This window comes from Chelonoidis abingdonii, chromosome 1 (assembly GCF_003597395.2).
Source record: "Chelonoidis abingdonii isolate Lonesome George chromosome 1, CheloAbing_2.0, whole genome shotgun sequence".
NCBI classification, from domain to species: Eukaryota; Metazoa; Chordata; order Testudines; family Testudinidae; genus Chelonoidis; species Chelonoidis abingdonii.
The window spans coordinates 229,266,627-229,367,809 of NC_133769.1; the positions used below are offsets into that span (position 1 = coordinate 229,266,627).

At 40.6% G+C, this 101,183-nt stretch overlaps 2 protein-coding genes across 5 annotated transcripts in view; both read left to right on the forward strand.

The window, feature by feature from the left end:
- The window catches only part of ADGRG2 (adhesion G protein-coupled receptor G2), a 97,309-nt gene extending 70,364 nt beyond the window's left edge, over nucleotides 1-26,945 (forward strand). For both annotated transcript variants that reach the window (XM_075060083.1, XM_075060088.1), the window contains 11 exons: nucleotides 1,376-1,519; nucleotides 1,776-1,898; nucleotides 3,619-3,664; nucleotides 3,785-3,888; nucleotides 4,134-4,258; nucleotides 10,239-10,507; nucleotides 11,407-11,506; nucleotides 12,138-12,421; nucleotides 14,513-14,614; nucleotides 15,348-15,500; nucleotides 24,354-26,945. In XM_075060083.1, the coding sequence (XP_074916184.1) occupies nucleotides 1,376-1,519; nucleotides 1,776-1,898; nucleotides 3,619-3,664; nucleotides 3,785-3,888; nucleotides 4,134-4,258; nucleotides 10,239-10,507; nucleotides 11,407-11,506; nucleotides 12,138-12,421; nucleotides 14,513-14,614; nucleotides 15,348-15,500; nucleotides 24,354-24,538 (1,635 nt within the window). In that variant the 3' untranslated portion in view covers nucleotides 24,539-26,945. The remainder of the gene's footprint in view (nucleotides 1-1,375; nucleotides 1,520-1,775; nucleotides 1,899-3,618; nucleotides 3,665-3,784; nucleotides 3,889-4,133; nucleotides 4,259-10,238; nucleotides 10,508-11,406; nucleotides 11,507-12,137; nucleotides 12,422-14,512; nucleotides 14,615-15,347; nucleotides 15,501-24,353) is intronic.
- A 7,020-nt stretch (nucleotides 26,946-33,965) lies between these two features.
- Nucleotides 33,966-100,975, forward strand: PHKA2 (phosphorylase kinase regulatory subunit alpha 2). 3 transcript variants are annotated; one of them, XM_032763404.2, is made up of 33 exons: nucleotides 33,966-34,121; nucleotides 36,585-36,863; nucleotides 41,896-42,054; nucleotides 44,304-44,351; nucleotides 45,077-45,245; nucleotides 47,150-47,232; nucleotides 48,352-48,432; nucleotides 50,531-50,629; nucleotides 51,246-51,392; nucleotides 51,620-51,673; nucleotides 52,279-52,401; nucleotides 54,523-54,618; nucleotides 56,180-56,287; nucleotides 57,400-57,478; nucleotides 59,187-59,321; nucleotides 63,339-63,448; nucleotides 64,495-64,639; nucleotides 65,292-65,370; nucleotides 66,367-66,536; nucleotides 67,234-67,407; nucleotides 68,649-68,737; nucleotides 69,920-70,053; nucleotides 71,948-72,104; nucleotides 74,123-74,202; nucleotides 74,824-74,902; nucleotides 75,032-75,161; nucleotides 76,575-76,676; nucleotides 78,551-78,669; nucleotides 80,610-80,663; nucleotides 86,150-86,323; nucleotides 88,437-88,490; nucleotides 94,204-94,404; nucleotides 94,998-100,975. In XM_032763404.2, exons 2-33 carry the CDS (start codon nucleotides 36,786-36,788, stop codon nucleotides 95,169-95,171), a joined length of 3,684 nt encoding a protein of 1,227 aa, XP_032619295.1. In that variant the 5' UTR covers nucleotides 33,966-34,121; nucleotides 36,585-36,785; the 3' UTR covers nucleotides 95,172-100,975. The 3 variants fall into 3 exon arrangements, with proteins under 3 accessions (XP_032619295.1, XP_032619294.1, XP_032619296.1); XM_032763403.2 differs by having other exon boundaries at nucleotides 36,609-36,863; XM_032763405.2 differs by lacking the exon at nucleotides 80,610-80,663 and having other exon boundaries at nucleotides 36,609-36,863.
- Nucleotides 100,976-101,183: the final 208 nt, after the last annotated feature.

Below are 101,183 nucleotides of genomic sequence, written 5' to 3' on the forward strand. Positions count from 1 at the left end.
TGGGGGAGTTTCATACAAGCACCCAGATTTTGGACGCTAAGGTCCAGATTTGGGAGTTAGGCTTATGATAAGGCCAAATCAAAATTCTGATCTGCAGACCTTTAACTACAGGGCTTGATCTCATCTCCTAGTTATGGTGTCAGATGTCTGGCAACAAATGATATTAAAGTTGGGATAATTGTCTCAAATTTTGTTTAAGATTCAGTATTAAACTTCAGTTACAAACAGTGGCTATGTAGAGCTCTTTTGGATTCATACAGAAAGGGTTTGGGGATTTCTTTTAAAAAATAAAAACAATTTTGTAGTAAACCTTTAATAACATTGTCATCACTGCCACCTCCTTCCTGATGTCTGGAATTTAAGTAGTTAAATACTTCTGTAAAGTTCTGTGCTACAAAATACCAACTTTGGATAAGCTTAAATATATGTGGAACTATATATCTGTTTCCCAACTCTCTCCTCCTTACCATGTCAGTGTTTCTTATAAAAGCAAACATTGTTTCCCCCTCTTCTCTCAACCCTGGAATGACTCCTTAAGAGCTAGATTGTTGCTAGCCCCAGAACAGCTGTGCAATGCCCCACCTCCTGCATAGCTCCTATATTAGATCTACCCAGAGTATGGCTTTGGGTCCTTTGCAAAGCACTGTTACCCACAATGTGGATGCTCTGTGCTCATGAGCAAATGGATAGAGCCATAGCTGGATGCAAGAGCTGAAGTATGCTACACTCTTTTCAGAGCTGTGGTAAATTATTTCTCCTCTGGAGCTAAAGAAGAGCAGGGGATGCAGCTAATAGGGAGGCAAGGTGTGCAACATGAATTTTCACATGGGGCTGGAGAGTGAGCCTGCCCCACATGCACCTGGCAGCAGCAGCTCCTGGGCTGCAGGGCTTGGCCCAGCTCCTTGCTCTGGGCATTGCAACATGACCCATTGGGTGGGGTAGTGCTGCAACCCCACGTACCAGGTTACAATGTCATTCACTCAAATTCGGCTTGGCCACCCTTCCATCACAACAGGTGGGTGGCTGGGCCAAACCTAAATGGCCCTGCAACCACATGCACTAGGGCTCAATGCCAAGAGTGGGGAACTGGACCAAGCCCGGTGGGACAGGAAGCACCACTGCTGGGAGTGCATGGGCAGACTTGCTCTCCAGCCTATGACCAATGGTCCATCAGCCGCCACCCCCAAGTTGCAAAACCTGGCTCTGTCACTAAGGGGAAATAGTTTGATTCTGAGTCATGGTTCCTTCCCAATGGTGCTCCGGGGGTGGCACAGCTATGTAAAGGCCGCTCCTATATTCAGGATTGAGCCTAAGGCACAATCTAATCTTCTGTTAGCAACAAAAATTATTGTACCTTTTTATGTTTAATTTTCAGATTTCTCTAGGCACCCAAGCACCTATAAATAGTGTTGGAGCAATTGCACTGCCTTCCTCATTGCTGACAAACTTATCTTCTGAAGATATGCCTCTGGCTTCTAGAATTATATTCAACTTTTTTGAAAAGACAACTCCATTTCAGGTAACTTTTTGGGATCCTGTACATGAGGGATCCTTCATAATATTCTTTAACTCCATGTTAGAACTGATCGAAAAATGGGGTGGTGTGAGGGGCAAATGAGCATAAATTTTCACAAAAAATCGTGTTTCTCATCAGAAGATTTTAATATTTCAGACATTTTTGCCCAGCTCTAATCATTGTGATAACTGAAATTGTGTGTGTGTGCTCTATTGTATTTAATTTTTTTCTACTCTTAGTTATTTTTTTGTTGTTTCAGGATTCTTCACTTGAGAATCTCTCTCTAATCAGCAATGTCATATCATCAAGTGTAGCTAACCTCACACTTAGCGACTTGAAGGCAAATGTTACTGTCACTCTACAGAACACCAGGCCTATTCAGGTATGACTTAGGTTTTAGCAGTTTACAGAATTCCATTTTATTGACTCACTTAGAATTGTTTTAGCACTTATGCTATGCTGAATATGCAGGCTGCTTCATTTGCTCTGTGGTTCTTTTGTGGTTTTCTCATCTAAGTTCATTGATTTCAAAATTTCCAACAGATCTCATGTGAACCAATAATGTTTATTAATTAACATTATTCAAACCATTGAGTTGCAGTTATTAGGGATTTCTCATTATTCTATCAAATTCCTACCCAGCCAGCATTATTTTATGTTGTTCCCCCTCAGATGAATGAGCATCTCATGAGTGGGGTTTAGGCAGTTATGGCTAATAGCGAAACACTGGGAACATGGCTTTCACAGAGACAATGCAGCCAGGAAACAGCTTTTAGCATATAGTCTTGGCTTGGCCTGTGTGGTTGTCTTTAGATCCACACAGATGTAGGTAATCTATACATTTGGGGGGCAGATATCCCCTGCTTCTTCATGGATGGATTAAAATCTCCCCGTCTCCCAAGAAACATTCTGGGTTGAAACTGGCAGAGATTCCAGTCCCTTGTGCGGGATTTTCCCACAGCTAGCTCTCTGTAATCAGAACTTGCACTGGTAAAATGTTGGGCCAATGCAACAGTGTAGTATTGTTGTTCATAATAACGTTATATATCACTTACTAGCTGCAGTGTTCGAGGATCCTCAAGAAAAATACAACACCTTTTAAAACTCTAACATTGCAATACTAAAACATGACCAAAAAACCTTTTCAAAAAGAACTAATTCCTTACCAGAGGCAAACTTATAGATATCACATATTCTGCCCTTATCCTAAAATGAGAAGTTCCACTCCCTCCAAACTAAGAGTTTGATTCTGCAGACACTTACGAGTAGCTTGTATTCAGATGAGTAATCCCTTTGAAACCACAAGTAAGATGTGCAGGGTTGTGGTCTGTCACAGGCCAGTACTCTCTCCCCTTGGATTTCTTAATGCAAACTGTCCTCTCACACACTGATAACTAGCTCAACAATATGTGCTTTATTTATAACATGCTCTGCGACGGTTTGTTCCCCACAGCATAAGGCAGTGGTCTCCCAAACCTTTTCCTAGTACCCAGACACAGGGAGAAGAAAGATCTCACCTCTCAAGCTTCTCTGGCCCTTCCTTTCAGCCTTACCCTCCTGTCTCTGCTTGTCTCTTTTTTAACTGTCCTCAGCTGAGGAACTAAATCATCTTAACTGGTTAATTACCTGGTGCTTAACCAATTATCTCAATTTGGCCCTTGCAAAGTGCACAGAGTGATGAGTCAGCCTTAGGTGACTCAACCTCTTGGACCATGTGACAGAGTGTAAGATAATATTTAGGATGTGAGAAACTTGGAAAGATTAAAATAAAATCTTCAATTCAATCTACACTGTCCACACAGACAACAAAACAGCAGATAGTTAGAAAAAGCCCCTATTCCTACCACCAATAATGATCAATCTGCACAAGCTAAGGGCAATAGATCTACTCATATAGCCAAGTTTAGTTTGTTGTGTATATCCACATTTGTGTAGCTGTCCTCATCCATCTACAGTCTGGTACACCTTATGCTAACATAGAAGAAATAGCTTTTCCTTATTATGTTGTATTGCTATAGATACTTCTCTGTCCATTTTACACTCATAACTGCCTTACTCATCAACTTATAATTCAGTAAAATGTGTGTATTTTTTTCAAACAGGATAATTTAACAGTTAAATGTGCATTTTGGGACTTTAATGAAAATGGTAAGTATTTGATATCACCATTTCTAAGTGTCATGCCATCTCAGCTGTGTTAACTTTTGTTAACAGTTTTAAGAGATACTGTAAATATTATCCTTAATGGAATCTTGTTCTCTGTAACAGGTGGCAAAGGAGGCTGGTCATATGAAGGATGCATGGTTAAAGAAAGGAGAGCAAATGAAACTGTTTGTACATGCAACCACCTCACAAGTTTTGGAGTTTTGCTGGTAATTAGTTATAAATAATATCCCAAACTGGTGCATCTGGATCCCTGATTCAGGAAAGCACTCATGCACATGCTTAACTTTAAGCAAATGAGGCTGTTGAACTGGGGGCATAAATAGAACCATTAAAGTCTAAGGATATGTCTACGCTGTGCCAGCTGACTTGGGCTCGCCGGGCTTGGGCTAAGGGGATGTTTAACTGTAGAATAGATGTTCGGGCTTAAAGATAATTTCTGTTTTCTTCTTAGGACCTGTCCAGAAATCCTACTTTACCGCCCATCCAGACACTAGTTCTGACTTTTATCACCTATATAGGCTGTGGCTTTTCTGCAATTTTTCTTTCTGTTACTCTTGTAACCTACGTAGCCTTTGAGTAAGTATCTGCAGAGTTAAACTTACATTATAAACTTGATCATGATTGTCCATAACCGCCGTCCTGAAGGACGATGGATGAGTTCTTTCTTCTTCAAGTGATTGCACATGTCCATTCCAATGTAGGTGTGTGTGTGCCCCAAGAACAGTCGCCAGAAATTTCTTCCTCTGTAGTACCCATCAGGGTGGCACTGGTGCCATCTGGTGCTGTGTGTTCATAGTACTGGTTTAAAGGGCCCAACTGACCCTGTGCCCCTCAGTTCCTTCTTACCACCTGTGATGGTCGCTGGAATTGTTCCCCTTGCTATGGTAAGCTTTTCAGTGGACTCCCTTTCTGATTATTGTACATAGTTTGTTTCCAGTTAGTTAGCAGAGTTTTCTCTGTACCCTTCAAGCCCTGTGTCACCTGCAATAAGACAATGACCCTGAGTTGTTGGGTGAAGCTCACACTGGGTACTGGTGCCAAATTTTCAGGGACTTTAAACCCCATACCAAGAAGGACTGGCAGGCTAGATTGAAGTTTTGCCTAAAGGAGGCAGCACAGACCTTCCTCTGAGCTGAGATGGTCGAACTCGGCACCGAGCACCTTGGCGTCACTAAGAAGCGCTTCTCCTATGGTGTAGGAGTCCCAGCACTGTGTGCTAGCCTTGTTGCTGAGGAAGAGGCACACGGGGCAGCCAGCCAAGAGAGGATGTTCCCTGACTCCTAAGAAGGCCAGGCATGGAAAGCAGAGTGTTAGAGAGCTTATTCCTTCACTTTCACTCTTCATGGTCCTTCTCGCATGAACAGAGAGCAACAATACCCAAGTCCGAAGGTGCAAACAATTCGATGTTTATTGGAGTGAACTTCCAGCAAGCTTAAATTCAAGTTCCTTTTCCTTATTTTTCGAATCCCAACTTACTTCCTGCTTGCCCCTAATTTATTACAGTAATATTTTCAGCTATACCTTAACCACATCATTACTAAAATTTACCTAACCAATCCTAATGTATTGTAACATGATTAGCAACCAATTATATCCCACCACCTAATTAGTTACACCAAGCAAAATAATTATACACAGACAGAAACAATCACAGAACCAGACAGAGACCATGCAAATAAACATATAAAACAAATACAGAAATAAGGATTTCACACCTAATCTATACAAGACCTAAGGGTTCCCAGCTGTGTCTATGTTAGTGAGTTCTTACCAGAGCAGAAAACTTCAAACTAAATTTCTAGGCTCTTTCCTTTCTCTGGAGCTATAGATCTGAATCACCTTCCTAACAGTCCCAGATGTCTTATTTTAATATGACTAGTTTGGAATGTGAGGACGTGACCATACATTTCCCAGTTTATGGCTGCTAAAGAACTAAGCCTCAGACTGTCACAGTAAGAGAAGGCCACTACACAGACAGTGATTTTTGATTCTTTCTTTTATATGTCTATAACTAGCTAAGTGATGATAAGAACACACCTAAATTCTTAAAGTATAGGCCTTTGCAGACAGGCCTGAATATCTATATCCTAACACAGAGCAGAATGCAACCTAAGTCAGGCCACTCCTCTGTCTTGGTGTCAGTCAGCACTGTTGACTGTAGGCCTTATGTGGGTACTGTTGAGTCTGGTACTGGATGAACCATCAGCACATGAGGGACAATGCAGTACTGGCACCACTGATGTGCTGTCTACACCGGAGGCATTTGCTGCGGCCAGAGATCTGTTGGTGCTCTTCGTACCACTGTCACCGGAGTACAGGAACCATTGTTGTTGGTGCTGGTGGCCAGGAGGGAGCACATAGCCCCCAGTGGCCGCTTGGTTCTGGACCCTGTGGTACCATCTAGAAGGAAAACAACACAAGCTTCCTCACCTTGGCACCGGTAAGAACCACACCTCCTTGGTCCCCAGAGGGAAGCTCATCGTTGGAATTGGAGGTTGGGTTTTACTCCTCTCAGCAGAGGAGTCACCCTTGTTACCCCTTCAGTCATCCCTTCCCTGCCGTGGACCACAGCGCAGGAGTGCCATTGAGTGCTTGGCCTAGTGGTCACTTACCTATGCCAATGCAATGGACCTTTTGGAACCCATGGGCATTGCCCTTGATCTTGGGGCCCCATTTGAGATGTTCATACTTGGTGGCCTCTGAGAGAAGACCACATCCATTCCATTGGGCAGCACCTGATCCGGACATTTTGGGCAGGAGTGTCCTGGTGCTTATGGACAACACCGCAGCTGTGTTCAGTCTCAACAGGCAGGGAAGGACTCGTTCTTCCTCCCCCCACACACCCTGTATCAGGAAGCAATTCACTTATAGGAGTTCTGCATAGCCCATGTAATTTGTCTTGAGGCTTCTCACCTTCCGGGAGTGCGGAACGAACTGGCAGATTGCCTCAACAGCCTCCAATCCTCATAAGTGGTCCTTTTTGCTGGACATCATGAGGGATGCTTCCCAGTGGTGAGGGACTCCCCAGATAGACCTATCTGCAACTGGGCTCAAGTTTTGCTCCCTCCAAGGCCACAGCCCAGGTTTGCTCACAGATGCCTTCTTGCTCCCATGGACAATTCACCTGTTCTACGCTTTCCCCTTTATTCTGTTCGTGCACAAGGTTCTGCTAAAAATCAAGCGGGATCAGGTGTGGGTCATTCTTATAGCCTCACCTTGGCCCCATCAGCACTGGTTCACCGCACTGCTAGGCCTTTCAGTGGCTGCTCCAATTCCACTCCCTCTATATCTGGACCTGATCTCCCTGGACCACAGTCGTCTGCTCCACTCGAATCTCAGCTCCCTTCACCTGATGTCCTGGAAGCTCTGTGGGTATGTCCTGGAGAGCTGGCTTGCTCAGAGCAGGTTCACCAGGTCCTATTAGGGAGCACATAGCCCTCCACCAGGGATGCGTACCTCTCAAAATGAAGGCGGTTCTCCATATGGGCTTCCCAGCAGGGAGTCTCTGCAGGACATGCTTGACTATTTGCTATGCTTGAAACGGCAAGGTTTAACAATTTCCTCAATTAATGTCCTTTCATCATTTCATCCCCCAGTGGAAAGCTGGTTTGTTTTTTCATGAGATGTTCATCCATTTCGTCAAGAGCCTGGAAAGACTATACCCCCATGTACAGGAACCTGTCCCTCCATGGGACTTAATTTGGTCTTATCAAAACTTAGGGGTTTCCCCATTTGAGCCACTGGCAACATGTCCCTTGTCATATCTTTCATGGAAGGTGGCTTTCTTAGTTGCCATTACTTCGGCCAGAAAGGTCTTGGAGATCTGCACCCTCATGTTGGAGCCTCCATACATGGTTTTCTTTAAGGATAAGGTATGGCTGTGTCCTCATCCCAGCTTCCTCCTGAAGGTGGTTTCCCAGTTTCATAGTAATCAGGCAGTCTTCCTACCTGTTTTCTCCTCAAAGCCACATGCGAGTAGGAAGGAGCAACATCTTCATACTCTGGATGTTTGACTGCCTTAGTGTTCTACACAGAGAGGACTAAAACGTTCCGTAGATCCACCCAACGCATTGTAGCGATTGCTGAAAGAAAGAAAGAAAGGTCTCCCTATCTCGGCTCACAGACTTTTATTGTGGATTACATCGTGCATTTGTATGTGTTATGAGCAGGTGGGTGTTCCACCACTAGCTATCCTGACTGCCCATTCCACAAGAGCGCAAGGACATTTGCAGAGTGGCAACTTGGATGTCAGTGCATACATTCTCTAGTCATTACACCTTTACTCAACAGCTAGGGATGATGCCCATTTTGGTCAAGCTGTTTTACGGTCAGCATGTCCATGAACTCTGATCCCACCTCCTATGCAACTGCTTGGGATTCATCTACATCCTTACATTGGAATGGACATGTGCAATCACTCAAAGAAGGAAAATTATTTAATAACCTTTCTGTAACTGTTGTTCTTTGATATGTGTTGCACATATCCATTCCATAACTCCCACCGTCCTACCCCTCTTTTCCGGAGTTGGCTGGATAGAAGGAACTGAGAGGGTGCGTGGTCGTTTGGGCCCTTCATACTGGCGCTATGAACGCACGGCACCAGAGGGCGCCAGAGCCACTCTGACAGGTTCCACTACCACTCAGAGAAAAAAATTTTCATCACTGTGCTCCGGGGCATGCATACACCTACCTTGGAATGGACATGTGTAACACATCTCGAAGAACAACAGTTATGCAGAGGTTAGTTACTATTTTTCTAGTAGGTTTCATTTCTACTTCAATAGTAGTACACAGAATGGGTAGACTTTAAGGGGGTTATATCAAGATTTGATTCTCACCAGGGGAGAGTATCTTATAAATAAAATAATTATCATGCAGTTTTGTATAGCTGGAAGCCAAGGAGCTGGGAAGGGGTTACTACAAATTGTCCTAATAAAGTGGAATGTACAAGGAATCTTTTTTAAAAATAAGGTACATATATGCACAATACATTTGCAAAATATTAACATGTTGTTAGATCAGAGGTGGGCAGACGCCTCCTGCCCAGCCCCTGAGCTCCTGGCCTGGGAAGCTGGCCCCCAGCCCCTCTCCCGCTGTTTCCCTTCCCCCACAGCCTCAGCTTGCCATGCCACCAGTGCAATGCTCTGGGTGGTGGGGCTTTTGAAGAGCTGCGTCCTGACCCGGTGCTCTGTGCTGCGTGGTGGCGTGACTGGCTCCAGCTGGGCAGCATGACTGCCTGTCCTGGTGCTCTGGGCAGTGTGACTGTAGTGCTGCCAGCCACTGGTGCTCCAGGCAGCGCAGTAAGAGGACAGGGGAGTTTGGGGTGATGGTCAGGGGGTGGGGGGTGGATAGGAGGCGGGGGGATCAGAGGATGGGGACCAGGGGGGTTGAATTGGGGAGGGTTCCAGGGGAGCATTCAGGAGTGGGGGGTTAGATGGGGCAGTGGGGACAGTCAGGAGCAGGGGTTCTGGGGCAGTCAGGGGATGGGGGTATATTATACCAAGAACAACTCTACACGTTGAGTCGAACCCATCAGTTACCTAACGCCTACAGTGAATCATAATGACGAAATTACTGTAGGAGATGTAGTCTTCCCAAATCGAAGAAAGCACAAAAGAATGTGGACAGCCGTAACGAATGAAAACAGGATATACGTCATGATCCGTATCCTAAACATCAAACCAGCTCAACTATTGCAACGATAAGACTTACCAGACAGGGGTGTTGGATGCGGGCAGGGGTCCTGGGGGGGCCATCAGGGAATGGGGAGCGTTGGATGGGGCAGGAGTCCTGGGTGGGGCGGTCAGGGGGTGAGAAGCAGGGGTGGGGTCGGATAGGGGTCAGGAACTGGGCCGTGCCTGGCTGTTTGGGGAAGCACAGCCTCCCCTAACTGGCCCTCTGTGCAATTTCAGAAACCCAATGTGGTCCTCAGGCCAAAAAGTTTGCCTGCCCCTTGTTAGACTGTGTGGTTCTTGTGCAATAAAATGCAGTTACAGTACACTAGCTTTCCCTGTAAGTAATCAGAACCTATACATTACTAGAGTCTCAGTTATTCAGTCCATTAGGCTAATTATACATCTTGACAGAGAACCCCTGAGCATGATTTATGAGCATCCTTTTATAGATTATTATTTGCCACTGTCAAGGTTTCCAGATACCCCGTAAAAAGACTTTCAGGCCTAGTCTAACCTCTAATAATAGAGAATGCGATGAGTGTTGTTGTGGTGAAGTACTCCAACAATAAGAAGCCTAATATACAAAATAGAAAAATATGGACAAAAGTAATAAAATATTTAAACAAACATTAAACCAAGACAACTAAAATTTAAGCAACAATGTTTGTATTTATAAGAGTTTAGAACCTGGTTGTAACAAGAATAGTGATGTCACAAATATTAACCTTCTCATTCATAAATACTTCTTAACCATATGTAAAATGTGTTATCTTAGTGTCTCTTCTGCATTAAGGACCAATGAACACAGAATCAGTGTGGAATCTACAGTAATGCTCGTAGAATGATGAAAGCTTATATCATCTCACTAATTTTCTTTTTAGGAAAATCCGGAGAGACTACCCTTCCAAAATCCTTATTCAACTGTGTGCTGCATTACTTCTACTCAACCTAGTTTTCCTCCTTGATTCATGGATTGCTCTGTATGACATACGAGGCCTGTGCATCACAGTTGCTGTATTTCTTCATTATTTCCTCTTGGTTTCCTTCACTTGGATGGGCCTTGAAGCGTTCCACATGTATCTTGCCCTTGTCAAAGTGTTTAATACCTATGTACGGAAATACATCCTTAAGTTTTGTATCGTTGGCTGGGGTATGTATATTTTTCTGGGTTTGGAATCTAAAATAAATATAGTTTCTTTACAACAATTTTGGATGGAAGACCATTTAAAAGTAACAACAAAGCCAGTATCAAATACCTGTTGCCTGTCAGAATCCTCAGATGCATTATCAATAACAGGGTTCTATTTACTTCACTATTCTGTGACTTCAGCATGTTGCAGAATTCACCCCTTGTCGCAAAGTTTTTCAGACTGTAAATTCTCTTGGGGCATACACTATATATTGTGGGTGCTATTGCAATTCAAATAAATAATAAATTATTTCTATTGGAACTACAGTTGCAGCTGTCTAAGAGCCAATTACACATTTGACTATTTCCATTTCCAACTCCCAAAGCAGATGGTATCTCTTCCATTGGGGAAATTAATGTTGTTGCTCCAGAGTATCAACTACATATTCTCCCTTTAGACTGCTACTGTTTCTAACAAAAGGTAGCAAAACAGTGCCTACGACTTAAGTGATGAGAAAACCCTAGGCCTTCTCTTCTCTTACCCATTATTGTAAATCAAGAGTAACTGCACTGAAAACAACGGAGTTAAACTAGTGTAAAACACATGTGAGAGGCAAAATCAAGCCCATTTATGTCCTTAAATCTGTAATATCAAAGAGCATATGCAACACACATTGCTAGTTTAACATAGGTTGCAAGTGATATATGTGGATCAAGTCACAGAATATATAGTCTTGTTCAGAAAGATTAAAACTTCAGATGTGTACTAGTTTATTTTGCTTTTTACGAAGTAAGTTATCCTGATATAACAGTCTCCGACAGCCTTCATAACCTGGCCCTAGGTTTCACAGGAAAATATAGTAATTTCATCTCATCACAAAACTTTCATTCAGAATTATAACTATTATCTAATCTTTCAGGTGTACCACTTTTAGTGGTAGGCATTGTATTGGCTATAACACCAAATAACTATGGGCTTGGATCATATGGAAAGTTTCCTAATGGCTCACCAGATGAATTGTAAGTTAAAAGATAAGCATGTTTTTAAAGTGAATGCTAACAGAATGCTTTTATCTAATGGTTATGAGTATGTGTATGTGAGCTTCTTTCCTGAAAGTGACACTTCTGTGAATAAATCTCTGCAGGATATATTGAGTTAAGTCTTCCTGAAACTGTTTGCAAGGCTCTGATCCTGGTCACAAAAGAGGGTATGCTCCAAAACACTGGCATGGAACTAGAGCATGAAAATAAGGTGAAGGCAAGACAAGAGAAAGAAAGGAGATGGGGGGGATGAAGAGTAGAGTGTAGAGGAAAGCAAGACTAAATGTAAAAAAAACAAAAAAACAAAAAACACCATATTGCCTAAAGAAACAGGAAACCTAAACCTAATCCATTGGTGTATTATTTTTATTTTATTTTATATTTTTTTGCTTTAGCCCTTGCGATTCACTCAGATAGGATGATGATAGACACTGTTATAGACACCTAGATAGACAGATGAAAACTTGAATCAGTGTATGTGGCCTTGAGTATTGCAGGATGATGTATTTTCAACAAAATATAGCCATGCTTAATACTATTCTTTACCTTATATGTATTACTAATAATGAATGTCTGATAATATGATCTTTCCTCTGTTTTTGTATTCTAGCTGCTGGATCAACAATAACATTGTCTTCTATATTACTGTTGTGGGATACTTCTGCATGATATTCCTATTGAACGTCAGCATGTTTATAGTAGTGCTGATTCAGCTTTGTCGAATCAAAAAGAAGAAACAACTTGGAACTCAGAGAAAAACCAGTATTCAAGACCTCAGGAGTGTTGCAGGCCTCACATTCTTATTGGGAATTACTTGGGGATTTGCCTTTTTTGCATGGGGGCCAGTAAATCTGATATTTATGTATCTCTTTGCCATCTTTAACACTTTACAAGGTAAGTTTATGCTTCGTTATGGCCTTTTGTATAAAAATGTAATGAATAATTCAGTTCTAAGAAATGCTTTATTATGCATAAGAGTTTACCAAAATTATGTCTGTACTGTTACATAATATGAAAAATAAAACGACCTTGAAGATGATCCTTCTTAATTGTTGTATTACGTTTAAAGAAAATTAAATGCAAAGCAAACACTTTCAGAAGTGACATGCTGTCTTTTTGAGTGCATTGTAATGAAAATTGTCATCTTAAGGTCCATTCATAGAATCACAAAAGCTACAGGACAAAAGACCTATTGAGTCACTTAGGCTCTGACGTAATTTATTTGCTTTTGAAAATTTTTACCCTATGTTGCATTTTCAAATGTGAGTTAGGCATTTAGGACCTATTTTTAAAAGTAAACCTCTACACCAATATAACGTGACCCGATATAACATGAATTCGGATATAACGCGGTAAAGCAATGCTCCGGAGGGGTGGGGCTGTGCACTCTGGTGGATCAAAGCAAGTTCGATTTAATGCGGTTTCACCTATAACGCAGTAAGATTTTTTTTGGCTCCCGAAGACAGAGTTATATCAAGGTAGGGATGTAATTTGGTGGTGTTCCACTCAGCACTGCAAGGTATAAGTGATTTAGATGGTTGAGTCCCATTTTCAAAAGTTACTTAGGCATTTAGAAGGCTGATTCCCATTGGCTTTCATTGTGACTTACGCTTCTCAGTGCTCAAGTCACTTCTGAAGATGGGACTTAGCTGTTTAAGTCACTTAGGCCCAGATCTGAAAATCCCACTGATTTCAATGGAAGTTAGATGTCTAAATATCTTTGAGGATCTGGGCCTTAGGCCTTGCAACAATGAGCTGAGCAACATCTAAATACCATTAAAAATCTGAGCATTAGGGCCCAATTGAAGTGCCCAAAGATGCAGATTTTCAGAACCATCTAGGTGCCTAACTCCTGTTAAACACAATGAGAATTGGTCCAGAAAATGCTAATCTCTGTCTTCTCCAGTCCAAACTTGTAGCTTCTGCTTTATTTTTCATTCCCTGTAATCTAACTTAAAGAATTGCACAACCACATTCTTCTTTGATACACTGTAGCTGGCAGGCAGCATAAATATTTCTGACACATTTTCTTTGAAAAGTGGAAGGTTTGGAAGCAAGTACAGTCCCACTCTATGTGGTAAGCAGTAAGAAGTGGGTGGATCTGTGATAGGGTGACCAGATGTCCCAATTTTATAGGGACAGTCCCGATTTTTGGGTCTTTTTCTTATATAGCTCCTATTACCCCCCACTTCCTGTCCTGGTTTTTCACACTTGCTGTCTGGTCACCCTAATCTGTGATCTGGCACAGTTTGAGGTATGCAATATGTGTGATTTGCATCCTTCCAGGAAAAGATGTGGCTTTGAATTTGTGGTGAAGAGGGCTACAATTACTGTTATTTGACCATGAGCTGTTAGCCCATGTGGGCTTTCACTATGACTTAATTGTGACTGCGAGGGGGGAAGCAAAAGCTGCCTGGTAACCTTAAATTTGTATTAGGTTTAATAAAATTTGCCCCAATGGCCTATCAACACCAACACTGGTCTGTAGGTGTTATTGATTCCATCACAAACAGCAGCAGAAATATATTAACTCCAAATAAAATATGGAGAAGTTCCACAAAGTATGTAGAGAAAGCCAAATTCAGTTGATTTTATCTCATATTTGAAATTGTACTGCTATAATGAGGATGTGTTATCTTGTCTTGATTTCTGTACTGAAGGTTCTAATAAACTTGCAGCTCCACACAGATCTTCATATTTTAAACTGAGTTACTTGATGTATTTGTATTTTTGGTACTCTGTATCCTCCTTATATCTAATACATATCATGCAAGTGTAATAAGAAAAAGCATTTCAGGTAATGGCATCAGTCTATTGTTTAGACTATCAGTGTCTCTACTGAACAAAAAGAGTATGAGAGCATTTGATTGGAATCAGTTGACTTGAGAAGAAACAAAAGAAAAACGATACATCCATTTTAAAAAGTTACAAAACGGCAAAAATTCTGTGGCTTGAAGTAATATTCTGACATTTGGTACTTTGCAGGATTCTTCATTTTTATCTTCTACTGTGTGGCAAAGGAAAATGTCCGCAAACAGTGGAGACGATATCTGTGTTGTGGAAAATTCAGGCTGGCTGAAAATTCTGGTAAATACTGAACACTGTTTTCTACATTTGTAAATTATATAAATTACTGTCAGGTGTAAAGTCCCCATTCTCCTTACCAAATATTGTTACGCAATAAATAGCATAGCAGTATTTCCAGATATATCTACTACTTTGTTTTATTTTCCTGATGCAAAAAGATTGCGTTTTATTTAATTGCAAAATACTGCTGTATAAAGTATTCATTTTGACTGGGACTCTGCATATGTGTAAGGCTGTAGCCTTGTGGAGTCCTTTGTATGACTGGGACCTAAATCAATCTCCAAAGATCTGCTTTTTCAAAGTCAGTGGTAGTCTTAGCGATGACTTCAGTGGGAGCAGGATCAGAAGCAGCTTTGAGAATAATATGTCTTCCTAACAATTTTTGGGGGTATTTCATTGTACCATAATTGTATTTGAAAAGTTATACATACCCTTACACAATCTAAACTCAAAGGTGAAGTACTGCGGTTGCAGTTACTGGTAATCTCTAAATGGGCATACAGTCACTAAAGTATGATTAGTGACTTTTTAAAACTAAGAAATTAAAAAGAAAAAATGTAAATTCTTACACATCTATAATTATGCAATTCCTATGAGAATAGGAATACTGGGAAAAGATCTGGGAAAAGATCTTTGCTAGAATTTAAGTTAAAATGCATTATTAACTGTACTCTTGCATTTATTTGTGCTTGAATGTACTGCACTATTTTCTGTAACACTTATTCTACTATAGATTGGAGTAGAACTGCTACTAATGATTTAAAGAAGCAGACTGTAAACCAAGGAGTATCCAGTTCTTCCAATTCCTTACAATCAAACAGTAACTCTACTAATTCCACCACACTGCTAATGAATAATGATTATTCAGTACACGCAAATGGGAATGGTATGTATGTTGCAAAAGAGTACTTCTCAAACTATATCCTTTTGTTATTTTAAAACAGTTTTAGGCTCTCTTATGGCAATTTAAAGAGGGCAGTGAACAAATTATTATTTATGAATACAGAATCAAAATGTTTTAGTGTGGTCTTATAAATAATAATACTAAAATTATCCAGTTGAGGGTAATATAGTAGTACACTTAAAAAAAATATACTCACTTCTCATACTTAACGTGAACTGGTGATTATATGCAAAATTGCAAATGGTATACATTACTCAAATACCCAGCAGAAGTGCTATTTATACCCTACTTGTCAGCTGAAGACAGAACTAGCAGTGAAAAACTTTTAAGAACATTTTAAAATAGCTATCAACTCTTAAAGAAAACACACTTTACTGATGAAAGAAATGTGATCACATCCAATAAAATAATTTTTAAAAACGTGAAAGCTATCATTTGGGAGTGCTATTAGTGTGTAAGGGCTTGATCTGCAGAACCCCTGCTATCATTACCAGGACACCCTCATGTAAACCCCTTATGAGGCTGGGGAAGCAGAGTAAGAAAGGGAGACTGGGACAACAGAGGCCATAAAATCTTCTCACTTGAGAGGTCACAGCCAGAAAGCTGCATAGCTGTTGGCTACTGGGTAAGTAATGGAGCTCAGTCACAGTATTTTTTCTGTGACTTCCATGGCCAGTCTTCCCTAATGGAAATATATTTATGTGTTGCAGGAAATGGTGCTTGAGGACAAAATGCTTCATGACTTCATAGAATCATAGGATATCAGAGTTGGAAAGGACCTCAGAAGGTCATCTAGCCCAATCCCCTGCTCAAAGCAGGACCAATTCCCAACTAAATCATCCCAGCCAGGCCTTTATCAAGCCTGACCTTAAAAACCTCTAAGGAAGGAGATTCCACCACCTCCCTAGATAACCCATTCCAGTACTTTGCCACCCTCCTAGTGAAATTTTTTTCCTAATATCTATCCTAAACCTTCCCATTGCAAATGCGCATGCTTCCACTTAGGACAAACATAATGCTCCCCATGAAGTTGTTATTCTCTGTAAGCAATGTGGACGTTTCCTGGCTCATGGAAATGCAGGTGTTCAAATGTCACGTCACTCCATTTCAGATGCAAATTGGAATGGCTAGTGAGAAAAATTAGATATGCACATAATTTGAATGCACCCACAAAAAATGAACATCTTGTGGCTGAAAGTAATCTAAGTTTTGCATCTTTATCTAATGGTAGCACAAAAAAGAGAACATGACTTATGCCAGCGGTGGCCAAACCGTGACTTGTGAACTGCATGTGGCTCTTTTACAGCTAAAGTGTGGCTGGCAGAGCCCCCCACATTTCTCCCCATTCTCCGCCTACCAGACTGGGGGAGGCAGGAGCCTGGGGCTTCAGCCCTGCAGCAGGGTGGTGGGGCTAAGGACTTGTGCCCTGAAGGGAAGGGTCTCAGGGCATCAGTCCTGTGCAGGCATGCCGCAGGGCTGAAGCGCTGAGCCCCAGTAGGCGTGCCCTGTGGGGCAGGAGCCTTGCACCCCAGCAGGTGCCTCTCATGGGGCTGAAGCTCCAAGCCCTGGCAGGCGCACCCCGGCTCACGAACTGCTGAAGATTGTCGTATATGGCTCAGATAGTCAGTAAGTTTGGCCACCCTGACTTATGCTTTGGCCATGTTGGTTGTGCACTCTGATGGTGCAGCACCTCCTCTTTCCATGTTGAAAATAAACGAGTAACGAATCAGGCTATCCCACATTGCGGAGCACATAGGTCATCATATGTTATAAGACATAAATACTCCTGGATACCCAAAGGCCAATGTTTCTTTCCCTCAGTCAAGGGCTGAGTCTCATCACTATTGTTATTGCTCAGATTGTTTTATATGCAGTTGATGAACCTCACAGACTGGCAACTTTGTATTGTTGGTACTGGGATATTTAAGATAATGGCTGTAGTTGTCCTTTAAATGTTATTTTTTAAGTACGTCTGAAGCAGGAAGCCTGCTAAACAGCCAGTCATGCCACTAAACGATCGAGATGCTAAAGGAGCACTCAAGGAAGGCAAAGCCATTGTGGAGAAACTAAATGAATTATTTGCATCAGCCTTCACTGAAGAGGATGAGGGAGATTCCCATACCTGAGCAATTCTTTTTAGGTGACAAAACTGAGGAACTGTCCCAGATCAAAATGTCATTAGAGGAGGTTTTGGAACAAGCTGATCAATGAAACATTAATGTGTCACCTGGACCAGATGGTGTTCACCCCAAATTTTGAAGGAACTCAGATATGAAATTGCACAACTAAAAATGGCGGAATGTAACCTAACACTTAAATCAACTTCTGTACCAGATGACTGGAGGATAGCTAATGTGACACCAATTTTTAAAAAAAGCTCCAGAGGCGATCTTGGCAATTACAGGCCAGTAAGCCTAACTTCAGTACCAGGCAAACTGGTGGGAACTATAGTAAAGAACAAAATTGTCAGACTCATAGATGAACACGATTTGTTGGGGAAGAGTCAACATGGTTTTTTGTAAAGGGAAATCATGGCTCACCAATCTACTAGAATTCTTTGAGGGGGTCAACAAGCATGTGGACAAGGGGAATCCAGTGGCTATCGTGTATGTAGACTTTCAGAAAGTCTTTGACAAGGTCCCTCACTAAAGGTACTTAAGCAAAGAAAGCTGTCATGGGATAACTGGGAAGGTCCTCTCATGGATCTGTAACTGGTTAAAAGACAGGAAACAAAGGGTAGGAATAAATGGTCAGTTTTCAGAATAGAGAAAGGTAAATGGTGTCCCCAGGGGTCTGTATTGGGACCAGTACTGTTCAACATATTCATAAATTATCTGGAAAAGCGGGTAAACAGCAAGGTGGCAAAATTTGCACATGATACAAAATTACGTAAAATAGTTAAGTCCAAAGCAAACTGCAAAGAGTTACAAAATAATGTCACAGAACTGGGTGACCAGGCAACAAAATGGCAGATGAAATCAAATGTTGATAAATGCAAAGTAATGCACATTGGAAAACATAATCCCACTATACATATAAAATTATGGGGTCTAAATTAGTTGCTACCACTCAAGAAAGAGAGATCTTGGAGTCATTGTGGATAGTTCTCGGAAAACATCTGCGCAATGTGCAGCGGCAGTCAAAAAAGCGAATAGAATGTTAGGAACCGTTAGGAAAGATATAGATAAGGCAGAAAATATCATAATGCCTCCGTGGCATGCCCACATCTTGAATACTGTGTGCAGATCTGGATGCCCCATCTCAAAAAAGATATATTGGAATTGGAAAAGGTTCAGAAAAGGGCAACAAAAATGATTAAGGGTATGAGGAGAGATTAAAAAGGACTGGGACTTTTCAGGTTGGAAAAGAGATCATTAAGGGGGGATATGATACAAATCTAGAAAATCTTGACTAGTGTGGAGAAAGTGAACAAGGAATTGTTATTCACTCCTTCACATAACACAAGAACTAGGGGTCACCTAATGAGATTAATAGGCAGCAGGTTTAAAACAAACAAATGAAAGTACTGCTTCACACAACACACAGTCAACCTGTGGAACTCTTTGCCAGAGGATGTTGAGAAGGCCAAACTCTAATAGGGTTAAAAAAAGAACTACATAAGTTCATGGCGAATAAGTCCATCAATGACTATTAGCCAGGATGGGCAGGGATTCAACACCATGCTGAGTGTCCCTAGCTTCTGTTAGCCAGAAGCTGGGCGTGGATGACAGGTGGTGATTCACTTAGTGATTGCCTGTTCTGTTAATTCCCTCTGAAGCACCTGGCATTGGCCACTGTTGGAAGACTGGATACTGGGCTAGATGGACCATTGATCTGACCCAATATGGCCCTTCTTGTGTTCTTATTTTATGTTCTTATGTTCTCATATCCTGACACCTTATATTAGAAAAATAAGTAAACATCTCTCATATATAACAATGCTTTTGGATAATAGTGTTAGATAGACATCTGAATTCAAGCTATAGATTTTACTCTACCATTTTCACATAATATTGTCCGTATATGTAGGTGAACAACGTGTTGTGAAGAAATCATGAGACTTCAGGAGATCAATCCTTAATGCCATTTTGCCATATTCTCATTAGCTTTCCAAATTAAATGAGTTTGTGAAATAGTTAATTTTGCCCCATCCCTCTCTAAAACCTTCCTCCACTGTTTGATACTAGCAGGATTAATGCTCTTGGTACCTGACAATTCAGTTCACAGGTAAAAAACAAAACAGTAATTCTCACTGCCATTAACACAATATGGGTGAGGTAACATCTTTCATTGGACCAACTTCTGTTGTTGAGAGAGACAAGCTTTCGAGCCACATATAGCTCTTTTTCGGGTGTACCTTCCCCAGACCTGAAGAGGAGCTCTGTGTGGCTCGAAAGCTTGTCAACAGAAGTTGGTCCAATAAAAGATATTACCATACCCACCCTGCCTCTGTAATATCCTGGGACCGACACAGCTACAACTACATTAAATAGAAAGACTTACAATGCTCGTCTAAGCCTTTGCTGTATTTGTGCATTTGTCAAGGTTCCTTCCCCAGTCTGTACTTTAGGGTACAAATGTGGGAACCTGCATGGACACTTCTAAGCTTAATTACTAGCTTAGATCTGGTACACTGCCACCATCCAGAAGTGTGTCTGGAGCACTTCCTGTCCCCCCAAAACTCTCCCCTCCCTGGGTGGCCTTGAGGGACTTCACCAATTCCCTGGTGAACACAGATCCAAACCCCTTAGATCTTAAAACAAGGAGAAATTAACCATCCCCCCTCTATTCCCCCACCAATCCCTGGTGAGTCCAGATCCAATCCCTGGATCTTAAAACAAGGAAAAATCAATCAGGTTCTTAAAAAGAAAGCTTTTTAATTAAAGAAGAAAGGTAAAAATCATCTCTGTAAATCATGGATGGAAATACTTTACAGGGTAATCAAAGTCGTATAGCCCAGAGGACCCCTCTAGCCTTAGGTTCAAAGTTACAGCAAACAGAAGGTAAAATCCTCTCAGCAAAAAAGGACATTTACAAGCTGAGAAAACAGAAATAAAACTAATCCGCCTTGCTGGCTCTTACTTACAATTTTGAAACATGAGAGACTGAGTCAGAAAGATTTGGAGAGTCTGGATTGACGTCTGGTCCCTCTTGATCCAAGAGTGAACAACACCCAAAACAAAGAGCACAAACAAAGACTTCCCTCCACCAAGATTTGAAAGTATCTTGTCCCCCTATTGGTCCTCTGGTCAGGTGTCAGCCAGGTTTACTGAGCTTCTTAACCCTTTATAGGTAAAAGAGGCATTAACCCTTAACTATTTGTTTATGACAGTGGCAACTAAGCCACAAATCCCAGCACAGCTTTCCAGAGCAGAGGATTTTTGGTCCTCAGTGGTATTTTGGAATTATAGACAAACTCCAATGGTTTTAATAGGTGAGCAATTCCATTGATTTGAGCTCATCTTCCTGTCCTGTCCAATGCTAGCCTCTCAGATGGCAGTGAGTCAGTGGTCTGCTTCTGCAATGAGGTTCTCTTCAGGCTGAGGATCTCAGCATATGTCCTGAGTTGGTACATCATCTTCCTTCTGATGCACCATTGCAGATGGAGGTGATGGACCATCACTTCCTAACCCACTTGGAAGTTTGAAAGGCTTTTATGATAGACACTCCCACACATGCATGGAGGTAAGCCACTTATTTTTACTTAATTTTTAATTGAATGTTTTGAATGCTGTGAGCCTGCCCTTGCAGCCTCCACTCATACCAAAAAAGAGTTTTGTTGAGGAGGTTGGATGAAGCTTTAGAACCTGTATTACAGAGGTTCTCAAACTGGGGGTTGTGACCCCTCAGGGGGTCACAAAGTTATTACATGGGGGAATTGCGAGCTGTCTGTCTCCACCCCAAACCCCACTTTGCCTCCAGCATTTATAATAGTGCTAAATATATTAAAAAGTATTTTTAATTTATAAGGAGGGGGGTTGCAATCAGAGGCTTGCTATGTGAAAAGGTCACCAGTACAAAAGTTTGAGAACCACTGCTGTATCACATATGCCCTGATGGTTTCCTTCCTTCTTCTTTTCTCTTAGGATTTGGGGGAGGAGGGTCATCTGGAGACAGTGGGTCCTCCTGGCAAGTCCTTTGATGAACCAGTTCCTTCCACTCATCTGGCAGTTGTACCTGAGGAGAGATAAATATGCTGATGGAAGGAGAGGAGTATGCTGATGGTGGATAGAGTGACCCAAGATGGTAAGTTTGGAATTTTGGATGTATGCAGGCTGTGGTTTTGCTTAGTTAGTGGATCTCTAATTTATAATTTTACACTGTCATTTCACACTAATGTCTCTTCTTCTGCCTTTCTCTTGCAGATTTGCAGAGTTTGTGAGAATAGGTGGCTCCCAGATGAACATGCAAATCCCATCATTCAGCTTTGTTTTTCAGTCTTTCTGTTACCTCTGCTTGTTTTTGCAGCCTTTATTTTATTACAAGACATAAAGAGGAATACAACTCCCATTTATCTTATCTGTTTATTTGTATAAGTGTTTCAGTGACTGATAGTTTTGTGCATTAAATTGTGTATGTTTGAGTTTTGCGTCCTGTGTGTTTTTCCAGCTTTCTTTAGCAGATCCAACACCAGCCCAGCAGATTTACAGGGAACTGAGAATTACCATTGGATAATTTGCTGTCATCATTTTCTGAAATGATGAGAAAAAAACTAACAAATCTAGTCCTCATCAGAGCCAGATCAAGGCATAGGTATTATAGATCTGGACCAAGGGAGCCCTAGCTCCTGAAGATAGGTGATTTACATCAGAATCTTAGCTTTAAATTAAAATTAATAAAATTAAGTTTCATTTTCTGATTGCAAAGAAAATCTTGAAAATATGACACAAGTGCAAATGATACACTGACATCTGCTTGAGTCTGTAGGAAGCCTGGAACAATAGCTCTGAGACACGTACTCCACATAAAACCTCCCCCCAACAGAAGACCATGTGGTAAGAGAACAGAGCAGCAATTCAAACCCAGCCACTCAAACAGGAAAAATCCTGTCTGCTGGGTTAAGTACAGGGCCCCCACTGCTGGCACTCCTGGGAACTAGAATACAACCCTATTGTGCTGCCCCTGCCTCTTTGGGGCAGAGCAATGGGGGAGTCTTGTGTTCCGTTGTGCCTCTGCCCCTGGATGGTCTTAATCTAGCTCTGGTCTTGGCTGGATCAAACCACAGTCCCTTACATGGAAACACATCTTGTGGCCACTACACCAGTCTCTGATGTCTGAAAACAGAACTGTGAATTTCTTTTTCCTGTGTTAGTCAGAAGGATATTTTCATGCACTGGATTTATGACCTCAGATTAAGATATTCGTAAGTGTTATTTTTTAAAAAAAGTTTTGCCAATACTCTTACTAATAGTAGTGTTTTTATCTTTAATGAATACAGTTCCCTGCATAAATAACTGCACTGAACTTCTGCTTGTGAGCTCATTCCCGAATATTTGCTTAACACAAAACACTCTGTCTCAAAGGAAATGTTTGTTCATTTTTTGTTTCCCTTAACAACATATTTTTCATCACAATCAACCCACATCCTTTTTTTGTTCTGTTTTCATATCTTGTCATCTCCTCTGGCTCACTAACAATGCATGGAGGAAATTTGTTTTAAAATGCATTCGTAATTTTCTTTTGACTTAATTAAATCAATTGTAGTAACTGTGGTGAAATACCTTGGAACTTTGAAAATCATTTGGATACAGCATATAACACAGTCCTTAAAAGGCCTACATAAAATATTAGCAATCATATGTATGCTATGGCTGACTTTTGACAGCTCTTTCAAGTTCGCCTACTTTACAAGAAAGAACTGCAGAAACTCTGCTTTGAAGTGTTTACGCAGTTGGATTTTGTTATCAGAAAAACAAAATAAATGCAAAAGAAAGAGTAAGAATTAAAATACAACTGAAGTATCTAGCATGCAACGTACAGAGATAAGAGATCCAAACCCAAGGATTTAGGACTCTTAGAATTTCAGGAATTCTGGAACCCTTTAAGTTTTCTCGAAGCTCCACTGAGCTGATAAGTCACAGTGAGTGCAAGTATACTTGTTCATAGCTGTGGTGGCACCAGAAACACTCAAACTTTCTATCCATATGTGGGTTTGGATGCACATTGTGCAAGGCTTGTATTTCATATGCTTCAAAGAAGCAAATTCCACAAACAAGACATGTTTAAAAGAGGTAAAAACTCAGTGCTCCAGATGTCTTGCAAAGCAGGTAACCTTTTAAAAAAACATTAAATTAAAAATTAAAGTTTTCATTCAAAATTGTTTTAATTATTGTTTTCTGGGTTCCATCCTAGTAATTAATCTCATTTGATGTATTCTGATTGTTTGAATTTTCTTGTTATACTGTATTTTATGTACTGCTAATTTAGCACATCTATTTTTCATTTTGGTGTAAGTCAGTTGGTTCCCTTTTGTTTTTGTTTGTGCTTTGGAATTAGACACCATCAATATATAAATTATATCACATGTTGTTTGACTAATATGGAGACAAGATATCAGTGGGAGATAATTGTATGAGTAAGGTGAGATGGATTTGGCCCTCTCTGTAATGATCTATACAGTTTAGGTCAAATTCTGTCCTCAGGCCACATGTGAAAATTATTATACAACAAATTAATTACAGAAAAATCCTTACTTAAAACTCATCCCAGGGAGCAAAGAAGAATGAAATATGAATGTTCTCGGTATACTCACTGAAATTTTTAAGAATATGCATATCTTTGGTGCCTTTTCACTATCAATCATTTCTGACTTGTGCCATGCTTTTATTTTCACAGGTAATGTCTCCAGTGAGAAGAATGGTGTTTCTTTCAATGTACAGAATGGCGATGTGTGTCTTCATGACTTTTCAGGAAAGCAGCTCGTATTTCATGAGAAGGATGATGCAGACCACAAAAAAACCCGTGTCTCACTCAGAAGGACTTCAAAGAGGGGAAGTCTCCATTTTATTAAGCAAATGTGATTTTTTTTTTTCAAACCACATTGTTTTACAGTGTAAAACACAGATTTTTACTTTAACTATTTTACATAATGTGAGAAGACCAGAAACTGATCCTTGTTTTATAGACAGTACCGGAGCCTTGAGGCAGTCATATACTGGGTTGATAAGGAGAGTTATAATTATTTAAAAAATCATTGCTACTATTTGAAAAGGTACTTCAGATACTACATCACAATTGGTACAATTTCCAATTTGATCTTCCATTCTTCCTTTTCCCCCCACAAGGTTTAAAGAAAGGTTTGGTTTTAGACTCTTATTTTCTCAGTATAACTACAATTAGTATATCTGAATACAATACATAGTATTGTAAATGTAAATAACTAGCAATTACACTTAAACAAGATTCTAAGTTATCTTTCAAAATGTTAAGTTTCAAATTGTCTACTACAACATTTTTAAGATTATAGTTGCAGATTTTATAGCATTGGAAATAAGCAAAACAGTATCCACCTTTAAGCATTTTTTATGCTATTTTTATATTTATTTCTTGTAATATAAATTTAAAAATATTCCTTTGTATAGAAAAATTGATATTTTGTTTTAACTTTATTGTTAGAACGTAGTTAAAGTTGATTATTTCAATTACCTTCTGAAGCATTCTACATTATATATTTATAGGTAATTTGTTCAGTATGTGAAATAATTTACAGTGGTTACAGTGTGAAGATGTTCACAAGACAGAGAACTGTAAATATGAACTGTCACTATAGAACCACTGACTAGGAGCCAGGAATAGAGTGCATGGGTGTCTTGTCAAGGGATAAAACTCCGCAGGAGGGAGTGATGGATAAAGTAGGCAATAGGCTACTAGCTATATACTTGGAGTGAAATCCTGGCCCCATTTAAGTCAATGGGAGTTTTGCCATTGATTTCAGTGGGAACATGATTTCACTCCCAGTGGTTGTAACAGAAATAAATACGCAGCCAGTTCATAACTGCAATATTTAAAGAAAAATAATTATCATTAAAAAACCAGTACCTGTTATTATTTAGTAGCCAAGCATTTGTTTCATTATTAAATTTTTATAAAAGATCAGTTTCTCTCACATCCTGAGCTATAATGCAGGTTTCTATTTGTTTTTGGTCTCTGCTGACTGTCAAATCCTGAGGTACTTACTCAGTGTTTACTTGTTACCTACTCAACTAAAACTTCTAATGATCTTCAGTGCGCGTTTATGAGGAGAGACTAAAAAGACTGGGACTTTTCAGCTTGGAAAAGAGATGACTAAGCGGGGATATGATAGGTCTATAAAATCATAAATGGTGTGGAGAAAAAGTGTTATTTTCTCCTTCACATAACATGAGAACCGTGGGTCACCCAATGAAATTGATAGGCAGCAGGTTTAAAACAAACAAACAACAGGACACAACACAGAGTCAACCTGTGGAACTCATTGCCGTGGGATGTTGTGAAGATCAGAACTGTAATGGGGTTCAAAAAAGAATTCCTTGAGGACAGGTCCATCAATGGCTATTAGCCGAGATGGTCAGGGACACAACCCCATGCTGTGGGTATCCGTAAACCTCTAACTGCCAGAAGCTGCGACTGGATGATGGGATGGATCACTTGATAAAGTACTCTGTTCTGTTCATTTCCTCTGAAGCATCTGGAACTGGCCATTGTCAGAAGACAGGATGCTGGGCAAGATGGACCATTGGTCTGACCTAGTATGGCCATTATTATATTCTTATGCTTGCCTGAATAAGGACAGCAGGATTAGGGGCTGTATGCATAATATCTCATAATAGATAGAGAATGCCACCTTTCTCCTTATGTTCTTGCACAAAGTCTGGGTGCAGCTGGAGTCCTTGGGTCCAGGAGTGCAAAGACTGCTACCAGCTAGTACCCATACTAGTACCTGCCCCTGTGAAGGAGATTACTAGGGGGCTGGGTTATGTTGGCCCCCTACGGGGGAAGAACAAATGCTGTACTTCCTTCAAGGTTGGTGCACTTGCAGCATTCCCTGGGGAACCCCGGAAACACTGTTCTAGAGTGGTGAGCATTGGTACTGCCTCCTACTTTGGACTCTGTTGCAATGCAACAATTTGAACTCTTAACATTCTACAAATGTCAAATCCTTCTGTATTGATACAATACATAGGTTCTGTTTGTCATCTATTTCTGAGATTGCCCTGAGCGCATTTGTATAGTGACAAACTTAAAACATTTGTTCTATTTACCCACAAGAGTTGTAACTGCATGTGAACCACATGTAAGAATGATCATGGTACCACAATACAAACATTAATAATCTAGGCATGCATTTCAGTGAATGCTTTGGCTATTTGTCTTAGGGGCCTTTGCACTGTTTCTTATAAATACATGAAAACTAAATAATTTTATATTTTCAAATGTAAAAAAAATAAATTTGTAGTAAGTAATAGACATGAGCTATGAAATTTATTTCATTTAGATAATATGCAATTATAAATTATCTATTAACATTTCTTAGAATAATATGATCCAGGCTACCTGTCCTATTGAAGGAAATTCTATCAGGCCCTCTATATTTGTTTAGGATACACCTTTCATGGTTTTAGCAGCCCTACTCTTCATATTCCTTCTTACCCAGCATTATTTAACCTCTGCCCTATTATTAATAAATTTGTTTTATTTTACTATAAACCAACTCAGTGAGGTGTTTTAAGGGAAGGATGTACTTACCCCAGTTAAGTTAATAAGTTGTGTCATGTTTTTGTGTCTTTAGAGGAACAATTGAACCATATTATTTCTATGAATTGTCCAGGACAGGGCTGGACACTTCAGGGCACATGGTTTTGGGAAATACAGAGTGTGTGTTGGACTCACCCTGCAAGTAGTAACCAAGGCTGCTGGGGTCAGAGCTGCTGAACCAGAGGTGTTTAGCACACAGACATTTTGGGTTGACCTGCATGCTGGTAGCATTGTGAGCGGCCCAGGTTGGGAGCTACAATAGCAAAGAATTGTGAGGCACCCAATGGGAAGATGGTGACAATTCCTCACTGGTCTGGATTGAATTCCCAAACCCTAATAAGGCTATCACAGTATTTGTCAGTAATAGGTCATGCAAACCCTGTGGCACAGTATAAATAGTATTTTGGCAACAGCTACCTATCAAGATAGTAGCAGAGACTAAAAGAGTTGTGGATTTTCTTTCTCTTCCCCTCCCTCTTTTCCTGCTTGCTGCAACTCACCAGCTGTCTGTCTTCAGTTGGGATGCTTTCACCTACACAGCTACCTCTCCCCTACTTGGCAGACTGGCAGCAGAAGCAGGCATTTCTAACTCTTCCCNCCCCATCCAACCTCCCTGCTCCCAGTCACTCGATCTCTATCCCCCCCACGACGGATCCCCCCAGCCACCTGCCCACTTCTATAAAACACAGGCATTGGCAATACAACAAGCAGTGTCTTACTGGGCACTGTAACATGTTTTCTAATCACCTTGACTTCAATAGCAAGCAATTGTTTCTTTGGACTTGTGTAGACACAACAAACAGTCCAAGGAAAGTGTTTCCCTCTGCCAATTCAGTAGACTCTCAGCCAAGCAGCGCTGGTGGTCAGCCTTTCATCCCTGTTTAGAAGAAATATTGCTGCATGCAGTAATGTAGCCACGTTGGTCCCAGGATATGAGAGAGACAAGATGAGTCACCTGAGCGTTGAAGAAGAACTCTGTGTAAGCTCAGAAGTTTGTCTCTTTCACCAACAGATATTGGTCCAGTAAAAGCTATTACCTCACCCACTTTGTCTCTCTGTTGTTACATATACAATCTGAGTTGGGAATTCGTGTGACATCCTAACAAGATATCAGGTTTCTAGAAATCATGGTGATGGGCACATTAAAATACAGAGAGAGTCATGCAACAAAGCCAGTCAGAGACAGGATGAAGTATTGAGAAACAGCTGCACATTTTAGGTTCTGCTAGACTTTTAACATTGTACCTGTCAACACATCTAACTATTGAGGCAGGTCGGTGCTGTTATGTTATTGCTTAACACTTAGCAGCCATTGGTCACAAGTGCACTGCTTCAACAGAAACAAAGCCATCACGTCTATACTTGAGCTGTTCTAAAGATTTGAGAATAGGAAAAATCTGTGATCATCAATGTTGAACAAAGAAAACTCCCCATCCATTTTCTCCTCTATGTTTTACAAAACTAACTATTTTAACAGTTTGAATCTTAAATCTTAAGACAACAGCAAAGTATCATCTCAAAAAATGGCACTACCTTACTTGACAGATCTGGCCCCTGTGTGTATTCATAGTCTTGTCTGTTGACTTTAGTGATTAAAAAAAAAGTTTACTATTTTTACTGTACTCCGTTCCATTAGCACTATAGAGTAAAAATGGCTATGGGAGAGTGAGCTGCATTCTGTTCTGGGATTGTGCCTCGTTCACTAAATTGTTAGCTAAATTCCAATTCAGGGCTCTGTTTAGAGGATTTAAGGAACTTCTGCATAGTAATTCTGCTTACCCCATCCTGTATTGTATGCAGCAACACTTCCAAAGTACAAAGACTGAATTCTCTGGTCTCCATTTCCTTACATCTTCTCTACCTTTACAGTCAGTTACAATCAATTTGGGAATCATGTCAAAAATAGAGTATTACAACATGAATGCTTTTCAATAACATTCTTAATTCCACATGCAAATCCCTTGAAGGTGTTCAGGAGTAGATTTTGTGCCTTCAACTATTTTGAAAATTCCCTTATGGGGTTAAACAGCCACTCATAGGTCTGGTTCTTTTCTATTTAGGGGTGGTGGGAGGGAGCCAGTGGAAGGGCAAGGAATTACAGGTTTTGCAACTGTCTGTTGCGCACATGCAGGTCAGGCATCTTTATTTGAAATCAGGACATGGAGCTCTGTGCCATATTGGGAAACTCCACAGATTTTAATAGAGTTATACCAGTGTAAAACAAGAGTAACAGTGGTAAATCTGGCCAAAAGTGCACATTTCAGCTGTCCAATACATCTCTAATGACTGCTTATAAGGAAAACAGTTTCATTTACAACTGGATATGGTAAATCTTCTATCTTCATTAATTAATTAAAAAATAAAAGACTAGAGTTGAATGCACCAGACAGATGGTGATAATCTCAAATCTAGTTTCAGTGCCAATTTGTTTTTCAGGTTAAAAAATAGTTCATTTTCAAGTAAATGTCCTTACTTTTGCTAAGGGCATCTTAGAATATTAAATAAAATCATAAAATCCAATTTACTTTGTACTTTTTATTGTTATTTTTGCATTTCTCAGCTTGGACAATGGGAATAGGCTACTCGTTTTCACTTTTGTTTCTAATGACTTTCTAGTTAATTTCACTTTCTTATGCCTTAACACACTGTTCGATCTTTAAGATCCTTATCTTGCAAGCTGCCTCACACAACATTACATTGGCTTCAACAGAGCTCCATGTATGCATAGGGGTCTGTGTGCAATAGCTTGTGAGTGCACACCCTGAGTCACAAATACTGTAGGGAAGAGTGTACTGGTTCTTAGACTCCCCCTCCTACCAGCCTGTTAATTAGAACTTTTAAAATAACTATTTCATGGAAACATTCCTATTGGTCTTAGACTTTATACATATTGATTGTTGTTAAAGGTGAATGAGGAGTCAAATTTTCCTTGAATCTGAAAGCCTCCCTAGACACGCATCCTGCAAACATTTATGTATGTGCTTAGCCTTACTAGCATAAGTACTTCCTTTGACTTCAGACACACGGACTGCTCATGCTAGTAAAGTTAAGCATGTTTGTAAGGGTTGCAAATGCAGGCTCTTAAACTCTTCCAGGAATCTCTTTAGAGAGAGCCACCGCCCTCCATATCACTAAATTCACTATTGCCACCCCTCCAGTGTTCAAAACTCATGAGTAAGGCAATCCCCAAAATCAGGTAAGTGCATGAAAAAGCCTGAGACTTAAAAAACCAACAACATACCAATAAATGCTTGCGTCTCTTTAGTTACCCCTGTGTTTTGATCCTTCAAGGTTCCCAGTATCCAACATTTCTCAGCTGCCATGAGAACTTTTTTAAAATGAAATGCCAGATTCTTAATAACATGACTCCTGGAGCTGGGGCTTTCAGAAAACAAACACACCAAATAGCTCAAGAGCAGCCGGGTGGGAGATCGGGCTCTGACGCAGGCTCTGCCTGGGCGTGCATGAGACTCCAGGGCTGCTAGAGAAGGACGGGCGGTGGCGCTCCGGCGAGAAGTTGGGAGATTCCCCGCAGCAGCACGGCCGCCCCCGCCTGGGCACAGGGTCCGGCACAACAAGGCAGCACCCAGTGGTTTCCCCAGGAATTGAAATTAGGGGGGGTGTTCGAATTTACTGGGGGGGGTGTCAGGTCCAATGAGATATATAAAAGAGATATGAATAAAGTAAATGCTTTGTTAGGATTATGCAAATTTAACATAAGGAAAATGCAAGTGACACCAAAATACATAACAGATCTAGATTTCTAAAAACAAAAAACAAATTAAAAAAATGTATTTAATTTAAATTAACTTTTGAAAAGTAAGCCATCACGGGATAAGAGGGCAGTCCTCTCATGGATCAGTAACTGGTTAAAAGACGGGAAACAAAGGGTAGGAATAAATTATCAGTTTTCAGAATGGAGAGAGATAAATAGTGGTATCCTTGAGGGGTCAATACTGGGACCAGTACTGTTCAACATATTCATCTGGAAAAATGGGTGAACAGTGAGATGGCAAAATTTGCAGATGATACAAAACTATTCAAGATAGTTAAGTCCCAGGCAGACTGCGAAGAGCTACAAAGGGATCTCACAAAACTGGGTGACTGGGCAACAAAATGCAAATTAAATTCAATGTTGATTAAATGCAAAGTAAGCAATGAGAAGCAATCTCAACTATACATACAAAATGATGGCACCTGAATGAGCTGTTAATACTCATGAAAGAGTCTGGAGTCATTGTGGATAGTTCTCTGAAAACATCCCTCTCAATGTGCAGCGCAGTCACAAAGCAAACAAGTTTGGGAATCATTCAGAGAAGGGTATAGATAATAAGACAGAAATATCACATTGCCTCTATAATAACCTTGTAATCGTGCACACCTGAAAGTGGGTGCAAGATCGGTCACCATCCTAAAAAATATATAGTGGGAATTGGAAAGGTACAGAGATGGGCAACTAAAATGATCAGAGGGGTATGAAACAGGAGAGAGGAAAATAAATGGGAATTTGCAGCTTAGAAAAGAGATGACTAATGGGGATGATGAGAGGTCTATAAAATCTGACTGGTGCGAAGAAAGTGAATAAGGAAAATTTTATTTAATCCTCCGCATAACAGAAGAACTAGCAGTCTCATGAATTAATAGCAGCAGGTTTAAAAAAACAAAAGGAAGTACTTTCTTCACCACACTATAAAGTCAACCCAGGGAACTCTTTGCCAGGGGATGCTGTGAGACCAAAACCTATAACAGATTAATAAAGAACTAGATAAATTCCTGGCGAACAGGTCCATCTGTGGCGATAGCCAGGATGGGGAGGGGCAACACATGCTCTGAGTGTCCTAGTCTGTTTGCCAGAAGCTGGGAAGGGCAACAGGATGGTCACTTGATGATACCTGTTCTGTTCATTTCCTCCAAACACTGGCCTTGCACTGTTGTAAGACAGGGTACGGCTATATGGACCATTGCTGACCCAGTATGACCATTCTTATGTAAAATTAATTATAATAATAAAACGTTTAGTACAGAAACTCCCCAACACATGACCTTCCAAGATAGAAACAATGGAGATAACAACCTTGCCAATATATGCATTTAAAAATCTTGGCCTATGGAAACATATTTATATAAGTTTCCATTCCGATCACAAATCTAGCATTCTGGAACAAAGTGACTAAAATATATCCAACAAACAATGTTCCTTTAACATATCCCTCACTTTTCCCTCCACGCACTCCACTCACCGGTGTTGTCCTTGTCAGTGGAACTCAGAGGTCAGAGGTGCTTTCACATGAGTACATCTTCCAGTTGGGGGACAGAAGGCACCTTGCTTGTCCTCCAGCTGCTCACTGTTCTCTCTAGCCACGTCTGTTCGTTGTGCCACATTCATTCCACCACTCTGTTGCCAATGGCCCTGCGCAGTCACCTTCTGCGCACCTCCACTGTGACCTCTGCGAATTGGTCTTCTTGAGGTTCCACCAGCTCTCAGTGATTCTCTAGTGTGCGAACCTCGCTCGCTGCTAGTGCAGTCTGGGCTGTGTCTTACACAAAACACTGGTCCCCACAGGAACACTGTCCCCACACAGGACTAAGCACTTAGACCTGATTGTCAGTGATTTCAGCTGCAGTGGTCACTTACAGAACAAAGACTCTCTATGGAGCCTAATCAGCTCTAACTTTAAACAGTGGAAGGGAACAGGTCCCTACCCTTTCTCTTGATGCCTTCACATCATCACGGCTAAGTATAGTTTCTACTGCCCTACTCATACAATAAGAACAACATTTCATCCCCCATTCCCCACACATTCAAGTGGTTTGTACCCAACCCCAGCCAAAATCTATCACTTAAACAACACAGATCTGTTTGCTGGATACCTAGGTAGATTAGGGTGTAACTGTAAATAGGCCCTGAAGCTTTCCCCGCAGCCCCAGCTCACACAGCTGTCAGGGAGAGCTCATTAGACTGCTTAGAAATCATCATTTGAAATTATTGAGTTGGCCAACATCACCGAAATGGATGCACTGACATCATAAGAAACACAGCTGTATAAGGAAGCAAGGAAGCTAGTCTATGTTCATACTTTTCAATCTCTTATACTTTTTCAGTCTACGCATATTTTACCATACACTGTATAGCGTTTAAGGTGCATTAATGGTTCAGTTTAATTCAGATTCCACCCTCCAGACAGCACTAAATTGGTAGTAACTAGCTCACAAAACAAAGGCGGGGGAGGGGGGGGCATGGGGGGCTGTGGGGGGACAGGACTGTAGGGAAATTCCTGGCGCCTCCCCAGGATGCTCCTGCAGCGCCACACTCAGTCCGCGCGCTGCCCTCGCTGAGAACTAGGCTGCCGCTGCCTGGGTCCTAACAGCAGCGTAGCGCCGTTATTGATGCCAAAGGGCTTTAAAAATACACCCAAGAGAAAGTCCCCTCCTAACTCAAGCGCATTAGCAGCACCAACGAGTTCAGTGGCGAGGTGGGTTTTTTCTCGTTTCTCGAACAAGCGCTGGTTCCGTTTGGTGCCAGCCGCTCTATTACGCTTGCATGGCCTATGCGCCAGCGAGCTGCCGCGGGAGGGCGGGGCGGGCAGACCCCAGGTTTCCCCTCCCCCGGCTGCAGGGGCGCCGGCTCCTGCAGCCCGGTCCCCGCGGCGGCACCTGTCACTCGGCAGCCTGCCGGGGCTCGGGCGCGTAGCTGGGTGCGAACGGCCCGGGGCCTGCCCGGGCCCGGGTGGCTGGGTTGCCTTCCCCGCCCCCGCAGCCCCCAGCCTGGGCAGCGGGTTGGGTTGCTGCTGGGCGGCACGTTCCTCCTCCCACGGCAGCGGGCCGGAGCGGGGCAGGCACAGGATGGGCCCCCCGGTTGCCCTGCGGCAGGTGAGTGGCTGCAGAGCGCCCAGCTGCGCACATCTCGCCGCGCGGGTGACACCCACGTCGGGCTGCGCTTCGCTGGTCGGGGACATTGACGGGCATTTCCGAGCGAGTCGGGATCCGGCAACGAAAGGCGATTGTTGGCCGGTGTTAGTAACTGTGGTAAAGGAAACCGGCAAAGCAGCCATCGGCCAGTCCCCTGAAACCCAATCGGATATTGAGATTACAGCAAATTAGTCCCCCCCCACCCCGGTCCCCAACCCCCAGGGACAGGTTGTGTGTGAAATTCCAATCAGCTGGCGAAGAGGCGAGTCAGAGCATCGCTGGCTGTGACACACACCCTCTGGAATGCGACAGCTGTGGACAGGGCTGGATTAACTTTTTGTGGGCCCAGCGCCCAACATATTTGTGGGTCCCCATGGGACAAGGCACGGGGGGGCGGGATGGTCAGGCTCCATAGTGAAGGGCAGGCTGGGGGCAATGAGGCACAGTGCGTTGGGAGCAGCCCAGCAGGAGGGCACTGGATATAAAGCTGCAGCTGCCAGACACACACTGTCCTGCCCAGCCCTGTGTTGCCAGCATGCCCCTTCCACTTGAGAGCGGGCCCGCACTGCCCCATTCGCCACCCTTATGCCCAGTGCGCCCTCACCCAGAGACCTCCACCACAGAGCTCTATGCCCAGCCCCCACCACAGTTGCACAGCACCCTGCACACCACACTGCTCGCCCAGCACCCCCCGCTTATAGACCTCCCCACTGCCCACCACCTTCCTCACAGTCCCACCATCACAGCTGCACAGCACCCTATATTCCTGAAGGGATTCTCACCAAAAAATTAAAAATTCGGTGCACAATATTTTAAAATTCTGCAAATTTTGTCAATAAAGAAATGTGGAGTCTCCAACATGGCAGTGGGGAGCACAGGCCACTGGTTGCATGGAGGTGGGAGATTACCCTGTAGCCTCCCCCTACCCCACCCCGGGATAGGGACAGGGACTCGGCAGTGAGGCTGCACCCAGCCCTAACTCAGTGGAAGGACCAGGCCTGCCCCTAGAAACACCCTGGGGCCCTGTCCCCCTGTGCCAGGTGCTCCAGGTGTGGGTGAGCAGGCTCAGCCCAGCAGCAGGATCCAAGTGCAGAGGGACTTAGTGTGGGGGGATCCAGGTGGGGGTAAGAGAATTCTCTGTGGGGCAATCTGGGTGTGGGTGTCTCAGTGGGAGATCTAGATGCACAGAAGCTCATTGGGAGGTTCCAGGTGCAGGGGCAATGGGACTCTGCAGGGGATCCAGGTGAAGGTGTTTGGTGCAGGGGAGGTGATGTTCATTTGGGTGGGGGGTCTAGATGGTTGGAGCTCAGTGGAGAGGGTATATGGGGAGGTGCATGGGAGGTGGGGCTTGTTGGGGGAGGGTTCAATGGGTCTGCTTAACAGGGGAGCCCCAACTTCTGCCAAGGGATGGTGCATGCTGGGCTCCAGCTTCCCTCCTACCCCCGCTTACCCCATCCCCTTCTCTTCCCATCCTATGTCCCTTCCCCACCGCTCTATCTCCTCCTCATCCCACTCCCTTCTTCCCCCCTGGCCCTGCTTCCCCAATCCCCTTGATTTCACTGGCCTCGTTAGCACTACAAAAGTAATTTTCCCTCTTATATTAACCCCTTCTTCTCAACTGTTGAGAATAGGCCACTTCCACCTTAATTGAATTGGCCTCGTTAGCACTGACGCCCCACTTGGGAAGGCAACTCCCATCTTTTCATGTGCGGTAGTATATATAGTGCTTACTGTATTTTTCACTCCATGCATCTGATGAAGTGGGTTCTAGCCCACGAAAGCTTATGCCAAATATTGTTAGTCTCTAAGGTGCCACAAGGACTCCTTGTTGTTTTTACAGTTTATTGTGTCCCTGTATGTTTCTTAGATATTGAACTAAAGAGCTGTATTACCCGCTGGACTGATCTCCTACCCATGGGTAGGGTAACACCACAGAAGCTATAAACAATCGCTTACAGTTATTGCATACAAAGGATGATTGTATCCATATAAACACAGTTCATATGGGGCAGTAACTCACCTATGCATTTTAGGTGTTATAAAATATATTACTTCTGTCATATATATTTCTTATACACTGGAGTAATATTGCTTGCTTATGTATCATAATAAAAGCCTGTAGACTTGTCATAACTAGGATTATATATGACAGAAGTAATATATTGCAGTATGTAATATATGTGTGTTAGGTGTTTAAAATAGTGCACTCTGTTCTTGGCCTGAATTATTTTTTTCTTTCATAGTGGTGTGAACATAGCATCGAGAAAATAAACTAATCATTTGTGGTCTCTGATTATGTGAGGAGCATGTAGATAATGTCCATGGTGCAGTATGCACATTGATTACTGGCCAGGTTAGTCTGGCCAGGATTTGCATGCAGATGAAGGGGGTAAACCTTCTCTATAATCCCTGCTTTGTTGACAGCTGCTCTGTTTATTTTGGAACAAGGGCATCAGTTGCTAGCGAGTGTCACAGGCGAGCTTGCTGCATGAATGAACCAGGAAGAATAAGAGGTGCTTCAGAGAGAGGATCCCAGCCACGCTTTCTCCTCCTGCTGCTCTGAAGTGTGGGAGGGAGACACACACACAGTAAGAGAGAGACACAAAAATCCCAGGTCTTGAGGAGATGAGAAGCAGAAGCAACTCTGGAGTCCGCTTGGATGGCTACGCCCGACTGGTTCAACAGACCATTTTATGTCACCAGGTGAGTGCAGAGTCAGCGCAGAGAAGAGTGGGATCCTTACACTCCTTCACCAACCCTGTTGGGCCTTTATTTTGAGGGAGTTTTTTTCTCTCTTATTAATGTTTTTTTTAAAATCTTACTCATTATTTCAGTCGGCTCTGTGGGATTCTTGATATGAATTCAGTGGACTGGTTAATTGCTTAGCGGACATGACAGTACTGGTTTGGGGCAGATCCAAGAGCAGCCCATGCTTTTGGAGTATGTGCGTGGAGCTCATAATTGTATGGAGTATTGGTTCAGCGTGTTGCAGTAGAGAGCAGAGTATGTTTGTACAATCTGTTATTCTAGGAAATAGAGTGTGGAGAGTTTGCTATGAAGTATTTCTTATAATGTGGTATATGAGGTGGAGTTTATTGTACAAAGTAAGTGGAGTATTAGTTTAGGAAGAGAACAAAGAGAGGGGAACTGAGGCAGTGCTACAGATAAATATCCTGTACTATATTCATTCTATAATGTGGATATTGGACATGCAGCATTTGTAATAATAGAAAAATATCGCCTCTCGAAGTAAACGGTAGCTTCTTTTCATTTTGAGTGGGCATCAAGTAAAATTAGTCACTGTAACTTGACAAGGATACTTAGTAGCTGATTATACAAGACATGAAAAAGCATATCCATTGTATGTGGAAACCCAGTGAGTTCTTAACCACAATGACGTTAAAATAAGATTTATGTTCAATGGCTTGCCTTCACTCAGAATGTGAGTTTGCATCATTGTGTATCTTTAGAAACTGGTAAACGTAGGCAAAATGGTGACTTTCAGATATGTGGCTATGAATTTCATTTATCTGAAAGTAAGACTGTATCCGAAATAGAGCTGGTTCAGTTGCCAGCAAACATAATTTGTTTAGTACATGTCTATAACAATACACTTCATACCAAAATCTTTGGCTTGATTCTCCTCTCAATTACACTGAAAATCTACGATCACTATGTTTACTTTAATGGAGTGACTTCAGATTTATATCGTACTGTAACTCAGATTAGACTCTGACCCCTTGTTGTGTGAGTTGGATACATAAACAGTAAAAGAATGACACTGTCAAGGCTGGTAGGCAAAAAATGTGACCTACTAGATGTGTTTTCGCTCATGGGCATGCATAAACACCTACCATAGTGTTCTCCATTTGCTCAGCTCGTCATTTTCATCCTTAGGAACAGATGTAGGGTACAGAAAAGTTATAGTGTCCTTTGAGATGGTGTGGTTCAATTAAAATAGTTCAGCATATAAAGATGAGAGCAAGGAATTTTTTCCATGAGTCAGTTTCCAAATATACTTATTCCTAAGCACTGAATGAGGCTGCAAGGCTGTGGAGGAGGGTGTTACAGACCCAAACCTGCTCGTGCTGAAGTCAATAGGAGTTTTGCCATTTCGTATATTTGTGAATAACTGTGTTTGGATTGTATTTGTTATAAACAACATAGAAATCTAATAAGAAGGAATGATGTATTTAGTGTATACTGGGGTAGATTATTGGTTTTATTCCAGTTTATACCAGCTGACCTATAATCTTCAAATCGCACATAACATTTTTTATGCAAAATATGAGTGAAGAACTCTTTCTTTTCTATGGAACTGTCAATATTGAGAAGAGTTTGGTCTTTAAAAAGAAAAGCCAATTTCCCTTTAGACACTGATCATCTAATCAGAGGGAAAATTGTTATCAAAGCAGTGCTTGTACCCACGTGAACAGAGAAGTGCTGTAAAATAGGTGCCATTATTTCTTTACAAGCTTGAAAAGTACACTTTTCATAACAGCAGTACATTCATTTAAAAAGAAAGTGTTGTTCACTTACCTAAGGGGATTCAGTGCTTTCTTTGAGAAACATGATGTTCAGGAATTAGTTTCTAGGATAAAAATCCAGTGCTAGGCATTTAGCATGCTAGGCATTTTGAAAAACGAGTGGTATTGTTTTGTTTTGTTTGTTTGTTATTTGCGTTCATATTACACAAAGACAGATCTCTTTTAAAAGCAAAATTAATTTAGAAGATACGTGTTCTGAGCCAGGCATAAATTCCAAATGCAGGCTGTCATCCCACCCAGAAGTCTGCACAGGGGGACCCCATATGTCTGCATGGAGCCACATTGAAGTCAGAGCTCCTTGCAGGACTGGTGCCATAGTGAACATTCTATTTTTTGCTAACATATATGGCCCTCGCAGTGTATAGACGTGATAGGTGCTTTAGAAATGCAGGTGGATATATTAAAGACCATAATTTGAGTTAATATGATGGAGAAGGCGTAGCTATGATTATATATTAGTTAATGATGAGGAAAATCCAGTGGGGAAAATGTTCAATATGTCTCCTCCATGTGCAATATCATTATTCTTCTGATACAGTTATTTTATTTATATAACAATTTTTATTTAAAGATTATTGCACTATATTATTTATACCCTCTATAGCCCAATGTACAGAAGAATAATGACTCAACTATTTTATTTCACTCATTAGATTGGGGTTTTTTGCATTTTTTGTGTTTTATCCAATGTCAATATCCATTTTATGGATACATTTTAAAGGTTTTCTTTTTTAAAAAAGTGTTACATGGGGTACTTAAGGAGAACAGAATATGTAGCTAAAATAGAAACCACTTGTGGCTATCTTATTTTTTTATCAGCTGACATTTAGTGGTCACAAAAATACATCACATTCAACTTCATACAGTCAAACCCAGCTGGAGTTTAGTGAAGGTCTGACTTTAATATCAGTGCTCTGCTAGGTCAAAGCAGAGGTTATATAAGCCAATGTGTTCGCTAAAATATGCTCTGAGTGCAACTCTGATCTCAGTTATCTCAATTTAATTCTGTAGTAGCTCCAGTGTGGTCAATGAAATTACTCCATTTTTATACCAGTGAAAGTGAGATCAGAATCTGATCTTTTTTAGTAGATTTTTGTTTCCAGACAAATAGATGTAGTGAAATGCAAATATATTAACTAGAAAGAGACACAGCACACACAATTAAGTAACAATTTAAGGCCTCAGTCTGGCAATTAGTTCTCTGCAACAGAGCCTTCTGTCCTTGCAGAACCCCATTGACTTCAGTGGTGTACCTTGGCACATGGATTTCCTCATGCAGATCTCATTGGGAGGCCCCCATCCTACAAACTAAATTAAATTTTAAAATCACATGGTGGGACCAATGTTACCCGGTGCCCTGGCATTCTTTTGATATCCATGGGAGTTGAGCATACCCAGTACCTCATAGTTCACACTCAGTATCTTGCAGGGGTGCACTCTTTGTATACTAGCAGGGAGAAGTTGGAAAAAAAAAATCCCAATGTTTAAGAGTAAGCATTTTATGAAGCAAACTTTTAAAAGTATTAGTCAGTTAATGTTTCTTCCTGTGAATTGATGGTACCATAATGCTACAGAAATACCTTTTGTTCATGATGTTTCACAAAAGGTCTGATCCAATGTCCATTAAAGTCCAGAGTGGACTTCACTTTTCGATCAAATCCAGTGTCTAGGTTAAGTCCCTCTGATTCTAATGCGGGAAGGGTGGCCAGTACATCCCTTGGCCTGCACTGCTTCTCGCAGCTCCCATTGTCCTAGAGCGGCAAACTGTGGCCAGTGGGAGCCGCAATTGGACGAACCTTCAGACTAAGCGGGTAAACAAACTGGCCCGGACCGCCAGGGGCTTTCCCTGAACAAGTGGAGGCCCGACTTTAAGAAGCACTGATCTAGATCTTGTATGTTTTCTTAATATGGCACCTTTTAAAACTTTGAAAGCAGGCAGGTCCCTGATGGTTGATGGGTCTCCCAGTGTCTTGTGTGAACATTGACATTTTTGGAGGAACAATCTTAGTGCTGTTTCATTGCACAACTGGCGCCAGGCCCAGAATGTAGCTGCTAGGGGGCTTGCTATGCAATCTCTGCAATGCTAGAATTACAGCTACATAGACTTTCTTTGTACTGCAAGCGAGGGATGAACAAAAAAGATTGTGCAAAATAGCTGGAAATATGAGATTTGCCTTTGAGGCTCACCTTTCTCCCTATTCTAATTAACTTAGACTGCAAGTGGCTTCTGCTGAATCACTTTTTTTTCTGTTCTGCTCATGTTTTTTTTTCCAATTTGGAAATGTCTTTGAGCAGTTAATCCCTGTTTGGGCATTTAAATGACAGTTTTATGAATGGAATATTCCATATAGCATCAGAGAGATTATTCAGCACTCATCCAATCTCTGTTATTTGAACTATAAGCTCTTTGGGATAGAGACCATCTCCACAGTGTAGATGTTTATACAGTCTATGTGAGTATGCTGTGTGGCACTGATCCCTGATTTAGGCCACTGAATACTACTTTACTATAATAATAATTGAAAATGCTGATTATACCAGTAATGTTTACCTGGCTGCCATCCATGTCGTCATTCAAATCGTTCCTAAAAAGCCTACGAGAAGACAGGTGATGTTTCCTCCCCCGCAAAACTACCTCTTCCCAGAAAATAAGGTTATGTAAACATTGAACTGAACCAGCACATGCCAGTAATGAGTCAGTGTATGATTCTGTTATTTGTAACCGTTGTCCTTCTACACACCAGCCTCAACCCCTGTGTCACTAGGGCTTGGTTCTGCACCACAGACATCAATGGTGCAGGGTCAGGCACTAAATACATGATAAGTTCTTTGAGCTGGGGACCTTCTCTTTTTATTTGTTCCAAATATTGCTAGGTCAGTAGGTGAATTGTATGCTTTTGGACGGGATGAGAACCACTCAGCTGTATGTCACAGCCCGTATGCTACTAGCAGTCAAAGGAGATTCTCCTTTACCTCAAGTTTTGGCAGTCTGGTGGGTAGATCAACATTGTATCCCACTGTGAATATCTGAGTGTCCATTGTCTAAGTGCAGGTAAGAGTATGAAGTCTTGTGTGGCCCTGTGTTTCTTACATCATCATTTGATATGGAAAGTGCTGCTGCGGTTAAATAAGATGACTTTTCAGGCGAATAATGTGTGCTGTTCTGGTTTTCTTTTCTTTACGGTTAGAATCCAGTTACTGGACTGCTTTCGGCCAGCACGGAGCAAAAGGATGCTTGGGTCCGGGACAATGTCTACAGCATTCTGGCTGTGTGGGGTCTGGGAATGGCTTATCGGAAGAATGCAGACCGGGATGAGGATAAGGCAAAAGCCTATGAACTTGAGCAGGTATGTCTAAATATCACACGTAGTAAATTTATTGTTTATTCTCTCACAGCTTTTCTTTCATGTGATGCTGATATACAAGGGTTTCCAGACATATAGAGTCTGGACTGGTGCTAGCACTTTCCATCTGTTTCTCTTGGGTACTTATCTAGCCCATGTTACAATAGTATCTGAGCAGCTCACAATATCTAATGTATTTGTCCTCACAACACCCCTGTGAGGTAGGGAAGTGCTGTTATCCCCATTGTACAGGTGGGGAACTAAGGCACAGAGAAACTAAGGGACTTGCCCAAGGTCACATAGCAAGTCTGTGGTGCAGCAGGAAGTTGAACCTTGGTCTCCCAAGTCCCAAGCTAGCACCCTAGCCACTGGACCAGCCTTTCTCTCTAAACAATTTATAATCTAAGGTCCCAGTCCTCCAAACACCTACACGGTTAACTCTGAGCAGTCCCATTACAGTCAGAAGCGCCTAAGTGATTGCAAGATCAGGATCGAAGAAGGCAAAACACGAGGGTGGCCATGGAAGGAGGAGACAATGTATAAGAAAAGCTATGAGAGTGATAATTGGCACATGTGCTGTTAGTTCCATTGTCTTAAAATTGCAGTATTAATGTTTTTTATTATTATTATTCATACGGGGAGGGTTGAGGTAAAGGAATGGCAAGAAGAGTGGCGTAATAGGAACAATGGGATGGTGGGTGGGGGATAGGAAGGGATGGAAATTAGAGGGCTGGCAGACCAGGACTAGTTATGGAAGGACAGTGAGGGAGAGAAACAGCATGAGGTTAGGGGAAGAGCCATAAGGTTGATTCTTCCCACCTGGAGACCCTGCTCAGCTCTCCCACTCCATGTAGTTGGAAGGATGGGTTTGTCCAGTGGGCATTTCTGCAGTGTCCTCTTGCAATTTTGGAGACGCTGGGTGAATTTAATGCTTGACTTTAATCACCAACCCATGGTTGCCTTGGAAACCTATTATGGGAGAAATAGCCCAGACTCAGTAATGTGTATTGTCTCTTTGTATTCTGAGGCCATTGCATAACTTCAAAATATTCTTGTTTCAGGTACAAATATGTACTTAATTACTGAATTTAGGGGAAAATCCTACTGTCACACTTGTCTGGGGTGGCTCATGACTGTGAGTGTTGTATTCTGTAATTAGATTTCACCAAGCTAATGACAAATGTGAACTCACTGTAACAGTCTTACCATGGAGTCACAAACAGTTCCCTGAGACTCTCCATCCTGTCTTGCCACCCAGACAAACTGGACTTTGTGATAAAATGGATACCTACACCAAAAATCACACCACATTTGGGTTGCTTCCCAAGAGACTAGTCACTTACCCCAGATCAATTGGTCCTCCAGATCCTGCACCAAAGAAACGCTGGCAGCCAGTTCTATAATAAACTAACTAAAGTTTTATTAACTAAGAAAAGGAAATGAGAGTTATTGAGAGGTTAAAGCAGGTTAAATATATGCACTAATGAATCACAGTTTGTAATTCCAAATGTTGGCAATGATGTAGTAAACTGCCAGTTTCACAATTTTGTAATAAACTGCCAGTTCCAGGGTACGCAGATTGTCTCTGGGGATCGCTGCTTTGCATCTGCTTCCCTGTAAGAATCTAAACAGTGCAGAGATTCAGGATCTTTCCTTGAGTCCATACTTATAGCTTCTTCTCACAGAAAACAAGCTGACAGGGTCGCTACCCATGTGGGCTTTTCCTTTGATGACGAAGAGAGAGGAATGCATTTTGAGTCTTTGACCTCTGATCATCACACACAATGACCATTTGTTTTGAAATTAGCACTTTTCAGTTAAAGTTCTTCATTTGCATCCGACAAGGCATCTTTCTCCTTTGATGGGTTATTTAGTTGCAGGGGTGTACACAATCGTAGTGTTTGCTATTACATTATAATGGGATACACATAAGTGAAAACTATGCAAGTAGCATCCCACTAGTTTTCATGAAGTTTAAACACCAAATACACTCTTATACATTTAACAGTGAGGTGAGAATACCATATTTTTTCAAGCGACCACATATCAATTTCCCCAAAAAACACATTCAAGGCAAAAAATCTAGAAAAGAAAACACACACAAATATATTTCTTTAAAAGGATTTCAGGATGTTCATGTTCACACTCATGGCAGGCCAGTAGTAGAGACCCTGAACCTTGTTAAATACTGTCTAATACTGTTAAGCAAACTGGTTACTTTAGACTTTAATTATTCTCTTTTATTCTTACAGAATGTTGTGAAACTGATGCGGGGACTTTTGCAATGTATGATGAGACAGGTAATCTAATAACCCAGGAGTATTTACTCAGTTGCAAGGTCAAATCTGGTGCTTTAACATCAATTTGTTCATGAAAGGGAGAGATTAATTGTAAGAATATGGTATCCCAGATTGAAGGAGAGATTGAAATTCCCAAGATAAGTGGTTCTCTGGAGTCCTTTTTATGTGATAAAGAATGAATCCCTTTGGCACCTCCCTTAGCCTAATAGATTTGAAACAATTGGTAATACATGTTTTATTAAAATTTAAGTCACTGATCATTTGTGTATTGCATATGAGTAAATATATTTATACCATGCATATCTGAGGACAAGTGCTTGTTATATTTACAAAGCATTTCATTTCAGAGCAGATATTTCTTTTCTTTTATCTGAGACTTTCAGTTGATTTTTTGTGTGTACAAATGTGGGTGTAATAAAAGTATTTGAACCTGTGCAATTGCTATGAGCAAAACTCTGCTCTGTTATACTTTTATGACTGGTCACACCTATGACAAATTGCATTTATGTCTGTGCAAATAAATTGCACAGCTTGTAACTAAGGTCTCAACTCAGCAAGGCACTTAAGCACATTCTTAAGTGCTTTGCCGAATTGGAGCATATAAGAGTAAGATAACAAAAATCAGGGCACCAAAATATTATTTCCTATTCTTAGAGCATATATGTTCTTGACTAAAAATCCTCTTGCAAAGCTTTTTATTTTAAAATCTTGGGTGTTCTTTTTAGATGGACAAAGTAGAGAAGTTCAAATACACACAGAGTACCAAGGACTGCTTGCATGCCAAATATAATTCAGCCACTTGTGCCACAGTAGTAGGGGATGACCAGTGGGGACATCTACAAGTAGATGCAACTTCCCTTTACCTGCTCTTCCTGGCACAGATGACTGCATCAGGTAAGCAGAAGATGTTTTAGCCATGATCATTGGTGTAGATTTTTTTGATAAGTTAAATGTTGGAAGTACCTTCCATCAGAACAACACAAATAAGTAATTAAAGTTTAATAATGTGGAAATCTGCCTTTCTTCTACAAAACGGAGTATACTAAAAAAATCACCGAAACATGTACTTGGGAGAAGCAGCCCTTTGTTATCAGAACTACCCTCTTTCAAATTCAAGAGGACAGGATGTGACTACCTATGAGTGTATGCTAGCATTACTATTTATTGACCAGAGGGTTTTCTCCACTTCTCTATGTACAGTGGGAGCACTGTCTTTGTTTTATCACAAGATCTTTTAAGTATAAAGAGAAGTCTGGGCTGCCTATTGGGTTTTGTGCATCATACTCTGCATAATGGTTTGAATGGGTTTCCCTGGTTCTACTTTTGCTTGTGAACCTCATGTCACCTTTTTCTTCATGGAGGCACTTACAAATATCAGCACTTTGTTTTAAGTGCGTTACCAGAGAGGATTTCCAGAGGAGTATCTTCCATAAATGAGATGGCAGTTGTATCATATACCTAGCTGTGCAATGAAAGCAGTTATTGCTTAAACATTGTTCCTAGTTAAATATTTACATGCCGTATGGCAAAATGCCAGAAAAAATAAGGCCGTGATTTACAGCAATCAACAGTGAGCCTCAAGTCTAGTTATTGAGAGTAGGATTCCCAACCTGAAATGTCCAAGCCAATCTGAGTCCCGAAGGTACATGCCGGTAGGAAAGCAGATGAGCTATCACTCTGTATGGAGTTGCTTCAAAAATGAAAACTTGCCTCCCATGGCTGACTTCCCTTGAAGTCCACCCCTGCCCCTCCCAACATGCATAATATTTTAGAGGTGAAGAGGGGCTGGTACAGTGAGCTGCAATGGAATACCTATATTCTTTTGATGCCACACATATGGTGCCTTGATAACTGGCAGGAAAATATCTCATACTCCTGGGATGGAATAAAATATGGTAGGTAGAATATGTGAGCAGGGAGTACTACATTAAAACTTCTTTGCACTTACGGGGATGTAATGTCTCTGTAAAAAGAGATCTGGATCAGTTGAGACTCAGGTGTTTATTAAGAAAACAATCACTTGAAGCAGTAAAACAGTAAAAAGCAACAATGAGTCCTGTGGCACCTTGAAGATTAACAGATATATTGTTGCGTAAGCTTTCGTGGGTCAATACGCGTGGCGAAGTGTGTATTCACCTACAAAAGCTCATGCTCCAATACATCTGTTAGTCTTTAAGGTGCCACAGGACTCATTGTTGCTTTTTACAGATCCAGACTAACATGGCTACCCGTCTGATACTTAAACCAGTAAAGCTGCTCATGGAGGTGCAAAGCACATAGCGTATCCCCGGATCATATAAGTCCATTGTGCCTGTGAAGGGTAGACGGTAGTTCCACTGCTGCCCTGCCAAGAGCTTGGATCAGTTGTTGGTAGCCTAATCGTGTTGATTTAGTAACTCTCTGAATGCCATCTGTCCTGACCATGGTTCGCTGCTCACTGGCATCATGTTGTTTGAGTGCTTTACAGATGCCACCCACCACGTGGTCCTGCGGTACCATCTATCCTCAGCGCCCTTGCAACGGTCTTCCCCTGCAAAAGTGGGTGTCAAACCTTCCAGCACTCACCTTGTGTGTGAATGTGGCCCTGAGAGTTTTATGTTTTGTTGAGTCTCTGAAACAAAGAATATGTATTAGTGGCCTTTAAAGTGCTATCTCAATGGCAGCTATTATAGGGATCTTTCCACTGATTACAGTAGGCATTGGTTGCTAGTGAATAAAATGAAAATTTGGAACTAATTTCTGTCAAACATTTCAATTTTTGTGTAGGAATGTAATTTTTTTGTTCTATTTTTAATCAGGATTGCATATTGTATTTACCCTTGATGAAGTTGCCTTTATACAGAATCTTGTTTTTTACATAGAAGCTGCCTATAAAGTCGCTGTAAGTATTTAGTTTATATATAAACGATTTGAGTACTTCCTAGGAACTGACTGAACAGAATTTCTTATTTCTCTGCTGGGAAGTAATATATTCTGACTGAACGATGGGGCTGAAGCAGCAATCTGATTATAAGATTTCATAGCTGATTTATACAGTAATTAAAACATCATTCCCATTGCTTGGAACTTGCTGCTCTGAATAGGCAGGAAAACAAGCCGAAGTGGGAACCTGAAATGATTAAAGTTTAAGGATAGGTTCTTTCAGAAGAACTTCTTCAACCCAAGTTCAGTCATTTAAAAGCTTCATTTACCACACATATATATATATATATATATATATATAGCCTGAACTTGTGTGAGTTAAGAAAGGCTCTGAAGTCTGGATCTCACTCAGTGAACATGAGTGAAATTACCTCATTAGAAAGAATTGCATCTGTCTGAGATGCTATCCAAATTTGCTTTGATAAACCATTTAACCTACCATATTGTTGAAAAGAGAAATATACAGCACAAAAGTACCCAGACTGATCTGGAAGAAAGTACAAGTTAATAGGCCAAACTGTGCTCTCCCATATACTCTTGAATTCCTAATGGGCCTGATTTGCCACTCTGGAGTAGCCCTTTTCTTTGTGAGTAGCACCACCGAAACCAATGGGGGGTCCGTGGCCACAGTTCTCTGAAAGTAGAGATTTCTGTATCATATCGAAATTTGAAGTAAGATTTGGTTTTGTTTCTTGATACTTACTGTCCCAATTTTGTCATTTAAAAAAAAATCATTCTTTGTGAAAAAAATTTAAAAAAAAAATTGCCAAGTTGTTTTTAAGGTGGGAGTAGTTAGATGAAGGGATTGGGAGAAGGTGTATGGGTTGGGAGTTGCCTTCTTTGCTTTGACTTTCCTCCTCTACTAGGAGACTAGTACATGACTAAGGCCCCAGTCCTGCTGAGATTTACTTGCATGAGATTTACTTGAAGCATGTAAGAGGTCCCACTGAATTCAAAGTTAAGCATGAGAAAGCCTTTGCAGGATCAGATCCTAACTCCATCAACAGATAGGGCCTTCCAATGGTGGCGTTGGGTTGTGTATTTTTAACTCAGCTGTTTTTCCTTCTTTTACTTTCAGGACTATGGAATATGGGAACGTGGTGATAAAACCAATCAGGGCATCCCTGAACTGAATGCAAGCTCTGTAGGCATGGCCAAGGTGAGAATATTTTTACTGGTTTGTTCTTCATATGTAGAATTAGAACAGTGACTCTCTAACATGTTTGTTTGTCTCACTGTTTTGGTTCATTTGACCTTGTGGTTGCTAATTGATTACATCAGAATATGTATTTTAGTGACGATCGCATATAAATCTCAATGTCATTTTAGTCCTTTTGTGGCCTTCGTTTTAGTCTCTGAAGCCTGGATATGTTTCCTTCTGGAGAAGGTTATGAATCTTTCAGAGATGTAGCTAGATGTACCAGCATAAAGTGCTTGCTTTCTCTTGGTATTAAGTATGCTGCTTCCATGGTGCTCTTAAGTCCGAAGGAAGTTCTGGAAAGGTAACACAATGCTTGGTTAAGGAGTTAAATAAAAATAGTTTGGAGAGGAAATGAATAACGGAGGTATAAGTCAGGCATTGTGAATGCCTCTGTCTCACAGTGCAAGGACAAAGAGACATTCAGTGAAATTGAAAGGCAACAAACTTAAAACTGACAATCTACTTTTTTACACAGTTCCTAATTAATCTGTGGAACTCACTGCCACCAAATAACTTGAGGCCAAGAGCCTAGTAGGTTTCCAAAATGGATCATAAGGAGCCCTATAAGTCGAATTCAAAAAAAGGATTTATATGGATAGTGAGACATCTGCAGACACGTTAGATAGTAAGAGGGAGAATTCTGTATACTCTCGCTGTAGACCAACCAAATGTTGATGGGAGTAGGATTAAGCTTGCTCCATAATTGTCTTGTGCCTTCCTCTGAAAAATCTATACTGACCACTGTCAGTACTGGAGAGAGCACTATGCTGTATATCTCTGCTGGGAGTAAGATATCTGGCTGATGTTGCACTGCAGGAGGAAAAATGCATGTTTTGCTTTTCGCTGAACAATCTTCTGTGTTTGCATCTGTGGGGGAAGCAAAGCAACCCGCTGCTAAACAAAAGGAAATTTGGTTTTCTTCGTTCAATACATTTACTCTCTTTCACTACAAATACAAGAGGTAAGGAAGGGAAATGTGAAGTGGAGGATAACTATTCCCATGGCAGCAGTGCAGCATGGATCATGGTTTCTTGATGGGCTCTGTACGTGCTTGCTCGCCTTTAAGTCTCCCCTGGGTCCAGCTGTAAATTCCCCTACAGGAAATTCTTGTCAGCAAACACTGACCTACTGATCTATACAGCAGACCAGCAGAGAGATGCTATTCATAGTTTCAGAACTTGGCAATAACAGTCCTGATATTAGCTTTGCAGGATTTTATGTATCCATGTCTCCAGAAAGAACAAGACAGAAAGGGTTATGTTCTCTACTTGTCTGCTGCTTGTGTCAGAAATTAATTTCCACTGCAGTGAATACCTAGGGTGAAAACAGAAAAGGAGACCTGTTCACCTCTGGTGTAATTCCGTTGACATCAGCTCCAGAAGAGAGCTCTGTGAGAAGTCTGCTGGCCTGGCTCCTGAGCTCCAGGCGTCAGCTGTCTCTTTGTCCCATCCGTATTGCAGGTCCAAGATCCCCACCCCAGCAGAGTTACAGATTTCACAGCCCCTTTGGTATCGATCTCTCTGTCCCCATCATCAATTTTGGAGATGCTTCTGCAGCTCCCTCAGAGGAGCCCACCTCATTGGAAATATTCCTCCTCTCCCCTGTTCCTTCTTAAGACTGTAGCAGCTGAACTAAAAGGATATGATAATCCTCCTTTGGACTGAAATAGCCTCGGTTGGTTGACCTTGAGGTATGCTGTATAGCCCATATTTTTGAATGGGCAGTTCAGGAGTGGTGGGGTGTGGGATTCTTTGAGAATTGGGGAGATTGGCAATATTTTCTTGATTCAATAGAGATGGGTTGATTGTTATGCATTGCATTTTTAACTGATGGAAAGTGGGGGGATTCATCTTACATTTGCTTAAATCTAAATCCAGAAATAGGACTCTTTTCTAAAAGAGTGAGGTCAGAAGTTCCCACATTTTCTTATCAAGTATGTAAGAGCCCAATCCACAAGTCATTGAAGTCAATTGGCATCTTTCCGTTGTCTTGAATGGGCATTGGATCAGGCGGGAAGTGCATAAATGCGGGTTGACATGTGTCTGTGTTTCTGAAGGCTGCACTGGAAGCAATTGATGAACTAGACCTTTTTGGAGCCCGTGGAGGGTGCAAGTCTGTGATTCACGTCCTTCCTGATGAAGTTGAACATTGCCAGGTAAAGAGCAGCCTTCAAGGTTTCTTTGCTATAAGGGGGCACAAACAAGTCTGTGACAAGCACTCTGCTTGTAGAAAATGTTGATTGAGCGAAACCAGAACTTTAGCGTACAATTTCACGCAATACACTGTGTATCCTATGTAGAGTAGGTTACGTGCCACCAATGAGGCCACGTCTATACGATGCGCCATATCGGCGCGTTACAATCGATTGCTCGGGGATCGATATATCGCGTCTCATCTAGATGCGATATATCGATCCCTGAGCGTGCTTACATCGATTCCGGAACTCCACCAAAACCAACGGAGTTCCGGAATCGACATGGCGAGCCGCGCACATCGATCCCACGCGGTGAAGACGGGTGAGTAGATTGATTTTAGATAATCGATTTCAGCTACGCTATTCTCGTAGCTGAAATTGCGTATCTAAAATCGATTTTCGCGCATCGTGTAGACCTGGCCTGAGTAACTTCAACCATTCCCGTTTAAATAGTTCTCATTCAGTATGTTCCCAGCTGTTTTGAACACTGATTATGGGCTCTTTTTGCATCTGACATAATCCCTTGAATGAGGCTGATTGTTTTACATATTTTGTTCTGTGTTTGTATTTTGCTCAGTCTATTCTATACTCCATGTTGCCAAGGGCATCCACGTCAAAGGAGATTGATGCTGGACTCTTGTCCATTATTTCTTACCCAGCTTTTGCAGTGGAAGATGTGAACGTTGTTAATGCAACGAAAAGTGAAATCCTCACCAAACTGCAAGTAAGAGTTCTCTTTTTTTTTTTCCCTTGGTCTGTTTGCATGCAGGGAGAGGAGGTAATAAATTGAGTTGTCTTCTCCTGCCAGTTAGCTGAAAGATTGCAGGGCATGGTGGGTGTGAGTAGGAGGAAGAGGTAGCTCTTCCCTCCCCAGAAGTAACATAAAATAAAAAAAGAACTTCTATTATGCAATGTCAACTTTTTCAGGAATGTTATTTTTTTTTCCTACAGGGGCGTTATGGCTGCTCTCGCTTCCTTCGAGATGGATATAAAACACCAAGAGAGGTCCTATTTCTGCAGATTTTCAGTAGTCATTTTAAAGATTTTTTTTTAACCCAAATTTATCAAAACTTCATGCTTGTTTTGTTTATTTTGCTCTACATAAAATGATAGCCTGTATCATAACTAAGATTCTGCATTGTCAGGAAGAGTACACAGTGTTATGCAATCCAAAGATCAACACATCCACACTGATAATGAACCCTGGCCAAAGGAGATAAGATGATAGAAAAACAATTATTAACAACAGGAAAACATAATTTGCCATTCTAATATCGAAACCAAACATATTTTTTTAGCTGGTTATGGTTGCTAAGGGGAGATAATAGCACACTCAAAATCACAACCAGCAGGGAATAAAGACTAATTCCCCATGCACACAGTCATCAAACAGTGGGCAGAGCAAAGGTGATCTTGATAAGATCTAGGTTTCTGGGATTGCATAGGGGTTTGGTTGAGTATGTGTGGGTACATGTATGTCAGAAGAAAAGGTGATAAATGTAGGTGTGTGGCTTTATCCTGTATTTCTTTTGGTTTTAGAGGGTTTAGGTGTGATACATATCTGTTCATATCATGTACAGAGTATTAAATTAATATGATTTGATTTTTAGGATCCAAACAGGTTACACTATGATCCTGCTGAGCTCAAACTGTTTGAGAATATAGAATGTGAGTGGCCAGTATTCTGGACATACTTCCTAATTGATGGAGTGTTTAATGGGGACAAAATTCAGGTAAGGAAGGAGCAAACTGCTTGAGTTAGGCTGGAATGGAAACGCAGTAAGCAGTATGGCTCTGTTATTGTGCTTGTTTGGACTGTCCGTTATTTTTCCTTGTTTCTGAGTAAATCCCCTTGGACTACTTTCCCCACTAGATCCCAGTGTTGGCTGTTTTAGGGAAATTCCTTCCATAGTGCCTGATGAGAGGGACTGTGCATGAGAGGTGCTGTGGGAAGTCAGAGGAAGGAATCCTCTCTCCCCATCATGGGCAGTGAAGCAGCAATGGAGCCATTCTGCAGCTTGCTTATGGTCGAAAAAACCCCTGGAGATATTTTCCAGGGGCAGTGTCAAGTGGATCTACATAGCAGGGATTCACCATCCACATCTGATACCCCTTCCCTGTCAGAGTGAACTCCCAGCAGCCTGACCTTTTTCCCCAGTGCTCTGCTTGGCATCTGCAAACCCGATCTATTGTGTCTACAGGCCTCTGTGCCTTAGGATTGGCCCCCATGAAGAGTTTCTCTTCTGCTGATGGAATGAGTAGTTTAATTATCTTTCATTGTTGATTCAAACACTCCTTCTCCACGAGTGCCAAGTTGCCAGCCTTTTAATGATCATCATTTCAAGGAGGTGCTACAGGAAATTGTTAAATTATATAACAAGTCACCCAGACCAGACTCTATCAATTCATGAGTTTTGAAGAAACTCAAGAATTAAGAGGCTGGGGAACTAACATAAGTATGATTAAAATCACATCATGTACAAGTGGCTGAAAGGGGGCCAAATGTTATACTCTCGTTAAAAAAGGGCACTAGAGGTGATACTGGGAATCACAGACCAGCAAGCCTCATTTCAGTACCTTGTACTAAATGGAGTGAAAGAATAGCTAGAGAAAGAATTATGAAACACGTAGAGGGCTATAGTACAATAGAAAAACACCAGCACAGCTTCTTGAGAGGAAATGCAAAATTAACCTGTGGAATTTATTGCTGCAAGATATCACTGAGGCTAAAAGCTTAATAGGATTCAAAGTAGGACTCGACGCATTTGAATATCAAGAGAATAGCCATTTATCAGGGTTATAAACCCTTATGCTTCAGGATGTAAGCCAATCACTAACTTCTTGTGGTCAAGAAGCAACTTCCCCTGCAGGCAGGTTATTGTGTAATTATCCATTACGGGGTTTCTTGTAGTGTCTTCTGATGTTGTCTGATCTTGGCAGGAAGACACTAGAATAACGGATCACTGGCCTTATCCAGTATGGCAATACCTGTGTTACCAGACCTCTGGTCATTTGAATATCTCCAAAGAAAGCTTTCCCCTGCTTTCAAAGATATTTTTTACTTGTGTTTTTAGTTTCTTTTTTATCCTCCAGGAACTGTAGATTCTGATTGAGATTCCAGTTATGAATCTCACCAAAGGATTCTGAGAAAGTCAAAAGCTGTACAATGTAAACTTCTTTTGTTTTACTTACTTTTTAAAGAAAAAGCCAGTCAATAAACCAGTGAAAAAGCTCCTTTTTTTCTCTCTTCCCCACAATTTAATGGGGACACATCATTAATTTAAAATGGGAAGTTCAACAAAACTAGTGAATAAAATCTCAAATCAAATGCATTTTGGATTCATAAAATCTTGGGAAAACCTGATACAGCTCAGACTGGAAGATGTCTGAAAGGTAAAATAGATTCCCTGAATCTGAATGAAGAATGGAGGAGAATGAATCAAATGAATGCTTTGGGCACACAGAGAGATATGAGTCAGAAACCAGTGTCCAACCATTTTGTCATTCCAGTTATATGTTTAAAACAAGTAACCATGGATATTCTTTGTACATAAGAGGTCACGGCATGCTTTTTAGAATGACAAATTGTATTGGCCTATTGAAAGGGAATAAGGATTTTTTGCTCACCAATCCAGAAACTGAGTCTAGAATTTTAATCCAGGTCTTCCATTTGGCAGCACGTTATAATCTCTTCACTGCTGTACTGTCTTGAGTCAGGCCTAGAATTAATTATAGCGGATTTATTAGTTAGTTCTAAGATTTCAGGATTGTTCTTTTCAGGCTGTATAACATTACTTTCTATCCTCTCTTTTTAAGGTGATATGAGCTTTCTGTACCCCTTTTTTCCCCCTCAGGTTCAAGAGTACAGAGAGGCCCTTGAGGGAATAATTATTAGAGAAAAGAATGGAATTCTTCTGATGCCAGAGTTGTATGCTGTCCCTCCAGACAAGGTATTGTGACAATGCAGCACCTCTGGTAGCTTTCCAAGTACAGATTTCAAAATAAGTATCAGCATGATCATTTCCTGTAGTTAAATGTGGTTTGCAGTATGAGAAATGTCACTTCCTATACTTAACTAATATGATTGTGCAGTGGCTTTGACTTTTTAAATGAAAAAAGATCTCACAGTTCCCATTGGTAAGACTCTGGTAAATTTTTATGTTTCCAGATGGCTAGGTGTCTGATATGAGGGTTATGAAAGAGGCACAAAAAGATGATTGAGTCCATTTTTATCTGAATGCATGTGGACTTATTAAAGCTAGTCAAAAAAATTCCAGATTAGAAATTTGTCAAAAGGAAAAAAACAAGGATAATTGTTTTGCAACGTTGTTTTTAGTTTTTTTTTCTTTTTTTTGCCATTGCAAAAATGTAACAAATCTGTCTACCTTGAAATGAGAACAGATCCCCTCCAAAGAAATAAAGTAACTCTTCCCTGCCTCTTACATTGTGTTTATCATCAGTGTGTTTTTTCAAAACCTGAATGTCCGAGATAAATTCCAGATAAATCAGTTTTTTTTACATTTGCAGTTAGGGATCCACCTGATCCATTTCTTGATCAACAAACTGAGCCAGCCTTAGCCCTTTGCCAGTTTGAGCTACTAACCTATCAAGTTCCTTCCTGCTAGGCCTGCCTCTCCCTCCTATTCCAAAACTTCCCAATCCTCATTGACTAAGGACATTAAATCCAGTGCAGACCAGAATATTTAAAGATGAAGTTTTGACATCTCCAGTCTTCTTTACAAATCTGAAGCTAAATAAGGGTATAGATGTACCTCCTGCCTGCTATGTGCAAGCACAGGACTGAACCTCTCATGGCCTTCAGCTGGAAACAGTGTAAATCTGATAGGGATTTCAAGAAGTAGGTGGGGGGGCTTTGCCTAACCTCTTTTGTGTCAGATCACATCTTACAAAGCCTCTTGTATAATAAAATTTCCCCTTCTCGTTCTCTCTCATCAAGTCACCATTATATTACTGTGCCAATAAATTAATGGCTTTTTTTTAAACAACAGACTTCCCCATTTCTTTCGTTGTGAAGCATCTTTACAAACACAGTAATAGTACGATACTGTGTACTTTGAGGCTGCATGTGCAGCTTTCATTCCAGGAAGCTAAGGTGGGCCTGCATCAGTAGTGTACAAGGGTTATCTGGCAGGGGATCAGAAAGGAGACCCAAAATCGATTCAGAGCCGTCGGGGGAAGGAAGTAATAGGAGTGAGAAGAATAAAACGTGGAAGTGTAAATGATTATATTATATTCATGCCCAAAAGTCCTGGTCAGCATGGGGGCTCTGCTGGGTTAGGCACTGTACAAAGGTCGGCGTGCATTCTGAAAGAGCTTGCAATCTAGGAGGTGAAAGCAGGGTGGGAGGGACCAATACATCATAACTAATGATGGCAAGTTAAAAATCTGAACGGTGCAGATCGTTAACAGCACAAAGTATTTTGAAACATATGGCCTGTGGTATCTCTTATAACCAGGTAGGGCTCATCTCTTGCTTATGTTTGTTGGCAGGTGGATGAGGAGTATGAAAATCCTCACTCAGTGGATCGTCTCCCAGGTGGAAAGTTGCCTCATCTGTGGGGCCAGTCTTTATACATCTTTAGTTCCCTATTAGCAGAGGTAATTTATCTGTAAAACCAGCGAGTTAATTTTTCAGTTCATTTTGAGATGCACTGAACTCTGAGTACTGCCCAGTCCAGCCTGCTCTCATTCAGTGTCGACTGAATGCAGTATATTTTGTGGCAGAATCATATCTGTGAGTTGTTAGAAGTGGTGTTTCTGTCAGTTTCTCTGTCCAACTTAAATTAGTTAGAAAGTGTTTGTTCTCTTTGACCTAGAGCTAACTTCATTTCAGTCCATCTCTTACCTTACATTTTCATAGAGCAAAGCAAAAAGATATCTTTGAAAACCCAAGCATATCTTGTTTTTATATGCTACATGAAATGTCGTCATTGTAACAAAATGTTCAACTTGTGGAGCAAGAGATTTATCTGGGTTTTTCCTGTGGATACAAAGAGTGTGTCAGTTAAACCATTGTGTAGTTTCCATGTATGCATGTCTCTTGTGAACGACACACATTGTATACTCTTGGTTTTCCTTGGCAGAGAACATTGCAAGGCAGTCTGGGCTCAGACTAATGGGCAGGCTCTCAAACTGCTGTGAAAGTGGAAAGGGCCAAGCAGTGGACTGGCCACATCTGTTGCTGGGCTCTGCCACCAGTCTTAGAGATATGAGGAAAGTCAAGAGCTTGAGAGGGATCATAGGAAAGGGGTTGGTCACAGGGAAGGAGCTGGAGACTTGTCTGGAGTGTGTGAGGCAGCGGAGACTCTTCCATAGGTTTACGTAGGCATTTCAAGTGCTTATTGAACTGTACTGAATCTCTAGTCTTCTGAGATTCACCCATATTAGTCCTTGACTGAGTCCAATAAAGACTCAGTAAAGGGTTAACTTTCTGGTGTCAAAAAATGACAGAAGCAACCAAATAATGCGCAGGTGCTCTCGCTCTATCATGTGAAAGGCGGGCTCACAGACTAACTTCAGTCCTGACAATAAACACCTTTCCTGCTGGTTTTTTTTTTAAATTAGAATGAATTTTTTTAATGAAAATAGGGGACAGAGATGTTTTATGTTACATTTGTGGAAGTTTGACAATTAGCATGAGGATACCCTATAACTGAACTGGATGTTAAAGGCATCTTACTTGGGTTCTTTCTTTTTCTGTTGCATCCCAGGGGTTTCTAGCTGCTGGTGAAATTGATCCCTTAAATAGGAGATTTTCAACAGCTTTTAAACCTGATGTTGTGGTACAAGGTGAGTGATTTCATGTTTGATACATTCTGGTGAAAAGATGAGCAAACAGATGGTTCTACCCCATCAAGAAAGAGAAGAAGAATTGAAAATAAATTTAAAAAAAAACAACCACTTCCCTGCTTTCTCTGTCTCAGATATCAACACTGGGGTATCCACATGCCATGCGCTAATTAAGAAGCATGGAGCATGCCCCCAGCGGTGTAGCACTGCATAGTGACCTGCCTCTCCTCCTTCACTTCACTAGTTGGAGCTTTTTTATTTATCGTGCCTGCTTTTTTCATGAGGAGGCGCTTACTGCAATTTATGATTGTTTTTAAAGCTCTTTCATTAGCAGTTTAAGATTGAATTTGCCAGATTCCCAGCCCCTGCATTCACTTCCTGGGGAAAAGGCAGGTCTGGGCATGCTCCAGGATGATGACAGGGCAGATCTGGCAGGCAGCTGAGCAGACAGCATGCCAGTTGCTGTGACATATGTGAAGCTTTCTGCACTTCCCCTAAGGAACCAAGTGTGGTGGGAGCAGAAGGAGAGCCCAAGACCTTCCTAATGGAGGAATCCCCAAACCCAGTCACTTATTGGAGGTCTTGGATGAACTAGCTAGTATAAGGCAGGCAGGCTGCTGCTGCTGCTAAGCCAGTCTTACAGCCACTACTTAAGTATGTCCAAGAGAGGCAGGGACAGAGACTTTATCCCCTGAGCATCTGCAGTACCACTGCCAGGCACCTGCTCCCTTTCCTCAGTGGGAGTAGCAGCCAGAAAGGTGAGATTAGGGGGATTAGCAGATACCTGGCAGCAGTGTGAAGCTAATCAAAGGATAAAGGCTCTTCCACTGCCCATCTGTGCAGCTCTTGAGAAGCAGTCAGGAGCCTGGATTGTCAGGAGCAGCCTTCATCCCTCCTTCCTCCCTGTCACTTGTGACCCTAGCTGCCATCTGTCCAGTTTATCTCTGCAGATACCATGGAGCCTGCGGTTTACAGCTCTAGCTCTCCCCCAGAACTAGCTGTGGGATTGTTGCACAGATCCTGTGTGCACATCCAAACTGGCACATTAGGCGGAGGAGTGTTCTCTTACTGGTGACGGTGTCTCTTTCTGGACTGTTTCTCTTCTTTTAGCCAAACCTTTATAGTGTTCACTTCCAGTACAGATATTCATGGTTGCAAATTTAACATTCACTTTTTGTCAATGTTCATGAATGCAATAGTATTAACTAGCAAGTCTGTACTAGATTGTTAGATCCCGACCCAGCAAACTGACCCACATTGGCAAAACCCCACACAGAGCATTTTGCAAGATCAGGACCTTAGATTGTAAATTCCTTGGGGTAGGGTCTTCCTTTGTATTTGTACAGCGCCTATCACAACAGGGCTCTGATCCTGATCAGGCGCCTGCATGCTGCTGCTATAGAAATAAATAGTGTTCATAGCGTCTGTATCTCACTGACACGGACAAATTGACTTACTACAGTATCTTACAGTGACATCTTGTGAGGAGGAGGGAAGCTGATAAATCTGGGGAAATGAAATGCCAAATGCTGTTCTGCACATTCTTGCACCCCCAGTAGTATAACTGGGGTTGGCAAATCAAAAAAGAATACGGCCTTTAGCATTTTTAGACACCCACATGGTGGGTAAAAAGCAGTGATGGGTGATGTCAGAGTAAAGGCGAATGATTCTAGATAAAATGATTCAGCTGTTCTTTTCTGTTGTACAGTAACTGTCTTGGCGGAATCAAATGAAATTAAGGAACTCTTGAGACACCGTGGAATCAGTGTTCAGAGCATTACAGACATCCATCCCATCCGAGTGCTGCCAGCACGGATCCTGAGTCACCTTTATGCCAAGCTTGGTAGGTGCTGGAATTAGAAGTGTATGGTGGTTGTTGTGAAACCTATTTTCTTTTTCTTTTCCACTTCCATTTCCCCTGCCCCCATTTCTTTCTTTTTATTTATCAGAGGGATAGCCGTGTTAGTCTGTATCCACAAAAACAACAAGGAGTCCGGTCGCACCTTAAAGACTAACAGATTTATTTGGGCATAAGCTTTCGTGGGTAGAAAACCCACTTCTTCAGGAACTGTACTCCTCGTTGTTCCTTTTTGTTTGCTTCCAGAATCATTTTAACTTTTTATATATTGCATGCATGTGGTGGTGAAATATACAGCACCTAAAGTAAAAACTAGTAATGAATATACTAATATGAATTGATGCCTTAGGTCAGGGATCTATTAGAAGAATATGTTCACTTTGTGAGCTGGCGGCCAACATAGTGGTTTCTGCATGCTCTATTCCAGTGGGGTTTCACAGATGGTCAGAAGCTGGTTCTCTGCAGGGGCTAATTCTAGACACAAGCTGGGTTTTGGAAAGAGCCTGAAGTTATGCATCTAAATCCCCTTGAACTTCAATCTTGGGCTCCTTTTACATTCCCTTTCAGATGAGATTGGAGGCTTTGTAAAGCATAATACATACACACAAACAAATATTTCACCTGGTTCAAACCACTCACAGGTTTGCTTGGTATTGACATGGATGTTATTTTTCAATGTTAAGTCCAGTATGACACTGGATCGGGAGTGGCAATTCTCTCCATCACAGGCAAGGAAATTCACAGTGGGCAGCATTCAGTGCCACCTTATCAGTATTCCCAGTGGGAATCCAGCTTACAGGTATTGCATGAGGAAACATCAGGTGTTGTTCAGTGGCGCAGAGAGGCAACCCAAAATTCACATGCTCTTCTTAAGATACTGGGCCTTGAGCAGAGATTTAAATAAATCTCATAAAGTATATATTTTACACCCGTGCTGCTTAGGAGGAAATAAGCAGGAAGGGATAAAATTAATTCTCATCTCTATCTGCAGGCAGTTGAGTAGGTTAACTTGAAGCAATGTTTTTGTTGTTTTAACAATGACTGCTTTGTCAGCAATTGTAGATTATTCTTTCTCTGTGATGTGATCGACCCTCTGCCCAGTGGAAGGGGAATCACATACTATTTTGGCACCATCAGTTCCTTCCTGACTTGTAGAGAGCTCTCCCTCGGGATGGGGACTGCAGGGGAAGGATGGTCAAAGTCTGTAGTGGGTTTAATGAGACATGCATCACTCCAACCCCATGATCTTTGGGAAAGCTGAAATGAAAAATGTAATACATCTGAAGGTCCCCTTTGCTCTCCAGAAACCCCTTTCATGGGAGCCCTTAGACTAGGAGCACATGGCAGTTGAGGATCGCCTCAAGTGGAGCCATGTTGTCTGAGAACTGCATGTTGAAAGCTTTGTGAAGATGGTTCTGGCCTCCTGGTAATCCCTCCTTCAAACCCCCTTCCCTCCCAAGGATTTGAAGATCTGAGTTCAAAACCTGCTGCTTCATTCTGCAGTGGTGATCCCTCCCATCCTGGAGTCAGTTTGGGAAAAGCATGGGGGTTATGTTTGCCTGCTGCAGAGGCCAAAGAGTTTAAAGATACAAAGGGGACTTCAGCTTGGTCCCTTGGCTAGAATGAGGAATAATACCCTGCCTGATGTCACTGCACATGATGGACCAGACAAATGCCTGAGATGAAGGGAAGAGTGGCCATGTGTATCCCTCTGCACTGTGCCAGAATAGAGATTCATTCCAGCTGGAGGGTTGGGTGGATCTATAGGGCTGAGCTGGCTCTCAGTTGCTAGGTAGCAGTTGTGGGTGGTTTGTGTCACTGCTCCCCACCCCAGTGGTCTTTCTGCTGCTAGGGCCCCACACCCAGATGCTTGCATGAGTTGGACTTCTGAAGTGATTGTGGCCCAGAAAATAATAACTTTTATTTCCTTCTCAAGAATATATTTAATCATCTAGCGGGTAGAGTCCATCTGTTGAAACTAGAAAACTTTTTAGGTGACATAGGCTTCTGTAGAATGATCAAAGTGGGTGGAGTCCTCCTCTGTGTGGGTAGTGTAATCTGCTGGATATAGTAGAAACAGTATCTGTTCCTAAGGCAATGTTTAAGGGCTTAATCCTGCAAGGTACTGAGCACTCGCAACTCCCAGGGCTTCAGGGAGAGCCTTGCAGTGTCAAGCTCTCATTGGAGATCTTGGAGTCATTGTGGATAGTTCTCTGAAGACGTCCACGCAACGTGCGGCGGCAGTCAAAAAAGCAAACAGGATGTTAGGAATCACTAGAAAAGGATAGAGAATAAAAGGCGAGGACTTTTCAGTTTGGAAAAGAGAAGACTAAGGGGGGATCTGATAGAGATATATAAAATCATGAGTGATGTGGAGAAAGTGAATAAAGGAAAAGTTATTTACTTGTTCCATAATATAAGAACTAGGGGCCACCAAATGAAATTATAAGGCAGCAGTTAAAACAAATAAAAAGAAGTTCTTCACACAGCGCACAGTCAACCTGTTGTTGCCTGAGGAGGTTGTGAAGGCTAGGACTATAATAGGGTTTAAAAGAGAACTAGATAAATTCATGGTTAAGTCCATTAATGGCTATTAGCCAGGATAGGTAAGGAATGGTGTCCCTAGCCTCTGTTTGTCAGAGGGTGGAGATGGATGGCAGGAGAGAGATCATTTGATCATTACCTGTTAGGTTCACTCCCACTGGGCACCTGGCATTGGCAACTGTCAGTAGACAGGATACTGGGCTGGATGGACCTTTGATCTGACCCAGTATGGCCGTTCTTATGTTCGTATGAGTGGCTGGGATTTGCTTTTTCCTAAAGACAGCAGATATGCTTTGGTTGTATTTGTGTTTGACTCAGCCAAAAAAAAAAAAAAGTGCTGTGTGCAGTACTGGGAAGAGCAGAGGGCACAGCTGTAAGGGGGCAGCATTTCTCTTCTACCTTCAGTTCCGTGGTTGAATTCAGAGGAGAAAAATTAAAATTGTTATACTAAAGACCGGGATTCCCAGCTACTCATTATGTTTGATATGGCATGAGGTTTTCTCCATTTTTTTGCGAACGTACCTCGTTTTGTTTGGAGGGCTGCCTGTGATTCGCTGTAGATGGATTTATTTACCTTGCTGACAAATCAGTGTTTGTTCATGTATATCTTTTGTTGTTTTCCCATAGAAATCTATATGGCATTTTATCCCTGTGAACATTTGGCTAGCCAGCATCGGCATGAAATGCCAGCTAGAGCTTCATAGCTTCAGTGGATCAGCTGAATTCTTGTTTGATCTCTGTCTTTGTTGCACTCTTTTTAAGCTTGTGTTCCTTTTTGTTCAGATTTTGAAAGAAATTGAGGCATCTTCTCCTCCATGTGTACATATGTATAATTTCCTCAGTGGAATGTGACTGATTTGGTGTTGGTTTTTTGTAAATACAGAATCTTTAGTGCAAAGAATTGTTATCCAGAAATAATTTGAAAAAGGAAAACATAATTGAAACCAGGAACATCAGTGTCACATTAGCATGTGCTGTAACTTTCTTCTCATGGATCCATCACTTTTTAAAAAAACTCTAGAACTTCAGATGCTTTACAGTGAAATACTGCAATTGCGGTAATCTGTTGAGAGCCAGATTTCAGAGCTCAGTTCATGTACTCAGTGGGAGCTGCTAGTTGCTGAGTTCTTTTGAAAATCTAGCCCTAAGCTCTTGTAGGAGCTGATCCAAAGCCCACTGAAGTCCATGGGAGACTTTCCACTGATTTTAGAGGGCCTTTGAATCAGGCTCCTACAGGATCAGATCCTATGATAGCGGGCGTGTAGAAAACTTAAGATAGGTGCTAACACCACAGCAGTTGGAGTTATTCTCTAATACTGTTTCTTGTACATAACAGGTGTCCCTTACTGAAGATTTGATGTTCACATTTAACAGAAAATTATGTAATAGGATTTAAATACTTGTAGATACTTGGAGAAGAAAAGGAAATATTAAATTAGATCTTTTTTATTTTTACAGGCCGAAACAAGAACATGAACCTGAGTGGTCGGCCTTACCGACATATTGGTGTGCTTGGAACATCCAAACTGTACATGATACGGAATCAAATATATACTTTTACCCCTCAGGTGAGCACGTCAAGTCGGTAGGAAAGCTTCCTCTTACCTAATGTCTAGTGATTCTCTTTGTGACTCCACTCTAGGTCCAGCAGGACTGATAAAGCAGCTGTACTTTGCTTTGCTCTTTTATAGAAGCTGGATGGCAGACAAATAGTAATGCCAATACAGCCTTTTTTTGTCTCTAAGCAGAGGCCAGCTGCTATAGGCTCATGATCCAGTGAAGAGCACACTAGATCAATACTACAAAATCACTGCTCTCACCAAATTCTGGCTGTTTTTTTAAATAAATAAATAAATAAATAAAAGTGTGTGAGAGATAAATAGTTTATCTGAAGAGCTGATCACTTAATAAATCTTTATACTAATTACTTCAGTTGAAAGTGTAGTTCCAGTTTATCATGTCAAGAATTATAAACCTCCAGGAGCATGGAATCTGATCTGTGCATTATACCATCGCCACGGCCAGCACTGCTACAGAAAGGAAATGTGTTCTCTGTTTTCTCTTAAAAGTCCTTTTGAATATGTGTTTGCAAGAAAAAGCCTGTATTTTAGAATAAATCATCCTTTTGATCCATTTAATAAAATATTACACACTTCTAAGTACAGCCTTATTATAGATGGCTGTAATTCATCCCTGGAAAATTGTGCTTGCCCTAAAGCTCATAATTAGACCCCTGCAAGGATATAAAATTTGGATCTGCATCCATCTGTGATCTGCAAAAATGGTCTACAGATAATCGCATCCGCGGATATAAAGCCGATAACTGTGGATTTGCAGGGCTGTCCTCATAATTTCTTTTTCATGGACAAATGAAATATCATTACCATACAGACTGGTGATAATGAAAGAAAAGGGTAGGAAAGTAGACGTTGTACTTGGGCTAGTAAATTTTCATTATCGTACCATGCAAGGCAAGGTTAACTAGAGCTGTTTCCTTTTCAGCCTAGCAATGTCTAAAGGACTTTAATGCATGACTTAAGGAATGAAAATGAAAAAAAACCCTGAAAGAATACAAGCGCTGATAAAGATTTAACTTACACGTTCTTCCCTCCAGTTTACTGATCATCACCACTTCTACCTGGCTCTAGACAATCGGATGATTGTGGAGATGCTCAGAACAGAGCTGGCTTATCTCACCTCTTGCTGGAGGATGACTGGAAGACCAACCCTTGCTTTTCCCATCACCCACACCATGCTCAGTAAATTTGATTTTGTCTCTGTGACTATCCCAGCCATAGATGATTAGTGTGGAGAAGTAGGAGGGTGAATCTGAGAACAGGCAGATTGCATGTCTATCATTATTTTCTCTGAATTTTAAACATTAAGAATAGGTTTGACTTCCTCTGGCTTGTGCCATATTTGAATGACAACATGATGATTTAAAAGGAATTTTATAAGGGTTTTTTTTTACCCCTCCTCTCTATCCTTGCATCTCCCCACTGTACCCGTCCTGTTTCTGTCTAAGGAACATTTTATATGAATTCTATTTGAAAGTTATCAATGCTTTTGAATAAGTTAGAGTTGTGTGCTGCCTTTATAGCACTCTTGGCCTCTGTCTTGAACCTATGCCTAGTTTGCGTTGAAAAGGACAGCTAGTCTGTCTACTTGCTGGAAATATTTTAAAATGTTCCTAAACACTAAAACTAGTCCCCAGTTCAGCTAAGGACTCAATCACACATAGCTGTGTAAACACAATTGGGATCCTAATCAGTGACTTAATAGCCATTTTAAAATCAAAACTATTTTTGTTACTTATGAGTAAACTGATCATGTTAAAATGGTCAAGTGTTTTAAAAATATTAAATAGACATTTGTTCCCAAACTAAATGAAACTTTTGTGTTTCTTTCTAGTCAATGATGGCTCTGACATTGATCCGGCAGTGCTTGCAACCATAAGAAAATTAGACGATGGGTATTTTGGAGGGGCAAGGTAATGTCGCTATCCAAAAGCAATTATTCCACTGTTTAAGTCCCATTTAAGCCCTCCTGTTTTGAAGATCTGAGTGGTTCATAGGCCTTATGCTAACCCTCTCCATAGGGGTGAATTTCAATCTGAATTGTTACATGGGAATTAGTCACTTGTTGGAGCTACAAATAACAGCAATGTAAAGTTCTTAGCAGAACTAGGCCTACAGATCTAACATCCCATTGTTTTTATTAACAGATTGTTCTTTTGAGATTTCCAAGGCTTGAAATTAAATCTTAATTAAGCATCAGTAGTGGATGTTGGGGATTTGTGGGTTTTCAGAAACATGGTATAAAAAACAATGATCTTCTTTAAAATACTTATCCATTTTTTGAAATTAAAGTTGCATTATATATGTGTATGTATGATTAAGTGTGTAAACCCTTCTCCCCATCTCTCTCCCCCCCCCTTCCCATTAGGTTATAAATAAAAGTAATGCTTATTTGTTTATTATTTCCACAATAGTTTTCTACTAAACTTCCTACTATTAGCATCTCCTGGAGCCTTAAATCAGCTTTACATCCTACCTGGGGCTTTTAATTTTTGTCAAAGGAGGCTGAACCCATGGTCTCAGTGGTGCTGAACCCTTTTCCATTAAACAAGTAGCATTCTGTGAGAATTCATTCCTGCTCCAAAAAGATAAAATTCTATCTCTTACTATATGTATGTACGGCTCCTTGCACAATGGAGCTGTGACCTTGATTTGGGCATCTAGGCACTACTATAATACAAATAAATAATAATAGCTACATCATCATCCACCAGATCTGTGATTATTTACTGGGCACATTTACTATTTTGTTTCTTTGCTGGTACCAGTTATTGCCTAATTACCAAATGTGGATGAGACAGTGGGCCTGGGTGGATTTTGAAGGAGTTTCCAGGGTTGTCCAATGAAGCACAATCCAATATAAAAATGGAAAGATGTTAATTCTTTCTTACATGTTTTCCTGTTCGCAGGGTAAAGCTAGGCAAACTATCAGATTTTCTTACCACCTCGTTCTATACACATCTGAGCTTCCTGGATCCAGACTGTGACGGAAAACTATTTGATGATTCTAATGATGGCTGTGATAGTCCTGAAAGTGGATATGAATTAGAAGTTTATCCAAATGATTTCTGTGACAAAGGTAACAATCTTTAACTTGGAAGTATTGTGTTGTTATAATTAACTCCTTAAGTTTACTATAATACCTAATTTAGAGGGGGAAAAAAGGGTCTTTTATGAAGTGGGTATTCATCCACGAAAGCTCATGCTCCAATACGTCTGTTAGTCTATAAGGTGCCACAGGACTCTTTGCTGCTTTTATTTTCACTGTTTATGTGCATTTGACAGTTGATGATCAGTCGGTGTGTGTGTCAGGCGCTAGTAGGGTGACAATACTCATATATTTCTTTGAGAGGGGAGCTCATGTGCACATTCTTCCCCAGCCCTCATAAGAGGGTATTTACCAGTAATAGCAGCAGCAAAACTGACAGTGAAGTTAGGTGTGTGCATGATCATGTGTGATAGTGTTGCCCTATGACCCAGTCAAAAGACCCTTCTAAACATCAGCTAGAGAATCATCTTTCTTTCTTTCTTTCTGTTTAGGAAAAAAAAAATCCAGGAAATACTATTTCAAAGAGAAACCTACTAGAAACATGATTTTTGTTCAAGTTGTTCAATTAAAAAAAAATCAAGCTGACAGTGTCCTCGCTATATTGTCTCTGGTCTCTGTCCTTTTTTGCCTTTCTGTGGAAAAAAGATATTGTGCCTCTAAAAGGAAGCACATGTCAATATTTCCAATCACTTGTTTTAATAAGCCTTTTCTATCTGTCTTTCTCCAGAAAGCCAAGATGAACTGGACCAGTATATAAATGATATACTGCAAAGCACAGCGCTTAAGTCCTACCTGCCTCCAACTTCAAAGAATGCTAATCAACCTCATGTGTTCAGTGCTGTTCACTCCATGCGAGAGATACTGTCAATAATGGCCAAGGCAAAGGGTTTGAATGTTCCATGTATGTTTTTTCTGATTTTTTTAATTCTTACTGGATGATAAATGTGATAAATGTAAATAACAGAATTTTACAATTGGTGATACAAGTAAATTGCAGTTGCTAGAAAGTAACAAGGTAGTGTGTTACTCTGTGTTCAGAATGATTGCTTCATAATTCCCTCAGTCCTATGTCATTTCATGGTATCTGTTCAATTAACATGCCACGGAACTTAAACATTTCATATTGTCCATTTGGATTAAATCAGTTGCAATTAGACCCATTTATTTTGTACTCGTATTTGCAGGTGCTATTTTTGAGTGGAACCTACAATAACAAAAGACAGATAAAGACAAGGGAAGTGGGATACCACAATGTGATTGGATGTATTGGGTTTTCTACATTTTGTTATTTTAAAATGGACTGAACACTTTTTTTGTTTTTAATAAGAACATTGGGAAATGAAACATCTTTAACACCAGAAAATGCCAATTGATGAACATAAACTCCAGAATTACAAGAACAAATAAAAAAAGGGCTGCATTGTAAACAATAATGGATAGATTGAAGGGCTATTAGATAATTTACCAGCTAAACCCATCTGTAAATAGACATGTAATGTATATGGAAATCCGGTGTCCATTGAAGTTAATGGAAAGACTCCACTGGACCTGGGATCAGACCCTATATAAAAATATATATTAGTAGTGTACAAACCTGTTATCCTTATCCCTGTCCTTCATAAATAGCCTGTCCTGAGGCTGTAATAAAAACAAGATGAAATTAACCAGGTGTTTGCCATTCATCTTCATCTGTCTTCTGTCATTTTAGGTTCCAATCAAGGAAAGCATATCCTTAACTTTATGCACATGAGTTGTGCTACTTGCCTTAGTTAGACTATTCTTGTGCTTAAAGTTTATCACACTCTTAAGTATTGTGCTAGATTGTATCATTAGACTGCAAGATCTTTGGCACATGGATTGTCTTTTACTGGGTGTTGGTAAAGAATCTAGCACATTGGAGCACTGACTCTGCTTGAGCCTTTGGGCACTACCATATGATAAATCACATTGGATCAGTCTCTATTTAAGGAGAGAAGATAAAAACCTGAGTGTGAAGCTTGGTGTGTAAGTTACGTGTACCGTGTCCCAGACAGCATGGCTCTTGCATTCTGATTGCTAGAGGTGTTTCTTACATTTTCACTCAATACTATTCTTTTAACAGATGTTGCATTTCCTTTGCATGTTGATTGTTTTGCTTTTCAGGCGTTTCGATGACTCTGCCAACTAAAGTTTTGAACACTCACCGGAAATCTCTGAATCTTGTTGATTCCCCACATCCTTTTGAAGTGAAGGTGAGCTAGTGGAATGGTTATACAAGTTCTGGAAGATCGTATTTGGAATGAATTTTTAGCCATTAAAGGGGTTTTTGTTTGGAAATTATACTTAATTTTGTGTTATTGAATGAAATGCTTCCTTTACATTAGCGAAACAGTAAAATAACTTGTTATCTTTTAGAGGCAAATCCTGCCCCACCCTCTTCATAGCCATATAGGGATGATAGGCCGCGAGACCAGAACAATAGAGGGACAGCATATTAGGAACTTAGTATGATGTGCACTCCCCATCCACCATTGAGCTGTTCTCCCAAGAAGTTCAATTCACAGCAGTGTGTGGGTAGGGGGATTTGTGACATGGCGGGTGGCTATTGTGGCTTTACCAGCCAAACCTCACCAGGATGGAGATATAACTCCAACAGAAGCTACTGCACTGTCAGCTGCAAAGTGTTTCATATCCTGGAAGAATGGGATTCCACCCCTTGCAGAATTCCTCTCTTCAAAGGTCAATATTCTCTTATGCATGTGGAAAAAGGATATGGTCCTGAGTTACATTAGTCATGCAGCATCCGACAGTTTATTAAACAGAATCACTTTCATCTAACCACAATTTTCCCTCAACTCATTTGCTGCCAGTTCATTGTATACGTTGTTTAGGAAATTTCTAAATGGCAATATCTTCACTTGCAAAGAATCACTTAGAAGTATAGGTGAAGAAACCAACAGAACTTTGTTGGAAAATCTTCTTTTACTTGATTTCAACTAAATTTGTTAGTTTAAAAAATTATTAGATCAGTGCCCTTGCACATCTGATTTATAAAGTTAATAACAAATGACAGGAGAGAGATGAGAATAGTTTGTTTCCTGCTGTTACAAAATGTCTAGTTTCTTTGGCCAAAAATCTTTCTCGCATTATAATATCTCTGCTGACTCAGTGGACCAAAAGTATTTGTGACCATAGAGGGAATATTCCATAGTAACTGCTATATTTTCTGGGATTAATCACCATCTCCACTGTAGCTTGATGCAAACTGCATGATGTATCTAAATTTCAAATAAGGAATTCCATTACTGTGCATTATGATGTCTTCTCCAGTGAGTAGCCAGAGCTAATGAGTTAGTCTTCCATCTGCTTATTCTTTCATACTTTTGTTGGTGTTTTGTTTTGTTTTTTTAATCTCTTCTGTCTTTGATCACCAGGATCCTGAAGCTGTTTTGCATTTGCCCAGAGATGATCATGGCGATTTGGATTGTGAGAAGTTAGTTGAACAGCTGAAGGAGTGCTCAACTCTACATGATCAAGCAGATATATTATACGTCTTGTATATAATAAAGTAGGTTATCAAGGGTTTTTTGAATTGTCTCTTCAGCTTGTCTGGAAGTTCCATCACAGGTTTCCCAAACAAAAGCACAGATACTGTAAACATTTCAGTCTACTTTGATAGTTTGTTTTTTATAAGGATATTTACAGGTACCTTAAGTATACTAATGCATATATGTACAGATTTTAAGTGAGACAGGTAAGAACACAGGGACTTGATGAGGAATTGTTTAGCATAAAATATGCACTGGTACTAGAGGCCTGGAACAAAACTCACTGGAATCAAATACGTAAGTCTTCTACAGTTGCAAAATACAGTACATGATACAATATTATTGTGCACCAATAAGTTCACAAGAAGTTGGGGTAGAATTTTTATACACAGGTAGGTAGGCACGTGGACATTTGGTGCAGAATTGTTTCACTGTGTTATTTTTCAGTATATAAAAGAATATTGTTTGTCTGCATAGAGTACAAATGTCGTTTTAATGAATTTTTCTTTGTTTCTTGCATGTTAAAGTGACCGTTGGCTAAAATCCAACAATCCTCAAAATACTCTTGGGAATGTCTAATTGGAGCTGCTAAACATAGTAAAATTGCCCCGTAACTAAACAGGGTTGATGAGAACAGAACACAAATTTAATCCAACAGCAGTCTTGTAAGAGTGTATTTATTAATACATACTAATTTCTTCTTTTTATGTTGAAGAAACACTATAGGATCTTGGCAGAGAGTTAGCTTAAGGGTGGGGGACACTTCACCCAATGCTGGGTTTACTTTATAGCATACATGGTCTTTTGTATTCTTCTGTGTTTCGCTTCTCAAGCAGGGCCTTTCTGGGCTCTGGGATCTTTCAGAGCATATGTCTAGCAGCCTCATTTTTCTCCCTTGCCCTTTATATTAACCCACCCACATTTCACTGTGTTGAGCCAATGTCAGAGCAACATCATCTTTCCAAAGGTAAGCCCCCTTCGATGCACTGTTTCCCACCAAAATTAGCTGGGGGGGGCACTCTGGTAATATTATGAAGCATGAGCAACAGGGAGCCAAGTTCTTCACCATCATGACACTCTTGGAGGGAGTTAAAAACACAGGAGATGAACAAAAATTTTATCTGAACCTCTTCTTCATGCCCCTTCCAGAAGTTTAGAAATATGAAAGATGTAGTTTCCCAAGAAGGATGTCACTATTATTTCATTGGTATAATCTCCAGCAGTTTTCTCCAGAGTGTTTGGATTCCTATGACCTATTGCTAGAATGCAGAATTCTCAAACGCCAAACACAGTTGCAAAAATACACTCACTGCCTCTTTCAGCATCTTCACCCTGATGAACAGCAGCAGCATTACCACCTTCTTTTGATGTCCAGAAGACGTCAAATCTAATAGGGTATAGTGTGGAAGTTTGATTAACAACTTGAGAAAAGGCAACATGAAAAAATCTATATGAGAAACCCTTGACACATTTAAGAAACTAATGCAATCTTCAGCACTGTTGGTGAAAACTGTTGTTTTTTGGTTTTGTCCTGCAAAGTGCTGAGCACTTTGGTCCTGATCCAACAAAGTATCTAAACAAATCCTTAACTTAATGCATGAGAGCAGTTCTGTTGACTTCAGCGAGACTACTCGCATGCTTAACTTTAAGCAAGAATGTAAGATTTCCAAAGAGATTTATGTGCCCAAATCCTATTGACTTCTAATACATGCCTAATTGCCCTCTGTGCTTGTAAATTCCTTCCCAAGTGATCTGTTGGATAAGGGCCAGACTGCTTGGCACCTTGCAGGATCATAGGGGAGTTTAGTTTCCTGCTTTCACCATCTGTCATGTCTCTGCATGGATGGTCTTTAGAAATCTGGGTTCTTTGCTTCTGGGTATCAAAGTTGTCATTTCTGCTTTTTCTTCCGGCAGAGGCCCAGACTGGGATACAGAGCTGAATGGACAGTATGGCGTCACCGTTCATTGTCTGCTCAATGAGCTCTACAGCAAGGCAGGCCTGAACCAAGAGTGGGGGTTAATTCGTTACATCTCTGGCATACTCAGAAAGAGAGTGGAAGTTCTGGCTGAGGTACAACAAACACAGATGTTGCCAATTTCTTCAGTTTTCCACCTGTGTGCCCCAGAAACAGATATTCTCAGATAGTTTTGTCTATTAACACTCAAAACACAAATTACAATGTGGCCTATGTTTACCCCATTCTGGTTGTACCTTCCATCAAGTGTGTTAAAGCAAAGAGAATGCTGTAGTATATTTTAGAGCAGCAGTGAAGGCTTAGTAACATGAAACCTTACAATAAAACTCTGCCTTTCAACTTTTCTGAGAGAGGTAAAATCTGAGTGAGGTTGCCCAGTTATTTGGAGACTTGAGGGTTGTAGGTTAGTGAAGTGAAACTAGAAAGGTTCTGCAGTACTGGAGATGGTTAGATGAAGATTTTTTAAAAAAAGAAAAAAGTGTCTTTGATTGTAATAATTATTTATTTTTGTTACCGTAGTGCCTTGGAGCCTCAGTCATAGAGTTTAAGGCCAGAAGGGACCACCAGATCATCTAGTCTGACCTCCTATACATCACAGGCCATCAGCACCCGTGCACTAAACCCAAAAATTAAAATTAGACCAAAGTATTACAGCCCACAGGAGACTAGACTGTTATGTGCCAAAGGCAGAGAATAGGAGGGAGCAAGGTGCAGCAGTGCCCAAGACCCCTGTAATGGCAGGGAAATCATAGGTCAGTACAAAAAGATGGTCCCTTTCCCAAAGAGCTTGCAGTCTAAAGTCTAAGTATATTGAAATATACAGGAATGACAAAACATCTGGAACTATGTAAGGAAAATGGCAGAAGTCAGTTGCCTACACATTAGGCTTGTCTGCATGTACAGCACTGTTGTAGCGCTTTAGTGACCAAGTTAATACGCTGATGGGAGAGCATCTTCCAGCTGGCAAAGTGAATCCACCTCCATGAGAGAGGTAGTAGCTATGTCTACACTGGGGGTCAGGTCGGTATAACCATGTCACTCAAGGGTGTAGATTTTTCACACCTCTGAGTGACATAGTTATACTGATGTACGTTTGTAATGTAAACCAGGTCATTGATTTCATCCTCATCATTAAAAATTATTTCCTTTCAGCTGTCATAAATAAGTCTCCAATTGCCGTGCTTATACTTAGTTACAGTAAGTTCCTGAGATTTGCATCTTGCTATCATTCCTAGCCATTTTTTGGCTTGCTTTTTATCCTGTGCAACGGCATTGCAGCGCTTTGACCTCACACACACAAAGGCTATAGTGAGCAATTTGTTGTAACTGCACTGCATCATTTCCCTAAGCGTGGAGCATGTTCTTTTCCTGTCTTCCTAGAGGGGCCACGAAGGGCTAGCTGGGCATGGGGGCATTGAAAAATTTATAAATTAGGATGTTAGGACTCTGACAATGGAGTGCAGAGGAGGATGAGGGTGTGATTAGCTCTCAGGGGGTTGGGAAACACCACTCTGCTCTCAATGGGCTTTGATTCAGGGCCTTGTATCTGTTAAACTAAACACCAGTCCTACCTTTGCACTAAGACCAACATAAAGAAGGTAACTTACAGCAGGACTGCGGGGAGGGAGGGAGGCAGTGCCTATTTGGAAGTGAATTAAAGTGTCTAAACTGACTATAGGACAGTATATTACATACAGAGAATCTTTCTTTGAAGGGATGCAATTATTCAGAGGCGTTCTGGCTGTAATACACACATTCTCTCACACCCACACACACCAGTGACGTTTTCTCATAACTTTATGTATTTTATCTTGTAAATAACGAAGTAATAATAATATAGGAAGGGTTAGAATACTCCATAGGCCAGAGCTAGCACCACTGAAGCTGAAATTGTCATATCTCCATTGGCTTCAGTGGACCTGTGACAATCTACATTCATGTACATTTAACCTACAATGGCTGAGGATCTGCCTCTGAACTGTACATTTAGTAGCAGATGCAAATACACTGAGGAATTACTGAAGAAATGCTTTTTTTCTAGAATTAAAAAAAAATATTGTTGCCATGTAACTTAAGAGTGGGCTCTCTTGCTTTCTGTATTGGACTGTAATAGGCATGCACAGACCTTCTGTCACACCACAAGCAGCTTACAGTGGGCCTGCCACCTGAGCCGCGTGAAAAAACTATTACTGCGTAAGTGTTAACTCTGTCTCAGTCTGGATATCTTGTATTTCAGAGTTCCTACTGCTGATACAGTGTGTCTTTAACGGGGTGCTGGCCAGGAGAGCCTGAGCCAGCCCCTGTTAGCCCAGATCCAATTAAGTATTCATTGGAGCTGGCTGAGTATGCCATGCCTAATTGATAGAAAAGAAGCACCTGTGGGCCTTATTAGCCAGGGGGCTATATGGAGCTGGCAGGAAGGAAGTGAAGTGGGAGAAAGGAAAGGGAGGAGCCAAGGGCTGTGTGTCCCTTTGTGCTGGAGAAACGAGTGGTCCCCCAGGTTGTTAGTTTGGAGCGGTCTGTAAATAAAAGGCGGTAGGAGCTGACACTGTAAATAAAAGGCACTGGTGATTGCACCCAGAAGAGGTGTCTGGCTGATTTGTGGGAAAACAGGACACCCTCGTTACAGTTTCCAAATTATTAGCTGTTATTTTCAGAAGGAATCACGGGTCTGTAAGGTCTATAAAACAAAGTTGTTTTGGTGCATTTTAAGTTAGACACTTCAAATTAAAATCTCTACAGCCAAACAGTTGACACATGTAGAAAATAACAAGCATCATAAACATTCCTAACTGTCTGGTTCACTTTCCTTAGCCCTCTGCCACCAGAAGAGTTGTCAAAGCTTATTTATGAAGCCAGTGGGCAAGACATCAGTATTGCAGTCCTTACCCAGGTATAAAACACGTGGAAGGAGTGGGGGGCGTTTCATGCTGTACCTTCTGTTTCTTGTGTCGTCTGGTGCTGGCCAGAGTTATGATGAAGGCCCCTGAATAGATATCCTTTGTTCATTTGCTCCTGCCAGGAGATAGTGGTATATTTGGCTATGTACGTCAGGTCACAGCCCAGCCTTTTTGCAGAGATGCTCAGACTCCGCATTGGACTCATAATTCAGGTGATGGCTACTGAGCTGCTTCGCAGTTTGAACTGTTCAGGTAAGTCCAATTGAACTGTAATACTGTAGTAAACAAATACATCTCTTCTCCCCGCCCTCAATGATCAACATTTCAGTTATATAGGACAAGACAAATAATTTGCTTATTTTTAACATAGCCCTTTTCTTAAAAGAGCTTTACCAAAATTCTCCCTTCAATAAACCATAAAGAGACAATCCTGCGGGGGCGGACTTTAAAACGTTCTTGGGAGGGGGGCTTTAAAGCATTTTGGGGAGAGCTTTAAAAATCCTAATACAGTAATTCTGTTTTTAAGCAGAGTCCCAATTTTGTGTGTGTAGTTTTAGATTTTATTTCCCCAAGAAAGCTCAGCTTAAACGCAGTCTGTTTTTAATTAAATCCTTTATCCAACACACACAGTTACAAATTTCAAAAATAATCTGCATTACTAGCACCCTTTTGACATAGAGATACCCACACTCTTTTTAAAAAGTGTCCTAGCCATTTAGACGATGTGTACATCGTCCTGCAGTACGGACTATGGGGGGGTGAACTGCAGCGCACAATAGTGTGCTATGCTGTAACTCCCCTGTGTGGAGGTGCAAGCACGAAAGGTCCCTAGTGTGTGTTAACTTAGTCTAGTTTAGTGAGGGCTACGTTAACATGAATTAGATATGTTTTAGTTCAGGCCTGCAGTGTCCACTTGGGGGGTGGAGGAATTACACCGCAGTACACTAGTGTGCGCTGCAGTTCACACACCCCAAAGTCTGAACTGCTGGGCTGTGTAGTCAAGCCCTTCGGCTGCCCTAACTAAGTCACACTGATACCTGGTCTACAACTAAAACTTAGGTTGACCAATCTAAATTGCTCAGGGCTGTAAACAATTTAATGCCCTGTGCAGTGCTAATTAGTTAGGCCAATCTAACCCCACCGTAGACACCACTAGGTCAACAGAAGAATTCTTCCATTGACCTGGCTACCACATCTTAAGGAGGTGGATTTATTACTTTCTGTAGCTGCAATAAGTGTCTACCCTACAGCGCTACAGTGATGTAGCTGTAGTGCTTGTAATGTAGGCACACCTCAGGAAAATTCCTCTGTCCACATAGTTCAGATTCCTGACCAGCAGCCTTGCATGTGGCTTGTGTTTTGGGTGGTGGATCCTATTGTTTCAGCTATTTTCTTTCATAAAGAAGCCTTAACTGTTTCTTACATCTATCCTGATGAAGGGTACCTGTTATATCCACTAGCTTCTTTGAGGTTTTGCCCAAACCCTAGTACAAATAATAATTATGGTTCCTTTTATGAAGAGTACCTCTTTAGGGTTGGTCAACTACTTTTTGCTTTTTTTAAAAAAAATAAGCAAGTATTAATAACAGACCATAACTAGGAATTAACCCTGTTTTCCTAGAAAAACTACAATATGAATGACCTAGTATAGGATTTTTTCTCTAGGTGAAGAAGCCTCAGAAAGTTTAATGAATCTAAGCCCCTTTGATATGAAAAATCTCCTGCACCATATTCTGAGTGGGAAAGAGTTTGGCATTGAAAGAAGCAGTAAGTTGTCTATTTGATTGCTTGAATATGTTATAACTTGTGTATGTATATATTAAAAAAGAGCTATTTAGATGCAGAATTTAAGTTTTATAAGCAGCAGTCTCCTCTTTAGAAATGTTTGCTGCAGAGATCATGATTATTTATGAAACACGGGTTTAATATCAAAAAACAAAATGCCTGTTATTTTCAGTACCCCAAGTATTATTTTGAACTATAGAATTTTTAATTCAGCAATATTGTAAGACCACTTAATCATTTTTGGACGCATCTGTGGAAATATGTGATCTTTCCAGACAGGAGGGATAGGATAAGAATTGTAGTGAGATTGCATCCAGCATTTTTATATGTACAAAGAGTGGTCTGTTTATAACCTATCTTGCCCCTCAACATGTGCATCAGCCAGGTGACATCCCTTATCATGGTAGAGATAGTTTCATGGTTATGTCATCTCTTCATTTTTGACGCAGAGTAATCCTTAAAATGTAACTGTTCTAGGATTACTTGTGGCACCTTAGAGACTAACAAATTTATTTGAGCATAAGCTTTCATGAGCTAAAATGCACTTCATCAGATGTGGGTTTTAGCCCATGAACGCTTATGCTCAAATAAATTTGTTAGTCTCTAAGGTGCCACAAGTACTCTTCATTCTTTTTGCTGATACAGACTAACACAACTACCACTCTGAAACCTGTTCTAGGATTGGGCTTTGGTGTGTGGTCATACAGCCCTTGCCACGTTGTTGTGCGGGGGACGGATGCATATCTTAGTGGGAGCTTTGGGAGACATATTAGATTTAGGCATGGAAGGCCAGATTCCCAGATGGTGTAAATGAATGAACATCTGGAAGTGTGAGCCAGAGTAGCCCCTGCCTTATGCTCTTTTACAGGGTACAATACATGCTCCCCATTCAGTATAGGCCCAGCTGTGAAGGATGTTACAGATGAGAAGGGGAATGGCCCTCTCCCCTCCACCTGTTTAGGGTAGGCTAGGGTTGCTGTCAGGACTAGCCAGGATCACTCTTGAGCACAAGGACTAGACTTGTGTCTGGTCTCTGTGTAGGGGCACAAAAGTGAGAAGCTCCTCGTGCTGTGTACCTACATAAGACTAGATACAATGTGTAGTGTTGGTTGATTTCAAATATGTGCACGCAGTTAGGTGATAATTAAGGCTCATTATTAAACTTAAAACATAGATGTGGGTCTGAAACTGGGAGCTGATGAAAATGCTTGTGAATGGCAAATATTTGTAGATGCTAGATGCTATAGTGCTTCAGTCATTTGTTCTGGGCATGTAATAGACATTGAAAAAGCAGAGCTCTCTCTCCTTCCTACCAAACAACCATTTTTGAAGGCTCGTCCTTTCACAGGACTGCAAATCATGTCAAGTAACTGCACATCAAATTGTTTTAAAATACATGAATACAGAAAACATCATGCACATTAGCCCATGTCAAGTTCTCAGAGATATGCAGACAGACTTTTAAAATGAGAATGTTTTAAGGTGATCAGGGTTGAAGGATTTTGAGAACAAAAACATCTGGCCTGTCTAAACTTCAAAGGGCATATCGAGAGTTCCCAAGAATTCCTGAGTGACATTAGAACTGGCAGCAGATTCCCACAAGCTTTGAAAATTGGGCCAAAATATTTAAATGTCTAAATATGGATTTAGAAGCCTAACTTTAGGCCATTCTGATTTGAAAGTTTGACTTATGCTTTTAATCTTATTGGAGGTAAAGAGATACCATGGAAAGTGCATAGTCCTGAGATACAATGTGTTTTTCCTTTAATTTTGACATACAGTTTTCAGTTGTATTCTTATTATTACTTAAACATAGCTACGTTTAATCTAAAAAACTGCCTTGTTTCTTTTTTTAGTGCGGCCTCTAGATTCCTCTACCTCCAGCCCTGCAATTTCTATTCATGAAGTGGGGCACACTGGAGCAACTAAAACAGAAAGAAGTGGCATTACTAGACTGAAGAGTGAAATGAGACAGGTGGGAGGATCTCCTTTTCTGTGCATTCTTTAAGCAGCACAGGATTTATGAAAATCATTTTTTAAACTCAGGAGACAAAACTGGTTATTTTTTGTTATATCTAGTCCCTATTACATGCATGGTAAATTGCAAACTTTTCCTATCTGTTTTATTATTTGAAGTAGTAGTGGCTGTTTAAAAAAAAAAGGGGGGAAGGGAGGTTGGGAGGAGGTAAGGAAATCAATTTTTTTTCCAAACCATTTTCCTTTTTGGTTTTAATTTAAAATTCTGAAATTAGCATATTTCAACCAGCTCCTGGTTTGAAGCATTAAGGGCACCTAACAGACCAAGTTCCCATCATTCTTACTTAGGTAAAGATTCCATTCGCATCTAAGTAAAGGTTTGGCTCAAACAATATTTATACTTGTATTTTACACCTCTGTTTTTTCTGGCTTACAAATCTTTAATGTCTCAGGTAAACAACTCTGTTTACGTTAGCAAATGGTAGGTTGAAAGGCAAACATTTGTTTAAATTAATTGCATAACTAATTTTTGATTCCAGATGAATAGGAGGTCATCTGCTGATGAAATGGTGAAATAAATCTGTATGTTCATAAGAATGAATGTTTTTCTCCCTCACTGCTGAATTATTTATACTTGTCCTAGAACTAAGGGAACTAAGAGGCTTTTTGTATGCTCTGAATACAAAACGCTTTAACATTCAAGTAATAAATGATTTAATTAATATGGTGCAGTTTTGCTAGTGCTACTGCTGCTAGTTTGTTGTTGTGAGCAGAATGACCTATGTTCCAGTATCTCCAGAGGTCTAGCAATTTATATCAAATTTAGAGTGTGGATATCAGTCACATGGCGAGTTGTGAATATCTGAGTTAATTTCCTTTCAAGTAGAGAACACATTATAATGTCCTGCCTTTTGGAATATTTGACTGGCCATTAGATGGCAGCATTATATTGTTCTATATAGAGATGTAGCAAAGTTGCAACTTTCTGTAGAAATTTAAAGGTGGGAAAATGTTTCCTGAGATTAGTCGCTTTAGAAGGAGAAGTACCATTTCTGCACAGAAAAGGAATTGAGTGGTTTCTTTCCTGCTGAGGAGAGTTGAACTTTTTCCATTCATGTTGATTCCCAGTAGGTTTTGTTGAGCCATCCGGAATATTCAACCTTTTGTATCAGTGGGTGGGGGGGGACCTGCCTCTTAAAGATTTCAGTTGATGGTGAACATTTTGATTGTTTTGACCTTAGACGGTTTCTATATTGGAGCCGATTTTCAAATATGCTTAGCATCTCCAGCTCCAATTATTGATTTCTTTGGGTGCTCCATACTTCTGAAAATCAGTTCCATTCCTTTAACAGCTTATCTGAATCATTATTGTTTTAAAGAAAGCTATTAAGAATACCCTTAGGTGCTAACCAGCATCTAATCATTTCTCTTGGAAAACTGCCTCACTAGTTTTGCTAAGCATTACTGGCCTGACTGGCAACTTGCATGATTTGATAGTATGGGATAACTTTCTTTCTAGCACTAATATAAGGTAAGGGATGCTGAAGAGAAAATGTAAGCTTGCAAATCGACCCTGCATCGTGTGGCGGCAGCTGCATTCTGTTTTTATCTCATTTGGGTTTTTATGTCTTTGTGCTATCTGAGGTAGATTCCGTGGAAAGCTTGTGATAGCATAGTAAGAGATGAATGTAAACCTCTAAAGATCCTTAAATGTAAAGGGTCTAATTGTGATTTCACTTTACTGTAAATCAGGAGTAACTTCTCTGATTTCAATGAAATTGTACCAGTGTGAGAGCCCATTCTGACCCAAAGAATGGTTCTCTCTTAAGTGAATAAGTGAATTTAATTTTTATTGCACATTTGTTCCTTTTCATGCATGTGTCACTTCATCTGTTTGTCTTGTCATGACTGACTTTTTTTTTTATTTTTGTTTTGTAGTTCTTTTATGGGGGCCATTCCATATCCAGCAGCATGCACGCTCCCAGGTTCACGGTAAAATACCATTCAGAAATTTGCAGTCTGCTTCTTTTCTCCCTCTGCAGGCAGTCTAAACATAACTTGCAGCTTTTCTTATGTGAAATGTATGGGTTTTTTTTAAACTCTAGCTTTTTGTTTCATTCACCTTCATGGACAGCCAGTTCTTATTTCTGGTCTTTTATAACAGAAATCCTGTTTTCCACATTCTTCTAAATTTTCAGTTATGATGGATTTAGCTACTTGACTAGGAGCTGTGTGGCTAAATCCTGTGCAGCCCTGAACATTTAATGGTAATGTGGAAATATAAGTTTAACCCAATTTATTCTCAGGGGGTGTTGTAGTTTATATAAATTTTGAATTCATAGAAGGAAAGAGATAGTAGTACTGGTTAGAGCAAAGTGTAGGCCAGTTTCCAGGTATTGTAATATCTCGTCCTTCTATTCCACCGCTGTTGGGATAAAACTGAGGAGTAATTTTGCCTACTAGGGACTTGGATGAGATTCCCTTCAAATTCACTTTTACTTCTTGATCTAAATAAGAGTTTGAAATTAGGCCTGCCTTTTCATCTGAAGGATAAAGCATGTTAATTCATTATGCCAGCTGCTCCTTAACTCCCAAATTCTCCCAGTCTGCATGGACAAATAGCCATACAAGTAAAATGACAAATGTTAGCTATCTTAGGTGGTAGGATAGCAATTAACACAGGGCCTACCTGTACTACACCAAAAGACCAATTGGCTTCACTCTGAAGGCGAGTACATAGATGCTGGAACTAGGGGTGCTGGGTGTGCTGCCACATCTCCTGACTTGAAGTGGTTTCCATCATGTTGTACAGGATTTACAGTTTGGTTCAACATCTCTCAGCACCCCCACTATACAAATTGTTCCAGCACCCCTGGTCGAGTACAGCTAAAAGCTTCAGTATTAGTAGCTGAAAGGTTTCACTTTTATGGGCTCCTAATTCATGTCCTCAAGGATAACTTTGCAAGATCTTTAGTTTGTTTTAATACTCAAAAAACAGAATGTTTCTTCATTTCCAAATAACTCTCAAAAGTGACCAACTGTCCTTAATAACTTGCTGCACTTTGAACCAAGTGTTGTACACGCTGAGTGCAATACATCCCTTTTCAATGGGTTTGCACCAGATGTAGGCACCATTTACAACCTAGGAGGTTAAATGGTACATAGGATTTGGGCTGGCCACTGTGGACAGGGATAAATTTCACCCACTCTGAATATTGAAAAGATTACTGGTCCAAATCCTGGTCCAGTACATGAAGATGAATTTAAACCCATGGCTTTTACTAGTGTGAATTTCTTCTCCAGCCATCCATCTTTCTTCAAGGCCTTTAATGGAGAGATCTTCAGCAACTTCTGCTCCAACTAGGCTCTCACTCTTAAGAGATAAGGGAGCTCTTGTCCCCTTCCCACCATGCCTTGCTCTAGTAACCTGCAGTTCCCAGATGCCCTCTCTGCTTCAGGCCCTCAAATTCCCATCATGCCGCAGCTGACAGCAGAAACCTGAAACTGGGCAATGCTAGAACTGGAAGCGTCCCTTCACTGTCTTAAAGGGACAGTAAACTCCATTATTCTCACACTCACCCACCCTTTGAGGTTTTGGCCAGTGGATCCATGTGTACACAGACCCACAGTGCATGCTACGCCTCCCAGATCCCATGGATATTGTACAATGTACCATCTCAAAACACTTTTCTGATGCAGGCCGTGTCCCTCTTTATGGTTTCTCAATGGCCTGCCTGACTCCTGCATAGTAGGTGTGTTGCTTTTCAGTCCTTCTGCACCAATGCAAAGAGGGTCAGAATTTGGCCCCATATTCTCAGTGCACTTGATTCAATTGTGGTGAGTTATTAAATGAGATCTGGATAAACTGCTTAGTCAAAACAGGACAAATGAAAAAAGTGACTATGCACACAGTAATTAATTCAGCACAGGCACTCCTCCTGAACTCCTTCATTACTTAAATGTCATCTCTGCTGAACTGGAGAAAGAAAGCTTGACTGTGCACCAGTCAGGATGCTGTACAAAGAAAATGAACATACTGCATCAAACCAGCAAAGGTAAGTTGGTGGGCTTTTTTGTTATTGTTTTGCATTAGAAGGAAAGGCCATTGAGTAGGTATATCATGTTTTAGAATTCAAGTCTGTAGTTTTCTAGCATTCTGATCCTGCAGACCTTATTCTGGCTAAACTTCCACAAACTTCAGCAGCAGTTTCCTTTGGGAAAGGACTGTGGGATTAGGTTGTCAGTGAGCTCCTCTCTAGGCAGTACTCCAGGCGCAGTTATGCCTGGCCCTGCATGGGTGTGCAAGAGTGGGCAAGGAGCCTTTCTTACCTTAATACAGAACTGGGCACAATCTAGTTGACTGGAAGGTTTATGCAAGTCTAGAGCCACAGCTAGTGCAAAACTCTTCTTTGCACAGGACAACAAAGCTGGTTATATGCATGTGCATCACCTTGTCATAGCATAGTCTCTCTATGCTCTTTTTTGGGCACAATACATTCAGAAACTCTTGCAATAGTCTCTGCACCACTCCCAATCACCACTGCTCCCTAAAAGGCACCCACCAATTTAGCCTTGAGAGTGTTTAAACAGAGAAACTGTGGAAGTTGTCCACACTAGGCAGGAAATCCCATTTTAATCTGTGCACACTGTTCTGGTCATGAAACAGAGCCTGCTTCTTAAATATTTCCAAGTTAGATCCAAAAGAAAAGTCCTCTGAAATATGAAGATGTCTTTTAAGTCATTAAACTTAGATTTTACATAATTGTCTTTTGTCTAACCGGCTCATTTGTCCAGTTGGTTGACTTGAAAATGTTTGTGTAAGCACCAACAGATACAGTATCTTGGTCTAGCAGTAGGAGTCCAGCTATGAAAAGTTGCTTCTTCCTGCCCAAAAAAATGGGAGGGACTGCTTTTGTTACTTTGATACCCCCTTTAAGACAAAGGGATACCCTCAAAGGCACCAACCCCCAGATGGAGTACCACGAAGGATATTTGTAAGCAAGGGGAGAGATGCTTGCTTCTCTGTAAAAATCCGAGAAAGATGGGAACATTGCCCAGGAGTCGTGTAGTTTAGGAGGATTGAATGATTCATGTATTATAAAAAGATTCCAGGATTGCCAGGCTGAGTCAGTGTGAAGCAATGGAAGAAACTTCAAGCAGGATTGAGAGCTGTTGTTTAGAATGTCACTACGTTCAATCCCCACTGGGTTCCATGAGCACAAAAGATGGAATGTTGGCATCCAAAGGTTCTATGGCAGTTAGAATGTGACAGCTGAGCAGAGGAGGTGGGAGTAACAGCTACATGGTCTAACAAAAAGGGGGTGGTGCCTCCAGCCGGGGGCAGCTCTGTGTACGAGCTTTGGGGAACAAGTACAAAAAGCAAAATGTCTCGTTACAATACCCAGTGCATGGAAACAATAGCCGCTCAATATTACCTACCTACGTGTCTTCACTGTCTGATTTCCTATTCACTAATACATGCTGCTTTGTGGTGTTAGCATGTTTACTGCTGTGGTGTTCGATAGAATAGTACACAAATGTACTGGTGTGAAAGGCTGCCACAAGTACTAAAATAATCTGATTCCAAGCTGTACAGAATTGGGCACAAGTATAAACAGTTCCCATGTGTACTGCAATATGATGGCTCTGTTACCAGGACCACTCTGAGGTTTGACCACCTAATGCCAGCTAGCAAGCAAGCTACCCATGTTGGCCATAGAGAGCCTAAAAGAAGGAAAATGCTGTGGGAAAATAATCAGATAGAGAGCAAAGGTGGTGGGTTTACTAGGCCTAAATGCCATACCCATATGACAGCACTGGCTTTCATCTACTGATAGTGTATGTATGATTTATTGAGTAGTCCCATGTATCAAAATATGGGCCCTTGTCTCTCTCAACCCATGATGCCCTTTGCAGTGCATTCCTTTAAATGGGTGGCTTTTGCTTCCCCAGGCTGTGGACTGGCTGCTGAAGAATGCCAGAGCCATTCTTATGCAAGAAGAAATGAGGGCTTCTAATGCAGAACACATGTGATTTCCACTGGCCCTGGAAATAAGAATTTAATGATGGTGCCCCAACTTTACAGATAACAAAGAGCAGTAATCTGTTTGCCCAATTTGCTCATAATCAAGCCTGAAAGAGTAAATAACAGTGAAATCAAGAGCAATAATTACAGTATTCAGGATGTAAATCTGACATGTGGAGAGATGTAATATCTTATATCTTCAATTATCATTTCTACAAGATAGATTCTGACCCCTGTAGCTTCTTGCAAAAGTGCCTTCCTGAAATTACAGACCCATCATTTGTCTTCAAGCTCAACTGCAGATCCTATAATGTTTTTCACACCAAAGGCTGTGGTGTAAAGAATTTATAAGGTCTGCAGACATACTTGGCAGAGCTGGTAAGTTCCACAAACCAAATAAACTCATGTTCAAGGAAGATATAGACTCAGCTAGCAAGACCAGTCGAATTTTTAAAATTCCAGGAAAGGTCTGATGGGGGAAATGCCATTTCTGCCTCTGGTGTCTCCCAGAGATTACTGAGATGGTCCAATGGAAGGTCTCCTCAGTGGGGTATGAGGACATTCCTTTGCCTAGCTCTAGCAGATAGCCGCAAAAGAAATTTGTATCTAGATATCAGGAAACTGGAAAAAGCCCAGGTTGCGATAGTTGCCCCATATACTGCACTAGAGGGGGCAGAGAAGCAATCAAGATATTTGTCAAAGGGACAGATTAACAATCATCCCTTGAGCATGGATGGCTGGATCCCTCTCCATACACATACTACTCAGTGTGAGCAAACAAATCTGCTAACGTGTTCTGTTTAGTTTAACCATTTTTGCATGCCTGTGACCTTTTCATAGTATACCTTAAAACCACCATTGAGCTTACAACATATTTACAAAAAAGTTACAATTCCTTCCTCCTACTTTTAGCTCTAAAGTTTACCTCTAGCCAAATCCCCAATATGTATTTTGATCTCAAGCTAAGGAGAGTCCATCCTGTTTAGTTTTTGAATGGGAGAGCAAGGGGAAAGTAGCCGGTGCTGCCAAGTCAGAAGTGAGGCGTTTGTTCCCAAGTTTAAGTACTTTAACAGCAGTGCCACTTAGAATTAGTATTCAGTCTGTGTGGTTGCTCTGTCAAGTAAAGACATCCTCCCTCCCACCCCAACCATGATAGAAGACTTTTCTAAACTCACTTTATTAATTGGGTCAGATGATGCTGCAAAGTCAAGCTGATTTTGTTTTGCCGACTGCTCATTGGTTCATTTTGAAATTGAGGCAAATAAGTAAAATGTGAAGAGATTTGTTGTGAAAGAAAAACGTTGACCTTATCCTCGCAACATCTTCAAAAGAAATCAGTCAATGTTCACTAAAAACTGCATTGAATTGAAACTATAACAGAATGGTGTAACAGGCAAGAGTGGGTGCCCTCATGTTAACATGTTGTAGTTACTAAATGGTCTGTCTCTTGCAGAGGGGCAGTACTCCATCATCTCCCACTAGGACATCATCTCCTACAGGGTCTACTGGAAACGATATCAGCTGGGGTGATCGCCAAGGGCAATGGCTCCGCAGAAGAAGGCTTGATGGTGCCATTAACAGAGTTCCTGTAGGGTTCTATCAAAAAGTATGGAAAATCCTTCAGAAGGTAAGTTAATAGCAGTTGAGGGTGTACAGTATCTTGGGAGGCTGGTATTTCAGATGGAATATTACTGTGGTCAGGAAAAAGTATAATACTTTGTGGAATATGTCTGACTAATACACAAGAGCTCCATTCACATGTGTTCATGCATCAGTTTGTCAATATATTTCCTCTGAAACCAGCACTAAACTGCAGATGAATGATTAAATTCTACAGTTTCACATTGTTCCCCATCTTAAACAGGTCATGGTCATTAACACTGAAGGGCTCACAATCCGCACACCCCAATTCAAGAAGATAAGTTAGTAGAATAGGTAGGGTTAAATAAAAAGCTGTGTATTAGAGGGGTAGCCGTGTTAGTCTGGATCTGTAAAAGCAGCAGAGAATCCTGTGGCACCTTATAGACTAACAGACGTTTAGGAGCATGAGCTTTCGTGGGTGAATACATGCATCTGACGAAGTGGGTATTCACCCACGAAAGCTCATGCTCCTAAACGTCTGTTAGTCTATAAGGTGCCACAGGATTCTCTGCTGCTTTCATAAAAAGCTATCTTTCTTTAAATATCTGAGTTCTACTGCTGGATTTCATAAGGGCTAGACTATTTTTAAAACCAATTTTTAGTTTGCTCTACTGTCACTGAAAATAATCCCTGCAGTTGCTCCTGAGTTTAGTAATATGGTGCAGTAGCTGAACTTGAGAATGATTTAAGAAACAGGGGAACATGAATTCCAGTTGACTTCAATGAGATTATTCACCTGCTTTTGTGTATTGCTGGATTAGGGCCAGAGTGTTCAGCACCCAGCAGCATTGAGCTGTATTGAGTACTAAAGCGGAGGTAGGAATATATGCTCACAGGTGTGCAATTCAAAGCAACACTCTAAAGTACAAGCTTAACTGATGCCAGCAAAGACACAAGTCTTTTGTGAATTCATCCACTAGGTTTATTAAAGGGACATTGCCAGCTTAAATTGCCTTTGTCTGAAATGTACCATTTTTACAAATAATACCTAAAGTAACTAAAACTAAAGCGCAGAGGAAAAATTGTTCAGGTTATCCTTATGGATGACAGCATTTTTTATAGTTAGTGTCACAGTTTCCCATGAATAGTCAGTCAATCTCCCTTGTTGTTTGAGTGGCTTCTACACAGCGACCATGAAAGGAAAAACATTTTATAAGATAGCAAACTACAATTGTAAAATGACTGAGGTCATACTTTATTTGCAATAGGGTGGAAATTGCGGATTCGACAATATTAGGCTTCCACTGCCATTTGGATTTTAATTAGCTCACTTTCCTGAACTACTGTACATGTAAGGTTCTTTTTTTTTTTTTTTTTTTCTTGAGAATCAAATAGAATTTTATTTAGTCAAACTCAGCCTATATTTTCCTTTGCTCATTGTCATCCAATTATTCTTAAAATCCCTTTGGACAATTCTTAATACCTCTCTCTCCTTGGTGTTTTCAGATGCCTAGATGAACATCATGCCCTGGTCATGCCTTAGCCAAGCTACATGTATTTAGTTTTTTTAAAACTCTTTCCTCATATGCCAATTTGTCTAGCTCCTCCATAATTTTTGTTGCCCATTTTGAATGGCACTTTTCATTTACTGATATTCCATTCTGGTGCTCCAAGTCATATATTCTAAACTAAGTGGTGTTTGACCCTAGAGCAAGAGAGAGGGAGCTTCACTTTCTTGGTCCATAACAATGCTGCTCTGTTGGTGGGCTTATTTTTTTTTTTTTTACCCTCTTCTAATTGTTCTTTCATATTGCAAGCTCATATCTAATTTGCTGTACTTTCACCTTTATATGCGTCCTCCTGTTACTGCTTTCCAGGTACCTCCCTCCCACTGAACAGTTAGTTGTGTTTCAGCTTAAGTGTGGCATAGGGTTATTTAGAGCAACCAGTCTTTCTCTCCAATAGTTTTCTTGTCGTATGATGAACTTTTTGGGAGAAATGAAATAACATTTTATATGGGTTCGCTGTTTTTAAAACTTGTCAGACATCAGAACAGCTTTTCCAGGAAGAATTTAAAACTCAAAAGGAATGTAAGTTTCCAGATATACTTTTAAGGATTGTGTTTTTAATCAATATTGATTTTTTAAAATTTTTTTTAGTGCCATGGCCTGTCCATTGATGGCTATGTCCTTCCTTCTTCAACTACAAGAGAGGTATAGTAAATAATAATATTTTTTCCATGATTTCATGACAAGTTGTATGACTCTCAAGCACACGATGTAACAGGATCACTGGAGAAAACGCTTTGTTTTAAAACATTTAAAATCTAAGCTTACAATGGAAGTTTTACCGTTTGAATCTTAACTAATAGTTCTGCTGAATGTCTGAGTGATGGATGCTGTAGGACAGATTTTAATCTGAGATCCATGATGTTCACAGATGCAAGTCTTGAAAATATTAGGCTTTCCCACGACAACGTAAGATTATATTTAGAACATCTGAGGTTTGCAAGTGTTAGTATAATTTCTATGATGTACCATAATACGAGCCTCATTCACTTATTCAACATCACTTTTAACATATTCTTTTCCCTCTGTGCATTTAAGAAAGTGAAGTTATTTTTAACCATAGGTAATGAAGTATCAGAGCTCTGCACCTGCAGTGAATTGATAATTAATCTTGATGGTACATTCTGAATTTAGAAGCAAGATTTCCCACTTGAAAATGTTAAAAACAGTCCTTGACCTTTGAATGCTATTTTCTAGGAAAATTGCGATAATGTCATATTTTTTGGTGGCTAATGTGCATTCAATCTTTTTCTCTTAATTTTCCCAGTTCAAGTATTAATCTTTTACTAAAGAAAAGTTAAAGTTTACTCAGTTCTGTTTAAGTATTAAAACAGTGGGTGCCAAATACAAAAGGGAATAGAAGCCGAGTTAGGAAAATTAAACAATTTGCTGAAATTAAACAAAGACAAATACCTTTTTAGAATTCTGTGACTGCAGATAATATTTCAGCACTGTGGTTACAAAAACAAATACGAATCACAGAATTGTTGCTGACCCAGATTTTGCCTTTTTAAACCTTTGTTCTTTCTTCATATAATTTTTTTGAGCTGTTTCAGTCTGAGAGAGCAAGTGCTAGAATCTTGCTTCCTTTGTGTGTTGCGACTATCCATCAATAGGACTCAGTGATTCCCTTGTCAACGTAGATCATTTATGCTACACTTAGATGTTTTATTTTAGTTTTCCCTTTCATTCACGATCCTAGACTTTGAAGAGACCCACCTACCACCTCTGCCACCACCTGAACCACAAACAATCTTGCATGTTAGGACCTTGACGCAGTATGATATAGTGTAATGATGCTCTGAGCCGATAAAACAGGGAACCAAGTCATAAGGCTAACGAGCTGTAGAGTGAGTAGGTTAAATTATTGTCTCTAAACCTTTCCTCTTGCCTGTTTCTCAGGATCTGGAGAGTAACTGTTTCACAGATTGCAAACTGTAATCATTCTTGTCAATTGAAGATATTTGAGTATGTTCCCTCCAGGAAAAGAGAAGCACGTGAATTTCACCCCATCCCCAACCGAAACCCTACAATGCTCCATTCCTGTTTCCACTCTCAGGGATCTTTGACTTCCAACATTGTCTTTCCTTGGATAGCTGCTTACCGCCAGGGCTGCTTTGTCTCTAGAGCTGATGGTTTTTCTTCACCGTGGAAACAGATCTTACCTGCTTCTCCAGCAGTTTCCAGGCAGCTCTTTGTTCACCATGATAAAAAACTTTCTTTTCTTGCTCTTAAATGCTACAGTTAATTCAATTGTGCAATTTGCATAGGTGGCATTACACCTGTGAAATGCAAAATCTTTTTGCAGTGCGCTTGGTACAGCAAGCCATGTGTTTTAACAATTTCATGTACGCCGATGACAGTATCTCTTATGGTGTGACTGTCACCCATACCACTTATAAGGTGGCACCTCACTCATGGGTATATATTAATGAATATCAGTGTAATATTGCTGCTTGATTAAAATGAATACTATCCCTTATAAAAGCGTAATGTCTGCCTTGTATAGTGTAATACTGCATGAGTCTCATATTCTAACTTGTAAACTTTATTGCCATTTAATTGGTTAAAATGCTTGGACAGCATTCACTCTCTTTCAGATCTGTTTTCAGAATTAACAGGATATAGTTAGAATTGATAGGCCTAAAATTAGACAGTCTGGCTTTAAGTTTACAGGTGTATTATACATGCAAACAATGCCATCCTGCCTGTCTGCCTCACTCTTGTAAGTATGTAGAGTATTGAAATTCACAACAATCCTACTGAACTCCTATGTAATGCAGACTCCTGTCTGCTAATAAAAATAGAGCAGACAAGCAGAATGGAGGCACAGCTCAGTGTGCATATCCCTGTTTGAAACATAGGCATCACTCTCTGTTATGGTGCTGGTAACAGCTGCAAAAGAAGATGAAATTTTCTGTGGTATTGCAGTCCTTATTTTGTGGAAGTGATCAGTTTCCCCTCCATCCTCCCTCAACATCAGGCTAGTTACAAAAAATAGGATTAATTTTTAGACCTATCTGACCTTCACTGAATCTAATTTCACTGTTAATAGGAATCAAACTAAATAAGCATAACTTCCTGAGGCTATCATTTCATGCGACATCTGTACAGCTCTGCCCATGCAAAGTAGGTTGTTCTGTCAGCAATGTAGATATCAGGCTTTGGGATAACATTCAGTCTTAGCAGGTGATGTGGGGTTTTTTTAATCTCTACAATATCTTTGGCTTCATAAACAAAACCTGTGATCCCAAAAGATGCCTACACAAATAATGTGAGGTTAATGTAGTGATCAAAGAATTAATTTGCAAGATAATAAGCAGCATCAACATTCCCATATGCAAGCAATGTGTGTTGACAAATAGTAATAGTGTAACAGACTTTTCTGGAAGTTACAGAATTTTTTTGGATTGCTAGGCTTTGAGTCTGCAAACAGTTTGCAAGTGCTTAGTTTTACATATGCAAGTAGTCCAATTCATTTCCATGGGACTGTTTACATGTGCAAAGTTAAGCACATGTTTAACTGAAGAATCTGGGGCCTTATCTTCTTGCATTTATCTGTTTCATCTTTTCACTAGGGCTGTCAAGAGATTAAAAAAATTAATCATGATTAATCACGCGATTAATCACACTGTTAAAAATAGAATACCATTAATTTAAATATTTTGGATGTTTTCTACATTTTCAAATATATTGATTTCAATTACAACACAGAATACAAAGTATATAGTGCTCACTTTATATTTATTTTTGATTACAGGTATTTGTACTGCAAAAAAACAAAAGAAATACTATTTTTCAGTTCACCTAATACAAGTACTGTAATGCAATCTCTTTATCATGGAAGTTGAACTTACAAATGTAGAATTATTTACAAAAAAAAATGCACTCAAATAAAACAAGGTAAAATTTTAGAGCCTGCAAGTCCACTCAGTCCTACTTCTTGGTCAGCCAGTCACTCTGACAAACAAGTTTGTTTACTTTTTCAGGAGAAAACGCTGCACTTCTTCTTTACAATATCACCTGAAAGTGAGAACAGGCATTCTTATGGCACTGTTGTAGCCAGTGTCACATGATATTTACGTGCCAGATGTGCTAAAGATTCATATATCCATTCATGCTTCAACCACCATTCCAGGGGACATGCGTCCTTGCTGATGACAGGTTCTGATTGATAACAATCCAAAGTAGTGCAGACTGATGAATGTTCATTTTCATTATCTCAGTCAGGTGCCACCAGCAGAAGGTCGATTTTTCTTTTTTGGTGGTTCAGGTTCTGTAGTTTCCCGCATTCTAGTGTTGCTCTTTTAAGACTTCTGAAAGCATGCTCCACAGTTTGTCCCTCTCAATTTTTGGAAGGCACTTCAGATTCTTAAACCTTTGGTCCAGTGCTATAGCTGTCTTTACAAATCTCACATTGATACTGTGGCATTCCCCTCTGGTGTTACCTAGGCCGGTGATTTGCTAGGTCCTTCCAATCCTTGACTCTGGAAGCCAGCCTTATCCTGCTCTGCTGTGAGAACTCCTACTCCTGGGCTGTTCAGAGACAGCCTCTGGCATGTAAGCTGCTCCCAGCTACTTACAACTGAATGACACTAGCCAATATCTCTGGCCCCAGACACCGCTGTAGAAACCTCCATCTTGCAGTGTCCAGTTATGCCCGCTGCAAGCTTATATGAGTTTGTTAATTTAACAAAGAAATTGATATGAACCAGGCTTGTTATCCCAAGGGGAGTCTCTGACATGCTTCGAACGAAACACACTGCTTCGGGTAGAATAAGCAAACAGATTTATTAACTATAAAGATACATTTTTAACTGATTATAAGTCAAAGCATAACAAGTCAGATTTGGTCAAATGAAATAAAATCACAACACATTCTAAGCTGATCTTAACACTTTCACTGCCCTTACAAACTTAGATGCTTCTCACCACAGGCTGGCTGGTTGTTCTTCAGCCAGGCTCTCCCCTTTGATGAGCATTTCAGTCGCTTGGTGTGGTGTCTGTAGATGTAGGTGGAAGAGAGAGAACATGGCAAACGTCTCTCCCTTTTATCTTGTCCTTTCTTCCCTCTTGGTTTTTCCCCCTCCCTTCGGAGTCAGCTGAGCATTACTTTATCGTAGTCCCTGACTTACCAAGGGAAGGGGGGTGACTCACTCAAGAATCCAACAGATTCTTTTGTTGCTGCCTAGACCAGCGCCCTTTGCTCCTGTGAGGCTGGGCTGGGTTTGTCCTATACCTGCCCTGATGAGATGTGAACTTCCTCTCTGTTCCTGGAAATTTTTTGCCTGGGCTTGCTCTAAGCCATAAGAATTCATTTTCAGCCTCTTAACTATATACATGAAATTGTATCCTATACCCTTACTGTAACAATTACTATAACATTACTATAACAACCATGCTCAGTGCATCATGAACCTTCCTAAGAGACCCAACATGATAAACTTTGCATTAGATACCACACAATCATTTTATAAAGATGAACATGAGGGTGTCGGGTGTTCCCCCAAGGTACAGAGTGTCACAGATACTTTCTTTGCATTTTGTGAAATCTGCAGTGAAAGTGTTCTTAAAATGAACATGTGCTGGGTCATCATCCTAGATTGCTATAACATGAAATATATGTCAGAATGCAGGTATAACAGAGCAGGGGACATACAATTCTCTGCCAAGGAGTTCAATCACAAATTTAATTAATGCATTATTTTTTTAACGAGCGTCATCAGCACGTCCTCTGGAATGCTAGCGGAAGCATGAAGGGGCATACGAATGTTTAGCATATCTGGCACGTAAATACCTTGCAATGCCATTACAAAAGTGCCATGCAAATTGTTCTCACTTTTAGGTGAGATTGTAAATAAGAAGTGGTTGTTTACATTTATCTCCTGTAAATGTAAACAAACTTGTTTGTCTTAGCAATTGGATGAATAAGAAGAGGACTGAGTGGACTTGTAAGCGCTAAAGTTTTGCATTGTTTTGTTTTTGAGTGCAGTTATGTAACCAAAAAAAATCTATATTTGTAAGTTACACTTTCCCGAAAGAGATCACACTACAGTAGTTGTATGAGGTGAACTGAAAAATGTTCTTTTTTGTTTATAATTTTTACAGTGCAAATATTTGTAATCAAAATGATATTCACTTTGATTTCAATTACAACGCAGATTACAATATATATAAAAATGAAGAACATCCAAAATATTTAATAAATTTCAATTAGTATTGTTTACAGTGCGATTAAACCTGCAATTAATTGTGATCAATTTTTTTAATCGCAATTCATTTTTTGGGTTAATTGCATGAGTTAACCGTGATTAATCAACAGCCCTACTTTCCACTAACCTATCCCCTAACTTTCCAGATGACCCCTTGTGAAATCAAGTTTGCTGTGCATGTGGAGTCAGTGCTGAACCATGTACCCCAGCCTGAATACAGACAGCTGCTGGTGGAAGCTATTCTTGTTCTCACACTGCTGTCGGACATAGAGGTGACCAGCATTGGGGGCATAATCCATGTGGATCGAATAGTGCACGTGGCTAACGATCTGTTTCTTCAGGAACAGGTGGGTACAGCAGATTTCCAGTAGTATCTGAGTGTGGGGTTGGGAAGGTATTGCATTTGAAACTGTCTAACTCCACTTTTGGTATTTGTGAAAAAAAAAATCCCTCCTCAAAAAGAAGTCATGTAAGCATCTTTTGAAAATGCATTCAGAAGATTAAAACCTCCTGCAATTAACAAAATACAATCTCTTTTGGTGTAGTTTAACAGTTATAGCAGGGGAATGTTCTCTCAAGTCTAAATATCTGTTAAAATCACCTTTTACTTCACCAGAATACTAAAAACCAAAGGGACACTATTTAAGTAGAGTTGGAAAAAATAGCTAGTCATGTGTTACCAGAGAAATGCAAAAAATAAGGTCCATAAAGGGGAAGTTAAGAGAACTGAAATAGCATAGGTAGAGAAAAAGGTTCTAAATAACATATGTTGTCCTACAGTCTTTGGAAAGGAATTTGTGAAGGGAGAACTGTTTTCCATATTCAGTGCAGATACAATAGTAGTCCCGGTCTAGTATTTTTTTTTAAGTTTAGTAATTCTGATCTGAACATGGATATCTGATTTTTCTCCTCTCCTCCTTTTTATTTCCTCCTCTCTCAGAAATCACTTGGAGGAAATGATGACTTCTTGGAGCGAGACCTCGCCACAGGAATTTGCCACTTTTTCTATGACAGTGCTCCAAGTGGGGCATATGGAACTATGACCTACTTAACAAAAGCTGTAGCCACCTATTTACAGGATTTCCTGCCTAGCACAGGCTGCCTGATGCAGTAGGCTATGCCTCTTGATCAAAAACAAAAGTAAAGATTCAGAAGCTCTTTCCCCCCCTCTCCTCTCTCTTCCCTATCCATATGTCTTTCACTCCACAGAATTTAAACGCCGCTCGTCATGTGTGAGCACCAACCTGTAGGGGACAGCTGAACAATGAAGATGGAATTTGGCCTAATTCCAGAACTATGAGAAACAATTACAATGAGTGAGGCCTATTCTGCCCTAAATGCAATGTGGAATTTAAAGTAAATTATGTAAGAATTATGCACTTATGCCCAGAGGAAAATAATTTAGTGTAGAGATCAAAAAATATAAATAAGGAGATGCATCTCTGGCACAAATTTCCCAACTAAGGAGAGAGTATTTTTTTTGTATATTGGAATTAATTAACTCTCTCTTAAGCACGGCTTCTATAAGTTGATGTTGTGAATAGTCAAAGCACAGTTTAATGTTATCCTTCTCTGATTTATTTAGTTTCCAGGTGATACCCAGGCAATATTTTTAATACACATTGAGCCAGATTCTGATCTCAATTTCACCAGGGTGATACAGGAGTAACACCAATGAAGTCAAGCATGAGATCAGAATTATGGCCTTCATAAATTGGTAGCCTCTCTCTGACGACATAGCATCTGCCTTGGGGAAACCTACATCGTTTGGACCAATGCAGCTTTGGAGAAGCTGATCTCTGACTTCCCCTTTTAAAGACAATTTTATGCTTATAATCATTCTGGCTAGATGAATAAACAGCTAGTTGCCTGTAGATCCAAAAGATATGTTTCCTTCACTCAAGCACTCTTTCTAAATCTTAATATCTTGTCCATTGTAAATGGCCTAGAAGATGAGATACATAAGCATTGTCCTTCCAGAATATGTACTTACTAGAGGAAGAGTTGGTGTTTGTTTCATGTCCTTTGATTAGACAGATGCTCCTTTATCAAATGTAACTAGAACCATTAGAGATTTTTCTACTAGGGAGAACAACACTCTCTTTAAACAGCACCAGGATAATACTTAGTACCCTTTAATGTGTAGGCTCTTTTTGTTGTATTTGTTTATATTAAATATACAGAGCCACAGTGTTCCCTCCTGTGGCTTAACCCAGGTGAGCTCAGGGTGGAAGAAGACAATGATTTCCTCTTGTTGACTTCCACTGAAGGGTGAGGCTTGGGCTGAACGAGTATCTACTGGTTCTTAGCTAGAACCATGTTAGAGAGGTGAAATAGTACAGTCGTTTGGTGAAATTACTGGCCAGTGCACAAGAGATGGTTGGAGTAGATTCCAAATGGCAGATTAGTAAAAGGGTAAGTAGAAACTGTACCATCCAGTCTCTCATTTTTACTTATTATAAGTGACCTTGAGTGGGATCTTTCCTTAAGCACCAACACCCTGATGAAGAAATGGTCCTAGTGCTGTTAGAACTTTTGAACAGCACTTATTTGAGTCTTTTTGCAGGGAAATAGTTTTTCCATCTCATACATTTTAAAATGTTTTCCTAATTCCAAAATGTGTTGAGAGAAGGAAAAACAATATCATCTTTCCAACCCACATGATTTCAATCAAGCTAGGTGGCAGGAGTCAGATTCACCCCCCAAACTTGGGTATATTGTGAGATGCTGCAGTGCACTTCTGCTACAGCAATGCACATCCAGATGGTATTTTGTGCAGGCTGGAGAGATGAGTGCCATAGGTCAGAGTTGTCCTTTACAATGTCTTAGGCTTAGGAATTTCCCAAAGAGCAAGAGGATGCACAGCCTTCCTGGATAGACTGTACATGGGGGAAGAGGCAGGTGCATGTGTGCTTATTACCAAGGCAAAAAATTGTTAATGGTGTAAGGAGCAGGGATGAGTAGCTCAAATGCATTTGGAAGTCAGTATCTTATATATGCCTGTTTGTACTTTTGTTAAGTCATGGCTCTTAGTTTGTATACATGTGCTGAGAGAATGTTTTAGCTCATTTTCTAATTAAAATAAAAAAATTCTCCAATTTAAACAGGGCAAGCCTTACATTGAAAAATAATTTATACTGTATATGCATGCTCATATGTGAGGGACTTATATAAGCTCTTATTTTATTAGGTTCCCTATAAAGCTTCAGTAATGTCAATAATTTTTCCCTTTTCATGCAGAGCTCTTTGATTGAGATGCAAGAAAGTTCTCTCTCAAATCTGTTTTAATGTGCTTTTTTTTACTCAATCAAATTTGCAGAGCAAGACAAGACTGCTAAAATCTGACATTTGTATGCTGCTAAATAGAGCTTTAAAACAGATTAGGGTCCACAGCAAAATACTACCATTTACACATTTAAATTTGCGTGTGCATGTAACTTAAAAAAAAAAAAAAAAAGCGCAGAGAGTCCCGTGGCACTTTATAGACTAACAGACGTCTGTTAGTCTATAAGGTGCCACGGGACTCTCTGCTGCTTTTACGGATCCAGACTAACATGGTTACCCCCTCTGATACTAAAAAAAAAAAAAAAAAGTTACCATTCATAATATAAACTACCTTGGTATCCATGGTTTAGAAATACTGGTTTTTAGTCTGTCTAAAAGTGATACTAACACAATGAGTGAAGTGCAGTCATAGGAAAAATACTTTTATGTAATTTAGAAGTCTGGGACAGTTCAGTACAAAAGGGTGAGAGATAGTACCGCAAATTTTGAATTGCAGTGTGATTGGACCAATCACCCATTTATACTTCTAGGTTGACTCACTCATCTGTTACCTTTTCCCCTGAACTTCTGTTTAAAGGAATATATTAAAATCTGTACCATTCATTGCTGGAATCATTGTTCCTGAAACAGGGCAAACTTAATTGGGTCATGAAGGTGTCTTGTAGCAACCTCTCTGGTGAGGATACAGATGTGTTAGGAAGTTTATGAATCAACCGTTATTGAGTCTAGTGTGTGTTTCCAGCTACACACAATCTTTTTCAGTTTATTTAGGGTAAGCTCATTACCAAAGACTTGATTTGGTTGTCAGGCATCCTCAAGAAGTGATGTCCAACTTCTAACTCTGGGAACTAATTTATGGAAAATAAATAAGACTAGGGTAAACAGACACTTCATGTGTCTTGGAAATGGGGGCATTAATGGAATGAAAATAGAACCACCTGAGACCCACTGTTTTAGTTTGACAGGCAGTGCTGTTGCAAGAGCAGACTGCAGCTGTCACAAAGGAAACACCTACACTGCTTCCTTGAAATATCAGACATGTCTGAAAACAGAAAATTGGTCTCAGATGGTGCAGGGACCAGAATAATAAAATGGTACTAGCATATAGTGGCTACTGTATAGTGTAGGGGTCAGCAACCTATGGCATGCGTGCCAAACAAAGGTGGCATGCAAGCTGATTTTTAATGTCACATGGCGCGGGCTGAGCCGCTCAGCCTGCCACCATTCTGGGGTTTCCACTGCTGGTTCCTGCTAGCCGGGGTCCTGCCACTGGTCCCACTCAGCGCCCGCTGCCGGCCTGGGTGAAGGAACCCCAAGCTGGCAGCGGACTGAGACCCCGGCTGCCAAGAGCCAGCGGCCAAAACCCCAGAGCGGGGTAGGCTGACCCACTCAGCCCGCCACTGCTCTGGTTCCCGCTGCTGGCCCCTTGCCAGCCAGGGTCCCTGCCGCAGCCCCACTCACCTTGCTTCTGGCCGGAGTTCCAGCGCAGGCCCCTGCCAGACAGGGTTCAGGTTTCCAGCCCTGCTCAGCCCTACCAGCCACCAGCTCCACTCACCTCAGCTGCCGATCTGGGGTTCTAGCTGGTTAACAACTGATCACTCAGAAGCCTGTGTGCAGCTCAAAGTATCCAAATACGTGCCAGACATTGGAAAACTCAGCAAGGGCAAGGATCACACTAAACTGATAAGATCTGCATTTTAATTGAATTTTAAATAATGCTTCTGAAACATTTTGAAAACCTTTTGTTTACTTTATATATAACAGTAGTTTGGTTATATACTATAGACTTAGAGAGAGACCTTCTAAAAAAATGTTAAAATGCATTACTGGCATGTGAAGCCTTAAATTAGAATGTATACACGAAGACTTGGCACACCACTGCTGAAAGGTTGCCGACACCTGGTATAGTGGTACTAGGTCCAGCTTTTGCATGAAGTAGCATTAGGGTTCAGTCTCCATTAATTGAATCACTACTCTTTTCTCCCCTCTCCCAATTGTATCAAATACTTAACTGTTTAACAGTGTTAGAATTTTGTTAAGCTTTTACAGTTTAATCACTGGTTCTGACCTGTTGCCTATACTTAGCATTCTTCACTTTCACTGTGTCTAATCAGTCCTCAGACAGCCTTACAAAATAGTGAGGAAAACTTACTAGGCCAGACACAAAAATCTATTCATAATTATTAGTTATGAGTTACTTGCTCATTTAAAAAAAAAACTTGTTACAGGGAAGTAGAATTTGGAAAAGTCACTCACAACATCCTTGAAGGTAAATATTATTCATACTTTACAGCTGGGGAGACTGAAATAGAGCAATTACATGACTTGTCCAAAGCAACAGCATATGTCAATGCCAAGATAGCCTATCTTTTTCTAAGGATAAGTCGCTGTGCATCATCATGAAGTTTACCTCGGCTATTAGTCACAAAGGAATCCATGACAGAAGTCACTAGGGCTATTCGCTTCTTTACAGCATAAATGGAAAAAAAAAATCAAGGACTGAATATAAACTATTGTTTCATTAATGCCTCATTTCCCCCAGCAGGGCCAAGCCTAATTTAAGGCCTCATCCACTGCCCATTGAAGTCAGTGGCAAGACTTCCATTGACTTCACTGGGCTGCTAGCTGAGCACTCTTGAAAAATCTGGCTATTAACGTACATAGAGAGCTCAAGAGAATATTCCAAAGAGGCAGTCTGTATACCTGTTATGGAAACATTTTTCCAGTTTAAATACAGCAGAAATGTCCATTGGATATTGCCAGCCACGTATCTATGGATCACTGAGTGCTAAGCCAATGGTGCTGGGCTTGCCACCAGTGGCATATAAAATCAGGGCTAGGGGTAGTGTACACATCTGTCACTAACAACTTGTTTTATATACTAAGAGAAATTGATGTACTTTTAATAAGTGTAGTAACAAGTGCTCTGAGAGGTTACAATAATGGATCTCTTAATATGCATCTAGCCCAGTATCCTGTCTTCCCTATTGGCCAATGCCAGGTGCCCCAGTGGGAATGAACAGAACAAGTCGTCATCAAGTGATCCATTCCCTGTTGCTCATAATGCAAAATATAGATGGGATATGTGTTTTCTGAAGATGTTATTCAGAATGCCCCAGCAGGTCCTCCCAGCAATACCTGCTCAGAGTTGTGTCATGGGCTTACTTTTATAAAGTGTATTTTAAAAGTAGAGCTTAAATACTTCTTTCCTATAGATGCAGCTCTCTCCCAGAACTGGAGGAAGGCGTGGGCAGCATGCAATGAGTATCATTACTACAGCATACACTGTAGGAGTGTAGATCAATATGGATGACAAAAAAAATACTGCTATCCAGCCATTGTGGCTCATAGCCTCACGTGTGTGTGTGTGTGTGTATATGTCCGTGCTATGATCAGCAGTACTTTTTTAACAATTCGAATGCAGTGCCTCTCTTTGCACTAACTGTATTCATATGAACTGGACTATTTTAAGTGTAAAGTTGGACAGTAATGCACCATGATTTTCCAGCTGTAAACAGACTTTAGAAATGGTAGCTCAGCAGAGGATGTTACTACATTTTGGGATTAATTTAAAAAGCTTTCAATGTGGTTATTTTCTTCTGCTTACCAATAAACTTTGCTTTGAGTATCTGAGTTATTCTTCAGTAACGTTAACTCTGGCTAAATATATTTTTCAAATCCATGAGCTGAAACTTTCTAATTTGTTTTTTACCCAATATGGTATTATTTACAAAATTAGTTTTTGGTAGGGTTTCTTTTTCTTTCTTTCCTTGTTATAAAGGACCCCAAAATGCTTTTAAAAGTGCACTTAGAACATCACCCTCCATGCACAGCATGAAGA

Coding starts and splice junctions, on each gene's coding strand:
- PHKA2 (XM_032763404.2), top strand. CDS start 36,786: ATGAGAAGCAGAAGCAACTCTGGAGTCCGCTTGGATGGCTACGCCCGA. Junction 59,322..63,338: donor TCACCTTTATGCCAAGCTTG/GTAGGTGCTGGA, acceptor TTATTTTTACAG/GCCGAAACAAGAACATGAAC. Junction 74,903..75,031: donor GTATTGCAGTCCTTACCCAG/GTATAAAACACG, acceptor TGCTCCTGCCAG/GAGATAGTGGTATATTTGGC.